General features: G+C 40.3%; 6 protein-coding genes and 2 pseudogenes across 13 annotated transcripts; 3 read left to right on the top strand and 5 right to left on the bottom strand.

The window, feature by feature from the left end:
• Positions 1-59310: 59310 nt before the first annotated feature.
• Positions 59311-61171, bottom strand: RPS29 (ribosomal protein S29). The gene is made up of 3 exons (XM_082385792.1): positions 61015-61171; positions 60675-60774; positions 59311-59409 (listed from the first exon to the last, which is right to left on the bottom strand). The coding sequence occupies exons 1-3, from the start codon at positions 61074-61076 to the stop codon at positions 59401-59403; spliced, it is 171 nt and encodes a 56-aa protein (XP_082241918.1). The 5' UTR covers positions 61077-61171; the 3' UTR covers positions 59311-59400.
• A 2652-nt stretch (positions 61172-63823) lies between these two features.
• Positions 63824-66060, top strand: LOC309625778 (PRELI domain containing protein 3B pseudogene; annotated as a pseudogene). Its single transcript has one exon. The product of its transcript is annotated as a PRELI domain containing protein 3B pseudogene (transcript).
• Positions 66061-69339: 3279 nt separating this feature from the next.
• LOC309625780 (small ubiquitin-related modifier 2 pseudogene) lies at positions 69340-73418 on the bottom strand (annotated as a pseudogene). The gene is made up of 2 exons (XR_014249425.1): positions 72619-73418; positions 69340-72150 (listed from the first exon to the last, which is right to left on the bottom strand). The product of XR_014249425.1 is annotated as a small ubiquitin-related modifier 2 pseudogene (transcript).
• Positions 73419-73479: 61 nt separating this feature from the next.
• Positions 73480-85312, top strand: LRR1 (leucine rich repeat protein 1). Of its 5 annotated transcripts, none has more exons than XM_082385789.1 (4): positions 73480-73882; positions 77253-77351; positions 79234-79955; positions 84862-85312. In XM_082385789.1, exons 1-4 carry the CDS (start codon positions 73670-73672, stop codon positions 85100-85102), a joined length of 1275 nt encoding a protein of 424 aa, XP_082241915.1. In that variant the 5' UTR covers positions 73480-73669; the 3' UTR covers positions 85103-85312. The 5 variants fall into 5 exon arrangements, with proteins under 5 accessions (XP_082241915.1, XP_082241914.1, XP_082241912.1 ...); XM_082385788.1 differs by having other exon boundaries at positions 77250-77351; XM_082385787.1 differs by lacking the exon at positions 73480-73882 and adding an exon at positions 74730-74808.
• A 1835-nt stretch (positions 85313-87147) lies between these two features.
• On the bottom strand, positions 87148-88476 carry RPL36AL (ribosomal protein L36a like). The gene is made up of 2 exons (XM_082385791.1): positions 88352-88476; positions 87148-87599 (listed from the first exon to the last, which is right to left on the bottom strand). The coding sequence occupies exon 2, from the start codon at positions 87566-87568 to the stop codon at positions 87248-87250; it is 321 nt and encodes a 106-aa protein (XP_082241917.1). The 5' UTR covers positions 87569-87599; positions 88352-88476; the 3' UTR covers positions 87148-87247.
• A 74-nt stretch (positions 88477-88550) lies between these two features.
• MGAT2 (alpha-1,6-mannosyl-glycoprotein 2-beta-N-acetylglucosaminyltransferase) lies at positions 88551-90943 on the top strand. The gene has a single exon (XM_082385781.1). The coding sequence runs from the start codon at positions 89038-89040 to the stop codon at positions 90376-90378; it is 1341 nt and encodes a 446-aa protein (XP_082241907.1). The 5' UTR covers positions 88551-89037; the 3' UTR covers positions 90379-90943.
• Positions 90944-90956: 13 nt separating this feature from the next.
• On the bottom strand, positions 90957-100850 carry DNAAF2 (dynein axonemal assembly factor 2). 2 transcript variants are annotated; one of them, XM_082385779.1, is made up of 3 exons: positions 97408-100674; positions 94232-94375; positions 90957-93434 (listed from the first exon to the last, which is right to left on the bottom strand). In XM_082385779.1, exons 1-3 carry the CDS (start codon positions 99493-99495, stop codon positions 92931-92933), a joined length of 2736 nt encoding a protein of 911 aa, XP_082241905.1. In that variant the 5' UTR covers positions 99496-100674; the 3' UTR covers positions 90957-92930. The 2 variants fall into 2 exon arrangements, with proteins under 2 accessions (XP_082241905.1, XP_082241906.1); XM_082385780.1 differs by lacking the exon at positions 94232-94375 and having other exon boundaries at positions 97408-100850.
• Positions 100851-102340: 1490 nt separating this feature from the next.
• POLE2 (DNA polymerase epsilon 2, accessory subunit) lies at positions 102341-131227 on the bottom strand. The gene is made up of 19 exons (XM_082385793.1): positions 131111-131227; positions 128227-128327; positions 126837-126912; positions 124672-124749; positions 124441-124534; positions 120442-120516; positions 118060-118143; positions 117410-117458; positions 116929-117003; positions 116098-116170; positions 112001-112173; positions 111352-111441; positions 111124-111178; positions 110347-110406; positions 110182-110259; positions 108378-108486; positions 107351-107527; positions 105484-105551; positions 102341-102465 (listed from the first exon to the last, which is right to left on the bottom strand). Exons 1-19 carry the CDS (start codon positions 131176-131178, stop codon positions 102447-102449), a joined length of 1602 nt encoding a protein of 533 aa, XP_082241919.1. The 5' UTR covers positions 131179-131227; the 3' UTR covers positions 102341-102446.
• Positions 131228-135004: the final 3777 nt, after the last annotated feature.

The following is a 135004-nucleotide window of genomic DNA, read 5'->3' as shown; positions in this document are numbered from 1 at the left end:
CAAGTCAAAGGTCAGTTATATCTGGTAATTGTTCATTGTGCATACAAACACCTAGGAGTGCTGCCGAACCTCACTCCCCAAGCTGTCTTCCCACACCCTGGCCTGCAGGTCTGTTTGCGGCACGACACTTTGTCCACTCCTCTCCACAGCCTTCGAGGGTGACTTGCAGGGGTGCTCAGCAGGAGACAGTTGGAAAACAATTAGTGCAAAGAGGCCTGAATAACTAGACCCAATGAAAAACAAATGCTCCCCTTAAAATGCCCCCTGCAATTCTAATTCAAAAAGATCCATGCACCCCAATGATCATAGCAGCACTATTCACAATAGCCAAGACATGGAAGCAACTTAAGTGTCCATCAACAGAGGAATGGATAAAGAAGATGTGGTCTATATACATAATGGAACATTACTTAGCCAAAAAAAAAAAAATGAAATAATGCCATTTGCAGCAACATGGATGCACTTAGAGATTATCATATTAAGTAAAGTCAGAGAAAGACAACTATCATGTGGTATCACTTTCATATGCAATCTAAAAAAATGATGTAAATGAACTTATTTACAAAACAGAAATAGACTCACAGACAGAAAACAAATTTATGGTTACCAGAGGTGAAAGCATGGGCAGGGGGGACGGGGGGACAGGGGTGAGATAAATTAGGAGCTTTGGATTAACGTATAGCACAGGGAACTATATTCAATGTCTTGTAATAACCTATAATGGAAAAGAATCTGATACAGATATATAGATGTATGTATAACTGAATCACTTTGCTGTATACCTGAAACTAACACAATATTGTAAATTAACTATACTTCAATTTCTTTTTAAATGGTTTTTTAAAAATACCCTCCCTAGACCCAGAGCTTAGAGTTCTCAGATAAGCGAGTGGCTAAGAATCCCCAAGCCAGAGCTTAAAGGGATTTTCGTTACAATTGTAATCATTAATATTTCACATCCAAAGAATTAAAACAACAATAATAAAAATACTGCCGTGATCAGTGGTGGCCATGGGTTAGGAATGCAAGGGAGGGGACAGGGAGTGGGTGCGGTAAGGGCAACACCACGCGGGTTTCTATGTGATCAGTCCATCTGAACTGAACAAGACTGAGCGTTGAGTTCAATCTTGACTGCAGCGGTGATCCACAAACCTGTACCTGTGCTAAAATGGAACAGGACTAGGATTAGACAGTGGTGATGGCTGCACAACATCATGACACACTAAAGGTCACTAAAGCGTACACAGTCAATGGTTAAAACAATGGGGAATGGGCTTCCCTGGTGGTGCAGTGGTTAAGAATCCAACTGCTAATACAGGGGACATGGGTTTGAGTCTTGGTCCAAGAAGATCCCACATGCCACGGAGCAACTAAGCCCGTGTGCCCCAGCTACTGAGCCCGTGCTCTAGAGCCCACGAGCCACAACTACTGAGCCCGTGTGCCACAACTACTGAAGCCCGCATGCCTAGAGCCTGTGCTCAGCAATAAGAGAAGCCACCGCAATGAGAAGCCCGCACATGGCAACGAAGACCCAACGCAGCCAAAAATAAAATAAATAAAAATTCAAAAATAAATAAATAAATAAAACAATGGGGAAAATGTTTAGAACTAAATATACACATAGATACAAATGAGTAAAAGCAAAGCTAGAAAAATCTAAATTACACTGTGGATCCTAGCAATGTCAATATCCTGGTTGTGATATTGTACGGTAGTTTTGCAAAATGTTACCATTGGGAGAAATTGGACAAAGGGCACACTAGGAGCTCTCTCTCTGTTAGTTCTTATACCTGCATGTGAATCCATACTTTTCATAAAAATGTAAATTTTTTTTAAATGGCTGTAGTTTTGCCAGGCTGGTTTATTGTATAATTTTCTAATAGTATCTGAAGATAGTGGGAAAAGAAAGGCTTTTGGTTCATTAATCAAAAACTTTGGGGACTTCCCTGGTGGCACAGTGGTTAAGAATCTGCCTGCCAACGCAGGGGACACGGGTTCGAGCCCTGGTCCGGGAAGATCCCACATGCCGCAGAGCAACTAAGCCCGTGCGCCACAACTACTGAGCCTGTGAGCCACAACTACTGAAGCCCGCACGCCTAGAGCCCGTGCTCCACAACAAGAGAAGCCACCGCAATGAGAAGCCCGCGCACCGCAATCAAGAGTAGCCCCCGCTCGCTGCAACTAGAGAAAGCCCACGCGCAGCAACGAAGACCCAACACAGCCAAAAATAAATAAATAAATAAATAAGTTTATTTTTTTAAAAAAATCAGAAACTTTTCCCAAATGTGAAGTTCATTCTCTCTGGTTCAGAGACTCCACACTATCCCAAGTGGTCAGTATTCTTTACTAACTACATATCTATACAGCCAGGGGGTTTCCAAGTAGTGACCTATTCTGAGAAGGTCTGAACTACATTTATTTTTTCAATCCACATTTCATGGCTGAAATTCATTTCTTTTAAAGATCTAGATATAAAAACATAGCATTTATAAATAAAAACAGCATAAATAAAAACAGATAGCATCAGTTTTGCTGTGGGGCAAAATAACCCATTTCATTCCAGTTCTCCAGCCAAGTTTACTAAATTGAAATAAGGACACTGCAAATGTATGCAAATTTGCAAATAAGGTGGCAAACCACCATAACTATATCTAGATATTCTTAATCCTAAAGAGTAACTGTTTTTTTCTGCCCTATGTCCCTGTGTCCCCCTCCCCCAAAGCTTTATTTAATTATAACCCAAGACAGTAATTCCACCCATGGAACTTGCTTCCTGGCCTTGACACTTCCTACTGTGACCAAACACATCTGATTTATCTGACATCCACTCAGGGTTCCTCATTCACAGTAGAGTTGTGCTTTCTTAACAAACACAAAATCTTCAAAGTACCCCCCTTATGTGGCTGTATGCTTATTCCTACAATAGTAGATGTTGGTCCACAAAACATCTTGGAAATTCTTTCTTACAGTTACCTTCAAGGCTTGTAGCATTTATTCTTTTGTCTCTCCTAACTATGGGATTTTTCTTCCCTTTAAGGAAAGAACTTGTTGACGGAGAACAGCTAACTAGAATTGACAGCTAAAGTCAGTCAATAATGTGGACAATGAAGCTTGTTAAAGCTACTTTTTCATCCAAAATGCCCATAAAGCACTGAGAAAGAATTTTTAAATGTGTGTGCTCACAAGACTAGTTCTGAAGGCAGGCTAAGAAGGATTTCTATTATGTTTCACAGCAGTAGAATAAATGTATATCATCAACCCCCGTGGAGATCTTTTAAGAAGACAACAATTGCTTGGATAAATAATTTCTAGCAAGTGCATAACACCAGGGGCGTAAGAAGGGACCCAGGACTCCCAACTTCCACTGCCAGCCTACCCACAAAGTAACACCCTGTGAGCCCAAAAGGGGCAAAACTTTTAGAACTGTAAGACGTGTGACAGAATTGTCAGAACTACATGAAAATAATTCCGTAGATTGTGACATAATTTATAGAGTACTATAAATTTTTATTCAACACAGAAAATTAAAACAAAGCCCATGAGCACCTTGAGCACCATCTTGAGGAGAAAACTACCATTCACAGCCACTCCAAATTCCTGAGTCGAAATTTTTTTTTTTTAAATCAGGCTTTTTACTTTGTAAATGTAAGTCATTTTTTAAAAATATGTAGGGACTTCCCTGGTGGTGCAGTGGTTAAGAATCCACCTGTCAATGCAGGGGACACGGGTTCGAGCCCTGGTCCAGGAAGATCCTACATGCCGCGGAGCAACTAAGCCCTTGCGCCACAGCTACCGAGCCTGCACTCTAGAGTCCACGAACCACTGAGCCCATGTACTGCAACTACTGAAGCCCATGCGCCTAGAGTCCCGTGCTCCACAACAAGAGAAGCCCGCGCAATGAGAAGCCCGCGCACCGCAAAGAAGAGTAGCCCCCGCTCGCTGCAACTAGAGAAAGCCCACGCACAGCAACGAAGACGACATGCAGTCAATGTATTTTATCACATATTTATTTTATATACTGTATTTATAATATAATACATATTACATATTTAGATATTTATATAACATATTTATGCAATAAATATAACACTATAATTTATTCATATATATTTATTTTATGTAATATGTTTATATTGTATATATTTATATTTAAAATATATATTTATATATTATTTATTTTAAGTTATGTTTTTATAATATATATTTGTGCTATATAATTATATTTTAAATATAATATATACTTATATATAATTTATATGTATAGATTATTTATAGCTTTCTACAAATGGAATTCACTTGAAGCCAATCATTTTTCCTAGTAATTCTCAAAATGCTAAAGTAGGAAGGAACTAGAAGCCCAGATACCCTTTGCAAAACACATAAAAGACTAAGACAAACATGATAAAGGGTCCTCAGCTTCTGCCATGTCTTCTACCTTTGCCTCTATTTCTTTTTCTGGCAACCACTGCCCCTGCCCCCTATTTCAACTAGCCAATAAACCACAAGGCTTCAAAAACCGTCCTCAGGAAATACTGTTGGAATGGTTGTCTGACCCCAAACAAGAGACGTGGAAACAAGAACAACCCCAGCTGCAAGTTTCACTTAACATACAAAACCACTGCCTGAGCCAACACCACACAGCCACAACTCAGCTCCCCTACCCTGCCCCTCCCTGCTTGATGGAGGGAGCACCCAGCCTGTAGATGCTCCCTGGTGTACCTCAGCTGAGGAAAGCCTCTCAGCTCTATCTGCGTCACCTAAATCCTTTTCTTTCGACGCCATGAAAGTACTTATTCCATCACACAACTTAGGAACATTTGTATTCGCAGGAAAAAATTAGCAGGTGTTTGCGATTTAACAACATTACGACTATGAGTCCTGGGTCCTCAAGAAAATTAACTCCACCTAAGCCAGATCAGCAGTCTCGGAATCTCCCCATCAATATGCACCTGCTCCTTGGTCAGTCATTTTCGGTGTGCTCAAGGTTGCCCGTAATAGTAGATGCCAATGATCTAAGAACTATTTAGGGGAGAACTTAATTCTTCGCATTCACTTATGTACTTCGGGGTTGCCTTTTGTCAAAGCACCGGTAAAGCACCAGTGTTCCACAGTCTCGGAGCAGCTGCTTCTCATACATCAAATTCCCAACATCTTCACTGGTTACACTTCCCAAACAGAAATGGCGTCCAGAATGCAGTAAGGCAATGACCATAATTAACTCAAAGGGATACACTTGGGTAGATGTACCATCCTCAGAAGACAATACATCTGTCCTCTGAGTAATGAATCAAAGGGCATTAGCTACACCGTTAACACAGCCTATGGCAAGGGATTAAGTGACTTTCCTAGGATTGAAAAGAGGTGGAGAACATCTTGGCTCAGAAAAATATATATACAGGGAATAAGAACTAACATGAGACAAGATGGTGGATGTATTTTAATACTAATTATATTTTCATTACTATACAGATAAACTTCCATGCCAGTGGTTCCTGTTTAGAAAAGGTAAACGAAGGGAAAATTCCGCAAAGAGCCATGTTGATGGATTCAAATTTAAATGTTAATTGGGTACAGGAAAGTTACCTCCTGGGTCCTTAGTGGCTCAAAGTTTGGATCTAACTCAACTCTAGGTCTTGTTCTGAATGTCAAAACCCGTGCCTTGCTTGGTGCCAGCAGCCTAATTAAAGAAGCACCAGGAGAATAAAACCAATAACCTTTGTTAAATTACACCATTTTCCCAAAACCTTATCAATAACAAACAGCATAGCCAAATCCCAGGGATCAAGATGGGGGAAAACATATCCCCTGAGGCTTTCTACAAGATACAACAACCCTCAAGGAAGACTCCACAGCCCGGCTCTGAATTAACAGTTACTCTGTGGGAGGGAGACGCAAGAGGGAGGGGATATATGGGGATATATGTATACATATAGCTGATTCACTTTGTTATACAGCAGAAACTAACACAACATTGTAAAGCAGTTATACTCCAATAAAGATGTTAAAATAAAAACAGTTACTCTGAGTTAGAGCAAGAATTCTGAGCCATCTGTGGCTGCCTCCTACCTCCTGTGGTCTTTAGGTAGTAGGGGTTCAGGGATACCAGAACCTCGAGGAAGGATTCTTTGTCTTTGAGGGGCAGGAAGGAATTCACAGGTAGGATGAGATTTCGATGAGCCTCTTTGCAAATAAATAGTCAGTGCCCCATGACCCTTGAGTCCAGAGCAAAAGCCAAGTCTCAAAGTCAAGGGGAGGATACATTTCTCTTAATCAGGAACACAGTGAACACATACACACACACACACACACACACACACACACACACAAACACACACACACACCCCTCAGTGCACCTCCATGTGCTGAGGCAATTAACCCAGATTCCTTGGTCTGCCATTTATTACTAGGGCTGTGGGCAGAGATCTCGGGCCATATGAAAACTAATTTCTACAGTTCTCCCTGCTAACACACCAGTGGCCAGGGAGAGTGCTGGGGCCCTCATAATAACAAAGGGAAGAGTTATCAGCTGGGACAAAGGCCTATTCAAAAGGCAGGCAGCCCAGTGTTGAGAGGTCCCTGGCAGATGCATGTCTGTCACACATAATACATGTGGTGGGCTGAATAACGGCACCAAAAGATATCAGATCCTAATCTCTGGAACTGGACTTCCCTGGTGGTCCAGTGGTTAAGACTCATGCTTCCAATGCAGGGCACACGGGGTTCGATCCCTGGTCAGAGAACTAAGATCCCACATACCATGGGGTGCGGCCAAAAAAATAATCTACTAATCTCTGGAAAATGTCACCTTATATGACAAAGACCTTGCTGATGTGATTAAGTTCAGGATCTGAGATGGGGAGAGCATCCTGAATTATCCAGCTGGGCCCTAAATGCAATCACAGGTACCCTTAACGAGCAAGGCTGAGGAAGATTTGACACAGACAGAAGAGGGGGAGGCAATGAGACCATGCAGGCAGATATTGGAGTGATGCAGCCACAAGCCAAGAAATGCCAGCAGCCACCAGAAGCTGGAAGAGAGCCTCTGAAGGGAGTGGGGCCCTGCCAACACCCAGACTTCTGCCAAGTGATACCGATTTCAGACTTCTGGCCTCCAGAACTGAGATAGAATTAATTTCTGATTTTTTTTTCTTTTTGCATTTTATTTTTATTTATTTTTTAACTTCTTAATTGGAATATAATAGCTTTACAATGGTGTGTTAGTTTCTGCTGTATAACAAAGTGAATCAGCTATACATATACATATATCCCCATATCTCCTCCCTCTTGCGTCTCCCTCCCACCCTCCCTATAATTTCTGATATTTTAAGCCACCAAATTTGTGGTAATTTGTTATAGTGGCAATATGTAACAACCAGCCAAGTTATGTAACAGGAGTTTTCACAACATAAAACTTAACTAAAGGTTATTTTAGGCTCGGAAAAAGCACTTATTAATGAGTAGCTATTATGTGTCTGCAAAAGGGAAAGAACTAAGACTACATCCATGACCAAATACTCTCGCCCCCCAAGTGGCTCTTGAAGTCTATTTATGGACCTGCTAAAACAAGACTAGCCCAGAGAATCTGCCTGTCACAGGATACAAATGTCCAACTTGCTTTTAACATGAAATCTCACTTTGTTTGTCTTCCTCTTTGCTGTATTTAGAAGAAGTCATTCTGCCCATTCTGGGGGGTAAAACAACCTTTCCAAGAATGGGCTGCAAGCATCTCTGTTCCCTTTTTCTATGGCCTACAACATTTCTAAAGGCTAAGGCCTTCTTCCAGAGAAAATGGCTGTGCCTTTTGTGGTCCCAGGGTCCAGGCCTAACTGGAAGAAAACTCCAGAGCCTCCTGATGAACCAATAGCCCTACTCTGAAAGAAATCATTATTGGGGGAAAGGATAAACATTTTGCTGAACTGAAAAAGAAGGCACTGAATAAGGAAAGGGGTGATTACCCTAGGAAGGGGAGAGGAAATCAGAAATTGCAGATGGAGACCAACCACTTTGCTTAAGAGTAATTGCCCAGAGATAGCAAGACCTCATTAAGAGAATGGACAGCGGACGTCTCAGGGGTGACCAGGATGGACTTAGAGCCATGGAACTACTCCACCCCAAGTGCAGGGAGGTGGCCATGAAAAATGACATTTTTAAACCTAGCGCTCTTGATGGGAAGGAGGGGTCTGGAAAGGCCAAGATCCTAGGGGCACCACTAGAAGGAGAGGCCTAAATGGAACTTGATTAGGACCAGGCAATGGTTTTAATGGGAGGCAAAAAGGAACATGACATCTAGGAGGGAAACTCTCAAGGAGGTAAAGTGCTTACAACCAATGGCATCAAATTCACTATTTTGCTTCCCTGCTCCAAAATTCAGGTAATAGTGGATATATGCAAGAAACTCTTTCCTGATTATTTCAGGTTAGATTTGGAAAACCTTTTGTCATAGGTTGAATTGTATCCCCCAAAAGAGATATATTGAAGTCCTCACCCCTAAGTACCTCATCAAGAAAACTGTTTTGGAAATAGAGCCTTTACAGAGGTAATCAAATCAAAATGAGGTCATAATGGGTGGGGCTCTAATCCAATATGACTGGTGTTTTTATAAAAGGGTGGATTTGGACACAGAGACGGACACGCACAGAGGCAAGACAACGTGAAGAGACACAGGAGAATGCTACTTGAAGACAGGAGTGGAGTGACACAGCTATAAGCTGAGGCACACCAGAGATTGCCGGCCACCATCAGAAGTGAGGCAGAGCCCAGGAAGCATTCTCCTACAAGCTTTAGAGGGAACATGGTCCTACCAACACCTTGGTTTTGGTCTTCTAGTTTCCAGAACCGTGAGACAATTCATGTCTGTGGTTTTAAGCCACCCAGTCTGTTTGTTATAGCAGCCTTAGGAAACTAATACTACAAATGTATAATATATACCAAACTTTCTCAGACATGTTCAATTCCCACCCCATCCTCCAGCAATTCCCTCCCCATGCAGACACACTCACACCCTTCTCTCAGTGACTTGGGAAGGTAACGGCTCCAGCGGATTAATCCCTTTAACTCACGCTATCAAGAGCTTTCAAACTTTTTTTTTTAATGAAAGCAAACTCACTCTATCAACAAAGTGAAAAAGATGTTTCTCCCACATGCTTTTACTCTGATGAAATGTTTATTTAAAACATTACGAAAATAAACAAATGGGACCTAATGAAACTTAAAAGCTTTTGCACAGCAAAGGAAACCATAAACAAGATGAAAAGACAACCCTCAGAATGGGAGAAAATATTTGCAAATGAAGCAACTGACAAAGGATTAATCTCCAAACTTTACAAGCAGCTCATGCAGCTCAATATCAAAAAAACAAACAACCCAATCCAAAAATGGGCAGAAGACCTAAATAGACATTTCTCCAAAGAAGATATACACATTGCCAATAAACACATGAAAGAATGCTCAACATCATTAATCATTAGAGAAATGCAAATCAAAACTACAATGAGGGCTTCCCTGGTGGCGCAGTGGTTGAGAATCTGCCTGCCAATGCAGGGGACACGGGTTCGAGCCCTGGTCTGGGAAGATCCCACATGCCGCGGAGCAACTAGGCCCGTGAGCCACAATTACTGAGCCTGCGTGTCTGGAGCCTGTGCTCCACAACAAGAGAGTCCACGATAGTGAGAGGCCCGCACACCGTGATGAAGAGTGGCCCCTACTTGCCGCAACTAGAGAAAGCCCTCGCACAAAAACGAAGATCCAACACAACCATAAATAATAAATAAAATAAATAAATAAATAATTTTTTTTAAAAAAAGCTACAATGAGATATCATCTCACACCGGTCAGAATGGGCATCATCAAAAAATCTACAAACAATAAATGCTGGAGAGGGTGTGGAGAAAAGGGAACACTCATGCACTGTTGGTGGGAATGTAAATTGATACAGCCACTATGGAGAACAGTATGGAGGTTCCTTAAAAAACTAAAAATAGAACTACCATACGACCCAGCAATCCCACTACTGGGCATATACCCTGAGAAAACCATAATTCCAAAAGAGTCATGTACCAAAATGTTCATTGCAGCTCTATTTAGAATAGCCAGGACATGGAAGCAACCTAAGTGTCCATCGACAGATGAATGGATAAAGAAGATGTGGCACATATATACAATGGAATATTACTCAGCCATAAAAAGAAACGAAATGGAGGTATTTGTAGTGAGGTGGACGGAGTTAGAGTCTGTCATACAGAGTGAAGTAAGTCAGAAAGAGAAAAATACCATATGCTAACACATATATATGGAATCTAAAAAAAAAAAAAAAGGTCATGAAGAACCTAGTGGTAAGACGGGAATAAAGACACAGACCTACTAGAAAATGGACTTGAGGATATGGGGAGGGGGAAGGGTAAGCTGTGACAAAGTGAGAGAGTGGCATGGACATATATACACTACCAAACATAAAATAGATAGCTAGTGGGAAGCAGCCACATTGCCCAGGGAGATCAGCTCGGTGCTTTGTGACCACCTAGAGGGGTGGGATAGGGAGAGTGGGAGGGAGAGAGATGCAAGAGGGAAGACATATGGGAACATATGTATAACTGATTCACTTTGTTATAAAGCAGAAACTAACACACCATTGTAAAGCAATTATACTGCAATAAAGATGTTAAAAAAAAACAAAAAAAACAGAAAACAACATTACGTTATTACTGTTCCACAGCCCCTCCCCCCGACCCCACCCCATCGCCACCTTCAAACCTGGCACCAGGAGGAAATCATCAACTCTATAGGCTCTAAAGACAACAACCTGACAACAGTGCTCAGGATGACACTGCCTTCCTCCTGGGCTTCTCAGGAAAAGATGCCTCACCTATTAGAAGTTTTAAATTCAGTTTCTCATGAAACAGAGAGCTGATGCCAAAGACAAAGAACACAAAAAAATCTACTAAACAAGCACAAATTTTTGTCACAATCCTCAAGATATTTTTAATTTTTTGCATAATAGTTCAAAAAATAATTACATTAGAGATATACAGATATATAGTTATATGTAAAGCAATAAATTAGAATACTTTGTTAGAAAAAAAAAATCTCAAGTCTTTGACATAGAACACACAGTTTTGAAGGTCAGAGATAGGAATCTTTAGACAATTCACTCACTTGGGCTGAGTTATGTTTGTTCAGTAACTAAGATAAGACTCTGTTTAGATTGTGTTAAGCCGCATGCAGCAGGAACCTGACGTGATTGCCTTTACAAATTAGGGTTTATTTTTCTTATGGAAGCAGAAATCAGAGGCAGGTCAACCATGGCTGGACCAGGTGCTCAAAGAAATCACCAACAACGCAGGCTTCTTGTAACTTCCTGCTCCTCCATCTTTAGCATGGGGCTCTTGTCCTCATGGTCACAGAGACATCGAGACTTCCTTCTAGGAAGCAATAGAAAGGAAAGAGGAAAGGCAAAAGGCTAGAAGTAAAAGATGTGTGCCTATTGAACATGTCCATTTGTCAGGAAAAGAATAGTTTTCCTGGACTTGTATCTCACTGGCCAGAACTGTGTCACTCTATTTCTAAGAAAGTCTGGGAAATCTAGTTTTACACTGCTCCATTATTGTCCCAAACCAAATGTTAGTAAGGAACATGGAGGAGAATATTAAGGAGAGGGAAATTTAGCAGAATCTGCCATGAAGTATGAGGAAGAAAAACCAAAAATGCTATCTCTCTCTTAAATCATAAAATCTCTCCTAGTCTTAAGGTATAGTTGAAGTAGTATGTACCATCATTTGATCTTATTATGCAAGGTAAAACCACCCAACCTGCAAGATAAATGGGCTTAAACTGTTTAAAAAAATTTTTTTAACAGTTCCAGGCTGAAAATAAGCAAGAATTTGATAAAAGAAAACTAAGAAACACTAACTCAATCAGCAATGAAGATTCCTAGGTGGGATAAGAACCATATCCTACAGAAATTCTTGTACATATACGTGAGGATGCGTATACAATGACGTTAAATTCAGCACTGTTTGTAAAGGTTCGAAGTTTCAAAGTTCAAACAACTTTAGATAACCATCAATAGAGAGTAATTTTTTTAAATATGGTACACCCACATGCTGGGAAATCTAAGCAGCTGTTTAAAAACAAGGTGGAGTTGGGAATTCCCTGGCGGTCCAGTGGTTAGGACTCTGAGCTCCCACTGCAGGACTGCAGGGGGCACAGTTTGATCCCTGGTTCCTGGTCGAGGAACTAAGATCCCACATGCCGAGAAGTGCAGGGGTGGGATTAAAAAAATGAGGTGGAGTTAAGTGTCTGACATGGATGAAGTTCCAAAATTGACTGTGAAGTGATAAAACAAACCAGATTCCAGTTAGATGAACAAATGTTGGTTAAAGTTTCCTCTTAAGAGAGCTAGTCAACCTGTCTTCTGAACTTCACCTAGTCAGTCCCAGAAGTCAGTCCCAGAAACGGGAGTCAGGGATGAGCAAAGCAGGCCTGCAAGCAGAGTGAGCTACACAGGAGTCGGCTTGACCTTTGCCATGAACACATGAACACATATGTCATTGCATAAAAGGGGGAATATAAAATATATACCACATTGTTGAGGCTAGTTGAATAGAGGGGAGAACTAGGAATGGTGTTTGCAGAAGAAGAGAACTTACATTTTGCTCTTTTTACTCCTGTATTACTCAATATTTTAAAATGAAAGTTCATTTATCTATTACTTGTATAACTCTTTAATAAAAAACAGAAAGGACTACATTTATGATGTTTTGTGCAACATGAAACCTCAGTGTTCCAGACTAGGAGAACTAGTCTCACTTCTGTCACAATTTTTGAATATCAATTCCTTCATCAGAAACAGGAACAGGAGAGATTCTGTACCCAATTTATAGGACTGTTCTGAGGAAAAAATGAGATGAAGAAAATAAAAGTTCTTTGAGGACATCCCTGGTGGTCCAGTGGTTAAGAATCTGCCTGCCAATGCAGGAGACATGGGTTCAAGCCCTGGTCTGGGAAGATCCCACATGCCACGGAGCAATTAAGCCCGTGCGCTACAACTACTGAAGCCTGCCCACCTAGAGCCCACGCTCCACAAGAGAAGCCACCACAATGACAAGCCCGCACACCACAACAAAGAGTAGCCCCCGCTCGCCGCAACTAGAGAAAGCCTGCGTGCAGCGACGAAGACCCAGTGCAGCCAAAAATAAATAAATAAATAAATAAGTTCTTCGGAAAAAAAAAAATGGAACACCCTTGATAGATGTAAGATATCATTATTATATCCTAAAACTTTCCAGAATTCATTTATTCATTCAATAAATCTTTTCTTTTTTAGGGAATGCCACTGTTCTATGCACTGGGGTAAGATTTCATCACTGCTCTCAAGGAGGAACTCAGAGGCCACAACCACAGGGCATGATGATAGGAAAACAATCAAAAGACTTGCACTCTTCCCTGAAAATTTGTGATGGAAATCAACTATATTAAAGATTTTTACCTAGTTTAACCAGAGAGAGCATCAACAAGACCACAAAAGGCTACCATGTTTAGAGCCAAATTTAAAAATGGAAATTTTGATAAGAACAGGCATACCATCATATATCAGCCTTTCTTAAGACAAAATTAAGTAAAGTTTGTCTGATTGCCATAAAATGGTTACAGAAGGATAGCTTTGTGATAAATGACACTTGGGACAGAATAAGTTATTATCTTGAGCTACCATCAAATTCACACTCTCTGGGTGAGTGGTAGTGGATTGGACACCATCATTTTCTTAAAATTATTTGTTAAGTAATTGACATAATGAGGCAAAGTATGATCCAAAAACTATAGAACAAGATATCAAACTATGGAGAGGTGATGGAGGAGGGGAGAACCTTTATTTTTTACTAGACATACTTTTGTATATTAATTTTTATGAGCATTTAATTAAATAAAACTACAACAAAGAAAAACATGAGTTAAAATCAAGAAGATAGATAGATAGATGATAGATAGATAGATAGATGATAGATAGATAGATAGATAGATCGATCTCCAATAGGTGACTTTTCCTAATTAACCTAAATCCCTAAACCTCAACCCAAGGACAAAACATTTTCTCTCTGGGCTTACAATCAACAACTCGCTCGTAGCCAAGAAAAACAAATGTCTAAGACGGTATTGGTTAAAGTTTCCTCTTAAGAGAGCTAGTCAACCTGTCTTCTGAACTTCACCTAGTCCCAAAAATGGGAGTCAGGGATGAGCAAAGCAGGACCCCCGAGCAGAGTGAGCCACAGAGGAGTCAGCTTGACCTCTGCCATCAGCAACCTTAACCTGCCATGGCCAGGCAGGTCAGAGGAGGGCTTAGGGTGCCGGTCCTTGAGTCCACGGCAATCACAGACTGTGGGCCTGAGCGGAGAAAAGCCAAGCAGAGGAGAGGAGAGTGAGGGCAGACCCCACCCTGCATTCTCTCCCACCACCGCAAACATCACCAAAGAATGAAGGGCTGTATGATGATTTGTTTGTCCTTGCAACCGCCTCACATTTTCCCCCCGAAAGAGATGCATAATGGTTTAAAAGCAAAGTGGGAAAGAATGGAAACAATCTGATAGAACGCATACTTCTCTCCCTACTTTGTTTCATCTCTAGCCCCCAACTACTAGGTGAGTGCTGGGACTGGGGAGCAAGGGGCAGCCCCATCTGCAGCTATTCTCAGCTGCCTAACCCACTGGCAATCCCAGCTGGGTATAATCCAAGTCACCTAGTTTATTTCTTCTCCCTCTTTGTCTATACCACATTCTTCCAATCTGTTACCCTCATTTTTCTCCCATAATGTCCTTGCACTTAGAAGAAGTGTTGACGAATTTATGGTTGCCAAAGGGGATACTTTGGTGGGAGGGATAAATTAGAAATCGAGGACTAACATATACACACTACTATATGTAAAATAGACAAACAAAAGGGCCCTACTGTATAGCACAGGGAACTATATTCCATATCTTGTTATAACCTAGAATGGAAAAGAATCTGAAAAAATCTGAATTACTTTGCTATACACATGAAACACAACATTGTAAATTAACCATACTTCAATTTTTTTAATGGTTTTTAAAAAAGGAAAAAGTGTTGAAGAGAAAGAAGACTTTGAGGAAAGGATGGTGGAGAGAAGAGTCATGAGATTTACAGGGTTGAGGTTAGCCTCTTCCTATTTTCTGGTTTATTTTCCCACTTCAACAGACCTTACCTTGGGGTAAGTATCCCCTTACTCCCAATGTGAAGCTCACAGAATGCAGTGGGGAGGCATGGGGGGCTGGTTAGGACATCTAGAATCAACTTTCTAAGCCACCTTTCTGGCAAGTGTGTGCCTTTTTGCTCCAGGCTGGCTCACTATCTTCCCAACACTGCTTCAACAGTGGGACCAAGACAGGGCACTTTTTGACTAGAGGGGGGCATGTGTTTGGGGAGAGAGGTTGTTGAGTGTAACCCTGGAAAACTGGGGCCCTCACCTGTTTCAAAAACAATAGTGCTCATTGAGACCACAACAAAGTAATTGGCACACCCAGAAAGAGAGGAAGCATTGAAAGTCCCTCTCAGCCTTGGGACTCAGCGATCAGAATCATAGAACCATAGATGAGAGAGCCAAAGAGGGTCTCGAGGTCATTACTCAGTGCCCACCCTGCCCTGGGCACCCCCTTCACAGGTGAGGACACCAAGGCTTCCCACTGAGACCTTCAGACTCCTGAAACACTCATCTTCACCGAAGCCAAACAAGCAAGTAGTTGCGTCCATCCATCAAAGTGTCAATGATCCTTTACAGGTATGGGTAAAGTTCCCAAATCTAGTCCCTTGGAACCTTCAATACAGTGAATAAAGCTGCGAGGCACTACATTACTGTGTTTATTGCTTTTTTCACAGCTCATACTGGCATCTGTTCAGCCCAGGATTATTTAAGGCCTAATGTTCATGGAGCTGGAGTGTACAGTGAAATAAATGGGGTTTCAGCTAATTAAGTGCTGGCACAAAGCTGAGGTGTTTGAAAAATCTCAAAATCCATCTATTACCAGCCAGTCCCAGAGCCAAGAACTGCTGCTGTTATATGACACAATAAAAGACATGCTGTGTGAATTTTAAATATTATATTAAACATAAGTAATTAAAATATCTAGCTATTTTCTAAGGCAGAAATATCTAGCAGCTAATGCGCAGAAAGCTTTGCAGATGTTCGCAAACTGCAGAAATGTCAATTTGCTTTTAAGTTCCTTTTAAGCAATTTTTTACTCTAAAGAAGTAAACATTTATAACTGTGAATAAATCGTTTGTGGTTTGGGCAAATGTTTAGGAATATTCAATAAACCATCCATATAAATATTCAGTTATGGAGATAATTTGATTTAAATAGATGGTATTTTCAATAAATAAACATTGTTCAACATGAATAAACATTTTAAACAACCAGCAAGCATCAAAACCCAGCTGATGTTTCATGCAAATCTTTGGAAAACATTTTATCTAGCAGTTCTTCTTAGATACACCACACATTGTCGATGATTCTTTCAGACTCATTATCTGGACCATTTGCATGAAAGCAGCACCTTCTCTTTCACAGCACCATCATTTTATTAGGATCTTTTCTTCTTTGCAAAATCACCGTGTCACACAGCTGGTGTGTTGTGTGGTGTGGTGATGTCCAAAGTTACGAGCACGACCACGGGAACCAGAGTGAATTCAAACTCTCTCCTCCATTTACAACTCTGTGACCTTGAACGGTTTAATCTCGCTCACCCTCCATATCATCATTTTTTAAATGGAAATAATACCCTCCTCAGAGGAATGAGGATTAAGTAAGTTCATATTAAGTAAAATGCCCAACAAACACTCTATAAACTTACATACTATCACTTTATATGATTTTATAGAAATTGAATATTCTCTCTGAATCATTTAAAACAGACTTTGCACGCCCATCGTTTGAGCCTGCCACTATTTTCCTACGCTGATGTTGAGAATGCAGATCAGGGCAACATTCTTAGAGACCAATAGGGCAATAGCTACCAAAATTTGAAATGCACATTTCCTTCGAGCCAGCAGCCCTGCTCCTGGAAATTTATGAATCACTAGTTAATTAGCAAATGTATTACCAGATGGATGTCCCAGGATGTTCACTGCTGCATTTTTGTAAGAACAAAATAAGGGAGCAACTGTAATGTCCATCAGTAAATAAGTTACCAGGAATGCCCACTTATGAGACTTGTCACAATGAAAATTTTACCTTTGTACATTTGATTATTGGATTATCATTGTCTTTCTTCCTGTGAGGAGAGAACACTTGTTCCCCCTTTTAAAGTTTCCTTCCAGGGACTGCCCTGGCAGCCCAGTGGTTAAGACTCTGCACTTCCACTGCAGGGGGCACGGGTTCCATCCCTGGTCAGGGAACTAAGATCCCACATGCCATTCAGTGCAGCCAAAAAAATAAAATTTCCTTCCATAGGAGAGAGCCCCAAGAGTGATACACTGGTGACCTCTCTCTGCCCAACTATGCACTCAACCCAAGGAGGTAGAGTAACACATGCGATTTGTAAACCTGGGGAGAATAACCGGACATGCTCTGTTCAGCTTCTCCCTTTTACCACGTGGAACAGGAACTCTCTTCTGCTCCTTCCCAGTGTTGCCCAGACTGTCCTACCAACCAGGGAACCTACTCCAGACCAGCCCTGCCTGTGACTGGATGGGTACAGCTGGGTTTAGCGTGGATTTTGCCAACCCCTATAATTTTTTTTTTAATAAATTTATTTATTTTTGGCTGCATTGGGTCTTAGTTGCTGCGCGCGAGCTTTCTCTAGTTGCGGCAAGCAGGGGCTACTCTTTGTGGCAGCGCGGACTTATTGCGGCGGCCTCTCCCAGTGCGGAGTGTGGGTTCTAGGCGCACAGGCTCAGTAGTTGTAGATCGCGGGCTCTAGACCGCAGGTTCAGTAGTTGTGGCGCACGGGCTCAGCTGCTCCGCGGCATGTGGGATCTTCCCAGACCAGGGCTCGAACCCGTGTCCCCTGCATTGGCAGGCGGATTCTTAACCACTGCGCCACCAGGGAAGTCCCAACCCCTATAATTTCTATGAGAATGGAAGTCCTATGAAGGCAGGAACCTGGCCTGTCTGGTTTATGGATGCATCTCAGAGATTAGAACTGGGCCTGGTATAAAGAGGTCCCTCAATACATCTGTAGTGTGGTAGACCTGGCTCTTTTTCACAACCTTCATGCATGCTGTTCTTTTTTTTTTTTTTTTTTAATCTTATTTTTGTTTTATTTATTTATTTAGGCTGTGTTGGGTCTTCACTGCAGTGCGCAGGCTTCTCATTGCAGTGGCTTCTCTTGTAGCAGAGCACGGGCTCTAGGTGCGCAGGCTCAGTAGTTGTGGTGCACGGGCTTAGTTGCTCCGCGGCATGTGGGATCTTCCCGGACCAGGGCTCGAACCCGTGTCCGCTGCACTGGCAGGTGGATTATTAGCCACTGCGCCACCAGGGAAGCCCCATGCTCTTCCTTCTAATCAGGATGCCTCCCTGCCTCCCCAGTCACCAATTTTGCCATATGACTTTGGACAGATCACATAGCTGCTTGGAGCTTCGGTCTTCATACCTAGAAAATGAAGATTAGATGATCCTTCAGGTCTCTTTGAGATATAAAAGTCATATCTTTCTATCTTATCCCATTCATTTGATGACTTCCAACAACGATGCCAAAATCCATCAGCTCAGGTGACAGCACTAACACAGGTGCCCTCAGGTTTTTACCTTACAACTGAGCCACTTAAGATGCAGCCTCTGGAAACACACTGAATCTAAAAGCGAAGCCTCCTACACTCAATAAATCCTTGTTGAACTTCAGCATGAGACCAGAGAGAGAGGTATTGATGCTGGAGCTGTAAAGTACCTAAAAAAAGACAGATCTAGCCCATTATGCGCCCTCTTGTTCACATCCTCTCTTAGCTATCACCCAGCCCGGTCAGATAAATATATCTCTTTTTATCTTTCCAAATACATGAATCCCTTTCTTTCCTGAATCATTTTTGTTGCTTTTCTCAGAGCCTTCCCCATTCTGTCTCTGCCTTTCCAATACTTAATGTCAGGGCCATTCACACGGTAGGAAGTAGGGGGACCACGGAAGCAATAGAGGGGGTGGGCCCATAGAGACAACTAGCAGTCAGTGAGGTGGCAACACGCCCTGAGCATTTGCTGTGCCCTGAAGCCTGCAGGACACCCAGGAGTCAGATGGGCAGAGCTGGCAACTGCCGAAGAGAGATGGATTTGAGGGCCTGAGGTAAGGTCTCCTACTCGCAAATAGCTAGCCTGGGTTTCAATCCCACCTTCATCACGAACTAAGTGTGTGTAACCTTGTACAAATTATTCCTTAACCATTCCACACCTCAGTTTCCTTGTTTAAAGAGTAAGAATGATATACTAAGTGAAGTAAGTCAGACAGAGAAAGACAAATGTCATATGATATCACTTACATGCAGAATCTTAAAAATGATACAAATGAACTTATTTACAAAACAGAAACAGACTCACAGACTTAGAGAACAAACTATGGTTACCAGCAGGGAAGGGTGGGGTGGGGGGAGGGATAGACTGGGAATTTGGGATTGACATGTACACACTGCTGTATTTAAAATAGATAACCAACAAAGACCTACTGTATAGCACAGGGAACTCTGCTCAATATTCTGGAATAACCTAAATGGGAAAAAAATTTGAAAAAGAATAGATATGTGTATATGTGTAACTGAATCACTTTGCTGTGCACCTGAAACTAACACATTGTTAATTAACTATACTCCAATACAAAATTAAAAAAATTTTTTTAAATAAGGATAATAATGTAATACATCCTACTTCACAAGGCTGTTGTGAGGCTTAAATGAAATAATACACATGAAATGCTTTGAACAGTACCCAGCATGTAGAAAGTGCTCAATAAATGTGAGCTGTTATCTATTATCTTCCATAGTGCCTGAAAGTCTACCACTAAAGACCTACTCTTTGGGATTAAGGAGGGAATCTGGCCTGGCTGCTAGTCCTATTCTTTTCATAGCCTCAGGTTAAGAAGTCCAGTTACACTCCTGCTTTATTCTGTGAGGAGTGAGACTCCTGCCTCAGGCCCCTGTCATTGTATCCCTGCCTTCGTAATCTATCCAATGTCCAATTCCTCTACCACCAACGCCATATCTTTAGTCACCTTCTCACGACTAAACTCCAGCTCCTGAAATGCAGACCCATGGATAGAGCTCTGCCAGGTATGAAGTAGCCATTCAATTCATATTAGTTGATTGACCAGCTACCTTCTGCTGGTCTCCTTGAAGCTGACCTGGAGTAGTGCCCTGTGTGCTCTCTCCACCTGCCCTCAGTTGTTGCTTGCTCACTCCCCACCCCAGAGCCCTCCTGCCATCTTCCATGAGCAGATTGGTCCAAAACATCAGCCAACCACTACTCTTTTTCCATCTTCTTGGCTGATTAAACCAGATCATTAAATCTCTGAGGGTTCTCCTCCAGAGCACACGGTTCCATGATTGTCCTGCTCTAAAATGCCACCTCTCCAGGCTCAGACAACAAGGATCCACTGGGTACACTTATCAATGTGTACCCAGCTTTCTCCACCCTCTGCACGACCCTCTGCAGAGCTCCGTCCCAGAGAGAGTCCCCCTCATTCCAGCCAGGACCTGGAATCCCAAACCAAGTCTCCTAGAATTACTGTCATGTGCAGGAGGAAAGTTAGGACTATGGGAAAGCAGGTCACTTAGAGCAAAGGGTTCAAGACTAGAAAGGAGGGTAAAATTAGGCTGGAAAATTAGAATGGGGCCAAATCAAGGAGGGCCTTGAAAGGAGGCAGGCAAGTCTAAACTGGAGGCTGGCATGATGTGAATGGCGCTTCAGGAGGGGGTCATGGCCCAGGTACACTTGTGCTAGGATAAGAAAGTTTGGAGGTGAGAGGACCAGGGAGGGGAACACAGACCCCTTTGAAAGTAAGCAGAAAGGTAGACCATTGTTCCAAGGGAAAAAAAGCCCCACACATATTGAACAATTTGCATAATATTTCAGAGGCTTGCAGACCTTTAAAGACCATCCACAGGACTCTCTGGGGCATCCATGAACTCCAGGTTAAAATCTCTGGAATAGAATCTTACAACCAATTAGAATCTGGCATACTCACTCAAATAGCGGTGTTTAAGGAAAAAAAAAAATCTTAATTCCTGGTCAGAGAAAACAGGAACCTGGATAAGCATGGTACTAAAGGAAAGGACAACAGAGAGTGAATTCCAGCCCAGTTAAGAAGGGACAAAAATGGGTTTTTTGTTTGTTTTTTAATTTTTAGATTTGGGAAATGAGGAAAAGGGAAGTTTGAACATTTCTAATCTACGTGATCAGGTGCATGATGGTACATCCAAATGAGAGAGGGTGTCAGTTTTTTGTTGATTTGATTTTTTCCATTGCGGGGGAGGGTAGTGAAGTTTGATTTGTTCATTCAACACACGTTAATAAAGTGCCCAGGATGTGCTTGGCTCTGGGAACATCAACAAGGCAGAGCCCTGCTCTCATGGAGTTTACACTGCAATGGGAAGACAGACAGGCCCAGAACAATGGCACCACAGAGGTTGCTGGAGGGCAGGGGCAGCTTGCACAAAGTGAGGGGAGTATGTGGAGCCCACAGTCTGCTTGGGGAAATCAGGTGCTTGAGATGAAACTTGAAGAGAGCTTAGAGCTTTACCAAATTGAATGAGGGCTGGTATTAGACAGCCCTAAAGTGTCAACAGGAAGAACTACACGTTACACTTTCCCCAGACCCAACAGCCCACATGTCCTTTCTTTTACCTTCTTGGCCAGGTGTTGCCTATAGAAGATGGGAGGAAAAGAGTCTGATTAAATATAAGAAGGATCACTTTGGCAGCTGAGGGGAGGAGGGGATAGCAGGAAAAGATTTGAGATACCAAGGGGGTGGGGGGAGGAACAGTAAGGAAGTTGTATTCCTGAATCTACATTCCAAGCTGTTTCCTTCACTGATGAGATAGAGGAAAATAACAAAATCTGCAAATCCGGACTAGCACAGACAGACAGGCTCCAAATGGATCTACCTTTGGGGAACAGTAAAATCGCCCTGCAGGGAGCTCAAGGAGCTGGAGCCTTTGAACTGGGTTTAACAGCAATGAAGCCAGATTTTCTTCTGTTCTGCGGCTGTGTTAGCCTTTGTGATCTCTGAATAAATCAAAGAATTTTTCTTCAAGAAGGAAGCCTTCCATGGCTGGTTTCTTGGGAGCCTTGAATGCTGTGCTTTGGCAGGTATGTGACAGCCCAGCAGGGGATCCTGGAGCTTTGAGCAGGCCTGACAGTCACTCATGAGGCAGGCCACAGAGCTTTAGAAATCTTCTAGATACGAATGAACTTAGTTACAAAACAGAAATAGACTCACAGACATAGAAAACAAATTTATGGTTATCAAAGGGGATAGTGGGGGCCTGGGGAGGGAGGGATAAATTAGGAGTTTGGGATTAACAGGTACACACTACTATATATAAAACAGATAAAAAGGACCTACTGTATAGCAAGGGAACTATATTCAATATCTTGTAATAACCTATCTATAATAGAAAAGAAACAGAAAAAGAATAGAAAAAAAATATATATATATATATACACACACACAAAAATCTCCTTCTAAAGGAGAAAGCAGAGGGGCCTAAACTTAGAGACGAGAGGCAATGGATCTGGACGGGAGGTGATAAGTACCAGACATTTTGAGAAAACAGATAGACTGATTAATTGGGAGTGTAGAAGCAAAGTAAAAGAAGGAATTGAGAATGATGCCCAGATTTCTTACCCAGGGAACGCGGGCTTTGATAGTTCTCTTCACTGACATAACGAGTGGTGGGGCATTCCAGGGAGGTGAGGTGGGGATGGGGGTTGCTGGGAGGAGAGAGAATGAGCTCAGTTCTGTTTTGAAGTATTGTTGTTTGTGTACCTTGGGACGACATAACAAAAATACATTGACTGTATAAGCCCAGAGTTCAGGAGAGTAGTTCAGTCTCGACACACAGAGTTTGGGAATAACAGCACATAACTGGTAAGCGAAATCATGAGCATAGCTGAGACTGCCCAAAAAGAAGATATAGCATAAGAACACAGGAGGCTGAGAGGAGGCCCCTGGGGAAAACCAAAATTGAGGACTAACTGGAGGAGACTGAGTAAGAAGAAGACAGCTAGACTAGCCAGGAGAATAGTGCCAAGGAAATTAAGGGAAGGATTTCAAGAATGGAGTGGTCCAAAAGGTCAAATGTCTCATAAAGGTCAAATAAAATGCCAACCAAAATGTGTCTATTGGATTTAACAACTGGGAAGTCACTGGTAACCTTTTCAAGATGGGGGTGGAAAGCAGAGTACTGAGGATTAAAGAGTAATTGAAGGTGAGGCAGTGTAGACAGCCCCTTCATGAGACTTGACCGGGCAGGGAAGGAGAGAGATGGGGGTGGGGAGGCGAATATCTAGAAGAGGAGCTGGGTCATCAGCAGATGTTCTTCTGTTGTCAAAGTTCTCTGATGGGAAAGATTTGAAAGTGGTTTTATTCTGCAGGGAAGAGCCAATGAAGAGGAAGAGGACACAAATATGGGAAATAGAAGGTAAATTTGACAGATTAAAGCCTTGGAGGGGATCAGAGAGGTAGCACTTCAGCTCTCAGATGAGCCTTGGATAGGAGCGACTCATCATCAAAGCATGATGACAGGAGAGAAAGACTGTCCCCATGCAGACAAATGTGTACATGGGAGCAATTATTATCTGTCTTTTTCCTGGAACATATTAAATAAGACTGTCCGCAGAAAATGAGGGAGTGGGAGTAGAGATGGGCACCTAGGAAGAGTGGGAGAGGGTTGGAGGAAATGTTAAAGGATTGTACACTCCACTGACATTGGATGCTATAAACCTACATCTACACCAGTACCCATGTAGTGTGACTGTCTCCAGTATCTTTCAGAAACCCAAGTTCTGGAGAAGCAGCATCTCAGAAGGGAAAAAGATATGAGTTGGTGGTTTGCAGGCAAGATGTAGTAGATGGACATGGGGACAAAGGAAGCAAGGATGCCAGCAAGAGAGAGACTGAAGGATGAGACACACCATGGAATTTCATCAGGAAGGATAAAGAAATGAAACCATGAAGGGGCTAACAGCTTGGGAGAAGAGTTGGGGAGTAAGCGACTGGAGATTACACAAAGAGAGAAAGCAGGTGGGATTTCATGTCCACATTAAAGGAAATGTGAAAAGGTGGGTCTTATATTTAATAGTATGGGACATTACCAAAGTGTTGCAATTGTGATTATCCTACCTGGGGAAATGGAATAGGAGCAAAGGTCAAGGGTATCTATGAACTGCAAATACTGCTTAAAAAAAGTAAAAGCAACCTTGTATTCATCCAAAACTGCTAACTGCAAGAGATATGCCTGTTACTGGCATTGTTATATAAAAAGCCAGAGGCAGGAAGTGCATCTGAAGTGACAATCTGGGGAAGACAGATCAATAAGAAGCAAAATCCTGCTTCAGACAAGAGTTGCAACCAAGACCTCTGATAAAAATTGCAACTTTTGTCAGAGGTCTTGGTTGCAACTCTATATCAAGACTGGTCAAGGACCATGGCTGCTGAGGTGTAGATCTAGCTTTTTTGGATAACAGGTTGAAACATTACTCAATTCATAATTTCCTCAGTAATAGGCCAAAGTCATGGCCCAAGAAGAGTGATCTCTCTTAACGCTGCGAGTGTAATCTACTTTGAGACCTCGTTCTCCTCCCTTCCTCCCCTTTCCCACCTGTACCTCTCACTGGCCAAAAGCAGCCAGAAGCCAAATAGAAAGGCCATGAGGAACGACAAACCAGTCAGCCTCCCAGGAAAGAGATAAGGAAGGAGAGGCGTGAAGAGTGGATCTGGCAAAGAAATGAAAATCATCCAGCAGATTTAACAAGGATTAGGAAGAGCTGTGGTAATATACCCCAGCATGTGTCTTTAGCTCAAAGACACTGGTTTAAAGAAATAGGTCTGACTTAGCATGCAGACTGGGACTAGACTGGAAGCCACAAACCAAACCCACAAGAAATTCAGCATGTAGACAGGTTTTGTTTGGCCAATAAAACATGTGTATATATATTTTCAAATCAAAGAAAGCACATGTTTCCAAGTGTTTTCAAATCAGGAGATATCACATAGAAATATAATTTCTGGCTTTTCTTTAAAAATTGGAAGATCCAGCAACATCAGACCCATTTCCTATAGGGCAACACTCAGCTGGAGCTAACTGCAGCCCCTTTAGACAGGGCATGCCTTGTCCAAATTTCCTCAGGCGTCACCACCTTCTCTTCCATGCCTAACAGTGAGGTCAAAGGCAAGTTTTCAGCCCGGAGATGTCAAACAGCATTAGGCTTGCAGGGGTGTCTTCTTTCTTTGTTTTAAATTTGCAATATTTTTTTCTTCCAGTTTTATTGATAAAACTGACATACAAAAAGATAAAAATTAAACTTAAGAGGACTTCCCTGGTGGTGCAGTGGTTAAAAATCCACCTGCCAATGCAGGGGACATAGAGCCCATGCTCGGCAACAAGAGAAGCCACCGCAATGAGCAGCCCGGGCACCACAACGAAGAGTAGCCCCCGCTTGCCGCAACTAAAGAAAGCCCGTGCACAGCAACAAAGACCCAACACAGCCATAGATAGATAGATAGATAGATAGATAAATAAATAAATAAATAAATAAATTTAAACTTGAGATATAACTGACGTAGAGCACTGTGTAAGTTTAAGGTAAACAGGGGTGTTTACTTATAGTAGAAAAGCAGTTTTCTGGATTTACAGGTACCCCCCGCTTTTCAAAAGTTCGCTTTTCACCAATTCACTTTATGAAAGACCTACGTTAGTGTCTGTTTTCGCCGACCGAAAGGAATCAGAAAAGGATTTTCGCTTTTACAAAAAAAAGACAAAAAGCAAAAATAGTGTTCAGCATTTGTTTTGCAGCGAGCTTTTATAGAGTCAGCACGCAGCCCAAGCAGCAAGAACGGCCCCACCAAACTCCCTCCCCAGGAACTACGTTCAGTATCTCAGCATCAGGCCGCCATAGCTTTGAGCTGTGTCTGTAAGAATCTGTGTTTTCTCTCCATTTATTTTGTGCATCCGTTAGCAAAATGTGTCCTAAGGTAATTGCTTCTTTACGTCTTTCAGCTTACAAAAGGTTTCATAGAACTCTCTACTTTTGGATACGGGGGAAAACCTGTAAGTCTACACCAAAGTAGGAAAACAAAAGATACACCAAGAAGGCAGAATTTTTCCTGAAAAATGGAAGAGAACACTTTCCTTATGGAAGGGAAGAGGGTTCCTACAGTGTTTTAATATGCACTCAAAGCGTTTCTGCATCAAATAAAACATAAATCAAGAGACCATTTTTCTTTCATCCTGCCCACTTCACTCAATTATGTTACCTGCCTGGAACTCTGTAGGCAATACAGCTTGAGATTCTGGACTAGAGCCATGCAGGTGGAAAGCAGAAAAATCATCTAAATTTCATGTCACTAACCCACAATATTCTTTATACTTATTGCTATTCCCTACCACTGATGTTCAATCTCCAAATATCTCTGAGCCAGTAAGTTCCCCACCATCACCTCTGACCTCTGAGTAACTTGGGGCATCTCGATCTCAAAGGTTTTGCAGCATTGCGAGGTGGGGACATCCTCTAGGCAAGTAGAAAAATGGTACCAGCGAGGTGAAGATAATGGTTGAAGATATGAGAGTAGATGAGTTCACTTAGTTAAAGCAGTGTGGAAAGAAAAGTGCAGAGGTCAAGATGTAAGAGGCACAAATAATTAAAAAGTGAGGAGAGGCAATTCAAGTAGAGGAAATTCAATACAAGTAACTGGTTAACCAAGTGATGGAAGAGCTGAGAAGCTAAATGGACGAGGCAACACAGAGATTAGCAATGCCACGAAGTTTTTGCCACCCCTGGGCCTGACAGAACAAAAGAAGGAGATGTTGATGCCAGAAACCAGGACTTCTGGTGGGTAGGAGAACAGTGGCGGAGGCTGCCTTCCCGAGCTGGGACTACAGGAAAAGGGCACAGTCCACAGAGCCGGAAATGACAGAGACTGAACCACTGCCTGAGAAACCACCTTAGCCTCCTGCCAGCTCTTTTCATGGACCAGATCTACTCAGAAAGGTAGGTTTGATACAGAGAGAGCAGGGAAAGAGTCGAGAATGAATCTGGGAGCAACCACAAATAACTAGGTGGAAATCAGACTATGGAGGATTCAAAAGGAATTGAGGAATAAGAAACAGAAGCAGCAAATGTAGACCACACATGTGTCGTTTGTGCTGTTTCAGTGTTAACTTTGTCCTGTTTGCATTCTTATATTCCTGAGATTTGGGGGAAACTAAATATTCCTAAAAGCTGACTTTAAAAGCTCCATTTCAAGTTATTTTTCCCCAGATGGAATAGCTTTTCGTCAAGTTTCTCCTTCCTCCTTTTCTCCTGAAACTTATAACCTCTTTGTTAACTTGTAATTCCTTTTCTTCAAGAATATTAATGAAGATAATAAATAATTGTATGAGTCTCTCCAATAACATCCTGAGTTGCCTCCGTGTATAAGCTCTTTTTACACAATTTTTAACTCCTCTGCAATCAAGAATTCAGCAGCAGGATGCTGTTCTTGTTATTACTTTGCAATTACAAAGCAGTAAATCCACTCATCTGAGAGCCAGCCAGCCTATGATTTAAAATAACATCTCAGTAGAAGCTAGGGCCCCTCCCCTATTGGTGAGATGAGGTTTTCCATTTCAATCGTATGAATAGCTTATAGATACTCTATACCCATCAAGTATATGTTCCTAAATCAGGTGATTACTGTTTTAATCATATGGTCAGTGAAATAAACTCTGGTTGATTTAAGAGAGCAAGACATTACAGGGAGACAAAACAAGACCAGGACCTAGAGTTTTTTAAAAACCTAGATCTGACTTTCGATTTCCTCATCTGAAAATTTAGAATAATCACTGGTGCTCCAACTACCTCATAGAGCTTTTGGAAAGTCAGATGAGATTAGTTGAGTATTCCTTATAAAGTGCAAAATAAAAATATATCCACAGAGCCAGAATGCCTGGGGTCCTAATACAGTCCCACCACTTCCTGGTCATGTGAACTTGAGCAAATTATTCAACTTCTCTGTGTCTCAATTTTCTCATCTATAAAATGGAAAAAGTAGGAGGGCTCTCATCATGGCTTGTAACTAATGACTGGCTGAGGTGAGGGTACAAAAGCTCTGCTCCCTTCCTAACAATGAGACAAGGTACCGTTTACACTCCAGAGCCCCCAGGCATCAGTCTGAGACCACACTTCACCTGAAATCCCATTCTTGTGTAGCACTTTCTCTTTTCTTATTCTGCTTCCCTCTCTCCCTTACCAGTCTTCCTTAGAGCATGCTCTTAATAAATCTCATGCACACAAATTGCTTCTGCAGGCTCTGCTTTTATAGAACCCAAACTAAGTCAGTATTACTCACACAGAGTTGTTGATAATACAAGTAGAGCACTTGAAACAGTGCCTGGCATGTAGTAATTTCTCAATAAGACTGAGCAGAAAATGGGCCAGGAAACATGGTGATATGATGATTGCAATAATGACGTTACAAAACCCCTGGCTTGCAGTTAACATGTATGGAAATTAAAAGTCATCCCTCTTGCCATAATGCCATTTGCAGCAACATGGATGGACCTGGAGATTATCATAGTAAGTGAAGTAAGTCAGAAAGAGAAAGACAAATCATATAGGATAGACGTAGAGAACAGACTTGTGGCTGTGGGGCAGGGTGGGGAAGGGATGGATTGGGAGTTTGGAAAAGAATATATATGTATATATGAAAAAGAATATATATATGTATGTGTAACTGAATCACTCTGCTGTACAGCAGAAATTAACACAGCATTATAAATCAACTATACTTCAATAAAATAAAATTTTTTTTAAAAGAAAAGACATCCCTCTATCCTAACAACAAGTAAAAAGCTGAACAAACTGAAAAAATCAACAACTCAACTAAGATCTGTCAGAAGTGAGGTCACAAGGTAACACCCCTAAAACTGGAGAGACAGACAGACAGATACAGAGAATTACAACTTATTGGAGCAGAAACCCACAAGCAGAAAGCTCCACAGAAAGCAGTGCTGAGGTAAGAAAACTGACCTGTAATTGACAAATTGCTGGAGGCTCAGTGTGGACAAACCTGAGAGAGAAAAACTCCAGGGGGACCCAGTCATTGGTGGGGGGGAGAGGGGGGGAGGGGAGAGGGGAATTGTGTGAGTTTTACCTCCAGGAGCTCTACCAGTTTCTCAGCGAAGACAGGGGGAAAAAATCCCCTGGTGCTTCCTGCAAGGGGAGGGGAAAAGTAACCATTCTGAAATAACCAGAGCATCCTGATCTTCTTAACAGGGCCTGCCCTCTAGAGAGACTTTTACCGGATCCTCAATTATTGGGGTTTTATCTGAGCCTAACTAACCCAGCAGAAGGGAGATGCCCAACTCTAGTCCCCTCTGGCCACCCGGTCCCACCTAAGGTAGTGAGGGTGGAGGCACTTGTGAAGTTCACAGTCCCGAGGCACAGGCTCACTAAAAAGTGATGCCTAGTCAGAGGACTATAGAACACGTCCTCTCCCCTCCCCTCACACCTGACCAACACATCACTGAAGGACTACTTACTGGAGTTCCTTTTACCCGATACATCACATCCAACTTTCAACAAAAAATTACAAGGCATGGACCTAGAGATTGTCATACTGAGTGAAGTAAGTCAGAGAAAGAGAAATAGCGTATGATATCACTTATATGTGGAATTTTTTAAAAAATGATACAAATGAACTTATTTACAAAACAGAAACAGACTCAGAGAACAAACTTATGGTTACCTGGGGGGAAGGGTAGGGGGAAAGGATAGTTAGGGAGCTTGGGATTGACCAAACATAATTATATATCACTATATTGTACACCTGTGACATATAATATTGTACATCAACTATACATCAATAAAAAAGAAAGAAAAGTTACAAGGCATACTAAAAGGCAAAAAACACAGTTTGAAGAGAGAAAGCAAGCATTAGAACCAAACTCAGATATGGCAAAGATGTTGGAATGATTAAGTGGGAACTTAAAACAACTATGATTGGGAATTCCCTGGCGGTCCAGACTCGGCACTTTCACTCCTGGGGCCCAGGTTCGATCCCTGGTCAGGGAGCTAAGATCCTGCAAGCTGTGCGACCCCTGGGGGAAAAAAAACTATTAACATATTAAGGGCTCTAATGGAGATTGAGTTTAATTTCTCTCTGAGTGTGGACTGGACTATTGGATCACATCTATTGAATAGATTAAAGCAAAAGTGATAGGATGTCTCTTCCAAGAGTAGGTTGTACAAAGATTGGAGTTTCCATCTGGGGTGCTCTCACTCCCTCCCTCTTTGTCCTGGGTCCCTTACTATGGGGGAAGCCCTATGAAAAGACTCACATGACAAGGAGCTGTAGCTCCTGCCAACAGCCCCGAGACACCTTGGAAGTGGACCCTCCAGCCCTTCGCATGGTTACAGCCCTGGCCGACCACTTAAATGCAACCTCACGAGAGACCGCAAGCCAGCATCTGGATTCCTGACCAACAGAAACTGTGACCTAAGAAATGTTTGTTCTTTTAAGCTGCCAAATCTAAGGCAATTTGTTACACAACAATCAATAACAATGTGGAAAGATAATAAAATTCCGGATATCAATGGTTTGGTTTTAGAATACAGGAGAAACCCCAAGACTATGAACAAAATGGGATGGACTGGAAATGGGGTTACCTGTGTGTATGCAGGGCATCAGAAAACAAAACTGCAGAACTCAAATGTCACCATGCTGATATGGAAAAAGCCAAAATAAGTATCATGAACTACAGCAAACTCAGTGGTGAAACCAGATCCCTAAGCTCACTGAGGTGGCTCTGTTCCTGAGGGAGCGTCGCCAGTAGAAACTCAGTCTCTTTAAAACAAATGCAAAGTGCCATTATGAAGGAGAGAGTGAAAACAGAAAGGCCTTTCCTTGGGGAAAGAGAGCAAAGGCAAATAATCAGGCTTTTTTTTTTCTTTTAAAGAATCCAGGATGAATGCTTTACTCTACTGCTAGAACAAGGGGTATCAGATAATTCAAACTCTTTGTATTCAGAGTTGCTTGTTCTGGTCACCTGAATATATATTAATAAGACTGAATTCACAGGAACATCTTAACTGGAAGGATTTCAAAAAAAACTTTCCAAAGTCATTATACATGAATAGAGTCCCCAGAAATTTTTCCACAGAGTTCAGCTTTTCCAAGGCAGCTCTGTAGCTTCTTTCCCAAAGTTTCCTTTACTTCGTGATGACCCTGCTTGTCCTCCTGACATACGATGATGCTGAAGCCTAGCAGGGTTGATTTGAGTTCTGCTCTCAGCTCTAGCTAAGCAGTCAGAGGAGCTCAAATAAGACCTTTCTCTTTCGGGGCTTCCCTGGTAGCGCAGTGGTTAAGAATCCGCCTGCCAATGCCGGGGACACGGGTTCGAGCCCTGGTCCGGGAAGATCCCACATGCCACGGAGCAACTAAGCCCATGCACCACAACTACTGAGACTGCACTTTAGAGCTCGTGAGCCACAACTACTGAAGCCCGTGCGCCTAGAGCCTGTGCTCCACAACAAGAGAAGCCCACACACCACAACAAAGAGTAGTCCCCACTCACCGCAGCTAGAGAAAGCCCGCGTGCAGCCATGAAGGCCCAATACAGCCAAAAATAATAAATACAACAATTTATAAAAAAAAAAAAAAAAAAGCTTTCCGTTTTTAAACTTACTTCCTTATTTGTCACTCAGTGCTGACAATGCCATGCTTCACAGCACTAATGTCAAATAGATTACAGAGGAAAAAACACTTGGCAAACTGTAAAGTGCTGCACAAATAGAAAAGGGGAATTCCTTTCAGCAGCCACATTTCCCAAAGAAGACTGTCTCTCAGCCACTGTCAACTCCTCAGTCATGTCAGACCTTTTATTAGTAGGAAATGCTTCTCTCCAGCATTTGCCGTTTCTGATTATAACGATAACAATATCCCCGTGCTTTCAACACACTGGCCCACCTCCTTTCCTCACCTGTGGCTTGCATTATTATTTCTGCCTTTTCTCGGGCTGCTCTCAGAGAGTTTCCTTTTACTCCCTCTCTGCCTCCTTTCACCTGGGAGATATTTCCCCCCAGTAAACGCTTCAGCCATGTTTTTGAGGAAACCACCATGGAGTCATTCTGTTTTCATTTTCCCGAGAATAGCTGCCTGCTGAGTGAGAACTCATCCTCCACTGGGCTGTGGCCCTAAAAGTCGGCTCTGAATTGTCTGGGCCAGTGCAGTCCGGGACTACCCGTGGACCAGGGATACGGAAATTCTGAACAACACCTTCTCCTTTTCCTAAGGCACCGACTTCCTCAGTTTTCTAAATCCAGGATGTTTTATCTCCCGCCAACCTGGCCTGCACCCCTTTTCCATGGAGGGACTGTTGGTGGTTCAGAACATGTACTTCAGAACCAGTTGGGTCACCCAGAGTAAGTGACCCAACCTCTCTCATGAGAGCTTCATTTCTCATGAGGATCATGTTAACTGCCTGCCAAGGTCACAGGCCAGCGTGAAATGAGACCATGTACAGAGTGTTTACAAGGGTGCCAGGCACACAGCAGGGCTTCAGGAATGCAGACTGTTAAGCTACCATTGCTATTCACAAGGTTTCAATTCCTCTTCCAAGCTATCCTAGCCTCTTGCCCCCAACCGCCCTTTCCTCTCCTCACCCCCACTTCCTTCCTTCCTGCTGATCCCAGTAGGACCCAGCAGGGCCTCCCTCCTCTGCAAAGTAACCCTGCTACACCGTCCTACGATGCTGTCTTCCTCACTGAGTGCCCACAGCCCTTGTCTCTGCCCCTCGTGGGGAAGTGGTCCTGTGCTTCCTTGGGCTGTTCATTACCTTTCTATGTGTGGTGTCATTTAACCCAAGCAGGCTTTATTTGCTGACACGGTGGATTGTTATAAATATTTTACCAGAACTCCAGCCAGGCCCAGTAACGGAGATGCTGAATTTTAAAACAAGGTAAGTAAATACCAATGAATAACACTGCAAAGGGAAAGGTTGGCCAAATTTAGGGTCCAACAGTGAGCCTAGTTTTCCTCACAGCTCCTTTTATACCTTCTAGAGCTGTTCTTATTAATAAAGATATAGTTCCTACACAGATTTATCGGTAAAATTATCAGTAATGGAAATAACATAGACTTGTGTTCTGCAAAGGTGGTGAGAGGATTCTACAGTTTAAAAAAAGTGATTAAAGTCATTAGATTCTAATTAAGGTAAGGTCAACTGGCTGGAAATTACAAAATGTACACCTGGGAGTCTCGATCTTTAAAAGCAGAGAAAGATTGGGGTAAAGTTGGTAAAGTTGTTGAAAAAGAGAGCTGCCTAGAAACATCAAGGAGGGGTAGCCAGAAAGAAAGAGAGAGAGAGAGAGAGAGAGAGAGAGAGAGGGAGAGAGAGAGAGAGACCCCACCATGTAATCTGTGCCCAAGATCCAGGAATGGATTTCCATCAGTCCTTACAATCTGGGGGCACCCTCTAGAGAGGGGACACATCCCTTTGTCTCTCTCCCTGGCCCTGACCAAAGAGATCAATAAGGGGTGTTCTCAAAGTCAATATTAAAAGGAGACCAAGGGTGATTTCATGGATCACCCAAGGAAATCTCTCCCCACTTGTTTGCTGATTCCTGAAAAGTCCTTTCTGCTATAAGTAGAGATTGAGGCTGAATATGTGAACACTGTTCCACACATTGATGAATAATCCACAGATGCAAACAATGCTAAGCCATGCTTTCTGGGTTTTATTGAGAAGGAAGGAATCAAAAAGACCAGTGAGGAATGAGACCCCAAAAGTGAGTCAACTAGCTTTGAACTTCAAACAAAGCCAAAGAGAATTTGTGTACCAGCATCGTCTCCACCAGGTATACTGGTATGTTTGCAGGAAGTTTTGCTGGCTAAGATACTTTGTGACTCTAGTAAAGTTGTGGACCCATGTGGGCCAGCCCTGGAACTATGCCACTACCAAACAAGTACAGTGTTTAGTAGTAAAAATAAGTTTAAAGAGATTTCCTCCAATTCCTCAAATAGTATTGAAGAGGGTTGTTATGGACTGAATTGTATTCCCCCCACAAAATTCATAGGTTGAAGCCCTGACCCCCAATAGGACTGTATTTGGAGAAAGGGTCTTTAAGGAGGTAATTAAGGTTAAATGAGGTCATAAGGGTGGGGCTCCAATCCAACAGGACTGGTGGCCTCATAAGAAGAAAAAGGGACACCAGGAGTGCAGGCACACACAGAGAAAAGGACAGGTGAGGACACAACAGGGAGGCACTGTTTGCAAGCCAGGAGGAGAGACCTCCCCAGAAACCAACCCTGCTGGCTCCTTGATCTAGAGATTCCAGCCTCCAAAACTGTGAAAAAATAAATTTTTCTTGTTGAAGCCACCAGTCTGAGGTATTCTGTTATGGCCATCCAAGCAGACGAATACAAGGGTCTAGTTTATAACCAACACACACACACACACACACACACACACACACACACACACACACACACCTCCCCAGGGAGGTGGATAGAGAACCCAAGCTGACCCTTGCAGAATTCTTTTGATGGGCTCCAGGATGCAGGATGGAAAGTCCACAGATACTCTCACATTAGTAATTTTTATCCCATCCCAACACAGTCATTAAAATAGAAAGAAGATTTCTTCCTGGGGCATTCATACATACAGGTCAACAAACACTTATTATGCACCTACGATGCCACACACTAGGACCTGGGATACAAAGATGGAAGATGTCTGCCTTCAAGGATCTCACAGCAGGCTCACCAAGCACCGGAACTGAGGCCACTGGAACTAGCTGCTCCTTCCTGGTCACCCTCTGCCCACCCTGGCAGGGGGATGCAGACTCTGCCCCGGAACTCTGGTCCTACAGACCCCAGCTCTCCAGATGGATTGGGCCTGGGCAACTTTTCTATCTTGTCTACCCCTGAAATATTTTTACCTCTGGGAGTGTTTAGATTTGCCTATATTTCAAAGGGATCCCCCAGGCTCCTCATTTGCAGTTGTTTTTATTTTCAGAAAACAAAATGGTGGCTGGGAAGAGCCCAGTTCCAGGCTCCCCACTTCAAATCGAGGACACTGCCTGTCCCAGTCTCCACTGTAGATAAATGGAGACGACAATGCCTCAACATTCTGTGAGGATTTAAAGAAATGTGTATATTTAAGTGCAAAGCTATGTAAATAAAAGGCAGTAGTAATAATAACTGTCATGTATGAACTGTTTGCTATGCACCAGAGACTGAGGTCAGTCCTCACAATAACCATAACAATAGCAACTCTGTGACGTGAGTTCTATTGTAATCTTCATTTTTACTAATAAGGAAAGTGAGACTTAATGAAGCTCTATAAGTAGGCTAAGGTCATAGGAGTGATGATTGGAAGCTTGGTGACTGAAGAGTTCTAGGCACCCATTATCCTATTACATTCTCCCGTGGTTGCATAACTTTTAATCAATTGTCTTAGGTATTTAAGTCATTTGCATTTGTAACTTAGCATCATAATTTAAAGGAGTTCATGCACACGTTACAGGTGGGACGATGAGGAGGTGAAGCCTAAGTAACAGGATAACCATTAGAAGGGCTGGGAAGACACTCCTCATCCAGGCTTCTGCCACCTCTATGCTTCTACTACACCTCCCACCCTGCATCACTCTTTAAAGACAAATGCGTGAAGTTGGTTACAATAATTGAGTTTCTGGCATAAGGGATATTTTCCTGATTTTCTTAACCTTAAAAATTGTTCCTCTTACGAACTAGTGGTTACCAGTGGGGAGAGGGAAGACAGGAGGGGCAATATAGGGATGGGGATTAAAAAGCACAAACTGTTAGGTATAAAATAAGCTACAAGGATATATTGAACAACACAGGAAATATACCCAATATTTTATAATAACTATAAATGGAGTATAACCTTCAAAAATTGTGAAGCACTATATTGCACACCTGTAACTTATATAATATTGTACAGCAACTCTACTTCAATAAAAGAAAAAAATTGTTCCTCTTAAAAACAGAGTAGACCGGTGGTTACCAGGAAGTGGGAGAAATGGAGAGATATTGGCTAAAGGGTACAAACTCTCAGTTCTAATATTAACAAGTTCTAGGGATGGTGATGCATGGATGGTACAGCATGGTGATCATACATTGAATGTTGCTAAGAAAGGAGACCTTAAGTGATCTCACCACCAAAAAAGGGGGTAATTACGTGACGGGGTGTTTCTGAGATGGAGGTGTTAGCTCATGCTATGGTGAGTGGTAATCATTTTGTATTCATATCAATACACTGCAAACCTTAAACATACACAATGTTATATGTCAATTATATCTCAATAAAGCTGGAAAAAAATTGTTCCTCTTAAACCATCATATTCAACTACCTCTTTTCTACCATTCAGACAGGTAAACAGGAATTTCACTTTTTTAAAATTGAAGACAGGGTTTAGCTTCTCTCTGCAACTCCACATAAAGCCTTGTAACTGTGAGATTACTCTGCCATCTAGCTTCCTAAGCCTATACAGCTGTTCACGATACTCTCCTGGGGCATTATTAGGGCTAAACACTGCTTTGGTTTAAAATGTATTGTTTTAGATCACTTAACAACTGTTCAATCATCACACACACACACACACACACACACACACACACACACACACGGCAGTAACAGGAAGCATGATGTCCCCTCAACAGGAAGAAGTCCTTGTCAGAAAGATCAATCTACAATGTGGTGAGAGAGAACAGAGCCACCTGAGATTTCTGCTTGGAAAAAAAAAAAAAAAAAAATCAATGAAACAGCATTCCTTCTTTTCAAGAATCTAGAATGCAGATTTTAAGACTTAAAGTGAGTGAAGTTAACATGAAACGCCAACATATAAAACACCAAGCATCCATCTGTTGACTAAATCTTATAAATTTAGTTGAAAAGAGAATGTGTTTTCTAATAGTCTATGTTCTATAACAGCATTTTCTATAAACTTGCTACCCATAAGCTACTATAGGGGAACAGAATTTGCCACCCCAAAATGTGTCCCTTCGGAATATTTTAAGCTGGTTAATTTTGTAAAAGACAGCAGACGTGGGAAAAACTCTGAAAACCAAGTAGGAGTTTATCTTTTGTAAGAAACATTTACATTTGCCAGGGAAATCTCCAGTTGTAAGGCTATCTCCGTCTCCATATACCTAGTGGAGGAGGAGTGCTGGGCTGCACCCCACAGGCCTGCAAGGCTTGTAGTTGCCCAGACACAAGACCAAAGAAAGAGCCCAAAGGCAGCAGCAGAGACATCGATGGTTTAGTGGATAGGGAATCTTACAAGTCTGAAGCGAAAGGTCCTGGAGCGACACTACTGCAGCCAGAAGACAGGACACACCCAGCAATCTTCACTACTCAGGGGAGAAGGAGGCTACCATTTATAGGGGATATTGACGTCAGGTTGGTTCATCAGTTACCAGGGAAACCAGTGGCTAGGGCAGGAGGCAACCACGGAGGCAGTTATTGATTAAGCTCTGTAATTAAGAGGATCGGATAGTCATGTGAATGAAGCAGGGACTGGGTGAGCAGGAGCTGTACAGAGAGCAAGACAACAGCCATCTTGAGTGGCCTGACCATACAAGGAGGATGGCCAAATCTCTAGAAATTCTTATCGATGGAGAAAGCAGTGACTTCAATCTGCATCATAACTTACCCTTGTTTACTGTGCTTTTCCAGGGAACCTCTCGTAACTGACAGTCCCCACCCTCAACATCCTCCTTTGTCTTTAGCTGAGGAAGGTGTTTAAGGTGAGGGCTTCAGCCATTTTGATGAGTTATTCAGTTTTCCTGGGTCTCTCCCAGGTATACATGTTATTAAACTTTTGTTTGATTTCTCCTGTTAATCTGTCCCATGTCAATTTTAATTCTTACACCAGTCAGAAGATCCTGTAAGGGTAGAGGAAAATTTCTTCCTCCCCAGGAAGTTGGCGACTCTGGTGTGATACAGCTTTACTGGCTGGACACTACTTGCCCCAAAGCTGCTGCAGTTAAGAGATCCAGAGACACCTGACAAAAGCCAGCAGAAGGTGAAAATTCTTACCATGTCAGTCAGTCTCCCAAATCTCTGCCTTAAGGTCTGTTGGAAATGAGAGTGGTGAGAGTTTTTCTCTCTTCTAAAATTAGATTAGCAGAAGAAAATATTTGTAGGGCTAGCTCCTTGGACTCAGCAACTCTTGGTTTAAAATTTGGAAGAGTGCTCTTGGTTTCTTCTTTTCCTCCCAGAGATGGTCACCATTTTTCTTCATCTCTGTCTTTTGTGTCATTTTTCATAAGGAGGAAAACCGTTGACCTGATTAGGTTTTTCTTTTACCCCATTCTGTCTTGAGAGATTGGCTTACTGACCAGTGAGAAAACTCTCTCTCATCTCTGCCATCCTGAAGGTGCACACAGATACCAGTGTGCATTTGGCAGCCAGTTCAATGGACTGGAATTCCGAACATCTCTTTGTCTGGCTATGCTAGCTCTCAGGGAAGTTCGTTACAAGGTGATTCAGTCCATAAGCATCCTTTGTCATCTCAACCTTCATTGCTGTATTAGTGATAACAATGAAAAGTTTTACTTTTGTAACTAAACCAAACTTAGGTCCACTAGCCCACCACGTAGCAAAGCCAATTAACTGACACCAGGTTGGGTGAAGTAAAGTACAGCATTTATTGCAGGGCCCAGAAAGGAGTACAAGCATCTCATGCTCAAAAGACCCAAACTCCCTGATGGCTTTCAGGGAAGGGTTTTTAAAGGCAACATTTGTAGGGAGTGGTGCAGGGTGCATGACTTTCTTCTGATTGGTTAGTGGTGAGGTAACAGGGTTATTTTCAGGAATCTTAATCATCTGGGGACTCCCTGCTTGTAAGCTTTTGGTCAGCATGTTGTCACCATCCTCCGTCTAGGTGGGGTCTTAGTTCTTGCAGAACAACTCAAAGATGTATGTCAGATTGTTACATATATCCTTGAGGGGGAACTAGGATTCTGTTATATTGCTGAACTATTATCATTACTTTTCTTACTTAACTGCTCTTCCTTTCTTTCTGCATTCCCTCACTTTCCTAATTAGTAACTACTTATGCCTGCTCTTTGGAACTCAGGGACAGTCTAGAAGACTAAAGCCTTTTTCTACAAACAAAAAACATGGGACATGGAGAGGCTTGTGGACCTGGGAGGGCCCCACAGGATCCTCCTCAGTTTCACTTTCTTAGATAACTTTTGGGAGTGAAGTCCCTGGATCCTGTGAGGGCTGCACCCCTTGCACTCTCCTGTGGGGATGCCTCTTGTGTCTTTTACTGGTTTGAGTCCCTATTAAGATCCTACTAGTAGTCAATCTAGTAGCCAATCGTCAGACGATGGATCCTATAAATAGGAAAAACTTCTAAATTGGTAAAATTTTTAGAGAACTCTCATCATAAACAGCTGTTTCATTGGTACTTAGGGAAACACCAAGTTAAAAGGTAAATGCAAAGAAATATAACAGCTAACCCGAAGAAATCCCTTGATTTAAAAAAAAAAGTTTGTGAAGGCTTATTGAATTTGCAGTCTCAGCCTCCCCTCATGGGTCTCACAGATGCTAATAAAAACATTAGGTTAATTAACAAGAGAATAGGAAGAAGCTGAGGGGAAAATCGAGCGACTCTTCCCAATAAGGTGGAAATTTTTTAAAGGGTATTAAGAAATAAGATCAGTAAAGCAAATAGTAAAAGTGGTGGAATAAAGGGGAATCAGAAGGGGAAGAGTCACAGGACTCATTCCAGCAGGATAGCAATCTTTAGATGGTTATTAAGAAATGGAATAAATAAAATGGACATTGATGGGATTAAAACAAAGGTTTTAATACAGCACTACCTAAGATTGGATGGGCCAAAGGTATGCCTTTTTGTCCCCCAACATTAAAGGGCCCCAAACAATTCGACCCTATTTACCCCAGTTTAGAGAAATTTTAAAAGCTGAAGACAAAAATTACTCTAAGAAACCTGACCAGCAATTGCTTGGGACAACAGACCAATTAATCAGGTTAAAGATTGACAAAAGGGACTTCCCTGGTGGCGCAGTGGTTAAGAATCTGCCTGCCAATGCAGGCGACACAGGTTCGAGCCCTGGTCCAGGAAGATCCCACATGACGTGGAGCAACTAAGCCCGTGCGCCACAACTACTCAGCCTGTGCTCTAGAGCCTGCGAGCCACAACTACTGAGCCCACGTGCTGCAACTACTGAAGCCCGGGTTCCTAGAGCCCATGCTCCCCAACAAGAGAAGCCAGTGCAATGAGAAGCCCGCACACTACAACGGAGAGTAGCCCCTGCTCACCACAACTAGAGAAAGCCCGCACACAGCAACGAAGACGCAACACAGCCAATAAATAAATAAATATAAATAGATAAATAAATTTTAAAAGATGAAATAAAACAAAATAAAATTCACTAACACACACACACACATACACACACACAAAGATTGACAAAAGGGCCTGATCCCTTGGCTTGACCCCTCACTGGGGATCCACAGCCTTTTATACAGATATGGATAGAATGGCTTGGGGATTAAGAGGAAAAGTTTCTGGGACCCCTTGTAAGACTGAGACTTGTTGATGGGGTCCTAATGGAGCCTATGGTTAGAGATATAAGAGTTCATGCAACTGAGGTGAAAGTTTATAAGAAAATTGGTGTGTTTGAATGGGCTTCATGTAAGGTGGTTTCATCTCTTTTGCCTGATTGTATGGCGGGAATGGACATTGTGTCTAGCTGGTATGGCCTGGTATTGTAAAACAGGGCATATAAATCCGCCCTTCAGGCATTGTTAATTAAACATGCTAAAAGGAGCCACTAGGGTCACCTGAACCCACAGAATGTGAGGTTGAAACTGGGCCTGATATTCCAGGACTAATAGAAGCAATAATGGAAGGTTTTTGCCCCTAAGATAGATTGGTCTGGGGTTAATTTATGCACTCAGAAAGAGGCCCTTTGCCAAATTTTCATTTAGGAACTAGACTTACTATAACAATGCTTATGCTGTTTCCGAGAGTAAGTTATCTTTCATTAGAAGATGAAAGAGTAAGTGCATTTTAAGTTTAATTCTTTACAGCTAAAAGCACAAACTTAACTGTCTCACTGGTCAGGTTTCCTTAGAAGGTAGTTTTGTGTGACTAAGAATTGGCCAGAGTATTTTCAGGCTGGTATGATTTCTCTCTTTCTTTTAGAACTAAGTATTTTATCTTTAAATTGACATTTTTATTTATAGATGCTAAAGTTGGAAAAACTAATCTATGTGTATGTCATGTTTATTTTTTACTTGAAAAAAGTTTGAAAGTTTGAAAGGATGAAGACCAAAGCCAATTTATTAGTGTTTTTGGTCACTTAAAAAAAAAAAAAAACAGAGGGCCTTTGTTGAACACCTTGTGCAGGCTTTTGAAAGACATGATAGATTAAACCCTGAAGTTCTAGAACATAGAAATCTTTTTATTTCCGTTTAACTTGGAAATCATCCTGATATAAAGAAGCAAATTAAAGAACATGTAGTTGGACAGATCAGCCTGTTTATATCATTTAGGTGGCAACCCTAAGGAATTAAAAACAGCTGTCCTTGTTTTACAAATCTAGTCTTTACTGGACGAGAGGTATGGCTCCAAAAACAATTCAAAGCTCACCACTCCTAAAACCTTCCCTATTTATCTTAAGATGCTTGTAAGTACTGAAAAAAAAAAAAATCTGCCCTTACAGGAACAAAAGTCCTGGAAGGAACTTGAATTTCTTTCCCCATGCCTTTGAGATGTAAATGTTCTACCTAGTCTTCTCCAGGAACTCTTACCTACACAATCCCTTTAAAATGCAAATTTCAGAAAGATAACTTATCAAAAGGAAAAACACAAAAGGGGAAAAAGTCATTTGGAACTTGGCTTGTCAAGGACAAATATAAATCTCAAGTGTCTTCCGCACAAATAGTAATAAAAAGGGTGTTAGCTATCTGAACAGGTGACCTTGTTTTGTTCTATCTGCCAGAAACCCAATTTGAATCCAACCTCTTTTGTAACTGCTAGGTTTGGTGTTATTGTACCTGATTCATGGCTGAAATGTTAGAATGGGAGCTATGGTGTCTCTGTGTCTGTGTGTTTGTATGTGTCTATGTATTGTGTCTATATATTGTGTCCAACATATGTGTGTGTTGTGGATGTGTGGTATTGCTAAAATTAATTTGTAAAAGAGCTGTATCTAATTGGCTTAAAGAAAATTAAGCACTTATATAAATTCTCAGAAATATAATAGAAACTGACCCAAACGAATTTCAGATTCACTTGATCTGAGAAAATGTATTAAACTAGTTTAAGTTTGTTGGCTTAATTAATACAGAGATGTCTTTAGAGTCATCAACGTTAAGTGTAATACTTTTATTGTACCTAAATTTACTGAAAATCAAGTAAGTTCATGTTATCTCTGTTACAAAATTTTTCAGCAAGAAAAATAACTTTGTATGATGAAACTTTCGTAAGTAAGTAAATGTCAATGGGATAAGAGTTTTTAGGTGAACTTGTTAAGAGTAACTATGTTTTATGGTATGTCTACTTAAAATAGTTTCTCTAAGTCTTTTTGGTAACTTGAAACTTTAGAGTTTTGCTAAGTTAAATGATGGAAATTCATTGAATGTTTAGATCATTTACAAATAAGATAAAATACTGAAACATTACTTGCTAAACAAGTCTAAGTTACCTACTTTTGACTTTTTATTAGAGAAAAGCTAAAGATATTTAGGTTTATTAAATACATGTCATGTACCACATTGAAAAACAAAATTATGCTATGAGGAAATGTATGTTTCTAGAAGTTATGTACCCATAAGTTTGACAACCAAAAAAAATACTGGAATAACAAAAAGTTCACAGTTGGCTTCTTAGTTTTCGCTAGAAATTAAGGTTTTTAAAGGTTAAGAATTCTAATTAACATATGTAACTAAAACTACTAAAATTAATAAGGAAAACATCTTTGTACGCAAGGAGATTTTTTTTTTAAAGTACAAGAAATGGAAATGCATTTTGTTAAGGCAAAAGAAAGTAATTTTGTCCTAAAAAGAGGTTGGGGGTGAAGGGAGAGAGAGAGAGAACATGCACAGGACAAAATCTGAATGTAAAAAGGGAAGTTATAGAAGGTTGTGGAAAAGCAACACTGAGAAGAGTTTTGTGTGTGGTCAGGACTGGCTAGGATTAGAATGAGTTTAATTGGTTGGATGAATCCTAATATTAAAAGTAAGCTGGTGCAAAATTAGAATTTGGTTAAGAGGACAGAGTTTTCTTGAAATATTGATCTGCTTTTGATAACAGATTGTAAAGTTTCTTTACCTTTTAAATCTGTTTTAACTTTCTGCATTTGCCTTGGAAATCTTAACTATCACTTTGGTTAAGAGAATAAGTATTGTTTCACAGTGACCTATGATATTTGGTATGTTAAATTACATGGAAAGCATTGTCAAATGAATGATGATAAACCTTCTCAGATTATACTGTATGGGTAAATGTTATTAATAAAATGTTCTAGAAATTATATGAAATTCCTAAAATTTGGATATGTCCTGGTATAATATGTCATAATTCTAGTTATTATCTTAAAATGCTGTATGTTGCAGAAATAACCAAATTTCATTATCAACCGCATTCTAATCAGATCTTTAACCATGACATTTTAAGACTTCATCATTTATAAACAGTTATTGTTTTACTCTGATGCCTTTGCAAAAATGTTTCATCTTCAAGAAGATTCACAGAACTTTTTGACAAATATAGGCTTCTGATAACCTTTAAGGCATACCACCCAACTGGGTAAGATATTACAGAACTTTAATGGAAAATCTGATGGCTTCATAAAACTGCTAATAAAAGTTCAAGATCAACAAGAATTAATTACATGGGACTGAATACACTGATGAGGATGATTATAATTTTTATGACTTTTTGTTTGAAACATTGCTGATGTTTCCAGATTTAAGGAAAATTTTTTCTTCTCTCTTGAGCTAACTATAACTTAGAGCAATTTGGTAAAGTATACCCTTGTGAACAAATATGAAACAATTATCTTTTTTCTCCCTACCTGATCCCTCCAAAATTCTTATTGTCATGGGAATATAGTTATTTGCATAAGTTCAATCAGAATCTATTCTCCTTATAAGAGCATACAATTGGAAACATTAGCTATATTACCAAGGCTTTGACTGGAATGTCACATTTGAGAGAGACGTGTCAACTAAAAAAATAAAATTAAAAAAGCATAACAAAAATTTGAGATTTATTTTTTATTCAAGGACATTACTGAGGACTATAGCCCAGGAAGGCAGCCTCTCAGAGGCTTACCTCTGAGGAACTGTTCCAAAGAGGCAAGGGAGGAGCTAGGATATATAGTTTACTTAACATCCCTTTGTTCTTTGTCTGCAGGGCAGTATAATTAAGACCTTAAACTTTGAAGTCAGACAGCCTAAATTCAAATCCCAACTCTACCTCTAAGCAATTGATCTAACTTGTCTGAGCCTCAAATTTCCTTACGTGTAAAATGGAAAAATAAGCTATTCCCTCTCAGAGATTTTGTGAGGAGTTAAAAGTTTTTGGCAGAGACAAATGGATACAAAACCCTCAACAAATGATCATATTATTATCATCTAAATTTATTTTATATAAAACATATAATACCTTACAGTAATAAATAGGGTAAGAATTGAACCTGAAGACATTGTGATCTAAGATACAAAAAAAAAAAAAGCTGTCATTACATTTGAGACCCACACTGCCCCCCATTCATAAGGTCTCCTCCAAGGTCTAAGCATCACTTCTTATTGTTGCTATTCCCAAGAGCATTGAAACCTTATTGTCACCATAGAAAGAAAAAATTAAGAATACCAGAGTTCCAGCTCCATTTCCCACCAAGAGACTGAATTCACAAGGACTACTGGCTCAGAGCCACTGGCTACCAGATCATCTCTGAAGGAACTATAAAGGGAAAAACATCAAAATACAGATAATATTTTGAGAAACCCTTGGGGAGATAGAGGGATGCCTTGAAATGGGGGTGGGGAGGTGGGCAGAGACAGCTTATACAAAGGGAGGAAGTAGTCCCATTCAGCTGCAAGAAGGATAAATAGAGAAAGAGCTGTTGTAGTTTATAGAAGAAGGGAAAAAGAACTCTTCTACTCTCCTAGGTTCAATGGCAGGGACCTGCAATCAAACTGATAAAAGATGTATTAAGAAGAGAAAAAAACAGGTTAATTATATACATACACCCAGTAGTTCATGAAGAAAAATGTGGCTCAAGGAAGTGGTCAAAATTTGGGGGCTTATGTATTATCTTCAGCTAGACAAAAGAAAGTGGTTTTTTGTTGTTTTTGTTTGTTTGGCTGCACCGCACGGCTTGTGGGATTTTAGTTCCCCAACCAGGGATCGAACCCAGGCCCTTGGCAGTGAGACTGTGGAGTCTTAACCACTGGATTGCCAGGGAATTCTGAAAATGTATTTTTTGACTTGGAGGAAAGTTGGGGGGTAAATTATGGGATGGTGATCAGGAAATGTATATTAAGTCAGGGTTTTCTCATACTCTTTGATTGGAAGAATTAATATTGTTAAAATGGCCACTCTACCAAAAGCAGTCTACAGGTTTAATGTGATTCCTATCAAATTACCCATGACATTTTTCACAGAACTAGAACAAATAGTCCTAAAATTTATATGAAAGAATAAAAGACCCAGAATTGCCAAAGCAATCCTGAGGAAAAAGAACAAAGCAGGAGGCATAACCCTCCCAGACTTCAGACAATACTACAAAGCTACAGTAATCAAAACAGCATGGTACTGGCACAAAAACAGACATACGGATCAATGGAACAGAATAGAGAGCCCAGAAATAAACCCGCACACCTATGGTCAATTAATCTTCAACAAAGGAGGCAAGAATATACAATGGAAAAAAGACAGTCTTTTCAGCAAGTGGTGCTGGGAAAGTTGGAGAGCCGCATGCAAATTAATGAAGTTAGAACACATCTTCACACCATGCACAAATATAAACTCCAAATGGCTTAAAGACTTAAATATAAGACATGACACCACAAAACTCCTAGAAGAGAGCATAGGCAAAACATTCTCTGACATAAATTGTACCAGTGTATTCTTAGGTCAGTCTCCCAAGGCAATAGAAATAAGAGCAAAAATAAACAAATCCCTAATCAAACTTGTAAGTTTTGCACAGCAAAGGAAACCAGAAGCAAAATGAAAAGACAACCTATGGACTGGGAGAAAATATTTGCAAATGATATGACTGACAAGGGCTTAATTTCCAAAATATACAAACAGCTCATACCACTCAATAACAAAAAAAACCGAACAACCCAATCGAAAAATGGGCAGAAGACCTAAATAAACATTTCTCCAAAAAAGACATACAGATGGCCAATAGGCACATGAAAAGATGCTCAACATCGCTAATTACCAGAGAAATGCAAATCAAAACTATAATGAGGTACCACCTCAAACCAGTCAGAATGGCCATCATTAAAATGTCTACAAATAATAAATGTTGGGGAGGGTGTGGAGAAAAGGGAACCCTCTTACACTGTTGGTGGGAATGTAAATTGGTGCAGCCACTATGAAAACACTATGGAGGTTCCTCAAAAAACTAAAAACAGAGTTGCTATATGATCCACCAATCCCACTCTTGGGCATACACCCAAAACTATAATTCAAAAAGATACATGCACCCCTATGTTCATAGCAGCACTATTTACAATAGCCAAGACATGGAAACAACCTAAATGTCCACTGACTGATGAATGGATAAAGAAGATATGGTACATATGTATATATATATACCATATCTTATGGTATCCATTATATCGTATACACACACACACACACACACACACACACACACACACACACACACTGGAATACTACTCAGCCATAAAAAAGAATAAAATAATGCAGTTTGCAGCAACATGGCTGGACCTAGAGATTATCATCCTAAGCAAAGTAAGTCAGAAAGACAAAGACAAATACCATATGATATCACATATATGTGGAATCTAAAATACAACACAAATGAACCTATCTACAAAACTGAAACAGACTCACAGATATAAAGAACAGACTTGTGGTTGCCAAGGGGAGGGGGGAGGGGGGAGGGAAGGATTGGGAGTTTGGGATTAGCAGATACAAACTAGTATATATCTGACAGATAGACAACAAGGTCCTATTGTATGGCACAGGGAACTATATTCAATATCCTGTGATGAACCATATGGAAAAGAATATGAAAAAGAATATATAAATATAAATATATATATATATATATATAGTTGAATCACTTTGCTGTACAGAAGAAATTAACACAACATTGTAAAGCAGCTATACTTCAATAAAATTTTTTAAAATATAAAGTAGATGAAATTCCTGAAAACATAAAAAAATTTAAAAATAAAGTAAAATATGACACAAATGAACTTATCTACAAAACAGAAACAGATTCACAGACATAGAGAACAGGCTTGTGGTTGCCAAGGGGTGGGGGGGAGAGGGGGGAAAGGATTGGGAGTTTGGGTTTAGCAGATGCAAACTATTATATAGAGAATGGATAAACAGCAAAGTCCTACTGTGTAGCACAGGGAATTATATTCAATACGCTGTAATAAACCATAATGGAAAAAAACCCAAAAACCAAGTGCTTTCCTTATTTATTTATTTATTTATTTAGTTGGCTGCATCGGGCCTTAGTTGCGGCATGCAGGATCTTTGCTGCAGCGCGCAGGCTCTTCGTTGTGGCACACAGGCTTCTCTCTAGTTGTGGCACACGGGCTCCAGAGCGTGCAGTTTCAGTAGTTGCAGCGCGTGGGCTTAGTTGCCCCGCTGCATGTGAGATCTTAGTTCCCCGGCCTGGGATTGAACCTGTGTCCCCTGTAATGGAAGGCAGATTCTTAACCACTGGACCACCATGGAAGCCCCAAAAAAACCAAGGCTTTTTAAGTAAGGTGTGTTATGCAGATTTAAGTCAATGCCTGGGCCATTGATAAGAGTTGTTAAGAGTCTTCCTCCTCCTTCCTAGTATGAGAAAGGGAGACACCTTTACAAATAGAAATTTCCTCTATAAGTGTAAATTTCCCTTACAAAAGGGAAACTTATGCTCTCTTTTCAGAGCTTCTCCTGTGTCTGTTGTTTCTCAAGATAATCAGCTCAAAATAATCCTTATGCCAAAGAAGCATATTCTGGGTGGCATACTCTGGTCCCTTTTGAGTTCTATTCTTGCTTCCACACCCACATCCGTGGAAACCTAGAGACCAGGATGCAGGTATCCTCAGAGTTAGAATCAGGTGGCACAGAAGTCCCACATAAGTCAGGAGCTGAGAAAAATGGGTAGAGCCTCACCAGCTTTGGTGAGTCTGTATATGCATGTATATTACACCATACTACAATATGGTGGTGTGTTAGCCACTTAACTCTAGTATAAAGGTTAAATGACAAGAATATCAAAAATAACTATAGCTACAATAAGTTGCTAATGAATACACAATAAAAATGAAGTAAATTGTGAAATTAAAAACATAAAAGTGGGGAGAGTAAAAGGGTAGAGTTTTTGTATGGGACTGTAGTTAAGTTGTTATCAGCTTAAAATAGACTGTTACATCTATAAGATATTTTGTGTAAGCCTCGCAGTAACCACAAAGCAAAAACCTATAATAGATTCATGAAAGATAAAGAGAAGGGAGGGACTTCCTTGGTGGCACAGTGGTTAAGAATCCGCCTGCCAATGCAGAGGACACAGGCTCGATCCCTGGTCTGGGAAGATCCTACATGCCGCGGAGCAACTAACCCCGTGCGCCGCAACTACTGAGCCTGCGCTCTAGAGCCCGCGAGTCACAACTACTGAGCCCACACACTGCAACTACCGAAGCCCATGCACTCTAGGGTACACGTGCTGCAACTACTGAGCCAGCACACTGCAACTACTGAAGCCTGTGCACCTAGAGCCCATGCTCCCCAACAAGAGAAGCCACCGCAATAAGAAGTCCGTGCACTGCAACGAAGAGTAGCCCCCATTCACCGCAAATAGAGAAAGCCTGCACACAGCAATGAAGACCCAATGTAGCCCCCCCAAAAAAAAATAAAGAGAAGGGAATCAAAGGCTACCACTATGGAAAATCATCAGTTCACAAAGGAACACAGTAAGAGAGGATGAAAGAAACAAATGAGCTACAAAACACGCAGAAAACAATTAAGATGGCGTTAGTAAGCTCTTACCTATCAATAAGTAATGTAAATGAGTTAAATTCTCTTATCAAAAGGCACTGAGTGACTGGATGAGCAAAAACCAAGACACAACTATATGTTGCCTACAGGTGACTCACTTCAGCTTTAAGGACACACAAAGGCTCAAAATGACGAAATGGAAAAAGATATTCCATGCAAGTGGAAACCAAAATAGAACAGGGTTAGCTATACTTACACAAAATTGACTTTAAGCCAAAAACAGTAACAAGAGACAAAGGTCTGGATTGTGGAGAGAGAGCTCTGTCAGCCCTCAAGTTCCCACAGGGGCTCTCCCTCCAGGCCATGAAGATGAACCAGCACTCTCGCTGCAGCTCTTCTTGTCTTTGTAGGCACCTGCCAGCAGCCAGTGGAATGAAACCAGTACCCCTTCTGAAGACCTACCGCCTGCCTCCTGCATAGAGCCTCCCTTCTGGGACACTACAGTTCCCTGAAAATTAAGTGCATCCTCAATACCAGCTTCAGGCTCTGTGACACCTTAGAGTATGTATGGCAGCTGCAGAGTGAAGGAGAACTACTTCTTAGAGAAGTGCACCATGATCTGCAGTGGAAAGGAACCAGGACCTGGGGCCTGAGAGAGCCTGGCACCTGTGCTCCTCTGAGATGCTGAAGTCCAAGGAAGCCCCACATAGGGATAGGCTATGGCTGCTTTCTGAAATAGCTCAGCCTCCTCTTCTGCTCTCTTTTCAACACTACCCTCAGAGGAACTCTGCCTCTGTCATTCTCCCCATGGGCTTACTTGTTTTAGCTCTGTCTTATCCAGTAGACTCTAAGCATCATGACAGCAAGAACTATGTACATTCATCTTTTTCATCACTATAACCCTAGTACTTAGCACAGTTACTGGCACAAATGAGACAGTTCATAAATATTTGTGAAATGAATGAATGAATGCATGAGCATATCTTCTCTTCACTGGACTACAGAGTTATAGATTTGAAGCCAGGACTCTCTAACCCTAGCACGCATCCTCCACCCCACCATCACTAGGTTCTTTGCGGGTGGCAGCAGTGGAATTTTTGGCATCCAGTTCTGAGCATCAGTGGTGACAGGGGTATTTTCACTAAAGAAGCTCCCCACCCCACAGTAACGTAAGACATTTTCTTATCTGTAGCTTCAGACTCTCTGACCTTATATATTAATAAAATAATCTTTTAATTTAAAAAAGAGAAATACAAAGGTCATTATATAATGATAAAGGAGTCAATTCATCAAGAAGTATAACAATATTAAATATATACACACCCAACATTGGAGCATCTAAATATATTAAGCGAATACTAACAGATCTGAAAGGAGAAATAGACAACAATACAATAATAGTAAGGGACTTCAATATCCCACTTTCAACAACGGATAGATAGATAATCCAGACAGAAAATCAACAAGGAAACATTGGACTTGAACCATACTGTAGACCAAACAGACCTAACAGATATACCCAGAACATTCCATTCAACAGCAACAGAACATACGTTCTTCTCAAACACACAGAACAATGAAAATAGGATGCTGGTCTCCAGAAAAAGCACGACCTGTTCAGATGCACAAGGCACTCATTCCATAGTGCTTTGATATTGTGCTCCCTAGAGCAGCAGTGCTCACAGAGCCAATACACTCTTCAGGCCCCTGGAGCCATGGCCATTCCAACTCTGGGTGACTCTTCAATGGACCAACACAAGAGAGTTGTGTGCTCCTAGTGTGTCCAGCCTCCTCCTGAGTCCTCAGATGCCTAGACTTGTATCAAGTCCCCAGTCTTTAAGGGCCTGTACCATCCAAAACCATCCACAGTCAACTATCTGTGCGCTTTTACACGTTAACTCATTGGATACTTGCAATACTTCTTTAAAGTAAATATAATCATTATGTTTATTTTCTAGATGAAGTTATTGTCTTCTAGAATGACCCACATTTCACTGACATTTTATTATGAAAACAACTGCCCCATTAGTATGTTTAAATGTAAGAGTGGGAATCTTTCACTAGGACAGTAAGGATTATTTTGGGTGATTAGACAGCAGTGTAAACCAGCTATTCTCCTCATAAATATAAATCAAAGAAAGAAAAAAAAAAAAAAAAGAAAGAGAAGTTGAACTTCCAAGACTAAGCAAGGAGAGATTTTGAGACTATTCTTGCCAGGAGGTCGCCAAAGCTAGATAAGATGCTGATCTATCCTACTTTACAGGCTCTCGAGAAATGAGCCTCACAAACTGTACCTCCCAACTCCTCTATCTCTCCACCTCTCTCCATCTCTGCCTCTCTCTCTCCCTCACCTCCTGGGAGGGCTCAGCTTCAGTTTTGCCCAAAGGCAGAGGAATTATATGACCTAGTAGTTCCAGGCAGGCCCAAGGATTCTTCTCTTGGCTCAGGCATCCAAATGGTACAATTAGGCCTCAAAACCTAGCACCCTGTGCAATTATAACAAGGCAGAGGCTACGCACTTAAGGGCCAATTTCTATCAAGAAGTTTTACAGAATTGTCTCATTTTCCCACATAGCATTGCATTAAAAAAGGTAGGAAGTAAACAGTATCCTGCAGGTGGCCTGGGGACTCCCCAGGTGTGGCTAGCATCTGTAATGAGGGCAGCCTAGTTGTGGACTATGAATTTTAACTTGTGGGGTCTGCGCTAACTCCAGTAGTTAGTGCCAGAATTAAATCTCAGTACACCAGTTGGTAACAGAATACTTTCAAATTATTGTTTATTACTTTTATAAGCTTTTTTTCCACTGCTTAATTGGTATACTTTTGTATTTGTGAAAATTACTTGAGTATCTTGTGGGGCAATGGAACACACCATAAATTTTTTCTAATAAAACTAATGAAAAATTTTTTTCATTTAACAGCTTTTAACCTAGTGACAGGGTTTTCAGGAACAAATTTAAGTCATTAAAAAGGGATAAGGTTATTTAGAAAACCTATAATGAAGGACCCTTACCAATGATTGGCTCCCTTGGTAATAAAGCAGCTAGGATACTCAGGAATCAGACAATAAAGACTCCTGTCCAAGGAGAACACTTTAAAGGAAATTGTGTTTAAGGAGATTACCTACCCAAAAAGTTCCAAATATGAATTCATTTTCACAAACCCTTTCAAGATTGACTGCATACATCATCTGTGCTAGATGTCCCCAGTTAATCTTTGTGAATGGTAATAGAAGTTAATTAGCATCAAAGGAAAAACAGATGCACATGTCATCAAAAATGGGATTTGTGGTTTGTGAAGAGAGCACAAGGTAAACCAGGCTCAGTCTATGAAATTCAACTAACTAGATTGCCAAGAAACGGGTTCCATTTCTTATTTTATGCTTTTATTGATTTGCCTGTGCTGCCATGAATGTTATCACTCTGTCAACTAGTCCTTTATTATGTAATCTTTTTATTATTTAGGAAATAAAACAAAACCTCCTTTAGCATTAACATATTGGGATAGTATTCTTTATGGGCAACTGTTAACAGTTTTAGTAACCTACGTATCTTTGGTTCCCTGGATAAAGGCTTATTGATTTTTCTAGCTCCTGCTGTTAATTCTTGATGTTTGTCAGTGGAGGCTCAGCTAGTCTACACAGGGGAGCTGTTTACACAATCAGCATAATTATTACTGGGTTGTATAATGTGCATAAGGCTACTGGTACTTAACACTCTTTACAACTTTATTAAGCAAAGCTGTTTTTTCCTTTCATTGCTGCAACGTCTAAAACCATAAACGTACCTACAATGATCCTATTCTGAAACCTGGATTATACACAGCAAGAAGTTACAAAGCAGCTCCTGAATAGGTACCTGCCCTAAAATGTGTTCGAAGAGACCACTGATGCCCTGCATTACTGGCCCTGGAACCACTGTCATATATAAGCAGAAAGAAGGCATGATTTTTCTCAACACTAGCTTCTCTCGCCCACTCTCCAGGTACCTCTTCGCTCTCCTGCCTTTCGTTAGGACCTTAGCAACTCCAGTCACAGTCTCTGTCAATAGAAATTCACGCCTCCCTGCCTAACACTGGTAGGTTCCAGGGTTAACTGAATTAGTAAAGGTTTTACAGTAATACAGCTGAGTGGCAGTCTGAGCAACAAAGTGAGTTGACCAAAGACATCAAAGCACTGGTCAGGAGGAGTTACTCAGAAAAGCTCAAAAAAGGTCAACATCATCATCCCTTAGATTCCAGTTGAACCTCGTGGCTGAGCACCCAAGGGGGTGTTTAAATTCTGCAAAATAGTTCAAGACAGTGCTTTAGGCTAGTCTTTACCACTGAAACAGAACTGGGAGACTTTACAACTTATTTGTTATCTTCGCTATTGTTACCCCTCTTGCCTGGTAAGTTTGTCCTTTTGTTCTCCTAAGATCATTATTACTGAGACCTGTTCAAGGACAAGCACTGTGGCCAGGCTTAGATCACAAAATGGTTTAAGCCAAAAATGGCTTCTCTTACATCAAGAAAGCCATGATTGGTTCTCTTTCTCTGGGGATCCCCCTACCCTACCTGCTTACAAAATGAGTCCAGGAAAGTGACCAATGGCAGACATCCCAAGGTGAAGGGAATGTTGGTCATTTTCACCAAGAGCATAGCTTCTTGAAATGCATCCTTCGAACTCTTAGGATGGGGTTCAGTTGAGGACCACGGCAGCCATTTCCAGAGCCAGAGATGTTTTAGTCCTTGCCCCAAGATCAGTGGTTCTGAAACAATTCAGGCAGGTAGGGATCTCTTCGTAAACAAATAAAAAGGTGTTTAGGGGATAAGGGGACTAATAGGAACAATGTGGGGGGTTAGGGGGTGAAGGGAAAGGGGGGCATTGTGGTTCTATAGGTCTTCAATTCATCTGTCAGGGAATCCAGCATTTGTTTATAGGACTCAGAAGGTCAAGTCTGGAATCAGCTCAAGGGAGTGGTCACCACTGACATACATAATAGGCTGAATTTAACTTGTTTGAATTATTTTCTCATTAACCAAATGACTTTAAATTTAAATTATATGATAATTAGCCCATCTAGATTAAACTTTTCACTTCCAATCTCAATTCCTTTAAAGCTCTTATAGACAGGGGACACCTGGAACTAGCACGGCCAATAGTCTAATCTAGTCTAATCTTTGGCCCCTATATAGTTTTGATTGCTACACACATATATACTCAGCAATATCAAAAAACTGAGCCTTTAATTTTCTAGATTAACCCTTGAGAAACATCTAGCAGCTCAGCCTTATCTTCCTTTTCTTCCCTTTTTCAATTTTTTGTGGATATTGAGGAAATTCAAACACCTTGTTTTACCCTTCTTAGTCACACCACTAGAAGGTGTGACCACCTCCTACCTTTTGCTATGCCTACCCAAAAGCCCAATTCTCTAAAGCACCAATTATTAGAGATAGTTTTCAACAAGAACTATGTCTCAGACAGAGCAGGCTTTGATTTAAAATCGTCAGGGGCATTAGCCATGTAGATAGCTGTTGAAGGCCAGGGTCTCTGGTCTTTCTGAAATGGTAAAAGAGGGCCCATAAAAAGTGAAGAAGCACTGATGCCCAAACAAATTAAAGGCATTACCAAATCTGTTCATTCATTCATTCTATTTTTACCACGTGCCTGCCTTATGAAACATGCTATGCCAGGCCCTGTCAGGAGCTAGATGGAGTGGAATTCACAGGACACCAGAGATGGCTCTTAAATCAGGTCCTATAAGGAACAGCTGAAATAATCAGTAATGATTAGCCTGAAATAAGAAGATTCCAGAACATGAGTCCTCATGCCTAAATAACCTTTTTGCTTGCAGGAAAGAGATTAGACTTGTTTTGTATAGGACCACATAGAATTAATATCAATGGATAGAAATCAGTGGAAGGAAATAGCAAGAACTTGCTATCAGAGCAATCTAAAAATAGAATGAGCTGTGTGCGGAAGAGCAGAAACCTAATTAGCAAAGTTGGTACCTGGGGCACTATACACTGTATCACTGGATACCCCACCCCTAAACAAATCTTAATCTGACTGCTTCAAAGCAAATCACCTGTAATTCTATTACCCAAAGGCAATCACTGATGACATACTGGCATGTTTCCTTGTTTTTTTCTGTGCACTTTTTTAACATAGTGAAATTGTACCATATATACAATTTCCCATTTTTATTGAAAATTATTTCTCTGGGCTCTTTTATAGACTACCAATATTTACCAAAGCTTTCTCTAATTGTTGTACATTTAGAATTTAATTGTAGGAGCAGGAGTTCTCAAGACGTCCTACCTGGTGGTTTGAATCTCACTGTGCTTTCTTCGAAAAGTTGTCTCAGCTGCCTCATCTGTAAATGGGGATTATACCTCACAGAGTTGTGTATTAAAGGGGCTAATTCAAGTAAAACACTGTAACAGGGAAGAGCCAAATCTGACATGTTGGATCTATTTCTTTCACTTTTAACCTTTGCTTTCCTTTGCTTTTGTTCACTAAAAGGATACTGTCTATACACAGTGGCCTGCCTTGGGGAACACCGCCCTCTGCCTGAATGTTAAACCAAAGTGCCTTTGTTCAGGGAAGCACCCTGACCCTGTCCACCTGTGGATGGCTGCAAGAAAGAAGAAATGAACACATCCCCTCCCCGGGGCTGGCCATTCCAGGGGACATTTGCCAAAACTTACGGTCTTTTTACTTTACTTCCTCATCTCCTCCACTCTCTGTTCTATAAAAGAAACTGGCATCCAAACCCCTATAAGATGGTTTTTTGGAGACGTTAGTCTGCCACCTTCTCGGTCTGCCGGCTTTCCGAAAAAAGTTATATTCCTTGCCTCAGCACCTCGTCTCCCGATTTACTGGCCTTGGACATGGTAATAGCACTAAGAAAGTGCCTGACATATAGCATTCACTCAAAAATTTTACCAATTACAGGTAAAAGACTAAAAGTCTGTGGAAAAAAATTGTGAAAGACTTCAAAATGGACCAAAAGGTTACTGGCTATTTTTCATGGAACTTAAAGCTCTGTCTAGTAGAATCTTGGGTTGAGGAAACCTGAGCCTTTTGTTTGAGCTATTTTACAACTCTTAAAGTTATACATAAATGATTCTTGTCCATGGACACACAAACTCTGTCTGGTGGATAAATGACTTCTCTCCCCCGTTGAAAAAGCCAGTTTTACATTTATTTATAAATTCATTTCAATATCCTTGATTCACCTATTAAGTGTGATGCTTTGAATTCTCCCTTGAACTGGTAGAAAACTCTTACTGGTTTTATTAATGAGTTAATTAATCTCAACAGGTCCTTTAACAGGTCCCATTCAGCCCTAATTCAGTAAGTCAACCAAGACTATATACTCCATGCTTCAAAGGTTGTTTAAACCTCTCATAACATCTATCATATTTTGCCATCAACATTATTGAGCTTGGGCTTCCCTGGTGGTGCGGTGGTTAAGAATCCGCCTGCCAATGCAGGGGTCCAAGCCCTGGTCCCGGAAGATCCCACATGGCGATCAACTAAGCCCGTGTGCCACAACTACTGAACCTGTGCTCTAGAGCCCGTCAGCCACAACTACTGAAGCCTGCGTGCCTAGAGCTCTAGAGCTCGTGCTCTTCAACAAGAGAAGCCACCGCGATGAGAAGCCCATGCACTGCAACGAAGAGCAGCCCCCACGCGCCGCAGCTAGAGAAAGCCCATGCACAGCAATGAAGACCCAATGCAGCCAAAAATAAATAAATTTATAAAAAAACATTATTGAGCTTTACTAGGGAATTTAATTCAACTCTTCAACAATTCAGGACCTACTATTAATATACAAGGTATCATGCTACATGCTGTGGTAAATATGAAAATAGTAGTGCTTGCCATCATGTAATTAATTATCTTTGGGGACAAGAGGTACAGTCTTTCAACCTTACAGTGTGTTGTGGGTATTAAGAATATTAGCATTGACGTCAGACTCCAGTCTAGTTTTGATCCTTTTCTAACTTGTAATTACTGCAGAAATTGCTTAATCTCTAAGCCTTAGTTTCCTCAGCTAAGTAATGAGGATAATATCCATAGAAGAGCACTGAGACTTGAAAAAGATAATACACTTAACACACTTAGCATAACGTCTGGCACATACATTTTAAAATAGAATCTTTAAGTTATTCAACCACTAATAGGGAAGACCAACTGTGCACACCAGCCTTCGTACCCACCACACACACACACACCCACCCACAGCAGGGACTGGCTAGGGAATGTTCCCTTCCACACATTCCCTCAACCAATACATAATTCTTACAGGTGCATTTACCCAGGACTATCCCACTAGAGCAGTGTCCATCTCTTCCCCAAAACTCTCATAAACACATACCAGACCTCATTTACCTAAACCATTATATGAGTAAACCTTTTTCACCTAAAAAACCTTTACAACTGCTCAGCTGCCACTGCTTCTCACCCACCCACTCTAAGTACATCAGGAGAAAACTACATCCTCAATCTCCTCTACCAAAATTCTATCCACCTCCTCTTCCTGTTTAAAACCTAGCTGTTCCCTAAAGACACTTCCCCAGCAACACTATGTTAAAAAAACAAAAAAACAGAAACTTCATGGGAGGTCCACCATAGAATTATCATCTACTCCTGGGATTCAGGGTCAGTAGAGGTGAATTTACCATGAAGCTCTTGAGACCTAAGCTTCAGTGTCCCTAGCTTTCATGAGCTCCTTTTAAGGTTCTTAAACTAGCAATGTGTTGCACTGTTTTTGAAAATTTCGCAGCTAATTTAACCAGTCAGTTAAGAGGCTTTTTTTCCACTCCAGCTTCCACTGGCACACTTCCTCTCCTGTTGGATGACACTGTACCAATCAATTTTAAGAGGCAGTTACAGTTGATCACATCCTGCTTGGCTTCTAGTATACCACTTTTTGGTTCTCCTTCTGTCTACTTTGTTGAATCCTCATCTTCCCATCTGTTCCTGAAATAACCCAGAACAGTCTTCTCCATGTATTATTCAATCCTTAGACTTTAGGGCTTAGATCTCATCCAGTCACAAGGATGAGATCCACAAATAGCAGCTACTATTCATACTGAGGACAACCAGTTGAATCTCCAGTCCCAAGCTCCTGTCAACTCCAGATAAACGCCTACTTCACAGCTCCACGTGAATGTCTAATAAGCATTTTGAACTTAATATGCCATAAGCTGAACTTTTTCTTCCCTAAAACAACTTTTCAGTCCTAGCTCAATAGTAACTCTACCCTTCCAGTTGCTCAGGCCAAAACCCTTGGGAGTCATCCTTTGCTCTCCCACAACTAATCCTTCAGCAAATCCAGTCTTTTTCCTCTTCAAGAGGTCACTGTGACTACCTCAACTACTCTTATCCTAGCCCAAGCCAAGATCATTTGCCTAAAATATTCCAATAGACTCGTTTCCCTGTCTCTACCCTTGCCCCACTAAGATCTACTTTTGCTCACAAGACCCATTTTACTTTTAATCACTCTCCACCCCACCCCTTCCACATACAAATAATTGAGAAATTTACAAGTTTTGCTAATTATACCAAAAGCTAGGACTGCCACCACCAGGTAAATGCTCAGAGCAGGTTTTAGTGCTAGCCTTCTTTCTCAAAATCAATTTTCAATAGTTCTACTTTCACTGCCCAGCTCACTGTAGCCAGTCAACTACTCAAAAGACAATTTGTCTCAGGTTATATGCTGGATGCTCCTATATATAGTGGGCACTTTATGGAACAAAAGATGTTAAGTATAAAAATAAAACTAGGATTTACCAGAGTCCAGCAAGAATACTTTTATATAACTGAAGGAAAATAAGACACATATTGTGCAGACGAATCCACTGAAGATAATTTTTAAAAGATTTCTATAAACAATTGGCTCTTACATTCACATGAAAAACATTCATAATTGAAGTTTTAAAATTTTTATTTTATATACAAAGAGTATTGTTTCTGAGGAAGGCAGATATGCGTGATGACCCATTCAAGAAGTTCACACTTAGTCCAACTGCAAAAAAAAAAAAAAGCAGATAGGAAATGAATTAATGCATAATGCTTTAAATATCCATTTTATTCTCAGGAAAAAAAAATGGCTCATTACAGAATGAGGTTTAAACTGGAAATCTGACCCACCCCAACTAGTTATGGAGATCTAAAGAACTTAAATATTTACTGAACACCTACTACAGGCTGCTCCAAAAATCTCAACAATTATATTTTAGACAGAGAATTTTAATACTGGTATACCCACTTCTACCATCAAAGAAAGTTCCCGCTAGAAAAACACTACTACATAAAATGATCTTTACCAAAAGCTCAGTATGGTCATTAAGTAGGTAACAAATTCTAACACTATTCTAAGGAACCGTTCATAAATTAACTCATTTAATCTTAACCTCTGAAAAATGGGACACAAAATTACCGGGCTTGGGGCCATTCTCTGATCTACTACCTCCAACTAAGTTATTTGAACTTCCACAAAGTAACACTAAACATACTTCTTAAGTATTCAGTCAAAGCCAAAAGTTCAAGATACTTTGTTCCTGTCACAGAAATCTCACGTTAAACAACTTATATCCACTGTAACATCTCAACATAAGGACACCTAATTTTAACAAATACATTCTACTCGATATTTTTGAGTTCTAACTATGAATAAAAAGGTAGTAACTGTTATTTTGTATCTCAAAGAGCCAATAAGGAATTAGTTTTCACTTCTAGCATTTAAGTGATTTTTAGGAGCCAAGAAAGCTTCATCTATACATTAATTTCTACAACAAACCTGCAATTTATTTTTCACAGGCAAAAACTTAGCTTTGAGTGACTTGACCAAAGTCACATGACTAAGATTCAGATCTCTGAATCCTAAAAAGGTCTACCTGGCCCCAAACCTCAAGCTCATTCCACTGCACGACCCTATCCAACATTTCAGGGCAGCGGACAACGTATGTATTCTGCTGAAAATTAGCTAAATACGATTAGAGATTTAGTATTTAATTGTTTCTGAAAAATAATTTTATGCAACATTATACATAGCACCTAAAACTGTCAGAAGTGGGTAAAAAGGAATGAGAAAGTCTACTTTTAAGGCCTTCACCCCACCCCCCCATTCTATTAACGTGACTGCCACAACTCTCAACAGTATCATCCGCTAGCAAGGAAGGGCCCTGCTACCTCCAAGAGGAAAGCAGCGTTGGTCAAATGCCCACACCACCAACTACCCGCTCGTCGGCCCCTCACGGAAACAGGAGAGCACGGCGTCGGCGGCCGTACCTTAATGAAGCCGATGTCCTTCGCGTACTGGCGGAAACACTGGCGGCACATATTGAGGCCGTATTTCCGGATCAGACCGTGCCGGTTTGAGCAGACGCGGCTGCGAGGAAAGAGATGGCGTTACCGCAAGTCGCTGAAAGCAAAGTATTCGGCACTCGGGAGGCCACCACCCGCACTGCCTGCCGGTCTCCACGGACCCATCACAGGCCTGCAATGGCGGCAGCCACAGCTACGATTCCGTCTCCCCCCGCCGCGCCGCCCGCGGGCTCCTCCACAGTACATTTCAAGCAGCGTCGCGCCCCAGAGCAACCCTTCCCTGAAGCTACATTCTGTTTCTCACCAAGAACGAGAACCCTGGCCGAATTTTCTCGGATGGCTCCAGTAGAGCTGCTGGTGCCCCATGTTGCTTTCTTGGCTGCAACGAAGCAAAAGGAAAGACGGAACGCACGCAGGCGCTCTTCAAAATTTTGAGACAGCCTACCCAGAAGGCAGTGCTGACAAAGGACGCGTGCGCAGTGTGGCTACGCTGTTTCGCGGATGTGAAGAGGAAGCTTGGAAATAATCTAGGCGGGCACAGCTGATGACGTCACCAACACCTCAGCCTCTAGTTTTCTCTTTCGCGGACTTCGCTCGCCGGGCGCGGTGGCGCGCGCCTGTAGTCCCAGCTACTCGGGAGGCTGAGGCAGGAGGATCGCTTGAGCCCAGGAGTTCTGGGCTGCAGTGCGCTATGCCGATCGGGTGTCCGCACTAAGTTCGGCATCAATATGGTGACCTCCCGGGAGCGGGGGACCACCAGGTTGCCTAAGGAGGGGTGAACCGGCCCAGGTCGGAAACGGAGCAGGTCAAAACTCCCGTGCTGATCAGTAGTGGGATCGCGCCTGTGAATAGCCACTGCACTCCAGCCTGGGCAACATAGCGAGACCCCGTCTCTTTTGAATCCCCAGAAATGAGTTTTGAACCCTCAAGAAATAAATGATGTCACTATCGTACCGTCTCTTCATCATCGTCTGAACCTTTTACATTCTTTTAATTAAAATTTTACACTTGGAAAAAGGATTTTTGCCTTAACTCAGTACTGACACCTACTGGGGTAAAATTACAAAATAACTTAAAATCAACTGTAATAACTAGGAGTCAACGGTAGGAGTTCCCGTTTTGTGAGACAAAATAGGTTTTCAAACTTTTTTTTAATTGACACACTGCTCCTAGAAATACACCTATACCATTCCAGAAGAATGACACGAGACTTAGTGTGTTTAATATTTAAATGTAGTTAGTTAAGTTTAAAGTAAGAAACAAGTAAATGCCCAATATATGTTGCTTTGACCAGATGATTAGGTAATAAAATAACTAGTGAAAACCAAATGCCATCTAATAATCTGAAAAATGTCCCTAAAATCCACATGGTTATTTATAATGTCTTTAGATAAACCTAAAATTGTACATGGCTCTGATATCAAAGCTTTAACTAGATCTATAAAATGTACCACAGGGTGCAATAATGCAGGAAACTTTACACAGGAATTCTTCTTTGTTGTTGTTTTTTGTTTTTGATTGTTTTTGGTCGAAAACAAGATGATGAAGGAAGGAGTCAAGCCAGAGATTTAAAAACCAGATATGACTTGATCCTGCCCTCAAAACAAATATAGTGAGGAAAATAGGATTATCTCAGAGCCCTTCCTTCCAGTTTCAACTTTTTTGTTTTGTTTTGTTTTCAGTTTCAACTTTTACGACTCAATGATAGGGATACAACTAAGTTAGTAGGACAATTGCATTAGATGATACATGTGCTCATAGAACACAAAAGGAGCAAAGAAGAAAGAGATTAATTCCAGCCTGAGGTTCATTTGAGGGGCCTTTGAAGCAAACCTTAAGTGAAGAGTGGGGTTTTTACAGGCAGCACTTGATGGAAGGGAATGCATAGTGAGAGGAAGAGTTTGAGCCCAAGAATGGAGTTGGAAAAAGCTTGGAGAGGATGAACAACCTTGTGTAACTAGAGAGGAGGATGCACGAAAGACCTAGTGATAGATGACTGAAAGGGTATTTTAACTTAAAGCCTGATCGTGAAGGGTCCAATGTCAAGCTTCTACAGTTTGCCTGGAATTTATATCAGTCATAGATGTGTAATTTCCAAAATCCATGTGCCTCTCCAAAGCTAATCAAACATTTGCCCACCTATAGCCTTCTCAGGCCTTTCCCAATTGGTCTCCGTAATTTTTAAAAGATTACAATGGTTCTGAGATCAATTCCATAAATATTTTCAATACTCTGATATATAATCCTCTGGGCCAAAAGAAGTGAACTCATTTAAAACTGGGGGGAAGAAAAGACAAACAAGAAGCAATTAGTTACACTTGAACAGTAACAATCTCTTAAACTATCTTGATATTCAAGTAGTTGTTAATGTTTATTCTGGTCTTGAAAGTTATTCTTCTTGATGGAGATATTACAAAACTGCAGTTGAGAAGCTGTACTTCCTGCTCAGTCTTAAGATAATGTAGCACCATCTATCTCCACCGATGGAATTATCAATTTCTTTTTCAATAAAAAAGCTGAGAATACAGTTTTAAAAGTCCATTTTAACCCAATGTTTGTGAAGAGCTTTTAGCTTAATCCTATACTCTTCTTACAGATTCCTATTACTCTTCTGTATTTGGCTTTTAAATTCTTCTTTTAAAACATATTTCCCCCTAATATAATACATACTGAGTTCTCTTTCTTTCTTTTCCTTCTTTCTGTCTTTCTTTCTTTTTTTCTTTCTTAAATACAATGAAATACAAAGAAGAAGAAATATGCCATAATCTCCTAGCCCAGATAATCCCTATTAATATTTTCTTTTGGAAAAAAATAAAAGTAATACTTGTAAGACTGAAACATTCTAATGGGACAGAGTATAGATATTATTTTTGAATTTAAGCACATTGGAATGATCTGCATGTTAAGACACCATTATTCAGATATCTCCTATTTTCTTCCTTAAATTATTCTCACAATTATTTGTGATTCTACATCCATAATTTGTTATTTAAAGACCTACGTCTCTCTTGAGCTATCTTCAATTTCAGAACATATACATATATATGCATTTCAACAGATGTTGATATTTTAATTAATTGTATACTGTAAAGCAAAACACAGATACATAAAGTATATTTTTTAACTTTTTATTTTATATTGGAGTACAGTTAATTAACAATGTTGTTATACATAAAGTATATTTTTAAAAGTATGTTTTTATCCAACCCAGACCCCTATTTCTCCAGTCTCCCTGTCCAAACCCACATGTTATCAGGATCTTTAAAGAAATAAGTGTAGCTATCTATCTACCTATCTATTCATCCACTCACAGAAGTATATGTGCATATCTATGCATGTATACATACATACGTATAAATGTGTCCATATACATATGTTTGTATTTATATATATTTACTACATCTCTTTTCATTTATACAAACAGATGCATACCATACCCAATGGTATGCATCTGTTTGTACAGATAGATCATATCTGTTTGTACAGATAGATCATACAAATAGACCATAAAGCATCTTAGAAGAGTATAAATACTATGGAGAAATATATAGCAAAAATAGGGAATGAAGTGAAATTGGAACATCTTTGAACATTCCTTTGCATACTTAAATTACATCTATATCTATATTATAAAGTATGTCTATAAAATAAAATTCTGGGAATGGGACTGTGAGGCAAAAGAATATGAACTTTTAAATTTTTGATAGAGATTACCAATTTGCCATCTATAGAAATCATAACAATTCAACCTCATGCCCATAGAAAATATCTGTTTTTCCACACTCCCCCAACTGTGTGAATTAGCAAACTTTTTTATATTTGTCCTTCTGATAACCTAAAAATGGCAAGTGTTGTTTCAATTTGAACTTCGATGATGCAGAACATGTTTTGCTATGTTTACAAGCCAGCCATGTATCTTTATCTGAGAACTTCTTCCAGTCTACAACCCACTTTGGTAATATGTTGCTGGGCTGTAGTTTGTATACTTGTAAATACTTACATGGAAGAAAATTAGCCCTTTGACTTTCATGTTGGTTGCAAAGTTATTCTAGTCACTACAACCCCAGATTCCTATTTATTTCTATGTTTATGTTCCATGTATTCTTTCATGCAAAAAGTTTTAAAGTTTATGTATGAAAATTTATCAAATTGTTAGGTTACTACTTTTAGGTTTTGTGTCAAAATTCTAAACAAGTTCTACTGTGTTTTCTTGTACTGTTACATTTTTGGTTTTCATTTTAAATCTTGAATCCACCTAAAATTTATACCACCATCCCCCAGGAGTAAGGGAGAAATCCAGTTTCCCTCCCTCCCAAATGGCTAGCTACTCACTCGAACGCAAGAAATATTAACCAAATGCATAATCATCGGTAAGCTTACTCTATCCTGGCACAATGTAGGCTCTCATAAACATTTGTTGAATGAATATTTAGATAGTCATTTACTCATTCATTCTTTCCACAAATATGCATTGAGTACCTACTATATGTGAACACTATGCTAGATGTTGCATGTAACAGTAGTGACTCAGAACCCGTCCAGGAAGCTTGCAGTCTAGAGGTAAAGACAGGCATTAAATAAGTAATCATATAGCAATTATTTTGGACAAGATAACCTAAGATTCCTCTTGCTGTGAACACCCAAACTTGCTAGAAGAAATATGGTATGTTTTAAAATGCAGAGTTGGCGGCTGAGGGGCGGGGCGGGGGCAAGAGTGGCTTCTTTGCTTCATTGTGCCCTAGCGACGCCCTGACACCGCGCAGGCCGCCGGCACCATGAAGATCTGGACTTCGGAGCACGTCTTTGACCACCCATGGGAAACTGTTACAACAGCTGCAATGCAGAAATACCCAAAGCCTATGAACCCGAGTGCGGTTGGAGTCGATGCATTGGACAGACACATAGATCCTTCTGGAAAGCTGCATAGCCATAGACTTCTCAGCACAGAGTGGGGACGGCCTTCCATTGTGAAATCTATTATTGGTGCAGCAAGAACCAAAACATATGTGCAAGAACATTCTGTAGTGGATCCCGTAGAGAAAACAATGGAAATTAAATCTACGAATATTTCATTTACAAATATGGTTTCAGTAGATGAGAGACATATACAAACCACTGCCTCAAGACCCAGAAAAAACTGTTTTGACTCAAGAAGCCATAATTACCGTGAAAGGAGTCAGTCTCGGCAGTTAACCTCGAAGGACTGATGGCAAGTACGATACCGTCAAATGCTAATAAAGGTCGAGAAGCAATGGAGTGGGTAATACATAAATTAAATGCTGAAACTGAGGGATTGACGGCTTCGGCAAGAGGGAGCATACGGACACCAACAGCATTTGTGGAGAAATGATAATGAAAGTTGATAAACAACACCCAGTTCCCCAGGTCTCTGCAAGCTGGCAGTATATTTATTTGTTATTTAAAAAATACAACTGTATTTTCGGTAGAATTTTTTTTTTTTAATAAGCTGAAGAAAGACTATGTGACTTGATCAAAACCAAGAGGTGCAGCGTTTCTAAATAAAAGGGATGGGCTGAAATCAGTGTTGTCTGAAATGACTGCCTGATTTTGAGGATTCCAGTATTTATGTGAAAATTTAACAATTTTTGAAAAGTACTTGAAAATTGGTATTGGCTGATTAAACCTCCTTAAGGTAGAATTTTAAAGCTTTTCACGCATTGGAACTCTACCTGGTTTTGGACCAACCCCAGAACCAAGCAGAGTGACCTCTTACATACCCACGACTACCCTGCTGCAATAAACTTGTAGAACTTGCATGAGGGAACTCACTTTTAAAGGAGAAACTGTATAGTTTTAAAAAGACATTGATTGTATAAAATAATTTGCTCTGCTATAAACCACCATTAAAAATCACAATGTTTTAATTTGGTACTTAACATTTTTGGAGTAAAAACTATCACGAAAGTAATAAATGACTCCAACAAAAATATACTTTATTGTGTTAAAGAGTACTGTATTGATTTGCCAAAGTTTTGTAACTTAGTAAAGGTATTACCTTCCTTGGATTTGTACTTTATGACTTAGTATGCAGTATCGTGGGCTGGTTATGTTAACTGAAAAAGTCATTGCCAGAATTTTGCAGCACTCTAAACTTAAACATAAGAACAGCTGTTCACATCTTTTAGCATTTCACATTTGCCTAACTTATGAATTGCCATGTGTCAAAATCATGGTTCTGTAATTGCTAAAGCATGATATGCCAGGTTATTTGAATCTAATTACTTTTTGAAGTTAATTACTACCACAAAACATCTTTTTTACGTGAAGAGCTGTACATCATTTGAAATTACTCAAATGATGTCTTGATCTGAAGCATAAATTCCAGGGACTTAATGTTTTTAATAATACCGTGTCACTGTGGGGGATGGGGACCGTGGAGAAGAAAAAAGAATAATAGGGTGAAAAAAAAGCATTGACCTAATCTAACCAGTAGGTGAATTGCTTTGCAGCTTTTATTTATGGGAAATCCTTGCTTTGGATGCCAGAGGGCAGCTGCAGTCTGAAAACTAATCCAGTATATGTATTTTGTTTTGTATTTTGTAGCAGGCAATTAATTATCCACCACTAAATAAATAAGAATATCTTTGATACTGGGAATTGTTGCATACAGAGTATTTTTGTTAAAAGGTGATGAGCTCTTGCCTTTATTTCACAGTACTTAAAGTGATAAACTTCTAGTCAGGTTTCCTATAAAAGAAACCAGTTAATATATGTACATAAACCACAAAAATAGTATAACAAACTATTTGAAAATTATTGTTTTTCTACTTAAAATATTGTTTAGCTTGAGACTTCTTAGGACATTTGTAAAAGCAAGTTAAAGCCAATAAGATTTTTGATCATTTTTTGTAACCGGAGATGGTTTTTACAATTAAAATAACATTTCAACTAAACAAAACATTGCTAAATATTGATATTTAATAAGTTGCCTTGTATAATTTCTGAAAATTATACTTGTTCTGAAAAGTGTAAGAATACCCTAATGATAAAGATTTCTAAACAAAATTTTATCCTGTTTGATTTTTTTACTCTGATCTAATGACAAAATTCTATAAATTTTCATTTTCCAGTGTAGTTACTTTTAGTTAAGTAGCTAGTAGTTAATGGCTTTTACCTGTTAAAATACAAATAACATAGCAAGCATCTGAGAGGACTAAACTGGAATAAGGTGTTCACGGGTTAGAATTAGACTCGGACTATGGAGTATATTATCCTATTTAATATTAAAGATGGATCTTATATGAATTAAGAAAAACCTTCCTGTTAAAAAAAAGCTTCCTTTTAACTAAAAATAAATAAATAAAATGCAGAGTTGAGCTCCAGGGAATCCCAAAGATCAGGTACTAAGTGGGAACTGAAAACCATAGAGACTCCTCTGGGGAGATTTGTCCATCTAGGTAATAGGACCTGGATTCCGAGGGGAAAAGAGACAAGGCTTTGGGTAACTGTATTTAATTAAATTGTGGAGTGGAAATCCATGAAGATTTTTGGGAAGAATTAAGCACAACATATGAGGCAAGTTCTAGCACTATTTGTTCTAACAATGACTATCTATGAGGTCACAGGCAAATACCTTTACTCTTTTCAGCTTCCATTCCCCTCGTATAAAATGAGAGAACTGAATTAGAATATCTGTAAATTATGTTTCAGCTCAACATTTTAGGATTCTGTGATGAGAGACACCTTTGAAAATTTAATTTGGCAACAGTGTGGATGGTGGATTATTGTATTAGCCTAGTAACTGGTATTGCTGCCTCTAGGCTTGCTTTAACTGCAGATTAATCCCTTCACTGACCACAGTAGCCTTTCTTAAACAGGTCTAAATTTTATCCCCTGCTTGAACATTTTCAATCGTGTTCCAGAATTTTCAGGATAATGTTAAAAAGCCTTAGTTTAGCAAAAAAATTGTTTTCATCATCTGGCTGCTTTATACTCCTCTAATGTTCTCATCTAACATTTCTCCCATTATAGTATAATTATTGGTTTATTTGTCTCTTCTAAACAATGTAAACTCATCTTTGCCTTTTTTTTTTTAACAAGTTTATTTAAACAACAAGACGCCTGACTTGAAGGGAAAACTGTCTAGGATTCATTTCTTTTAGAGTAATTTAAAGACATTGCCCTACTTGTAACAGCTACATACAAAAAAGTTATAAAATTGTCCTTGGTTTTACAATGATAAATGAAAAGCATTAAAATTCTCCCATCGAACAAGGTATGCAAGGATTTTTATGTTGTTCTTTTTTTGTTAAACAGTGAGAGCAAAACAACTGACTGAAATATAAAGGCAAGAGCTGAATGAGCATTCCACTAATGGAGAAAAGGGGTTATTTTCACAGAACCAGTATTTTTCCCCAACCCATCTCCATTTGATGTCTGTCAAAACATACCATTGGCCATTTACTTTAAAAAAAAAATGCACTATGCTTGTGCACATACACCAGTTACTTTATGTACAATAAAGGAAAGGGGAAGGGGAAAATGAAAGAATAGAGAAAACTATACCGTAGTAGTCAGGATGTGGTGGAACCAAATTGCAGTTTTCTAATTGAGAATGTCTTCTTGGTCTGGAGGAACAGAATTCTGGAGTAAAGTAGTAGGTTCCCTTTTTTAGTAGACACCTCCCGTCTGCTGCTGGAACACACCAATTGTATCTTCAGCCTTCATTTCCAACTGTGCAGGTGTGTCTGTTTCATTGATTGGCTGCCCATCAAATTGGAATCTGATCTGCCTCACTGACATACCCTGTCGTTCACAATAGGCTTTCAATAGCTTACTAAGTGGTGTATGACTCTTAATCTTAAACTGCACCACAGAACCGTCCTGCCCCGCCACTTTCAGATTAATATGATCATTGTTCTCAGTCTTGACTCCTTCCTTGGGCTTTTCATCAGCCATGGCGAGGGCCAGAGTCTCCTCAGCTCCCGCTTCACTAAAGAGGTGCAGGTCCGCATCAAAAGAGCACACAAGCAGCACCAGGAGTGGCAGAAGAAGGAGGCAGCAGCGGTGGAGGAGGGAGAGCACCTTTGCCTTTTAGACATCTAGCACAGGTGCTGGCATACAGCAAGAACACCATAAATATTAAATGAATGAATAAGTGTACTGAAGTAAGAAGACCTGGTAGGTTTAGAAATAATTCTGGAGGGAAGTAATGCAGCTCTGAACTGACATGGCAATACTAAGAAGAGGCAGCTGGGTATTAATTAGGAAATCATAGTGGAAACACAACCCATAAAACATGATCAAAGAGTGTCAACAGGGAAAAGGGAAACCACACTCCATCTCAGATGGGACTTGAACCCACGATCCCTGACTTTAGGAGGGACCTCGAACCCACTATCTTTTAATTGAAACCACTCACCTAGCATAGGACTTACTGAAGCTCAGGTTCTTTTGTCTCGTTGCAGAAAAGGCAAAATGGCAGGCGAAGAGTGAGTTTATTAGCATACATAGGACGCTTGTGAGAGATACAAACAGGCAGGCAAGGCAGCCCCAAGAACAAAGAGGGCTATATTTTCATAATCAAACAAAACGTGGGGAGGGGAGAAGACCACCTTCTTCCTCACTTTTTGGTAGATGTCAAGGTGATAGGGACAGAGTAACAAAGTAGGTAATTAAATAGTTAATCCCACTAGGGGATTGTAAGTAGATAAAAAAGTGTCGGAGACCCCTGTAAGTTAATTATTATTCAAGAAAGCAGGTTTGCTTAACCACAAAACCAAGCAGGCTTGCTTAGCAATAAAACCATGCAACAGAAGTATGAGACATGCCCCAAAACAATAAAACAATGGTGGTATGAGACCCACATCCTGTCCAGTGAGCTCAGTAAGTTATTGATTCCTAGGACATGCTCCTCTGGGCACATTAAAAACAAAAATATAAAGAAAGGGTGACATTATACTGAAACCTGAAATGATTTAACCATGTTTAGCACATGTTACCACCTTTTTGCTTATTTCCATTGTGCCATGACAGTCCTGGCTTGACCATGTAGGGACAAGAAAAGTCCCCCAGCCGACATGGAGGAGGAACTGATGATGAAAAGTGTGACGTCTACTCTGGAATGAGGAAGATGGTGGTCTTCCCCACCCCCAACTTTTCCTTTGATTATAAAACCATAGCCCACTAAGTTCTCGGGGTGCAGCACCCTCTCTCCCTCCTGCTTATAAGCCTCACACGCATCCTATTCTAATAAATCACTTCTTATCTATCACTTTGCCTCTCTCTGAATTCTTTCTTCCATGAGACATAAAGAACTGGAGCTCCTCGGAGCCCCCTAGCGGTTTCAAAGGCTTACATCGTAAGTTCCTCCTTTGACCCTATATGGTCTAATCGGGATGGTCATGGCACTATTTAAGTCAAATATATATTAGCAAAAGGGTGGTAACATATACTAAAATATGGTCATTCATCTCAGGTTTTGGTATAATGTCCCCTTTCACCTACTTTCCCCTTTCACCTATATTCCCGTCTTGGCTACATGCAGAAATGCAACCCTTCAAGGACCACTAACTCCCTGACTTCATGTGACAAGATTCAGACTCCATATCTATTGTCTTGTGTTTTAACTATCAGGGTTTGTGGCTTGAGTGTGCCTGGCACTTGGATGCATCTGGTCTTCCTTCAAGTTAAGAGTAGATTGTTGCTAGATAACTGGATTCTTTTCTTGAGTGGTCATTAGCTTACAACAGTCTCCCAAACTCCCTTAAAATTTCCTTTCTGTCTTTAATCCCCTGGTGAGATTTCTAAACTATTTAATTATCCTACTCTATCCCTATCAAAAGCAGCACTATAAAGGTCTAATTCTTAGGTGTATATTTGTTAACTATATAGCTTTATTTAGTTTTTTAAAAATTTTATTTATTTATGTATGTCTGCATTGGGTCTTTGTCGCTGTGCGCGGGCTTTCTCCAGTTGCGGCAAGCGGGGGCTACTCTTCGTTGCGGTGCGCAGTCTTCTCATTGCGGTGGCTTATCTTCTTGCAGAGCATGGGCTCTAGGTGTGCGGGCTTCAGTAGTTGTGGCATGCAGGCTCTAGAGCACACGTTCAGTATTTGTGGCACACGGGCTTAGCAGATCCTCGACACGTGGGATCTTCCCTGACCAGGGTTCTAACCCCGTGTCCCCTGCATGGTCAGGCGGATTCTAAACCACTGCACCACCAGGGAAGTCCCAGGTTTATTTAGTTTAGATGAAATTTACCATTAAAAAAACCAGCTCCAAGATCTGGTCCCAACGTGCTAGGGCAGACAAGTCTACACTGTCCATAGACTGTGTCCTCTCTAAGAATATGATGACATTATGATTTTACCAGCTTGAACCCAGCTGAGCTACAAACCTGAGTAAAGTTTACTGTGGGCACAAATTCGGGAAGTCAGAGATATTCAATTATCTGTTGAATGCCTGGTATGCACAGAAACCTGGAGAAATAAAAGAAATGAAAAGTAATTTTAGGGAATTCCCTGGCGGTCCAGTGGTTAGGACTCAGGTGCTCTCATTGGCAGGGGCAGGGGTTTGATCCCTGGGCGGGGAACTCCCATAAGCCATGCAGCGTGGCCAAAAAATAAATAAAAAAAATAAAATTACAACAGTTTGTCCAACATTTAAAATGTTCCCAGCTCCCAACTTTTTCTATAGGTTCGGAGGTATATTTTAACATACTTGTTTATGCAGGTGTTTTACTATTTTCATCTATGTTATTACCCACTCAAAGAACAAAAAATAGGTAATTCCTATAAAGTCCAATTTCTTTGAAAATTCTAGGGTGTCGTTTTAGTTTAATCCTTTTTGTCTCTAGCCATAAGATTAACTGTTGGTAAATGCTGAGTAGTGCTTTCACGCTCTACAAGCAAGAATACTAAATAGGAAAACAAGTAATTTTTTACTACCTTATCACCACTTTTCATGAACCAACTTCGTTTTTCAGAAGATAATCAACGGATAACCCTCTAGGTTCAAACTGTTGTACACAGAGACGCTCATTCAAGAATAAATCATTATATTGTCACTAGTTTTGGACGCCATTTCACACTTGTGAAAGTACATCTTAGACAAAATGGAATATTTAATACAAGTCTGGGACCAGCGAGAGGCGAGCACTTAAAATTTAAGTGGGCGAGACTACTACCACCCTAAGTGTGAGAGACTCCCTCGCCCCACCCAGGGCCTGGCCCTTCTTTAATAAATGGAATAAGGAGTCCGAAGGATATGTATCTGGGGTCTGGACGGTCTTTCCAAGCCTTAGATGCAGTTAAGCCAGCCACTCCATCCAACCCACTAGCGGTTGCAAAGTGGGAATTTGTTCAACAGGAATTGCCAAGTCAAATATTGTCATATCAAGTTCCCTTCTGACGTGGCAGGTGTCGCCTCCGGAGCACCAAAAACAAAACAAAACACCAGCCCATCAGCGCCCGGAAATGTCTCGCCCCAACTGGCACTAGGCAACTCGCAAAGGGCCGAAGGTATCTAGGCAAAAAGGCTTCCCCGGTAACATAGGAGCTGATGCCTTTCCTTGGGAAACTCAAGGACCCCACGTGTACGTGCAGCGCATTAAGGGTCAACAGCGGAAACTAGGACTTGGCCCCAAGCTATAACAGCTGCGGCCATCAGCGCGCGCTCCCGGGAAAGGACGTGGCGCCCCCGCCGATCGCCGGTTTCGGGAGACGCGCGCCGGGTCCTCAGGTGGTCGGTGTCCGCCCTCCGCGGGCCGCAGCCACAGTGCGGACTTGACCCTGCAAGGGAGAGGGGACGCCGTCCGTCCCCGCAGGACTCGTGGAGCCGCTGTACAAAGAAACCGGAGACATCGGCACCACGAGCAGGCAGGCAGATCCCCGGACAGCCGCGTACTCGAGGACCCCGGCGGCGGCGCGGCGCGGCGCGGCGGGAAGGGGGAAGTTTCAAAGCCGAGAGGTGGCTGCTGGTTGCCGGAGCTCCGGCGAGATGAAGCTGCACTGCGAGGTGGAGGTGGTCAGTCGGCACTTGCCGGCCTTGGGGCTGAGGAACCGGGGCAAGGGCGTCCGGGCGGTGTTGAGCCTCTGTCAGCAGGCGCCCAGGACTCAGCCGCGGCCCCGAGCGGGGGGCGAGCGCGGCGGCCAGCACCCCGCCTGCCTGTTCATTTCCACCCTGAAGGACAAGCTCGGGACCCGCTATGAGGTGCGTGAAGCAGGGAGGTCAAGGGTGGCAGCCGGGCGCTCTTGCCCTAAGCGCCCGACTGTTCCCGAGGCTGGACTCCGTCTTAGGGGTTCCTGAGCGCCCGGCCCCCGAACCCCATGACCACCCGGACCCCGGCGTCTCCCTCCGGACCCCGAGGAGGAAAGATTTTGAGAGTGCACTTCTTATTTTTCTTGCCCATTTCTGCGACTTTGTATTGACAGCCTTGCTGTTTAGTAGTAGATGGCAGCCCCGCCCCTTTAAAGCCTTGGAAATTTCGGCCTGCCGGATTAAGCTATACACGAAGCATCAGTCCAGTTTGGGGGAACTGTAAAATGACTACACTTTGGTTCAGTAGATTCTGTTTCTCCCACAGGCTTTTCGCTAGTTTTGTCTGTTTGTTGGTTTGTTTGTTTTAAGGCTTTGTGGGGGTGTGTCTAAGGTCATTAGACTAGATTAGTACAGTAGTAAAGCAGTAATGCTTGGGTTACATCTTGATGTTTTTATTAAAGTTATTGGTTACTGCATCTCTCGCTCTTTTTTTTTTTTCTCCTCAAATGTTTGATTTCCTAAGTCTTGATTTGTTAGGTCCAAGACTTTTTCATATCTACCTAGGAGTAGTAAACCCTCCAGAAGAAGTTGGAAGTTGAAGTAGAATTTTTTGAAATAGAATTTTTAAAGTTCAAGTTTTATAAAATCCTTTTACGTTGATTATCAAGCATGTTATTTTGTGAAAATGACTGGAATACCCTTGTGCCTACTATAATAAAATTGGGACAATTCATCACCCACCATTGCATCTGACTCTTGACTGGATTTTATACAATTTCTGGGATTATTTCCCTTACAGTGTTGTACTCCGCAGTGAATACTCATAGTTGAGGAAAGGAGTTATTGCTGTTTCATTCAGAGCCACGTAAATGTTTGATGTGAGTAGTTGAAAGTCTAAATAATTCTCCCCTTTCCATGGAATCAATTCGTATAATTTTTTGAATTAAAAGGACTTTAGAAATCACTCAAATTTTAAAGGTTAGAAAACTGTTAGGTGACAAAAGCAAACTCATAACCAGAATTGGGTCTCCCTTTTTTCCCTGTTGTCTTCCCTAAAACCTATCTTTTCATGCCCAGCTTAGGTACTGCCTATTTTCAGAGTCTGTTATGATCTCTCCTTTAAAACTTTTACTGCACTAATAGTCAGTAGCTGACCTAACCAAAATTTTATTGTAAACTGCTAGTTGAAGACTTACGGTGTGCAGGGTGCCGTGCTAGATACTGTGGGAAATTAAACCTGATTTAGTCACTGTTTTTCCAAGACTAGAAAGGGAGAAACAGAAACCACCACTTATAAAGGTGGGCTATGATAAGTGCTGTAATAAAGGTAGAAGCAGAGTAGTATAATATCAAAAATGAGGTCAATTCTGATGAAAGTTCTTGAGAAAGTTTTGTAGAAGAGGTGGTGCCACAGGGCTTGGGACATAGTAGGTGTCAAGTAAACATTTATTGGTTGAATTAAAGTGGTTTTGTCCTGGGCCTTGAAGAGTAGGTATTAGTGCTCAGTATGGAAATATCTTGGGGCTCTTTCTTACAACCCTCTACTTTTCTGTCCTGACTTCAGCTGTCATCCATTTGACTGTGATTTCCAAATATGTTCTTTAGCTAGTCCTCTCTGTTAACTTCCAACTTGAGCCAGCTACCTACTGGAAATCTTCACTTGGATGTGTAGCAGTATTTCAAACTCAAAATATCCCCAGATTAATTTTCCTTGCCACCCCTAACCCTGCTTTTCTGACAGTCTTCTGCAACCCTTTAAGTAGTATTCTGCCCCATCCAGGCACCTTAAAGCCTTTCCCTCCCCACATCCAATATATTATTGAATTCTTTCAATTCTACTTCCTAGGTAGCTTTCATATTTTCATACCTCCTTCCATCCCAGCTGTAATCTAAATCACCATTGTCCCTTGCCTGGCTAGTTTCTGAAAGGATCTCCCTACTTCTACCGTTGTCTTTTTCCATCCCATTCTCCCTGTCCCAAAGTTCATTCTTACACTGTAGTTAAAGGAAACTTTTCCAAATGTAGACCTAATCATGTTCCTATCTTAAAGTCCATTAGTGGATATCACTGTTCTTAGGATAAAATCCAAAATTCTTAAGATGGTTTACAAAATCTTTCACCATCTCATCTCTGTTTGCCTCTCCAGGCTCACCTGCCTCTTTTCACTGGATCTTTCAGGCATACTGAACGCCTTTCAGCTCCTCACAGTTACCAAGCTCTCTTACCTCCAAGGCTTTGAACACATTGTTCCATCTTATTGGTATGCTACCCCCTGTGTCTTCCCCCAGTATCTTCAGTTGCCTAACATCTCTTAATCCTTCATTTCTTACCTTTAAGGTCACTTTCATACCCCTTTGCTAATAAGGTCTTACAGCAGCCTGTACTTCCCTTCTTTTAATATTTGTTATGCTTGTAATTACTTGTTTAATAACTGTCTCTTATGAGATTGCCAACTTGATTAGTGTAATTACCATGCTGGTCTTATTTACCACTGTTGTCCCAAGCCCCCTGTCATAGTACCTGGTACATAGTGGCTTCTCAATAAATAGTTGTTGCATTGAAGTCTGAAGCAGAAGCAACATTAGTCATTAAAAATTTTTGAGCAGCTACTATGTGTCACTCACTTTTCTGGCTCCAGGGAAATAAAGGTGGACAAAGGAGACAAGATTCCTGTTTTCACTGAGTTTATATCTTGTGGGAGGCATGCCCACCCCAGGCTAATGGGCTGAAGTTAAGAAGGCAAGTAACTACTATTGGCAATGGGAGAAAAGAAGCATTCTTCTCAAACACAGGGGTTTCTGTTTTCGAAGAAGAAAGAGTTACCGGACAGGGAGAACAATTACGTTTTTTTTTTTTTGGCTGCATCGGGTCTTCGTTGCAGTGCGCAGGCTTCTCATTGCGGTGGCTTCTCTTGTTGCGGAGCACGGGCTCCAGGTGCGTGGGCTTCAGTAGTTGTGGCTCGCAGGCTCTAGAGCGCAGGCTCAGTAGTCGTGGCGCACGGGCTTAGTTGCTCCACGGCATGTGGGATCTTCCAGGACCAGGGCTCAAACCCATGTCCCCTGCATTGGCAGGCAGATTCTTAACCACTGCGCCACTAAGGAAGGCCCAGAACAATTATATCTTACCAGAAGCTAGATAAGGAGTGTAAACACCCCAAAAAACAACCAAACAAAAACCTTTAAATTTTAAAACCACAGAACACCCAGACTTAAGGACTAAAGGCCAAACCAAACCTGGCAAGGTGACTGGCACATTCTAGTTGTAATAAATATTGACTAACAGTACCTGGTTTTGTCCTTTTGTCCCATTGGTTTTAAGCAGCTAAAGGAGAACATTGAGCAATTCTTCACCAAATTTGTGGATGAGGGGAAAGCCACTGTTCGGTTAAAGGAGCCTCCCGTGGATATCTGTCTAAGTAAGGTATGGTATTAAAAACATTAATGCTTAGATTGGTTGACTGTAAAGGGAATAGAGGCTGTTTTAGGATCCTGATACCCACATAGCTGAACAGAGACAGTCACTTGCAGGTGTGTTTGAAGAAGTGACGGCAGTTTCCCTGGCATGCATGTATGGCCTCTAAAAGGGCAGAGTCAGTCTCAGAAAAGTTGCCCAGGATGGGAAGGAAAACTGGGTTTGCTTCTGTGCCCAAGATGGAGCCTCAGGGTGTTCTTAGACAGAACTCTATAAGGCAGGTGGCACAGGTCTACATTTTGCCAGCTGAATCACAGGTGATGAATCTAAATTTGGTGTTAAAAAAAAAGAATGAAATACAATTAGAAACACTTCAGGGGGTATTTTACTTACTATAATCACTTTTTAAAATACATAAACCATTAGAATAAAAAACTGTTTTCTTCTTTGCCTTATCTCACTTTTTCCTTTTCCCCCTTCCCGAGGGTAGGAGCAGTGATTTGTTCAACCTTGCCGTATCCTTAACCCCAAGCCACGTGCTTTGTAAACATTAAAAGTTTAATAACTGTTTAAGGTATTTGTATTGAATGGAGGTGTTTTGTCCTACCTCCTCCTGTTTTTGTGGTTTTTCATTTTCTCTTGATATTCAGCCTATCTTTCCACTAACTCCTTCTACCTAAAAACAAGCTGAGAGGTCTTACCAATTAAGAAAGTAGAATAGACAAATTTCTGGAAAATCAAGGCTAAATCTATTGGCTCCACTTTCTTGCTATCTCTTTTGACCTCTGCTTTCACTGGTTACTCACAAAACACTGCCTCAGAGATCAGTGATCTCCTTCCTATTTGCCAATCACATTGCCATTATTTCTTATCCTTTTTGAGCTCTGTAGAACTTGACACTGATGACCACTCTGGACCTACTTGCTGGACCTACTTCACCCAGGTCACCAGACTTTCCTCACTCCACTTCACTATGTATACTGCTGCCAAAATAGCTCTTGTCATGTATTCTCAACTCAGAATTCTTCAGTGATTTCCCACAGCTTGATCATTCTATCCTCCTTACCTTGGCATCAAGCTCATCTGTAATCTATCCCCGTACTATATTTCTCCTCTTTTACTGCTCTACAAAGCTCCTACATTCCAACCAAATAGGATCATATACTTAGTTTCCCAAACTTGCTGAAAGTTCACTAGTCCTTCACATATAAACTTTACAAAACTTCTAAAGTATCCTGCAAGTATTAGTTATTTTTATTGATGACTTAGTTCACTTACCAGTTTATTAGTGATTTCTATGTCCAGCTGGAAGCAGTCTCTTGCTTTTGATGTTTTCTAGTACTTTTGGCATTGAGTGCTATTTGGCCTTGCTTTTGACAGGGCCATTGCTTTTCACAATTCCTAGTGTTTGTGAATAACCCCCCCTAGTGTTTTGCAGTGCACCGCACTACCTCATTCTATCTCAGAGGCACTGGAGATTTAGGTCAGTTCATCTTTTCTTTTTTTTTTTTTTTTTTTGACTTTGGTTACTAAGGTTAAGTAACTTTTTTTTTTGGAATATAGTTGATGGGTCAGTTCATCTTAAACCCCAATCTTAAGTGGAATCTTTTCATGCTTTCCTGTTTTATTTTATACTCTTATGGTTCCCCCGTGAACAGTTTTATTTAGCGTATGTCTCTCAGTATAATTTTTTCAAAAACTTTTAAAGTTTTTTGTATCTGTATTGAAATTTAGTGAAAATAGAATACTAAAAAAATTTGTACAGCCATTTTCAATAAATGATTGCATGATTTGCATATATAACTTTACAGACTTTGTTTAGGATGGATTAGCATGGATGCATTATCTAAAATGTAATTTATAATTGTACAACTTATTTTTATGTATTCAGGCCAATTCCAGCAGTCTAAAGGGTTTCCTTTCAGCTGTGAGACTGGCTCACAGAGGCTGTGATATTGAGGCACCACTTTTAACCCTCACACCAGTGAAGACTTCAGAATTTGAAAAATTTAAAACTAAAATGGTTATCACATCCAAAAAGGACTATCCTCTAAGCAAGAACTTCCCCTATTCTCTGGAACATCTTCAGACTTCTTACTGTGGGCTTGTCCGGGTTGATATGCGTATGCTTTCCTTAAAAAACCTTAGAAAATTAGACTTGAGTCACAACCATATAAAAAAGCTTCCAGCTACAATTGGAGACCTCATCCACCTTCAAGAACTTAACCTGAATGATAATCACTTGGAGTCATTTAGTGTAGCCTTGTGTCAGTCTACACTCCAGAAGTCACTTCGGAGTTTGGATCTCAGCAAGAACAAAATTAAGGCACTCCCTGTACAATTTTGCCAGCTCCAAGAACTTACAGATTTAAAACTTGATGATAATGAATTGATTCAACTTCCTTTCAAGATGGGACATCTGACAAACCTGCGTTTTTTGTCAGCGGCTCGAAATAAGCTTCCGTTTTTGCCTAGTGAATTTAAAAATTTATCCCTTGAGTACTTGGATCTTTTTGGAAATATTTTTGAACAACCAAAAGTCCTTCCAATTATAAAGCTGCAAATGCCATTAACTTTATTGGAATCTTCTGCGCGAACCGTACTATATAATAGGTAAGCCTTTGATAGCATCCTGGTATTCTCGTCATCCTCAGAGTAACAAAGTCTTTAACATAGCTTGTGATGCTGTGCACAGTCTAACGCTTTGCTCCAGTGGCCGTCTTGCTGTTCCTTACCTCTGCTTAGAATGCTTTTCCTCCAGAAAGTCTCACAGCTTACTTTCTCACTTCAGTTCTCTGCGCAAGTGGCACCCCGGAAAGATCTTTCCTGACTACCCTATCTAAAGTTTTACCCCCCACCCCCTTACATTGCTTGATTTTTTTTGTCATAGGATTTATTGCCTGGAATGATATATTTTTTTTTAACATTTGTTCGTTTTCTGTCAGATATTCTCACTAGAATGTAAGATCCATGAGGGCATGGACTTTGCCTTATTCTCCACTCTTTCCCTTGGGTCTAAAATGTGATATCTATCCCCCATACCTGCAATATGTTAGGGAATGAATGAATGAAGAATGAGTGAGTGAGTGAATGAGTGAATGAATCGATGAGTGACATTGTTTCTCAGAGTCTGGTTCCCTGACCAGCAGCATCAGCATCACCTAGGAATTTGTTAGAGGTGCAAGTTCTTGAGCTTCACCCCAGACCTGCTGAATCAGAAATTCTGAGGGTGGGGTCCGGCTATCTGTGTTTTAACAAGTCCTCCAGGTATCTCTGATACAGTCTAAAAGTTTGAGAACTCCAGTCTGGCATAGTGGTAAAGTGTGGTCTTTGGAGTCAGACTTAGGTGTGATTCCTGGCTTCACCCCTTAGTGTGGCTTTAGCAAGTTACTTAACCTCTTTGATTGAATCTCATCTGTGAAGCAGGAACAATACCCACTTTACAGAGTTGTGAAGATAAATGACCTAATGTAATGGCAAAGCATTTGGCATATAGTAGGACTCAGTAGCTCCTGGTTCTCTTCCCTTGTCTTTGAACACTAACTGCAGTTGGTCATGAGACACCAAACTCCAGTTATTCATTTTATTCAGGCTTCTTTCATATAGGAGTGGAAGCTAAGATGTGAACCAAATTACTATTGAGTGCCTATAAAATGATAGGAACACCATATTTCGAAGAAGAGATTCTTAACTTTTTTTTAGTGGGGAGAGACTCTTAAAAAAAGAAAGAGGGCTTCCCTGGTGGCGCAGTGGTTGAGAATCTGCCTGCCAATGCAGGGGACACGGGTTCGAGCCCTGGTCTGGGAAGATTCCACATGCCGCAGAGCAACTAGGCCCGTGAGCCACAATTACTGAGCCTGCGCGTCTGGAGCCTGTGCTCCGCAACAAGAGAGGCCGCGATAGTGAGAGGCCTGCGCACCGCGATGAAGAGTGGTCCGCACTTGCCACAACTAGAGAAAGCCCTCGCACAGAAACGAAGACCCAACACAGCCATAAATAAATAATAAATAAATAAATAAATAAAAATTAAAAAAAAAAAAAGAAAGAAATGACAGAAGTTATGGGCCTAGAAAAATGCACACATGAATAAATACAGACTTTTGCATACAACTTTATAATGCTCATAGACCCCACTGAAACCCAAGCCAGTCTTTCCTCTTCACCATCCCTAGCTTAAGAGCTCTTATCCTAAAGCAGTGGTTCTCAAATTTTACTTCACATTTAGAATCACCTGAGGAGCTTCAAAAAATTCTGATGCTTAGTCCCCACCCCAGACTTATTAAATCAGAATGTTTGGGAGGGGACTTCCTTGGTGGCGCAGTGGTTAAGAATCCGCCTGCCAATGCAGGGGACACGGGTTAGATCCCTGCTCCGGGAAGGTCCCATATGCCGTGGAGCAACTAAGCCCGTGAGCCACAACTACTGAGCCTGCACTCTAGAGCCCGGGAGCCACAACTACTGAGCCCGCGTGTTGCAGCTGCTGAAGCCTGGGCGCCCTATAGCCTGTGCTCCGCAACAAGAGAAGCCCGCGCACCGCCACGAAGAGTAGCCCCCGCTCACCACAACTAGAGAAAGCCCGTGCGCAGCAGTGAAGTCCCAACTCAGCCAAAAATAAATAAATAAAAAATAAATAAATTTGGAAAAAAAAAAATGGGAGTAGGACCCAGTATTTTTTAAATTCCCCAGGTATTCTAATGTGTGGCCAGCTAGGATGAAGAACTGCTGCTTGCTTCTCAAACTTTAAGTGCATTCACGTCACCTGGGAGTCTTGCTCAGCAGATTGTGCTGTAGAGGCCTGCGGCAGAGATCTGCTTTTTAAGCCTACATTCCAGGCGAGGCTGCTAGTCCATGAACTACACTTTGAATGCAAAGGCTCTAAAAGTAACTAAGGGCTCATTGTTTTAAGGCAGTGATCCTCAAAAGTTGAGAGTGCATCACAATCATGCTTATTGTAACACAGTACTTACTAAAGCAGATTGCTGGTCCCCACCCTCAAGAGATTCTTACTCAGTAAATTTGGAGTGGGGATGAAGAAACTGCATCTATAACAAGTTCAAAGGGAATGTTGATGCTGCTGGTCAGGGGACCACACTTTGAGAACCACTGGTTTAAGGCATTGACTCTTAACTAGGAGTTGAGAATTACCTATTAAATGACAATACATGTAAGTACCTAGAACAGTGCCTTGTTCATAATAGGTCCCAATAAATACTTATTGGATGTATAAATACAAGTAATTTGCTTCTCTGGCAATTAAAAATCAAATGTTGTTATCATTAATTGTGGAGGAGTTCCTAAATAATATAGATGAGAAATACATATCTAGATTTTCTGGTAATATAGGTCCTAGATTCTACCTCAGACCAACTAGTTCAGAATCTCCAGAGGTGGACACCTATAGTATGTCATATATTTTTTAAAATCTCCAGAAGTGATACTGATGATTCAGGTTAAGACCACTGATTTGTGAGAAGTCTAAATGGTGTCTTTTGGAAATGTACTGCTCCCGAGTTTCTTGTTCTATGCTTTCTCTGAGACTTCATATGAAAAAAATAATATATTGTACTTATTCAAATTTGAAAATTATGTCCAAATGAGAAATACTATAAATGGTTACTGATGATTTGAAAAGATCATAACAGATTGGCTAAGATGACTAATCTTTACTAAAGTATAATTTTGCATGTTTTCAGCTCCCTTGTTTTAAAAAGAATATAGATCCAAAGCCATGAGAACAGCATCTGTTATCTAGCTATTGATAAATTGTACTAACTGGGACTTCCCTGTAGCAGAGTGGTTAAGAATCCGCCTGCCAATGCAGGGACACGGGTTCAATCCCTGGTCCGGGAAGATCCCACGTGCTGCGGAGCAGCTAAGCCCGTGCGCCACACTACTGAGCCTGCGCTCTAGAGCCCGCACACCGAGAAGCCACTGCAATGAGAGGCCCGTGGATCGCAACAGAGTAGCCCCCACTCATCTCAACTAGGGAAAGCCCTCGTGCAGCAACAAAGACCCAACGCAGCCAAAAATAAATAAATAAATTTATTTTAAAAAAATTGTCCTAACTACTGGTTATAAACAGAAAGTTATAGTCTATTAGAAAAATATGTGGTAACTTAAATTATGTTGGGTAGAAAGTACAGTTTTTAACTTTCCTGTTTCCTTAGACTATAACCAATAGCCTGGAATGTAAACATGTGGTTTTTAAAAAAATTGTTACTTACACAAGTAATAAATTCTTACATGTGAAAAAATTAAAAATTGCAAACAAGACCAATACCAAATCCCTTAGGAAAAGTAAGCCACTATTTTTGATTTGATGTGTATCTTTTCAGACTTTTCTAATAGGGTTCTAAACTCCAATTTAAATTATAATAGTAGGTTTTATTTATTTGTTGAAAAAGATCTGAACACCTATTATGTGCCAGCCTAGGTACTAGAGAAACAACAAAGAAAACAGTGTGGGGGAGACGCGCAGTGACGGCGATATGGTTGTGTTTAGCGTGGAGTAGCGAGCTGGGCAGTGGGCAGGCAACCTCAAGAGACTGTCTCTTAGTGTCTTGTAGATGAGAGTTTTGAGTTTGACTTGATTTTTTTTTTTTGACTTGATTGGATTTTAATTGTATTGGGCGCCATTGAAATTTTAAGCAAGAGGGTGAATGACTTAATTTAAGCAAGGTTAAATTGCTTACTTGGCTACACAGTAAAACTAATGCCCCAAACAACATGTGTTTGAAATTTGTTTCACACAGTTTAAAATTCCCTTTTGAACACTTGATGCCTATGAGAATATATGCATTGATTGATTTATTTTTAAATTAATTTATTTATTTTTGGCTGCGTTGGGTCTTCGTTGCGGTGCACGGGCTTCTCATCAGGGTGGCTTCTCTTGTTGCGGAGCCTGGGCTCTAGGTGCGCGGGCTTCAGTAGTTGTAGCTCGTGAGTTCTAGAGCACAGGCTCAGTAGTTGTGGCTCACGGGCTTAGTTGCTCCGCGGCATGTGGGATCTTCCCAGACCAGGGCTCGAACCATGTCCCCTGCATTGGCAGGTGGATTCTTAACCACTGTGCCACCAGGGAAGCCCCTATATGGATTTATTTAAATAAATGTTTCTTCACAGATAGAACTGAGTAATTCTCTCATTACCATTTATAAAAATTGTATGACAGAGCCATACGTTTAAATTACGTTACACTGGTCATACAGTATAATTATATAAAGGACAGATGGCCCTTTCATTGTATTCAGTGGGTTATGCTATTAAGTGGCAGTGCTAAAAGATACTTTATGGAGTGGTATAGATCCTCTTAGGTTTACAAAATATGTCATATGCTGTTATTTAATATATTTTCCCCATTCATACCAGTTAGGAAAATAAAACAATGTACTGAGTTAATTAATAGAGTAATTTTATTTTTCCATGGTTATAATTTCAGTGTCCAGTAATTCATGTCCTAATACATGAAGTTTTGAATCTAGTAACACATTAAAAGATATTTAAAAAATTTTTTTTCCAATAGGATTCCATATGGCTCTCATATCATTCCTTTCCATCTTTGCCAAGATTTGGATACTGCAAAAACCTGTGTTTGTGGAAGATTCTGTCTAAGCTGTTTTATTCAAGGAACTACTACCATGAACCTACACTCTGTTGCTCACACTGTGGTCTTAGTAGATAATATGGGTGGTACTGAAGCACCTGTTGTCTCTTACTTCTGTTCTCTAGCCTGTTATGTAAATTCCTGTGATATGTTAAAGTAATAAGTGATACCACAAAAATATTCCATTTAGTTACACGCCAATTTGGGACTCACTTATTGTTTAAATGTCAAATTGGAGAAAGGGAAGCTTTTCATGGGTTTTGTATACTTGCTTGAGGGGAAGAATGTGTGTTAGTGTAACATTTTCAATCATTTGACTGTAATATCTTAATTTCATTAAAACCTAATTTTATTGTGGTGTTAACTTTTATCAGTTTATTGCACTTGTGTTATTTCAGCCTAGTGTTTCCAGATGGGTTGTGGGGTTATTTTTTAATGTTAAACAGATATTGATCCCAACCACTCTGGTCATATAATTTTCTTATCAATTTTCGTCTTGCGTTTCAGTTAAAGAAGTTGAATTTCTGGGACTTCCCTGGTGTTCCAGTGGCTAAGGCTCTGTGCTCCCAGTGCAGGGGGCCCAGGTTCAATCCCGGGTCAGGGAACTAGATCCCATATGCCACAACTAAGACCCAACGCAGCCAAATAAATATTAAAAAAAAAAAATGAAATTGAGTTTCTGTATGCAGAAAATATACTTTGGACTAATATAGTCTAAACTGTAGTGAGAACTTGTTTGATATGAAACTACATATAAGTTTTTAAGCACTTTTATGTTTTTCAGGTATATTATTCTAAATATATATGGAATTTTATAGTCACTATACATAAAGTAGGAGTTGCTTTGGACAAATAGACTTCAGGTTTTACAAGTTTTATAATATTAATTCCATAATCTTTGTTGTGATTTCTAAGTTTTTTAATTTTTAGGGCTGGAATGAGGTTTTGGGGTTGGGTGGGAGTAGCAGAAAATTGCTTTGACTAAGTTCTGTATTATATGAGGGTGGTTCTTTTTCTGTTCGTTTTAGTCACTTAATATGGTTAAGTTTTTTAATTAAAAAACTGATAGCAATATATCAGCCACAGTATACCAGCTAAGGGATGATTAGGATTTGAACTAGGGCAGAGGGTATATAAAAGGAACCAACTTAAAAAAAAAAAAAAAGGAACCAACTTAAAAGAATCTTGGAAAATGGAAGCAGAACTGTTTCATTCTCCTCATTCCCACTGTCTTTCAAATCAGCCTCTCTCCTAGATCACTGCCAACAGTGTCAGAACTAGCTTCTGGGAACAAAGGAGGGGAAAGAGTGAAAGTAACTGGAGAAAAATCCTCTCTGTGAACCTAGATTGGGGATTTCCAGCCCAGACTTTATACTGCCTTCTAAAGTTAATTCACTTTTGCTCTTTAAAACTAAGAATTCTGTAATTAAGTATCAGGATTTTCTGAACTCATAAATTGGTGAGACACTGCCTAAAAATATTATAAAACAACTATATTAAAACATGGTTCTTTAAAAAATGAAGTTTTGTGGCATAGTTAAAAGTAATTTAGTGCAGATCTGATTTTTACATGTTCCTGTAGAAAGACAATTATTTCTTCATCAATAAATGTAGATATAAAAGTCTGTGTTGGGAATAAGTGCCCACCATGTTATTCCTACACCCTAGCCCTTTGCATTCTTGCTCATCTACAAGCCATCCCCATTGTAAGCCTCTTAGCCTAAAATTCATATACAAAAAGCAGGGTCTTTATTTATTTTTGGCTGCATTGGGTCTTTGTTGCTGCGCATGGCTTTCTCTAGTTGCGGTGAGCGCGGGCTTCTCATTGGATGGCTTCTCTTGTTGCGGAGCTCGGGCTCTAAGCCTGTGGGCTTTAGTAGTTGAGGCTCGCAGGCTCTAGAGCGCAGGCTCAGTAGTTGTGGCGCACGGGCTTAGTTGCTCCGCGGCACGTGGGAGCTTCCCGGACCAGGGCTCGAACCCGTGTCCCCTGCATCGGCAGGTGGATTCTTAACCACTGTGCCACCAGGGAAGCCCACCTTCTTTTTATATAAATACAAGATGCCAATTCTTGTAGAACTAAATTTAAATAATGAATTTGATAAGAGGATGAACCTTAATTCACTTACAAATAATTTACCATTATTTTTTAAATTTAGCGCCAAATTAGGCATGCAATTTTACTTATATTTTAAAAAATACAAAAGATTTGAGTAAGAATATCACTGTATTTATTCTCATACAGGCAATTTTTCTATAACTTCAACATTTTGCTCTCAAAAATAGAAGAACAAAAGATTCCCAAAACTTAGAACTGGATCACTTGGCCCTTTCTCTTCTTATCTCCTCCGAGTTCAAAATGCTTGCATCTCTTAATGGCCAGCATCCTCTTGGACCTGCAGTTGGGCTCAACACATTCAAGCCTCAGTACGATCTTCTTTGTGGTTTTAGCCTTCTTCCGGAAAATTGGCTTTGTTTGCCCACCATAGCCACTCTGCTTCCGATCATAGCGCCTCTTTCCCTGGGCATACAGGGAATCTTTGCCCTTCTTATACTGGGTCACTTTGTGAGGCTGATGCTTTCCACACTTCTTACAGAAAGTCCTTCGGGTTTTAGGTACATTGACCATCTTTGCGGTAGAGGTGTCTTCACGATGAAAACTGTTGTAAAATATTTAAAATATGGCAGCAAACGTTAAACATTTTGAAAATTCAAGTGTTTTATAAATATAGGAAGATAACATTACATAAGTCAGTAACATAATTGCACCAAGTATTCATTTTCCGTATGAGTAAATGCACATATAAGTGCACAGCTTTTTGGAATCCTTAAATTATTGGACCACTTATAGAATGAGACTCACTGAAAAACAGCAAGAGCAGCAGCACAGGGACGCCCAGTACAGTCAGTTTCCCCCACAAAGTGGGTTCCTTTGGGGCTTAATTTACCGTGGTTGCCCAACAACTAAAGCGTAGTGGTGTGATACCTAATTTTCTTCGGCAGAGAAAGAAGGCCGAGGCTACAGTTTATTTTCGCCTCTCCGCGCACCCTCTCCCTCCATGTTCTAGCTCCCGGGCATGCCTGACTCCGGGCGCGGTGTAGAGCCACCTCCACGGCCCGCCCCGTCCCTTCTCCGAGGACCGCATCAGCCTGGTTTCACTTTTCCCTCCGAAGCATCGTCATCCTTCCCCCAGCAGCCCTGAAGGCTGACGTGTCCCTAATGAGTGCCTCCCGGCCCAGCAACCGCCATGCGGGAGCCCCTTTCCAGAAGGGAGAAGGCCGTTTTCGAAATCCACGAACCAAGGCGGCGGGCCTCGCCCTCCCTCTCCTACCAGGGCCCACACGGCCCAGCCCTGGATCCTGAGCACTGGGGACTCCAGCCGGGATCGCCACCGCCCCGCACCCCGCTTACCTGGAAACCCAGCGTCCACGTTCCTGCCTCGTTCTGCTCACGCCTCACAGGAAAGGGAGGAACGCGCCGGATGTAGGAACTGAGCCTGAGCGACAGCGCTGCGGCCCAATAGGCAGCGGGCGGCGACGGCCGTGCGTCTCCAGACTCGACCGGGAAGCGCCAACCGACGGCCCGAGGGGCGGGGCGGAGGGGTGTGGGCCCGGGGACCGCGGCGCTCGGCGGGCCAGTCGCTGGTTGTCAGGACAGTCGCCGCCGGAGTGGGGCGAGGGTGCGTCCCTCGGTCTGGGACGTCCGGGGCCGCGTAAAGATGAGAGCACAGAGGACGCAGGGCCGCTGGAAGCGCAGGTAACGGAGCCGGGGTGTGGTGGGGCCGCGACAGGCTTCTTCCCTGACCCGTCCTGGATGGAGAGGACCGAGGCGACGCCGAGCCGCGGCTCCTAGCGGCGGGGCCGGTGCCCGAGCTGCAGCTGCCAGGCGAGGATGTGTGGAGCCCGGGCGGCGCGGGGGAGCTGAGAGCCTTCGGGCCCCAGGACCCCCGGGGCCCGGGATGAGTTAGCGAGGACAGCTGCGGGGGCCAGTTCCGACTGCTGCAGGCCACGGCCGCCGCCCGCCCGCCCCTTCCGCGCCGGAGCCGCTAGCTCCTTTCCGCGCCCGTCCGCCTGCCTGCGCTCCCGGCGCCGGAGACCATGAGGTTCCGCATCTACAAGCGGAAGGTGCTGATCTTGACGCTCGTGGTGGCCGCTTGCGGCTTCGTCCTCTGGAGCAGCAATGGGCGACAAAGGAAGAACGAGGCCCTCTCCCCGCCGCTGCTGGACGCCGAGCCCGCGCGGGGTGCAGGCGCCCGGGCCGGGGACCATCCCGCCGTGTCCGTGGGCATCCGCCGGGGCTCCAACGAGTCGGCGGCTCCACTAGTCGCGGCGGCCCCGCACCCCGAGGTGGACAACCTGACGCTGCGGTACCGGTCCTTAGTGTACCAGCTGAACTTTGACCAGACGGTGAGGAATGTAGGTAAGGCCGGCTCCTGGGCCCCCCGAGAGCTGGTGCTGGTGGTCCAGGTGCACAACCGGCCTGAATACCTCAAACTGCTGCTGGACTCACTTCGAAAAGCCCTGGGAATCGACAACGTCTTCGTCATCTTTAGCCATGACTTCTGGTCGACCGAGATCAATCAGCTGATTGCTGGGGTGGATTTCTGTCCGGTTCTGCAGGTGTTCTTTCCTTTTAGTATTCAGTTGTACCCCAACGAGTTTCCGGGCACTGACCCCAGAGATTGCCCCAGAGACGTGGAGAAGAATGCAGCTTTGCAGATGGGATGCATTAATGCTGAATATCCCGACTCCTTCGGCCATTATAGAGAGGCCAAATTCTCCCAAACCAAACACCACTGGTGGTGGAAGCTGCATTTTGTATGGGAGAGGGTCAAAGTCCTTCGAGACTATGCTGGCCTCATACTTTTCCTAGAAGAGGATCACTACTTAGCCCCCGACTTTTACCATGTCTTCAAAAAGATGTGGCAATTAAAGCAGCAAGAGTGTCCTGAGTGTGATGTTCTCTCCCTGGGGACCTATACTGCCATTCGCAGTTTCTATGGCGTTGCTGACAAGGTAGATGTGAAAACGTGGAAATCCACAGAGCACAATATGGGTCTGGCCTTGACCCGGGATGCGTATCAGAAGCTGATTGAGTGCACAGATACTTTCTGTACTTACGATGATTATAACTGGGACTGGACCCTTCAGTATTTGACTGTATCTTGTCTTCCAAAATTCTGGAAAGTGCTGGTTCCTCAAGTTCCTAGGATTTTTCATGCTGGAGACTGTGGTATGCACCACCAAAAAACCTGTAGACCATCCACCCAGAGTGCCCAAATTGAGTCACTCTTAAATAATAACAAACAGTACCTGTTTCCAGAAACTCTGACTATCAGTGAGAAGTTTATGGCAGCCCTTTCCCCACCTAGGAAAAATGGAGGGTGGGGAGATATTAGGGACCATGAACTCTGTAAAAGTTATAGAAGACTGCAGTAAAAAATCACAATTACAAAAGCAAAAGTAGTGACAGTCTTCTATTTTTGATATTTGTCCAAACAGAATATACAGTTGAATAAAAGGGTTTAGGAACTGGTTTCTGCTTTAATACAACAACAGAATTCTTGTAAAAGGTGTCCCAATATAGTAATCTTTTCCTTTTATGTCTGATTAAGATTTAAAACACAAGTTTTCATTTTGAGAATTGGGTTTTAAAGCTCAATGTGTATCTGCTAAAGGTAATCATTATTGTTAATTGATAAGCGAGAAGAGGGGAAATTTTATTTAAATTGCATCTATTAATCTTTTTATCCGGAACTTTGTACACTTTTCACTTTCAAGACTTCTTTTAAGTACAGCAAAATTTATTTTAAATTGTCATATTAGTAAAAAGTATTACAATGAAATTGTTAAGAGTATTAATGGAACAAGCCCAGCTTCACTCTTGACACAGTTACTAGGAAGGGATTGCTTCACTGGTTTTATAACTCGAAAGTTATGTTTGTTAAACACCCTGTCAGAACAGTCATTTTCAGTATTAAAGATTCCTGTATTATTGTGTTAAGATTTGCCTGTGCTTTGGAACCTTCATAGAACACACTTTCTTTTGGAATGTATTTGATAGGAAAGTTTAAACACTGTTTTCACCTCAATGTAGAAATACAGTGGTTTTTTTTTTTTTTCTTTTAGTGCTGCCAAAATAAAATACTCATTTTTGCATAAAAAGATTCCTAATCATTTTGCAGAATAAATTTTTACACCAGAATCCAGTAAAGACATTCTACAAGGTTTAAAGTTAGCATTACATATTATCTGTACATTGTATAACTGAGTTTGAAATAAAGAAAACCCAGCTCTTGACAGTGCATCCCTTTGGAAGAAACTGGCTTTCAAATTAGTCAGGCATAGATAATGAGCAGTAAAAAGCTGCTGTGTAAGTGAAGTACAGCCAGAAATGATACAAAGTTCAGTCCTGCCAAAGTGAAACATGTTCTAGTGCCAGCTTTATTTTAACAGAAATCATACTTTTTAAAAGGACAGACACAGTAAATAATAGGAAGCAGGCTTAAAATTTACTCCATATTTGACATGGAAGTTTCCCTTAACAGTATATAATTGTATTCAACTACAAAGATAGACTACTTTCTGTGTAGGTACTGCAATAGTTATTTCAATCTAAGAAAACTGTACCTAATGGACAGTCTCAAAACTATTATTCCATCAAATTAAGATTCCTATTATGGTTGAAAAATGTATATGGTCATCTACAATGGAGCAAATAGTTCTCTTGCTTTATGAGCTACCTTTATACTGCCCTCAGCCCTCTGGTTCCAGGTTTTACTGGGGTTATAAATGTAAATCAGAATGAACTGCTAGGCTTTGTACCAGTTTTTGGTGCTCTGACCTGACCTCCCTAGTTCAAAGGACTAAAGAAATTAAGTAGTTTCCAGGACTAAGGTAAGGCCAGAGGTTTGAATTAGTAGCTGTTTTTGGAACAGAAATAGATCAGCTCAAGGCCTTGGGGTCAGCGATTAGATCAACAAATATTTTCCTTTCTATATTGTCTTTCATGTTGTCCTAAAATTTTTTGTGAGGAAAAAAAAAATCTATTGAGATTTTCTCCTGGCCTCAAATAAAAATACTATGCCACAAAATTCATAACTTAGCCACTGTTAGATAAATTATCTGCTGTCGTCTTTTAGGTGTTATAAAAGAAATTGATTAGAAAACACTAGCTTTTGTAGTTGTTTTCATGTAATAATATAATGAAGACAGTTTTCCTATTGGAGCAAATTCTTAGGTCATTTTAATTGTCCTGTTCTAAAATTTGTAAATTAATAATTCTATAAAACCAAGGGATGTTTGAATAATTTCCAAATAATTCTTTTAAAATTTTGAATTTTCAAGGTCATTAATAACCTGTTATTTATATATGTATACACACGTATATATATACATGGTGACTTACATATGAGAAGAGTAAAATACAGAGTTGAAGCAAAAATACTATATTTCAGTGTCTTTGTATTGTTTGGATCGTTTAATATTGGTTAGTAAAGTTCTTTCCTCTCAGAATCTCTATGACAAGCATAAGCACATCCTATTTAGTGAGACTTATAAATTCGTAGTTTTGAGATTCTCCTCCCCCCAACACATGCACTCTAGTGTGCTTCTAGTTAATTGCATTCTTTAGAATTACTTTGTGACAGACACAACTTAATGAATATTTATTTTGAAACTTTATTAAAGTAATTGCAAAAGAAGCCAAAAACAACACAGAAGTAAATATAAATAGGTTGTATTAAAACTAAATGTTTAACTATTAGAAAAAATATACATCAGAGGAATCACAAAACTTATTTCCATAATTAAGGAAGCTTTGTGTAAACTCTCTACATGCAAAAAAATAGCTTCAGTTTCCCCATGAGAATAAAAATTGCAAATTTTAATTTTATACTTTCTTGAATACCTTTGGTTTTAAGATAGTAAAGAGAATCTATTTTTAGTCCATAAGTTTTTACTCAACCTTTAAATTCTAAGATGATACAGAATTAATCCAAGTCATAAAGCAAAGAATTCTGAAAACTGAATGAGCAATGAGTCACATGATCTTTAATAATCTGCACACTACCATCCTGCATATTGGTTTCCTTTATGTTGTCAAAACCAGGGGTATTGTGAACTGCAGTTTTGTTCAGTAATGAAGATGGGTGATCTCCATCTAATTCTTTCTCTTCAGTTATTACTGGTTCTTTTAAATTATCTTTTTTGTCATTTGAGTGAACAGCACTTTTGTCTTTTGTAAATTCAGGTTCCATTTTTGACTCAGGTTGCTGAGACTTTGCAAACGGCTTTTGAGAAACATCAAGGGCCCCTTGTTGCATGCATGCAACTGAACCACAACTGTCTGTTTCTAGTACTTTGACTGCTACAGATGAATTGGAATCAGCTGAGGTAGTAGCATGTTCTAAACTTTCTTTTTCAGTTAGATGACTTCCTTCATTGACTCTTTCTTCCTTCTCATGAAGCTGCTCAGAGTTACTACATTCTTGCAACTATGTCAAGAGAAACAGCAAATTAATAATTCTTTGAAACAAATAGAAAAGTAAATTGTACCCGCTGGAAACTTTTTTAAGTTGTGAAGGAATGACCCAGTAGACTTACAGATAGGCCCTCTGGCTTCCCCCTCAAAGTCATTCTCCAAATGCTGCCAGTCATATTTTAATCATGCAAACCTGGCATTGATTCTCTGATTAAATACTTTCATTGACCCTTCATCTCTTTCAGGATAAAATAATCCTGGCCTACAAACCTTTTAACATGGCCTATAAAACCCATTAGCAGTCATTCTTATAAGGGCATTCTTGAATTTCTTGAATTTTCTTGTATTTCTGTGATTCTTTAGAGCCTCTTTCCCCTGAATTCACATTACAAGTCAATTGTGCTAGTTACTCATTTGTGTCCAATACTGAAGACTATAAAAATAACCAAACTTAAGTTCAACTAGAAAGAATGAACAAACTGGATGACATAGTTCCCATGGTTTGAGAGTCAAAAAAAAGCTGTTTGTCCCTGGACTAATATTCATAATTCCCAAATGTTAGTTTCTCTCTATTCCTCACTGGACAGTTATTTTGGGATTAAAGGAGATAACATAAGTGAAAATGAACTGCAGATGTTTAATAGTAAAATACATATAAAAAAGTCTTTATTCCTCTTAACATCACTCTTCCCAGCCATCATGTCCATTTAGTTTAAAGTTATGATATAAAGAAAACCAAGAATTAAGTTATTTGTTAGGCTTCAACCTTGTCCCAAATCACTACTCTATAGAGCCCACCAAAATCCTTACCTTTGCATGTATTTCAATCTTACTATCAGTAACCTGAAGAACTTCAATTAATGGTGGGGTTAGGGGCATTATCTGTTTGAATGGAGGGCTCAGGACCTCTTCAAGAAACTCATTAACGTTTTCTTCACTGACAAATAACCTTTCCTAAAATAAAAAGAGAAAAAATATTCTACCTTATTGGTCATACTTGACAGAGTTGTATCTAAAAACAGCTCATAAAAGTTCTCACACAGTTCAGAATTGCACTTTTAAAATGTTTATTTTAATGTTATTCCTATGCTGTTTTGGCAAAAGAAAACTGAGTATTGTACAGAGCAATAAGAACAGCAAGAGTACATACATATATAGGAAAAGACCCTAAAAGAAAAAAGTCTTAGTTCCTTTTCTAGGTCTCTATTAAATCTGAGGTATGTTTTCCCTCCAGGTAATCTTATTTACAAATTATCTTCCTTTTTTTTTTTTTTTCGTCTATTTTGTAAGAATAACATCACCTCTAGAGTTATAAATGCAGTCCAAGCTAGAAAATGTAATTTAATTTTAGAACACTTCCTAATGAGTCAGCAAAAGATACACAGACAGGATCTATTTAAATTTTGTGTGACCAGTTTGCCTTTTAGTTCTTGGCTAGGTAAGAGCCAAGTGTAATATTTTATCTAACAGAAGTATATTCCATTTTTAAGCACTGCGATAATCACTGCAACACTAGCATATAGCTTTATATAAGAATAAGGAAACTGTAAATCAACTATACTTCAATAAAATTTTTTTTAAAAAATAAGGAAACACAACACTGTAAATCAACTATATTTAAATACAATTAAAAAAAAAAAAGGAATGAGGTAGATTTCCAAACTATAGCATATGCAAAAATCATTTCCACCAGAATCCCAAACACAAAGCAATTTGTTCATATTCAAATACGTCAAGTGAACATAGGTATATAGTTAGGGCTTTGAAGGAACAACTATATTTAAAATTCTTAAAATCAGTTCACCGTTGCTCCAAATAAAAGTATTTTCCTCTGTACTTGAATGTAAACAAATTAATTACAAATAAACACAATTCATTATTTGGTCCAGATTGGGTGGGGGGATCAGAAAGAGACAAGTTTCAATTTCCCTTCTATTAAACACTATTTAAACTGTGAACACCTACTAAACAAGTGAACTTTGGTGAAAGAAAAACTTTACATTTGGAGGACTTTGCCTTGCTGTTATTTGAAGATCTAGAATAACACTGTACTGCAGAAACATTCCGCTCCCCCCACCCCACCAAATCAAAAGCATTTCTAAGGTGCATGTCTCTGCAAAAGACTTACACGTTAACTGCAAAAAAATACACCAAATAGTTTAGTTACCTCAGGGAAGAATAATATTTATAATGGAACTGGTTATGATTAAAATACAAAGGATTTGCATAAACTTGCCTTCTCAGTCTAATGACTGATTTTACTATAAAAGATACTGAATTCAGTGGTCCTAATGCTCTAGGAAAATTCCCAGTGAATATTTAAGGCTTATAGAAATTTATTTTCTGCTTGTTTATGTGTAAAGTATCAAATTCTGACCTTGACAGCCACAAATTAGTCTCTATAATTATTTTCATATAATGCATATATTAATGTAATCATTATATGTCTACCCACAAAATACTCCTGTGATTTTTTTTTAAAAATTCACTTTAATACTTACAGCCTGGTCCAGTAAAATGTAAAGAAAAAAAATTGAACATTATGGTTCCATCAGCCTCAGCAAATGTGATGATTAATTAAGTAATTATAAATCTATTCCAGCTTCAAAGATATAAAACACAGTTGCCCTGATCCCATTTTGGTCTTAGTTTCTTGCTAAAATAATGTTCACATACTGGAAAATCAGATGAAAATATATTCTTTAGTATTCTCTCAAATGCTTGTCCATATAGCTTTTATCCCACATTGTGAGTTATTTTCACATTTATTAAAACAATTACAGGAAAACGACTGCCCTTTCCTAAATTTCCCCCTTCTGATGACATAAACAGATAGTCAATTTCATATTGTATATTCTCACAAAGTATCTTACCTAGCCCTGGCTATTTACCATTTTTGGAGGGTTTCAAATTAACCACTTCTCACAGAAGATACACCTCATAAAATAAAAATTTAACTTATTAGCAAATTTCTAGAAAAACACAGGAAGAAGTAAAACTTCCTGGCAGGCCCCAAACTTAAGTTTTTAATATATAATCTGTGCAACTAGTGTTATGAATTTGGGAATTTAACCCTTGAATATCTTAAAAGAGCTAAAAAAATTTACATGTAACATTGATACAAACCTCAATCAAAAATACCAATTAATTGTTCACTTATGAGTTTAAAAAGTTCTATAGAACGTCAAACTTTTTTTTCTTTCCAGTATTTGCCAATAGTACTGGAATATTGAATCTCAAGATCCTCAATAATCTGAAAGGTATAGTAGCAACTACAAAATGATATCCTAGGTAAACTTGATAATGCGCAGCCCCAGTTTTTGCCCAAAAGAGATGTAGCTGATGTGATGTTGGTACCAACAAAGGCTTATATTACACTTTGTTAAATGCCAGCCATTGTGCCAAGTACTAGCAGGGAACAGATTAAAACAGATGCAAAAAGAGGTAATTTCAATGTAATATAAGGCCCACCAGAAGACAAACCCACCAATATCAGCGACTGAAATTAAGCAGTACCATATGGCCGAGAGGGCAAGGGATTTAGATTCACACCTGCGAGTTGGTTTTCCTACAAAAGAACTGTGGCACAGGCTGAGTTACTTTTGCTCTCCGGAAGTAAACTATTATTTACTTTCTAAGGTTGGAAAAAGCTATTTACCAACTTAAAATATGGCCATAATAGAATACCTCTTAAACCTATTTGTGTCACAACCCCTTTGAAAATATGACTAAAGTTACAGCCCTTCTCAAGGGCAACTGTGAAGATTTGAAACCCATCCACCAGAGAGGATGCGTTAAGTTTTTTTCGTTTTCTTCAATATGCGTTTAATGTGTACTTAACATCTTTCATCAAGTGCATCAATTTCAAGTCATCAGGAGAGAAGTTATAATGGAAAATCCTTTGTTTAGGATAAACTGAGAGTGTGCCTGTGATAGTAAGCGGAACAGAATATTTCAAATATTATGACTCTAGAAAGAACTGTTACCTCCAAAGAATCGTTGTTTAAACCATAATACCACTCTCTCCACTGTCCATGGCACTCTGGAGATTTGGCCAGTTCTATCACTGCATTGTTTGAAGAAATGCTAACCACTGGTTCTTTGGTATTCAGCTTATTCCCTGGAGTAAATTGCAAAAAGAAGGAATAATAAACTAAGTCTTGGGTGGAGAAGGACAATTTGTACCAGAGGGGAGTCACTTCCCCTTGAAGACTTTGAGGCTGGATCCGAGGCACTTGAATGAGCAGAGTCAGGGATTCTTCATCCTGATTACACTGAAAAGGCGGACACAGAGGTTCCCCGCGGTCGGTACCGGGAGCACCCATGGCTCGATCAGCTGGCTCCCTGCGGGTGCCTTCCCGGGCCTCCAGCGCCTCCACGCCGAGAGTTCGGCGCGCACTCACTCTTCCTGCAGAAGAGCCCCTGTCAAGGTCCCCGGATGAAGTACTAGGAGCGCCTCCGCCACCGTCCCCAGGTGAGTTTCCAGCTCCGGGAGGCGGCTCCTCCCGGATGCCTGCTGTTGATCTCTCTTGCCCGCTGAAATCCCGCTCCTCGGGTTCTGAGACGCGCTCCTCCCCGTCGGCGTCCGGGGTGGTGATTCCGGCGTCTGCAGTCCCGGTTCGGCTGGGATCCGAGCCTCCGTCCGCCCCACCAACCCGCGCCGGGCCCGCCTGCCCCTGGTGAGCGGAAGCGCAGGGCGCGCCGTCAGTTCCGGGCCGGTCGGCGGCCTCTTCCGGGGTCGCGGCGGGCTCCGGGCGCGTGGCGGTCAGCGCCACAGGTAGCGTGACCACCAGCTGCCGCCGGGCCTTGTTGAATTGCGCCTTGCCGCAGCTGTCATCCACCGGGTACGGGAGCGAGAGCCGCAGCCGGTAGTCGGGTTTCCTCGAGTCGAGGCACAGCAGCTTTCCCGTCACTTCCAGCGCCGCCTGCTCGGCCGAGCGCAGCAGCGGCAGCTCGATGGTGACCACCAGCTCCTGGGGCACAGTACTAGGGGCCGAGTCCCGAGAGCAGCGGTAATCCTGGAGGTCCACGTGGTGGCGCTGCACCACGCTGTAGCTAGGCTCGGTGGGGGCGGGCTGCAGGACGGCCTCCGGAGGGGAGGGCGCCTGGGGCCTGGGGATCGCAGCGCTCCCGGCGGCCTCCGGGTACCGGTAGGGGTAGGGGAAATCGGGGAGAGGGCTCTCCGGCTCCCCATCGGGCCGGGCCGGGGAGCCCTCGGGCAGGGGCGTGCGTAGCACGGCGGCCTCCGGGGTCCCCTTGTACTTGACCTTCAGGATCTTGGCATTCCTGCGGTCCAACTTCACGCCGAACTGCTTCTCCACGGCCTCCAGGGCCGTGGCGTCCAGCATCTGGCGGAAGCGCTCATGGCGTCGGGCCAGCGCGAGCGCGTCTGGGTGGAAGACCACGTCGTAGACGGTGTAGCGGCTTCCGCGGCCCCCAGCGTACTCGCGGCCCGGCGCCAGGCTGTAGGGCAGGGACCACTGGCTGCCGGATGCCGCGCCCCTGGAGCCGGGCCGGCTGCTGGGCGCGCATACCAGCGCGTTGCTGCACACGTTTACGAAGCAGCGCCGGGTCCCATCCAGGCTGGTGCGCAATACGTGGCCCGGTTCCGGGTGCACGAACCGCACCTCCACTCCGCGCTCACGCTCCAGGGCCGTGATCTCCTCCTCGTAGCGCCGCCGGTTCTCGGGGTCCGTAATCTCCTCGGCGTACTCGGAGAACATTCGCCGGAACTCCGGGTCCTGGAAGGCGGAGGTGAGCTGCTGGACCTCCTCTCCGCTCAGGTCCAAGTCTTCCAGCGGCGAAGAGGCTGCCGCCTTGGCCATGCTGCCCCTCGGCTCCTTGCCCAGGGGCCAAGGGAGATGAATCTGAGGCCGAGTGGGAGGAACGCGTCGTAGAGTCGCTGGTCTGCGGAGAGTGAGGCGGTGGAGGTCTGTAACCGCCAGAGAACTGAGCCTCGGGCAGCGTGTGCTCGTTGCCATAGTGACACCACCAACACCCGGGAGGAGGGGCAGGAATAGGGGTGACGGAAATATCAGAAATAGCCTTAGTTTCTTCAAACCAACATTATGCATTTTTTAGATTCCTGTGCCATGGTGCAGTTACCTCTGCAAAATAACCATCTGAATAATTGTCATAATTAACAGCATCATGTACGTTATCCATTGTTCACAACACTTCAAGGTAGACCTAATCCCCATTTCACAGATAAGAAGATGGGACCTGAGAAGTTACCTGACGAAAGTTACAAAGCTAATACATTCACAAGCTGTGATTCTAACAACTTTATATGCTTTATTCACTTCGCTAAACCAGCATTTCAGTCTTCTAGATATTTCACCAATTTGCCCTGTTTACAACTCTCATTTGGTGCAAGAGATATTAGGGGCAGGCTATTCATAAATAGCCAATGATCAGTAAACATATGACTTCGTTAATAATAAAAATGCAAATATAAGATACTACATATCACCTATCAGAATGGAAAAGGCTTTTTTTTAAAACACTTACTCTATTTCCTTGGGGTGGTAGAATTATATTAATAAAACCTTTCTAGAGAGTGGTTTGGTAGCTGTATAAAAAGCCTTTAGAACGCGCATACTTTTTTTGATCCAGCAATTCCAACTTTGAGAGCATGCTCAAGAAACATCATGATTCTAAAAGTTTGGGAAGAAGCTAAGAATTCAACAGTGGGACTGGTTGAGCAGATTTTGGTACAGCCATGCAATGGGATTCTATGCAGCCATTCAAATAGATATTATAGAAGAATATTTATTGATTAGGGTAGTTATTAATTGGTAGTTGTTAAATCCAGTGATCACTTTTCTGTTCTCATTTTGTTGCAACTCTCAGCAACATTTAACACAATGTTGGCATTACCTCAATGTCGAGACACCATCCAGGTTTCTCTCCTACCTCATCACATGCACTGGCACTTCCTGTGGTTTCCCCACACTGAGACCAAGTGTTGGCTTTTCTCACAGCAGAGAAATCTCAGCCTACTCCCGTCTTGTGTGATCTACCTGGCCCCTAAGGCATAATGTCACATGACGGTGCCTCATACCCAGATTTCTGCGGTGCGGTCAGCCGTGCTTCAGCTGATAAAACACCAAGTCGGGGAGCACACCACTTCTCTGTGCCCCAGAGTATTAGCTCTGGATACCCTTGCAGTGCTGTTCCTCTGCTAGCCCATTTTTCAGACCTCTTTCCAGACAATGTCCACCTCCACCTGATTCTAGTTCCTGTCTTATTCTAATAATTATTGCCTGATTCTGGCAACTTATCGGCTCGTACATAGTTAACTGCTCTGCTTCATCTTACGTCACCTTGCTAACCGGTAAACGTACCCTATCTTTTTAGGCATTAAATGTGTTCCTAAAGAAATCTTTCATATTTAGCTCTATGGTTCTTGTAACTGGACCAACAACCTTGCAGTTTCTATTTCACTTTCAAGGCCCAAATTGTAAATTTTCCCAAGTAATCTAGTAGCTTTTGAACTTATGCCTTGATTTCACCTTTAGTCAAAATTTCCAGGCTATTCTTGAAATTAAAGCTCAATCTTGCTCTTCTAACATCAGACCTCTTCTAATACTCTGAAATTTTTACATCCTTAAACCACATCTCAAATTGCCACTTCATCCTTAACCAGAATTCACTTATCACAACATTCAGATTACATTTCTTGAGGAATTTTCTTTCGGTGTCATTTTTATTTTTTTATCAGTATCTCTTCCCCAAAAAGCTTTGAAAGAAATATCTTCCATTCCAGGCTTTCTGTAATATTAAGATTATTCCTGGGACTTCCCTGGTGGTGCAGTGGTTAAGAATCCGCCTGCCAATGCAGGGGACACAGGTTCGATCCCTGGTCCAGGAAGATCCCACATGCCGTGGAACAACTAAGCCCATGCGCCACAACTACTGAGCCTGCGCTCTAGAGCCCGCGAGCCACAACTACTGAAGCCTGCGTGCCACAACTACTGAAGCCCAAGTGCCTAGAGCCTAAGCCACCGCAATTAGAAGCCGACGCACTGCAACAAAGAGTACGTCCGCTCGCCGCAACTAGAGAAAGCCCGTGCACAGCAATGAAGACCCAACGCAGCCAAAAATAAATAAATAAATTTATAAAAAAAAAAAGTTTATTCCTACATTTGAAATACTCTTTGTACGTTTAACAACTTCCTGTCGTTCAGATTCATTTCTGGGCCATCATCATAGTCCCCCCCCATAAACTAATAGATAAGTGCATGGTGTTGAGTTATTATACCCAAAATAGCAAAACAGTCTGCTTCAAAGTGAGTATTATTCCTTTTAAATGTAAAAACTCTGGGGACAGTGTGTTTTTAAATTTTCAGTGCCAAAAGGTAATTATGTAATGAATATCATAGTAATATCCTGAAACAAAGGTTTTCACTATCATTAGAATAGATTCTGTGACTTGAAATTTAAACAATTTGCAATTCTTGAATATACTATTAAGACTCTTATGGTGAACATTAGCGTGTAACTAGTACAGAAATAATGAAACTTAAATTTTTAAACAAATGTATACTTGGATTATATATTTTTACACATTTTCATATTTTTCCTAAAAGATTATGCAGAAAATATTTTTCCTATAAAGCTTTGTAAAGTATACCATCATGTTTATTTTATTTTATTTATTTTAAAAATATTTACTTATTTATTTGGCTGTGCCGGGTCTTAGTTGCGGCATGTGGGATCTTCGTTACTGCGTGCAGGATCTTCACGGCGGTGTGCGTTTAATTGCCACGTGCGGGATCTAGTTCCCTGACCAGGGATTGAACCCGGGCCCCCTGCATTGGCAGCACGGAGTCTTAACCACTGGACCACCAGGGAAGCCCCCATCGTGTTTACTTTAATATCAAAATTTCATAAAATAGAAATTTAAGCAGAACATCCTAAAGTTTACCATAATTTTATTGTAACTTAATATCAAAATTACATAAAATATAAAATTAAGCAGAAAATTGATGAATTCTGTTTCTTCAGATGGTCTTTAAGAATCTCAAAACCCTTGGAGTTTGCTGAAAAAAGAAAATATTCATAAAATTAAACATTTTGGAAACCTAAGTTATTGTACATTTCTTAATATTTAGTTTTAGTTAATTTTAAAAATAGGTCAATACATGCATATTGTTCCAAATTCAAAAGGGGACACAGTGAAAAATAAGTCTGTCTCACCCTCTATTTCTGCTCTCCAGAAGCAACAGTATATCCTTATAAAGATTGTCTAATCATATACAAGCATGTGTGTGGGGTAAATGCTTTAAAAACACACAAGTGGTAGAATACAATGAACACTATTCTACCCCTTTTTTCAATTAGTAATAAACACATATTTATAATTTTTAACTAATCCCTTCCTCTATGGCTTTGAAATTTAATATAAATTAGAAAAGTTCTGAATAACTTTTAAATAGATAAACATTTAGGCTATTTGTTTTGCAATTATAAAAACTACAGTAAAAAGAGCTGTACCCAATTTTATGCATAAACCCAAGTATACCTGTAGGATAAATTCCTAGAAATGGAATTGCTGATATATGCAGTTGAGGTCTTAAGAAAAAAGTTTTTACCATTTTTTATTCTGACCAACTCTGTGTGAGAATGGGCGTTTCTCCCCTACATCACCAACATTGTGTTTTTAAATAAAACAACTGTATTTGAGAGCACATGTTGAAACGGGGTTAAACCTTATCTACTTTGGCTACATTTCTGTGGTTAACTCTACAATATGATTTCACAAATATTCTAAGAAAAAAAATTCTTTTTGGGAGAAACTAAGTAGCAGTAAAACCAAATTATTTCACTATATCATGAAAATTTTTTCTCTCTCAAAAAAAAAACAAAAAAACCATACATCAACCTGTTTGATCCAGCACTGAAAAAATTCCTCAAATTATCACTACTAAATTATAGTTTGGAAATTATGTCAAGGGTTTTCAGCATCTGACTCCACAGATGATAAAGGGACCAACTATTTCAGCTTAACAGTGAATGTCAACTGCAAGTCAAGGACTGTTCTAGAAACTTTTAAGAGGGACAGGCACATAAGTGACTAAAACGGTGTGTTAGAACTGTCATAGAAGTCTGTATACAGTGCTTAGATTCTAAGCACTGTACTTAGATTAACAATTCTGCATGGCAATCAGGGAACATTACAAGAAATGTAACAAGTGTCTTGTGCTATCATAATAAATCGGTTAATTTCCTATTGTGGTTTATTTGCTTATCTCCCAACTCATTAAAAAAATATTAACTGGTTTGCCAAGATAGATATAATAAAAAGATAAAAGTAAGGAAATCAGGAAATTCAGGTAAGAGAAAAATACAGATCAGAAAAGAAGAGGAAGCCAGAGCCGCAGCCAACATTTATGCTAGTAATTCCTCTGCTGCTGTAGAGGTGGGCTGCACGTTTGGCTGTGCTTCCTGGCAGCTAACACAAAGGGAGTCTATTAGTAGATTTACAGTCTCCCCAAGATGAAAATAAACAGTTGCTTGGGACAGACACAGATTTCTCTTGTCCTGAGATCTGTTGAAAGTGCCCACTATTGGTTTTCATAGCAGAATAAGTTTTATATGTCTGTGAATTTATACCAAATCTCAGTTCAGTAAAAGTCAATCTAAAGGCGGACAAAATAGGGAATTCCCTGGTGGTCCAGTGGTTAGGACTCTGCGCTTTCACTGCCGAAGGCCTGGGTTCAATCCCTGGTTGGGGAACTAAGATCCCACAAGCTGAATGGCGTGGCCAAGAAAAAATTTTTAAAAGGTGGACAAAATATGCGCCAGAGGTGACCTAATCCTGGGGTCACAAAATCACTGTCAACAACAGCGAGTGGTTGAGACTGGTAAGAGCGTTGCCTTTACCTAAAGGCATTCCAAGTCAAAAAAAATTTGTTTAAGGATTCATTGTGGGCTAGGTGAAGTCAAACACATGTTCAGCTTATGGAATAGAGGCTGGAATATCAGTGACTTTTATAAGAGTATCTGTCTGGTTATATTCCAAAAACTAAGCAGTGCCTGGAATACAGTAAGATTCAAATACACGTCAAATGAGTGAATCCAAGAATAAAATTTAGAATATCCCAAAGTGAACGGACTTTAATCCTCCATGAATACTGAGCAGCAAAAGTAATGCAGAAATTTTTTTCAAGAAATATATATAAGAAGCTGTTAATGATGGTTTCAGGGTTAGGAAACGGAGCTACTTTTTCCTTTTCAATTGTATACTTTTAAGCATTGTTTGAAATTTTTATCATGTACTTGTGTTTTTATTTAAATAAAGATGTTAATTACAAAAAGTAAAAAAAGACAATTGGGTTGGGTGTTCAAGGTTATATTCTCTGAGAACCTGGAGGTATTTGGTTACTGTTCTTAACTGGAGGTGGGAAACAAAATATAATTAACCAAGAAATCACACGTTAGGATGCCTGAATCTAAGGAAAACTGTTTAAAATGCAGATTTCTGGGCCCTACAACTAGAGAGAGACATTTGATAAGTTTGGGGTGGGATCCTGGAACTTAACATTTTTAACAAGGACCCCAGAGGATTCTGATGCACGTGGTCCACAGGACACCCTCTGAAAACCACTACCCAACAGGTGATTATTCTTTTTTCCCCAAGACCTCCCCCCAACTCCAACCCCTCACCATCACCACACTCAACCCAGCTCCCCTACAATTCTTTGCTGCCAATTTAAGGCAGATTACCTAGGTTTTGAGAACCAACCATGTGGACGGCAAGGCTGACCTCTTGGAATAATAACGTCATCAGGAGTCTGCCTGTAAAAGAACTAGCCCACCTCCACAGCCAGTCTGAGATTTCCCTCAGAAAACAGTTCTTGGTCTATTTCATACAAATGTGCCATCAAGTACATACAATTCTGTGTCTCCCAGCATGAACACAGTAAGTTCAGCCTAGAACATTTCCAATGAGCTACTGTAGACTTTTAAAAACTTCAGCACACCTACAGAACATCTGAATTTTAGCAATATTACACCAAGAGACAGCTGTTTCTTGCTGTTTCTGAGGGCACACTTACCTATCTTCTACTATCTTACTGGAAGGATAAAAAACTTTGAATGAAAATCCACTTCTTGGAAAAGAGCCCTTTGGAGAGAAAAATGCCCATAAGTGAATACTCAACTTTTAAAAAAGAATCCCTATTTTTAAAATCAAACTCCTTGCTCCTAACTTAAAAATAAAGTTACAAGATGTGACTATAAAGTAATGAGACAAATTTTTGTATGCTCTTTATAGAGAAAAAATATTACTATAAAATATCTCCACTTGAAGCAAAAAGTCAAGTTGACTAGAACAGTTATGCTAACAAATGTGACTAGAAATGCTTAGGAGGGGTTCTACTTAGTATAAGAAATAAACAGTACTGGGTGATGCTAAATAAGCATATAAGACACTCCAACATCATGTTCGAGAAGTCTTTCCTGACCCTCACCCCAGTAAAAATCTGGGTTTGATGCCCTGCCATTGTGCCCCCAAAACAACTGAGCAGTAGTCACACATACAATTGTCTGGCCATTACTAAACTCTAAAGTTACTGAGCAGACTCTGTCTTTTCAGTCTTTGTGTCCCTGGCACTAGCTCAATGTCTGGCCCATTGCAGGTATTCATTAATGGGAATAAGTATCAAGAAAGGATGAAGCAATGTCAAAACCAAGTTTTGGGCTTGCCCAAAAGGTATAAATAAGGTTAAAAAGATATAATGATGGTGTAGGAACTGGTTGTTTACTCATTTACAGTATGAAAAAGTGGAAAAATTCAGAAATAAAGTGGTTTCAAATAGAGCATTAACTATGAGAATGCCCAAAGAGTTCAATTTAAATAAGGAAATAGCCTCATTGTGACAAGAATATTGAAATGTGAATAAAGATTCTACAAAAATTAGGGCCACCAATTTCAAACAATGAAACCAAATCAGCTGACTGTGCTCATCCTTAGAGCAGTAGCTCCCAACCAGGGACAATTTTTGTCTCCTAGGAGACATTTGGCAAGTATCTGAGGACATTTTCGATGGTTACAACTGGGGGCTGCTACAGGCATCTAGTGGATGGAGGTCAGGGGTGCTGCTAAACACCCTGCAATGCACAGGATGGTGCCCCAAAACAAAGAATTATCTGGTCCAAAATGTCAGTAGTTCTGTGGTTGCAGAAGCCAGACAAAATAAATGTGTGTGTGAGAAAAGCAGTAAGGGATGATGTTTCTAGGAATGGCCTAGATGAAATAAAAAAGTACTAAAGTTTAAAATTCACAAGAATCAAGGAAACATACAGATTAAAAATCACTAGTGAAGATATTTGACATAAAAAGCAACATTATGCAGCATTTAGTCCCCAAGTTCAAAAAGTCAACCATACTTGTATAGAAATTCAGAAGCAACTTGAAGATTCTGAAGCAATTTCAAGGTTCTGCATAAAAATGAAATATTAAACTGTGTCCCAGTAAGAATTTCCACATTTATCAGTCTTAGATTTTGGGGACTTGGACAATTTCCAACAACAACAATAACAACAACAACAAAAAATCCTCCTCAAAGGACAAGTACCATTAACATGTTTAAAGAGAACGGAATACATGCTCTGAAAGTAATTTCCAGAAAGGAATCCCAAGGAATCCCAAGGCAAGTTACTTTGAAGGGGAAAATACTCATCTGGATTTATAAGCTTTGGTGCATTTTTTTTTTCTTTTTTAAGAAAGAAGTCACATTACTTTATAGTCACATACTCTTTTGAAAGTTTAAGAACTTTCTGTTTATACCAAATTAATTCAGTGTTTCATTTATAGTATATTTTTACTCCAACAGTAATTGATTAAACATATATTTTAAATTTAAAGAAGTAACACTCTAATCTTGACAAATGATGACTACATAATGTTAACTACATTCTTACAGGGTTTATGCAGAGGCATTCGGTATTGGTCAAAGTAAAAGGATCGTATTTGTCTGCGATGACAAGTAGGTCAGGCACAGGGTACACTCTCAGAGCATAGTCATACGCCCAATACACCGGGCAGACATAAAGAGGGAGAGGAGTCAGGTGTCCTTGGGATAAGATAGTCTTTACAAACTACAAAAGAATGACACAAAACAAACTTCAGTGCATTTGTAAAAGCTAAAAGAGCAACAAAGAATTTCAAATTAAATACTAATTACCAAAGTGACTTAGAAAATTTGAGAAACAGTTGGGAAAACTGACTTACAAAACCTTGGGAAAACTGATATAAAATGAAATCAACTATCCTGTATTTTAGGAGAAATTTATGAGTTTTCATTCGACACCATAAAAGCTACTCCCCCAAATAGTTATTTTGGAGCAATTGTATTTTTAGCTGTATAATAAACTCATTTACTAATTCTGTTCATCTAAAAATAATTCCACAGCTTGAGTAACGCCAAGAATATATACTTAGCCTACATACACTTTAAATGTTATAAAATACATACTAAAAGTGCTCTGTATGATCTACTTCCATACTTCCAAATGAGGGTACACGTAACCAGTGATTGACAACTGGGAATCTTGAAGCTACAAGATAAACACTACACATCCTCCTGATGTGGGCAAATCATAGGAAATACTTAATAAACATGATAAACATAAACATTTTATTTAAACAAATATATATATATATATAGAAGTACAATATAAGATTTATGAGTTCTAAAGGCAAAACAAGAACCTCCAAAGAAATTTCCTGCTACTTCGGGGCTTTCTTCTACCCATTAGGGGATACGTCAGTAAGAAAATTGAGAAACACTGATTTAGGAACAAAAATTACCTTACTGACGAAAGTGTGCTGAAATTATTTTGAACTATAAATAAAAACAACAAAAGGGCAAGTGATTGAGTGGCTTAACAAAATTTTATATAAAGCCACATGTAATTAAGATACCTTAATAAAGAAGACACAACTTACATGATTAGGAATATCCAAATTGCTACTGGGAAAACGGACACAGTTTCTGCACATTTTATTCACTAAGTCTTCACGAAAGACAATAATTTCTTGTGTACAATACTGAATTCTGAAATAAAAACAGTAGTTGAATGTGACTTCCTCAGAACAAAATGTGAGGTAACTTTAAAGGCAAGATGTTCTATAGTACAAAGCCATTCCCACTTCCCATTGTTCACCACAGAAAAAATTCAACCAGAATCTATTCACCCATTCATTTGACAGTAATTTATTGAGCTCTTAATATGTGTCTGGCACTATTCTAGGAATGAGAATAAACAACAGATACAATAATTACACAGTATGTTGGAAGATGATTAAGTGTATGGCAAAAAGAAAAAGGCTAACAGGAATCACTTAGGGGAAGGGAAGGTCTAGAAGGCTGGAGTATTAAATAGGAGTATTGGAACAGGTAGGGCTCATAATGAAGTTTGCTCTGAGCACAGACTTGAAGGAGGTGAGACAGTCAAGCAGACATGCAGAGGAAGAACACTGCAGGCAGAGGGAACAGGCAGAGCAGAGGCCCTAAGATGAAACATGCCTGGCACATTTGAAGAACAAAAGGAGGCTGGAGTGGCTGAAATAAATGAGGAGGAGAAGAAAGTCGGAGAGGAAATCACAGAGGAAACCAGGGGCCAGATCATGCAGGCCATGACTACCATTGCAAAGGATATGGGCTGTTATGGAATAACATGAGGGGCCCATCTTTCTGAACCAGTAGGGTGGATGTGACATGCCTTACGGTTTAAAGGATCACTCTGACATTGTTAAGGACAGACTAGAGAGGAGCAGAGGTAGAAGCTAGAGAAGAATGAGGAGGCTATTACAGTAATCAAGGCTAGAGAAGATGGTAGAGGGTTGTAGAGGGGGAGGTATAGAGAGGTGGCCAGATTCTGGATATATTTTGAAGTCCTTCTTCAAAGTTTTGAAGGACTTCCTAAAAGCTTGCATGTGAGGAAGAATCCCAAAGGTTGGTCTGAACAACTGGAAGGATAAAGGTGTCAGGAACTACGATGAGGAAAGCTACGGAACAGGGCTGGGGACTGATAAGGGAAGAAGATCAGAAGTTCAATCTGAAGATGTCTATTAGACATCCAAGGGGAGATGATGAGTACACAACCAGATACGTAAGTGTGGAATCTGGTAGAAGGTTTGAGCTGGAGATATCAATGTGGGAGGTGTCAATACACAGAGGGTAATTAAAGCCCTTGGACTGGAAAGGTCACTGAAGGAGGGAATGTAGGTAGAAAACAGAGGAGAAACAACGACTGAGGGCATTCCCTCGGTAAGAGCCTGTGGTCACAGTGAGTAGCACATACAGTAAACGTGTAATCCTTTCAGTCTTCCATTGTAACTTTTCTTAAAGGATGTGTAATTGGAATATCTATTTTTAAATCTCCATCCATTATTTAAGCTTCTAAATTCAGTGTTAGTGAATTATTTAAATACAGTTAAAACATTTTTAAAGTTTTGAGAAACCTAAGATAGAAAGAAATTTTCTTTTCATTTTTATCCCATAACAATCAAAATTCAGAGACAAATTTTAAGAAACAGGTTAATTTTTTTCCCACTTTTTTTTTTTGTTTTTTTTTGGCCACGCCGCCCATGGCATGCGGGATCTTAGTTCCCCAACCAGGGATCAAACCCACGCCCCCTGCAGTGGAAGCGCAGAGTCCTAACCACTGGACCACCAGGGAATTCCCAAGAAATAGGTTAATTGTTAAATGAAAGGAAAAAACCGCAACACAAAAATACTAATATTTACCTGCAAGGATTAGTAGTAAAAACTGAAAATGGTACTCTTTGTCTGAATTCATTAGTGATGCTTTCAGCAAATGGTGGCCTATAAAAACAATTTATGTGATATAGTATGCATTTTTAAATTTTACAGAATTTTCTTTACTGTTGCAAATATCTGAATAAAACTTACCTTGGTAAGATGGAACCAAATCCAGGATCCTCTGGACCAGGAACAAACACAAATCGACTACTGTAGCAAAATTCAACATAATTCATTCTAAAAATATTGCACCACTATCCCGTAGTCTAAAACCAAGTTATTGCCTTTAATTACAAATTTTTGAAAATTAAATTTCATACATTTTAATAAATGAACTACTAAAAGGCTCCAGACCAATACCGTCCAATAGATCTTTTTGCAATGATAGAAATGTTCTAAACCTGTACTGTCCAATTATTGAGTGCTTGAACTGTGGCCAGAGTGACTGAATTTTATCTTTACTTATTTTATTTTTTAATTTTTGGCCACGCCCTGCAGCTTATGGGGTTGTTTTAGTTCCCCGACCATGAATGGAAGCCGGTCACCACACCCCACCCCCACTCACCTGCAGTGAAAGCACCGAGTCCTAACCACTGGACCGCCAGGGAATTCCCTTAAATAATTTAAATTTAAAGAGATACACGTGGCCAGTGACTATCATATTGAAGAGTGTAGCTCTAGACCCTTAGAGAAATGTCACCAAGAAATGTGGAATACGGTGGAAATTATCACTCTTCCTTTTAATACTTTTCATTATAAATCTCTACTAGAGTGTAACATACATTATCATGATAGCAGGTTAATTTTATCTCTTAACTGTACTAATTTTCTCAACTTTTTCTGCCATCCATTTCTTAACTTAGGATTCATTTTTTGTGTTTCTCAAATAACACTTTAAATAAAAAATATAGCAATAGAAATCATTACCTTTGGTGAATATTTGGGTATTCACATATTATATCTGCCAAAGTTTTTAGGGAATCTAAAATTTTAAAGGGATATTGAATTTAATTTGCATATGATATACATAAATCAAATTTTATTTGATTAGCTACAACTCTACATATTTTGAATGAAATTAAAATATTATAGATCATTTCTTATCAATTTAGTTTATACAAATGTAGAAACACTTATTAAACAGATCCTCAATACCTTTCAAAGCTTGAACGTGATTTTTTCCATATGGTACAGATGAAAAATTGCCAAACAGAATAAAGCAGGTTGGAGGTGCTGGTGAATAACCTAAAAGTAAAAGAAGAAATGAACATATAGAGTGTAGAAATCATATAAAAATCTTTTAACCATGAGTTTTTAAATAATAAAACCGTACTATTTTTAAAATAATACCTTATTTTAATAACATTATTATAAAAAATAGTAATAATAGTGCCCATTTATTGAGCACTTATTTTGTGCCAGGCCCTGCAATGGCTTGATTAATCCTCACAACATCCCTGTAAACTGAGAGAGAGATTAAGTAACCTGCCCAAGGTATTAGACTGCAGCTTAAACCCAGTTCTGTCAAATTCCAAAGCCTAAGCTGTTCTCCACTCTTGTACTATTCTTAGGACTAATTCTCATTTATCATGAATACACAGACAGACACACACACACACACAGTTATTTTTCAAATGTAAAAATGTAAGTCTTTAAGATGAATTCATTTAAAATATTTCACCACTGAATCAACGTCTTTTAAAAACTAGACTACTCAAAAAGATACATTTTTTTTTTAAGAATTTCGTTTTAAGACATGAATTCTCATTAGAGTTCAAAAAAGAATAGAAAAAATGACACCTACCAGAAAACATGGTGTGAAGTTTTTCCAATACTTCTACTTGGTCCAACCAAACATCAGATATAAACACAAACATGGCATCTTTGTTCTCATCCTCTAGTTGTTTTAGTTTTGCAGAAGTCTTCACAGATGTATTAGAAGGGCCTCCAAAAAAATTAATATTTCCATAGTATGCCCTAGGTAATTATAACACAATTATTACCTTCTATCCTATATTCTGTTGGAGATATTTTTCTGATATTCTACAAATTTAGCTTCTATCTAATGAGGTAATTGTCCCATCAATGTAAATTGGACCATGAAAATGTATTATTTGTAGCACAAAAAACAAACAAGTTTATTTAAGTGTTCTAAAATGAGAACGGAAGCAATACGGAAGCAGTAAACAAAGTACAGATATAGTATACCTGTACCTTTTAAAACTTACTAAAGCAAATATTAAAATAAATCACAATTTTCTATGTAGTTGAAAGTAGGAGAAATAGGTACTCAATTTGAATAATAAAAGTCTCAAAAAAAGTGCTAGCCATTTGACCAAGCAATTCACTTCTAGAAATCTGTTCTAAGAAATTAAGGATGTCTACGAAGACTAACGAACATCCCAGAATTGGGAAAATCTGGAAGGAACACTAAAGCTTGCAAAAAGGGTCACTAGGAAATTGGGGTGATCTGCACTCCCAGCCTCTACTGCTCTTGCCACCCACCCTTCACTGGCTGCCATCCTGCAGTTCCCAGCTTAACTGTACTACCCCAGAGAAGCCTCTCCTGAGGATCCCAAGAGAAGTTAGATTTCCCCATTACACACACTTGTAGGACCCTGCACTTCTCTTTTGTAGAACTTATCAAATTTGTAATCAGCTAATTATTTGGGTGACAGTTTAATGTCTATCTCCCCAATCCAACACCTAGCACAGAGCCTGGCAATATAGTATGTGCTCAAAATACACTGCTGAATGTAACAAATCATGTAATTAAAAAAAGTATTTCATGCTAATGGAAAATGTTGACTGCATATTAAATGAAGAAGCAGGTTGCAAAGCAGTGTACAGTATGTATCCATTTTTAGTGTCCAAAAAAAGGGAATAGATATAGACCTATATATTCATGCATTAAAAAGAAACTCTCCATGTTATATATATATATATATCTTGTTAGAGTTGATTCTTGTTAGGTTGCTGTAATTATATCCTATAAAGTCACTGCAAACACTGCATTAGGGAATACTGAACCCTTGCTCCTAAGGAAAACATGTACATATCAGACAGATTGTAATATTAAATCCTAAAAACAAAAACAAAAACAAAAGAAAACCTCATGTTGGTAGATTCTATTTTCTTTATTTTACAAAAGAGAAAGCAAGGTTCAGGTTCAGAAGTGTTAAGTAACTCTCCTGAGGCCATCCCAATAGCAGGTACCAGTGTTAGGTTACAATCTTGTGGTTATCAGAGGAATGAAATAAGATGAAATTGTATGAAATAATTGTATGATGATTTCAATTATATACCCAAACATAAACCAGAGCATCACAGACAGAAATACCTATTAAGCTGATTCTTGAGAAATTAAAGCTTAGAAAAGCCTCACTAACACCTTCCATCCTTGGTACATGGAATACAGGAAGTCCCCTACATATGAACCTTCAAGTTGTGAACTTTCAAAGATGCAAATGTGCCCTGTATGCCAGCCGTTGTACTGTATTACTGTACTTTTCAAGGTACTGTACTGTAAGATTAAGAACATTTTCTTTATTTTTTGTGTTTGTTTTTTATGTATTATTTGTGTGAAAAATATTATAAACTAATTACAGTACAGTACTATATAGCCGATTGTGTTAGTTGGGTACCTAGGCTAACTTTGTTGGACTTACAAACAAGTTGGATTTACGAACGTGCTCTCGGAGTGTAACTCATTCGTATGTAGGGGACTTACTGTATAATGTGCAAAGACAGGAGCAAGAGGAAGGCCTATTTTCCCAAGAAATACTCTAGGAATTCTAGGAACTCTAACAACATGTTGGGCTCAGAAAACACAAGTCACATGCCCTGTACCAGTGAAAGAGAGCAGCATGGCAATGAAATCCCAGCAATCTGTACCCTAAAAAATGTATATGGTAGACTAGGCAATGGTGGGAAGGCATTAGGTCAGTTCAGATCCTTTTGAGATGGGACCACGTTGTAGACATATTTGTATTCATTTATCCTTTTTTTTAATAGATTTTATTGATTGATTGATTGGCTGCGTTGGGTCTTCCGTTGCTGTGCGTGGGCTTTCTCTAGTTGCGGCGAGCAGGGGCTACTCTTTGTTGCGGTGCGAGGGCTTCTCATTGCGGTGGCTTCTCTTGTTGAGGAGCACAGGCTCTAGGCCTGTGACACACAGGCTTCGGTAGTTGTGGCTCATGGGCTCTAGAGCACGGGCTCAGTAGTTGTGGCGCACGGGCTTAGTTGCTCTGCGGCATGTGGGATCTTCCTGGATCAGGGCTTGAACCCGTGTCCCCTGCATTGGCAGGCAGATTCTTAACCACTGCGCCACCAGCGAAGTCCCTCATTTACCCTTAAAACAGTATTTTACACATAGAAAGAACTCAATAAAATATCTATTGTTGAATTCACTGACTGCCACCAGAATACAGCCTTCCGAATTTTACTTTGGAGGTATTTTAAGAGAAAAGTAATTTATAATCCTAACTGGAATAAAATGATTATTTTACTTTAACATACTTTATGACACCTCATACCAGTCCATTGGTGTACTAAACACACACAAAGCAGTTTAATTTAGAGAAAATGAGACAATTTAAATGGAAGATTATTTGAGACATTACAATGATGAACGCTTGGCTAAACTGAAACGAATGGTACTACTCATGGCCAGCTTCCTCAATTATTCCTCTCATTCAGACGTAGTAATTTTGAGGCTTGTATGAAACTAAAACACCAAAACAACAGCAATTATGCCTTAAATATAGTCCAAAAAAACCCCTACAATGATATAAACCTAGCTACAAACTAGCACTAAAAACATTCACTTAAAAGTGAGCTGGCTTGATGAGGGCTTCTATTCTCTGTGGCGTGAGCAGCACTTTCCCCCGGATTATGTACTTCAACAGGAAGAGAAGATGCACAGCAAAAGCTGCCTGCCAGTGACTCCCAGCCAGCAAATGTGGCCTTGGCACATGATTTATACAGGCATACTGGGCCTAAAATCTTAGTCCTCATACTTCTCCTTGAAATCATCACCATCATCATGGAATCTCAAGATTTAATTCCCCCAGATGCTTACAGGCTCCAGGAAGGTAATACTAAATATCAAAGCAGAGCCAGCAGAGGCTGACTAGGTGTGAGTGAGGGAGCACACACATACACAGTGATTGCACACAGTGGGCAATCACTGCAGTATAGATGTTCCAGGTGAGAATTCAGGTACAAAGTATGGCTAGATCTGATTGTTCAAGAGAACTCAGAAATCTACACTATTATGAGAAATCTCCTGATTTTTAAATATTGCAAACTAATTCAAAATGTGTTTTAACACCTCAAAGGGGAAAAATGAAATTTTTATAGACTACATTCAACCCACAGGCCACCAGCTTCAACTTCTACACCATTATTCAGCCTCTGCTCAAATACCTTGAGTGACAGGGAACTCACTCCTCTCAGAGAAGGCCCTTTTGGAACCACTCTAATATTATAATGATTTTGCATATATTAAAGAACTATATAACCCGCCTCTTGTAACTTTCACTCAGTAAAATACAAAAATAAGAACTTTCTATTAACATGGGAATTATATTCTTCTAAGTGTTTTCCTATCTCTTATCTCAGTTGAACTTCTCATCAATCCTAGAGATAAATAAGACCGATAGACTGGAAGTCTTTCCATTAAAGCCAAAGTACAGAGATGCTATTGCAACCAATCTGGAGTCAACCCGAAGTTTTCAGTTTCATATAAAGCCCAGTCTTTAACTCTCATTTTCCATTGCTCTTCGCCTTCTGACACAAAGCCTGAGGACTTGTAATAACTGAGATATGATATACTATCTTACATTCATTACTGCCGGTATTATAAAATCCCTATAGAGTTTAAGTCAAACATTTTTATACCTAGTAGTACTAGAGGGTTCAGTGGGTGGAAATCCAAAGGCATTGACATGAAACACCTGATCTTCAAACCAACCTGAAAAAAGATAAGTAACAAATCACTTTCATTTGTCCAATTCTCCTTCTTGTTTGAAAGGACAAAACTATGGAACACAAAGCAGTAACGCTAGGCCATCATCTCATCCCCTGTTGACTAACAACAGAATTATCAGTCCCACTGCGCTACAAAACAGCTTCAGGTTCAGAGACTGTCTCAGTTCTTTTTTTTTTTTTTGGCCACACCATGCGGCTTGTGGGATCTTAGTTCCCTGACCAAGGATTGAACCCAGGGCCATGGCAGTGAAAGAGCCAAGTCCTAACCACTGGACCACCAGGGAATTCCAGACAGTCTCAGTTCTATAAAAAAAAAAAATTCATGAAATACTAACAGATTTAGAATTAAAACTTTTCCCTTTTTTATTTCACAATACATGTTAGAGTACAGACAGATAAGGTACACAGATTTTAAAATGTCTCATTTTATGACTCTATGTACAATCTGTTTTTTCAACTTCACTGAGATATAATTCATATATCATACAACCCTTTAAAAGTGTATACTTCAGTGGTTTTTAGTATATTCACAAGTTGTACAACCATCACCACTAATTTCAGAATATTTTCATCACCCCAGAAAGAAACCCCTCTCCCATGAGTCTGTTATTTAATGTCAGAAATATGCTCTCATAATCAGTGTTGTCCCGAGTTACATCATGTTAACATATTTTAACCAATGTAGAAAGGGTTTTACGGTAGAATGATGAGGGGGAGAGGGAAAAAAGTATACTGACTTACCCTCTGCTAAGACAAAGCATGACTCTGTGTATAAACCGCTATGGAACTGGTACACAATAATTGAGGAAAATAATTCTACTTCTATGCTTGAGGTGGTGATAAAGTCAACATACATTTTGGGCTCCACAGGACTTCCAAATAATAAATTCAAAGACTTCACATTTAAAACTCTGAATAGATCATAGCTTAAAAAACTTTAGGTTTAAATATCCCCATATCTGATTCTAAGATGTAATATTGACAGTATAGACCATTCTTAGCATGTTATAAACTTCCTCAGTGATTTGTCTGGATTCTCCAAATAAGGGGGAATTACAGGGTTTTTTGTCTCTGGTTAGGATTATGTCTCCAGATTCCTACACCACCGTATGGAAGTTACACTAAGAACCCAAATAGGTAAATGTGCGAATGATATATGATCAATTTCCCCAACTCATGTAACACAGATTTAAAAAAATAAAAGTGAAGGATATAGCTTTACTAAGATCCAGTTGTACTGTTCCTGTAGGATCTTCCAGAAAAAATTTTCCCTAAAAAAAATTAAAAGAAGTATGTCCACATTTATGTAAAAATGAATACTATGACAAAAGAATTAAAATACCGACAATTTTGACAACACAATGTAGTAGACAGTACAGTGGATTTTTAAAAAATCAGTAATTCCTAGTCTAGGCTTTTCCATTTACTAGTCTGGTGACCACAAACTAATCAATTAATTGAGACTCGTAGTCCTCATAGGTACCTAGACAATGACCACTGCCAACCAAGAGATGACCGGAGGGATACTCGCTGGCTGCCATAAGAGGGGCCTCAGAGAGACAACAACAACTCCCAGGGAGCAGGATATGGTCTGCAGCTTTGATTGTTTAGAAACCCAGTACTCTCTGTTCAACCAGAGGTCACTGGGGGACTAATTTCAGGCTATGCAAACTGGTGGCCTGTATAAGACACTCCTTCCTGATGTCTACTCAGGAAACCAAATGCAAAAGGAAAGGTTACTTGGTGACTGAGGTAGCCACTTTCAATGACGAATACGCTCCCATGCCCTCTGTAAAAATCCTATATGTAACTGACATTTCATTAATCTGAAGGCTGAAAATAAAAGTTGGATGCTTATCAAGTTCAACTTACCTCTTTTAACTGAGTTATCATTCCAAGAATAATCACATCTCCGATCTTAGTTGTACTGCCCAATAGGGTTTCTACTGTCTTAAGCTAAAGTAAAACAAAATAAATTCTTAAGGACTGAAAATATGTTCTTTGAAGAAACTAATCTTTTTACAAGTAAGTAAATTTTGAGCGCACATTTTAGTATTTACAACTATTTTACAGTAGAAAATCAAATAAAACTTAGAAAATATAATTTTATCCTACAAAAAGCTAAAATATTAACTGATGATGGCTTGGAAGAATTGTGCCTAAAGAAACACCATATCAACACAGGCCCTAACCAATGACTGAAGTTTCATACCATATTATTTTGAATAATAATAAGTATATTTATCTTTAAAATGTAAAAAAAGAATATAAATTTTATTTATTTTATTTGGTCAGTACCTCTTCAGTACCTGAAAATTAGTGGGCTATTTAAAAAGTTATATTCTACTTTTATTTAGTATTTTGAAAGGCTGTCATTATTTACATTCTCAATCTGATCCTTATTTTTTATCAGAAAGTTAAAGGTAGTAATAATTGGGGCATTATTTTAAAAAATCCTTTCTGACCCTTTTCTATACATATAATCCTAAGTATATGTTAATACACACATATATAATTTATAAACACATAGCCATACAGTTTGTTTTATTGCAAAGATGAAATCATATTATTTGTATTATTCTTCAGCTTAACTTTTTAAGTTTAATATATCTTAAACATTGTTCCATTTAACTATATATAGATACACTTCATTCTTTTTAATTGCGTAGAGATATCTATAGTATATATACAACAATTTACCAAACAACTTAAAGGACATGATCACATCATCCCATAATAATCACTGTTAACATCTGATATTGAAGTTCCTCTTTAAAAACATGAACCTCAAGCAACACAGGAATACAATGTTCATTTTAAACAATTTTAAAAAATGAAATACTTAGGGATAAATCTGAAGAAAAGATATGTAAGACATGTATTCTAAAAACTGGCTTAGGTAAAGATTTCTTAGAAACAATACCAAAAATATGAGCCATAAAAGAAAAATTGATATGTTGGACTTTAACAAAATTAAGAACTTACGTACTTCAAAAAGACTGTTAAGAGAATAAAAAGACAACTTACAGACTGGGAAAAATATTGCAATTTGCAATCAATCAATTAAAGCAACACAGGAGTAAAAGCTGTAACAAAGTATTCATGAGGACACCATATTTGCAGTTTGCAAAGGGAGAATGCCATATAGGGACTATAGTTGGTGGTTTAAATACCAGCAGGGATACAGAATTAAACAGCTTGGCAAGATAACAAGAACAATAAATTATTTAGCTAAGCCCTAAAGTTACTCTGGCAAAGAGGAGAGGTGAAATAATGCTTCTGGGTTGTGGGTATCTGAGTTGCCATAGGAAACCTAATATATACAAGAAAACACATAGACAGTCATTTGTAGAGAAATATAAATAATGTCAATTTCCAAAACTCAATACAATTTTTTTCTCCAACAAAAGTTAAAAGCAGAAACTATCAAACTCTATAAATGTTTTCTCCTTATGGTGCTGCCATCAAACATTAATTTAAGCATTATCTAGTATTATCATTTTAGTAGCTATCAGACTGCTCATCACCATGAATTCTGATCTAACATAGTAGAGGACTGAATGAACCTCAGCAGAGGCTGGGCCTCTTCAGAAGCTATTTGGAACCCCACAGAAACGGTGGGTCCTAGCCAGAAGGAGCTAAGGACTATCCCCCAGCAGGGCTCTGTGTGCTGGAGGGGGAAAAAAGCCACAGATGGACTGACGGTGACCAGGTGTGTTGCTGGAACAAAAGTGATGGTGCTGTTTGGTATCCACTTTCTGAAGTATTACAGTGGAAAGAGCACACACGGCAGAAAACATTCTTCCTCTCCCCAGACAACCCCGTGGCCTGTCTGTGCTCTCTCATGCATTCTATAAATGTGGTTTCCCTAGTGCCTTCAGTAAAATTTTCACTCCAACTGATATAACATGTCTCAGCTGAACAAGTGTATGGGGGTCACTAGAGGGATGGGCTGGGCAAGGAGCAGGATTTCAGAGTATGAGTGCGGGCAGGAAGGGTAGTGTTGAGGGTTGGTCAGCAAGCCAGTGTATCATCCGGCAAATGGACCAGGAGGACTAGGGTTCTGTCTTGGTGGCCAGAGACCCAGGACACAGGACATGGACTTTACCAACAGTGGGCATGCACAGGTCAGTTAGCTAGTTAAAGTATTATCAGTGGTTAATTTTCATTTAAAATTCAATAAATTAGAATTAAGCAATAAGTATTAAACTTGTATACATACACCCCCCTAAATAACTAGGATAACGTTCTAACCTGGAATTTGCTTCCGCTTTCATCAGGGTGAGAACCTATCACTGGAGGAGTAAATAATTCATGTCTGTGGGTCCTCTAGAAAAAAGAAAGATTCACATGAATTACTGAGGCAAACATTTAAAACTAAGATTCATTAAAATAGTGCCCTGACAAAGCACTGTCCTTAAACTAACGTTACTATTATTTATTCTCAAAAAATTTGAAAATCTACATAGTTTAATGTACAAATATCTAGAAATGTAATTTGTTTAAAAAATCATTTTAAGACTTTTTTTTAAAAAAGGTCTATCGTGTACCTGGCAGTAGTGCACTCTGGGCTGAGGATATGAAGACAACAAACCAAGGTGTCAACCTCAGAGCACAGGGGTCAGTGAGAATGAAGTGTCAACAGGTCACAATACAACAAAGGACCCTGAGCAGAAGGGGCCATTTAACGAGATCCTAAATGATAAAAAAGACTTTGCTAGTAAGAAACAAAAGGAGGCTGAGACAAGACATTTCAGGCAGAGGAAGGGATGTGTCACAAGAAAGAGTTATTAAGAGTAAAGGAGTATTCAGGAAGTGATGTGAAGCTTAGTACAGTTGGATCATGAAGTGCACAAGGCAGCACGTGCGACAATGCAAGAGATGGGTTGGAGCCTCTATTTGGGAAAATGTCCCTCCCCCACTGTGGTCCACATAGTTTAGGTAGGGTTGGTGCCCTTCCCCCTCCAGACAGACCACCAAGGCCTAGCAAATCAAAGTACTCCATCCCCTTGGCCAGTGATTGTTTCAGGGTTGAGCAAGTGCCTGAAGCCTGGCCAATAGGAGACAGCTGCTAGAACTATTGGAAAAGAAGAACTCTCTAAGAGTTTCCAAGGCTACTAGTGAGTGGCCATCTCTGTCACCTCATAGGAAGAACTTGTTTGAAAGTAAGATCAATTTTTTAAAATTGCTGGGAGATGGAAAGAGGTAGATGCCTCATGACATTGTGTGAGCACCTTGATCCAGCCATGCTTGACACAGCTGGACCTCTAGACTTCTCCACAAGCCAAGAAGTTCCTTTTTCTGTTTTAGCCAGTTTGAGTTTTTGTAAACTCTAATAAAAGAGTCCCAACAATACAGACTTCGTATGCCAAACCAAGAAGTCTGTCTTATAGACAATGGAAAACAACAATTTTGAAGTAGGATGATAAAATCAGATTTGCTTTCAGGAAGATAATTGCAATAAAAATATGCATGGACTAAAATTCAACCCTTTTAATGAGGCTCGGGAGGGTTTAGTGATACCCCCAAATAATATCATAGGCTTTAACACATAATTTTTAAAAAGAAATGGTATTTACTGAGCATCTTCTCTGTGAAAAGCACTACGCCAAAGATGGCAGAGGAAATAAACAAGGAGTGTGCAGTCTGACAACAGGGACACACACCCCAAATGCAAGGCAGGGCCAACTCTAGTAAGTGTCGTAGGAGACACACTGAGTAGCCAGTGGGTTGAAAGCAGGAAAAGGACTTCCCTCTTCCTGGGTAAAACTCCGCGCTCCCAACGCAGGGGGGGCCCAGGTTCGATCCCTGGTTGGGGAACTAGATCCCACACGCATGCCGCAACTAAGAAGTCCGCATGCCTCAATGAAGATCCCGTGTGCCGCAACTAAGACCCGATGCAACCAAAATAAATAAATAAATATTTTAATTAATTAATTTAAAAAATTTATAAAGCAGGAAGAGACTGCATCCAACTGCAGATCAGGAAGGGCTTCAGAAAAGAGGAGGAATCTGAGAAGGCCCTTCCAGAATTAGGAGGGTTTCAACAGCAGAGATAAGAGGGAAGAGCATCAAGAGAGTGAATAGTATAAGCAAAGTCACAGAAGAAGTGGAAGAAACAGAAACAATATTTCCATGTTTCAGTTTTGGCTCTTCTACTTTTCAGAGGGAAAACTACAGATTAGGCCAAAAACCTATGACAGGAAGATTTGTATTTTTAAAAAATAGTTATTTATTTAGTTGGCTGCTCTGGGTCTTAGTTGTGGCATGCAGGGTCTCTAGTTGTGGTATGCGGGATCTTTTAGTTGTGGCATGCGAACTCTTAGTTGCAGCATGTGGGATCTAGTTCCCTGACCAGGGATCAAACCCAGACCTCCTGCATTGGGAGCATGGAGTCTTAGCCACTGGACCACCAGGGAAGTCCCAGAAGATCTGTATTTAATCCAGTAGGTGGTAAACTTCCTTGAAAGACTTGTGAGCAAAATCATGGCGTGATCAGCACTAAACTTCTGGAAGATTCACCTGGCAACATTATGTAGGCGATGGAGGCAGAAGAGAATAGACATCCTCAGTGCTCATTCTCCTCAACCTTTGTTCAGTGCTTATTCCTGCTGACCACCCTCTCCTCACTGAAACCTCCCTGTGCTTCTGCTATATAACACCACCCTGGCCTAGCCCCCAAACTCTATCATTCCCTTTTCCATCATCTCTCAGGGCTCAGCCCTGCAGTCCCATCTATTACTCTAGGCAGATGCCTCCTAAAACTCTCTCTACCCAGATCTCTTTCTTTAGCTCCAGATGTACATCTCACCTGATATCCTACTGGCAACCTTAACTCAAATGTTTGAAACAGAACCTGCCATCATCTTCCCCATTCTCTTTTTCCTATTTGTTAATATATTACCATTATTCTATCCGTCCACTCTCTCAGGCTCAAAACCTTAATCATCTTTCAGTCTTCACTCTCTCCCTTCTCTTTCATGTCCAATCAGTCACCATGAACTATGGCTTCCACTGCTCCAGGACTGTCCCCTCTTTCTGCTCCCCTTACCTTCCTTTATTCAGGCTATCATTTATTCCAGGACTAATACCACAGACTCCTGTAAGTCTTCTCTCATACTCTAATTCATCCCAAAATCAGCTGAGAGAGGAAGTCCTCAGGGAACCGCTGTAAGTGAGTTGCTCTGGTATTTTAAGGCTCCTTGTACCAAGAGAACAGAGTCCAACTCCGAAGAGTGGCATCCAAGGCAATCCCATGATTTAGTTGCCACTTGACTTTCCAAACTTATCCTATGCTACTCCTCTTCACAAGCCTTCCTCTCCACACAAAGAAGGCTGATTGCTCATCATTTCCTGCATGGAGTCCACTTTTTCCTTTTGCTCTGTCTTTGTTCACACTGTTCACCACCTTCTCCCCATTTCCACAAGATCAGAGCAATCAAGGCCCATGTCAAATGCCATCATTTCCTTGAAATGATTTTTCTATAGAAAGCATTCTCTTTGTATTATATTTCTTCCATAGCATGTATAAAATTCTACTTCATATTTTATTTATGCAAATGTCTTTAACTTCATAGACTATAAGTTGCTTGAAAGTAGTATAGTGCAGGAGGCAAAGGTTGAGCTCCAGAGTCAGACTGACTGGATACAAATCCTGTCCCTACTTACTAGATGTAACCTCTGGGCTAGTGACTAAACTTCTCCAGGTCTCAGTTTCCCCATCTGTAAAATGGGAATAACAGCATTTATACATACATTGATGTTATGATGATCAAATGAGGTAATGTCTGTAAAGTGATAAACAATGCCTGGCCTATCAAAAGCATTTAAGGGCTTCCCTGGTGGCGCAGTGGTTGAGAATCTGCCTGCCAATGCAGGGGACACGGGTTCGAGCCCTGGTCTGGGAAGATCCCACATGCCGCGGAGCAACTGGGCCCGTGAGCCGCAACTACTGAGCCTGCGCGTCTGGAGCCTGTGCTCCGCAACAAGAGAGGCCGCGATAGTGAGAGGCCCGCGCACCGCGATGAAGAGTGGCCCCCGCTTGCCGCAACTAGAGAAAGCCCTCGCATAGAAACGAAGACCCAACACAGCCAAAAATAAATAAATTTAAAAAAAAAAAAAAAAAAAGCATTTAAAAAATGTTAGCTACGATTTTTATCACCATCATGATTGCTAAAGTACAAAAGTCCATCCTTTAATTATCCCTGAGTCTTACCTAAGCCGAAACAGTCTCTTTTTCCCCCTCCGACTTACCTGGTGCAAAATTGTGTATCGTTCACGAAACAGCTCTGCTTTATCTCTTGCTGTCCCAAATAAATTTGGTGCAGGGTGGTTGGTCATTAATAAACTAGGAAAAAAGGAATGCCTATTTATGACTATCATAATACACAAAGGTAGATCAGAAATGAAACAGGAGACTATATACCTTCCAAAAAAAAAATGTACATTTGAAATTAGCTTAACAGCAATAGATGGCATACTTACGGAAGAAATTTTTTTCTTTCTGAATTGTACACAAGGCGTGGGATATCAAATGCTCCTATGATATTGAAAATATGTTCTCTGAAAAACAACCCACAAAAACATACCTGATTTACTAAAACATAAGTATTCCAAGTGAACATGAAAACTTGCATTATAACCTTATGTCATATACACATACTTTTCACAGATCATGTACACAATTTCTTGCAGTGTCAAAAATAATATGGGGGTAAAGTTTTTAGCCTGTGCATTTTCCTCTCAGAGATGAGAAAGCACTGCCACTACTCTCAAGCAAACAAAAAATTTAATCAACTTCTAATTAAGAATGTTATCTGTTGAAAAAGAACATTTACATATAAAATAGTCACATCTTAAAGAAATCTCTCCTAATATGTACTCTTTTTATAAGCTACAATATTATTAAAAGGTATAATTCATTTCCAACAATTTTTTAATCCAAAATATCATGCAAAAGTGACCCAGGAAAAGATGTAAAACAGAAAAAGAACCCCCCAAATTCTGCCCATATCCTTGACACCTATAGTGTTAGAGAAGGATAATTCATAAAATAATTTACCTTCAGATACTTTTAATATCATAACCATGTTTGAATGAGGTTAAAAAAAATTCACAGCACTATTGCATAAATATTCCAACCTAAAGAATCTTCCCTAAAATTATATCTATTTCCCAAAATGAAAACGGACAAAAAAATGTCATGCTAGTCTGTTGGTAGCACCTAGTACAGAGTAGAAGAGAACCAGTGAACTTGAAGTAAGCCTGATTCTAGACACAGCTCCATGATTTTCTAATGGGTCAATCTTGGAAAGTTATTTAACTTACCATGCTACTTATTCATCTATAAAAATGAGAACCTCTCCCTTGTGCTATGATATAATGCCTTTCTGACAACTGGAGTTGCAAAGATCATTTACCATTCAGTCCCTACTCAACCTCTATATTGGCTGACTGTAGCATATGAATAGCTTGACAGAAACAACAGGTAACTTTAATGCCTATTTTAGGATTATAATCCTTACACTTTGATATAATCGTTTTGAATTTCTATTGATGGCTTTAGGAGCAAGTACTCCAGTATCTTAAACAATGAGTTGGCAAGGATAAAATTTAAATACCTCAATTTCTCTATTTTTTAGCAGCTCTAATAAGTTCTGACCAGAAAAAGATTAAAACTACTAACCAAAATGAGTAATGACTCCTTTCAATTATCTCCATTGCCCCAAATAGGAAAAAACTGTCAAAGTTAAGACTGTCTCTATCCATTTTCCCAGATGTTTTCCTTTCAGTTAAACCCTGTGAATTTGGAAAGAAGTATCATATTCAAAGGAGGAAAGGAAAGAGGTTTATCTCAGGGAGATAAAACCCAGAAAAATTACTGCAACATAAATTCCTAAGCTCTAACAGCATGAGACAGGGTAAAAAGTCCTAAAGCTGAGGTTCTACCCTCCTTTGCTGTTCACCATGTGACCCAAGTTAAGTCACTGAACTTTCAGGACTCGGCACTTTCCTAAGAAAAAAAGTAAATTATACCTCTGAATAATCAGTTCAATCCACCTGCAGCATATAGAATATTAAATCAAATCAGTTGGGTAAGTGGCAAAAGTTTGTCATGGTACAAACAACACCGAAATCTCAAATTCTAGGATAAAAATAGTAAAGATGAGTCATTTAATATTGAGTTTTAGAATGTAAGCTATCACTTAAAAAACAAAAAACAAAAAAACTAGGGGCTTCCCTGGTGGCGCAGTGGTTGAGAATCCGCCTGCCAATGCAGGGGACATGGGTTCGAGCCCTGGTCTGGGAAGATCCCACATGCCGCGGAGCAACTGGGCCCGTGAGCCACAATTACTGAGCCTGCGCGACTGGAGCCTGTGCTCTGCAACAAGAGAGGCCGCGATAGTGAGAGGCCTGCGCACCGCGATGAAGAGTGGCCCCCACTTGCCGCAACTACAGAAAGCCCTCGCACAGAAACGAAGACCCAACACAGCCAAAAATAAATAAATAAATAAAATATGGTTTTTAAAAAAAACTAAGAAATAACCATTGTAGAAAGGTGACCACTGAGTATTTCCCCAAGAAAATAATTTAAAATAACCACTCAACAACACTTCCAACATGGGGAAAAGGTGAATTTTTCCACATACACAGTTTCATCTACTGAGTGACTGCATTCCTGGACTGCTGCTTCCACTACGGACCGTTCGATCATGTTTGATGACACTGAAAAGAGAAGTTCAAAGTTAAATTTTAAAAACAGGCATAAAAATTAGTTCTTTCCAAACACAGCTTTTTTCCTGAAAATAATCTGCAAACACTAATCCCAAGATTCTCATTACATAGATTTTAGGAGGAAAAAAGTGTTAGAACAAAAGCCGTATTTCAAATACCTTAATCTTCCACGCTCAGATACACTTACAATACCTTAATACACAGTCAAATGCCTTACTTTTCTAAATACTGTTAAATAATATACATTCAGGTATACAAATCCTTCTGTAAGCTCCTAGGTTTAATATGGTTACATTAGTATAACTTTTCATCACAACTGCTATGTTTCAGTAGGTATGATAGTAACAGTAATAACAATAACAGCCACCACTTATTAAGCCCTTAGTAAACGTGTGGCACCATGCCCAGTAGTTCACAAGCATTCTTAGATAGATGTCCTATAAGACTGCTGTTCATAAGCCATGTCTTACAGATGGGGAAAGTGCAGCTCCAAGAGGTCAAATAACCAGTTCACGAACATAATTGGAAGGAGTAGAGAGCAATACAAACCCGAGCCTGATTCCAGACTGGGTGCCCTTAACCACTGTGGTATGTTCTCAGGCAAAATACCATGTACCATCTTAAATTAATGTATACTAATTTTCTAAATTTAATCATTTTCTAAATTTCCAACTGTAAGGAAATTTTTAAAGCAAAGGTATATTTAAAATTCTGCCTTTAGAAAAGTGAAAATGAGATATAATAGCAATTTCTCCTCTATTACAGAAAGTGTTTCCTCCTGTTTAACTGAAGAAACTAGCATCTATACAACATATCAGAGCAAGCTACACCCACTTCTCTCCTTCAGTGCTCTAGAAACTGGACAATTTTTTTCTAGAAGAGCATTTCTCTTTTGTAGGCCCATGCTTATGGTAAAAGGCTAAGTATTTAACAAAAAGATCCCTTAAGAAAGGCTGAAGCAGGAAGGGAAAGTTATTCTTGCTTACTTACTCATTTTTTCCCCCTCAAACATTTAAGAGTACCTAACTTAAGTAAGACAAAATAATAGGCAGAGAGAAAAAAGTGACCATAAAGGAATCAGAGGGGAATTCACAAAGGGGAAGAACTGTAAAAGAGTCTCTGGGAATGCCCCAAGGTTCCAACAGAACTAGAGGTTACTCCTTGGCAAGAAGTGCTACCAGGGGTATGTCTCATACCACCAGGACATTCAGTACTGAGTCCTCAACTTCAACTTAAATCTATAAATCTAACTGAGGATGTACAGCTATATGAACAATTTAAGAGCTGTCAGAAAATGTTACTTACAGGGTTGCTTTTCAACTGCATCGATGATCTTTTCCAGTGCATCTTCAAGCTCTACTTCATTGATAGACTGAAGAGCTTCTGTGAGGTACTTAATAGCTTCACTGATAAGAGAGATTGGTAATTAAGGCTAAAAGTTTTATGCCAAAATCTGGCAAACACTCATCAATCTAGCATTGAAATTAAGATCCACTCACTCCTCCCTGCAAGCAGTACAAGCCTTCCTAGACCAGCTCTTCCTGCTGCAGTCTCCCTTTCCTTCTGAAATTGTTTAAAAAAATCTCACTTATAGATACCTTAGATCTGCTGTATCACATTAGCCTTGTACTATTTATTACCTGACATTAACAAACTCAGTCTGCTTCAATGTTCTGAACATAACAGACACCTAAATACATATTTATTAATTTGATAATGCATTTGCTTAAGTTCCAGTAATTTCATCAGTTCTCAACTGTAAAATAAGAAAAAAATTAGGCTAGAAAAAACTCTGACATTCGAATATAGTCATAGAAGTAATAACACTCACTAAAATCACATGAATCCCTCTCACCCCTCAAAAATCAATAAAGCTGACAATTTTTTTAAAAATCACATGAATTCCTGATTTATATACCAATAATACTCAGAATAAACACTGTCTACTTAAACAATTTGCTAATTCCATGCCACTCTTTATTTGTAGGCCACAGCTTTACACTTTGCATCAATATTATTATTACAGTCATCGCACTAACTGTTCTATATCTTGGGTTGCTTATTGTTTCATGTGTGGGTGTCACATCCCTCCAATTTATTATAGATGATGCTCCTTGAGAAGGGGAACCGTGTCATCCTTTGGCGGAGCGCTAAGCACACTGAAGCTGGTCCACAAATACTTGCTGATTGAGTCCCTAAAATCACACACATATTAGGTGAATCTTGGGAGAGCTCTTAGCATAGACCAAAGTCATACAGGATCTGGCTCCCGCCAAATCTCACTAGTCTCACCCAGTGTCTCTGGCTTTCCTGGTGCTCTCCTGCCTCAGGGTCTTTATATGGTCATCCCCCCGCCCACTCTTCACCTAGTCAAGTCCTGCTCATCCTTTAACACTCAACTCAAACCATTCTTTTTTTTTTTTTTTAAACCATTCTTTAATGAAGCCTTCTTTGACTCTAGAACTGTTTATACACCTGGTTATACGCTATCATAGCACTTCCTTCCTCAGATCCTTTTCATAATTGAAATTAAATAATTGTGAATTATTTAATATCCATGGTAGACAGACTTCTAAGATGACCCCTAATAATCCACACCTCCTGGTATTCACATCCTTGTGCAATAGCCTCCCCTTGAGTGTGCGTTGGACCTAGTGACTTGCTTCTAACCCTAGAATATAGCAAAAGCGATGGAATATTTTACTATATTGTAGTTTTAAAAATAAAAATTTTAAAGCAGCAAGATGTCACTTTCTTGCTTAGGTTACAAAAGACTGTGACTTCCATTTACTAGCAGACTCTCTTGCTAGCTTTGATGAAGTAAGCTCCCATGCTGGGCAGGCCCAACAGCCAGCAAGGACTGAAGCCCTCAGTCCAACAATCTTGGATGAACTGAATCCTGCCAATCACTGAATGAACTTGGAAGCAAATCCTGCCCAATTGACTCTGAGATGACCCCGTCCGGACTGCAGCCTTGCGAGACACCCTGAAGCTAAGGACCCAGCTAAGCCTACCTGAATTCCTGACCCACAGAAAATGTGAGAATATAAGTGCCTGCTGTTTTAAACTTCTAAGTTTGGGGGTAATTCATTATGCAGCAATAAATATTAATACACTATCTGTCCCCCAACCTCCACATTGTCTTACCCTCTCCTACTCCCTTGCCCCAGCAGTACTTTGCAGCTAATAGATTTCAGTGTATTTCTGACTGAATTAATGAATGACAGCTCAATAGTAGGTCAAATTCTAAGTGAAAATAAAGAAAAATTAACTGATCAGTTGGTCGTATTTCCAAAATGTGGGGGATCAACTGAACAAAATTTATTATTGTCTCCTAGAGCTTATCCACTCTTGCACCTGTTCACCACTAACCCAAAAGTAAGGTAAAAGTCCCATGAAACTTATTACAAAAACGAACAAAAAAACCTCTACACACACAAGAGCAATCAAAACCTGGTACAGAGAAGTGTATCCCGTCCAGCAGGTATTTACATATGTAAGTACTGTATTCTTTATATATAAAAAAGGCAGATTTAATGAGAAAAATCTTGGAAAGGATCATTCTACAAGTCGTAGAAAACACGGATATGGCCAAAGAAGCACAGAAGTTCTAAAGGAAATCTAAACAAACAAACAAACCAAAAAAACCCAGAAGACTTAAGAACGTGCTTTAAACTACCCACTTCTTAACTCTCCAGGAATTCTCTCTCGGGAATAATACGTGATCCAAAATTGGGAAGGCTAGAAAGGCCCACAGTTTGTACAACATAATCTAATCTGACAGCTACCGACATACAATGGGCTTTCCCAGGTCTCTCGTTCGCTGTCTCCGTAACCACGTGAGCAGCGCTGTTAGGATTCCCAATTAGCGGAGGCAGAGACTAAGCTGGCTGAGAGGCGCCCAAACACAGTGCCAATACACCGCTGCTGCGACACTTACAGCCGCTTCTGCGGCTGTCTGGCACGTGCAGGAGGAGACCCTCATCCCTTCCGGGAGAAACTTTTCGACTCCGCGCGAATGTCGGGGAACTTAAGAAGGCATCGCCAGGTCCCCCTTGTTTCTTAGAACTCTTTCAAGGTCTCTGTCATTTTAAAGGCCAAACCCCCTCCTGGCGTGCGGCGCGTCCCGCTGCCCCGCACGGCGGCCTGGCCCTCCCCTCCTGTCCCGCTCGCTGCCCAGCCCACTCACCCCCGGAGCAGCAAGCCGCGCAGCTTGAAGGCAGAGAGCACCCTACTCCGCAGCCGCTCCGGCGCCATGTTCGCTTTTTGGCGCCACGGCTGCGGCCCCGCCCCTTCCCGGGCGCGCCCCGCCCCGTCTCTGTCCTGGTCCCGCCCCAGACGCGCCGGTTTTCTCTGCCACTGCTCCTCCTCCCTCAGTGCGTGGAGGCTTCTGTGTCGCACTCCTGGAGAGCTGCAGTCCCGAACCCACTAGGCTGCAGAAGAAGACGACCCTGCACTGCTTTGTTGCTCGGAGACTGAAGAGGGAGGGCGTCCTTCCCTGGTGTCTGGTTGGGAATGTGCTTCCCTATCTCAAATGCTTCATTGAGCCACTTAGTACTCTCAACGCTACCCTCCACCTTCCGTGACTCCGGTCGGGCTCCTCCCGAACCCCGGGGCCCTTGTGGACTTACGTTCTCTGCTTCACACAGGCCCTGGAAATGCTTTGTGTCACCACAGGGTTTTCCCCGACATTCACTCGAAGCTGCTACACATCACGATCATTCTCACCCACCCCGCTTTTTATTTAAGTTGCGGGCTTCCTATGCACCATGTACTATCATAAGCGTTTTAATGTATTAATTGATGTATTGCTCCTAAAGCCTAATGAGTTGTGTGCTGTTTTCTAACATCCTCATTTTACAGATTAGAGGAGTGAGACACAAAGATGGTAGATGGCTCACTCAAGGTGAAACGTTCTGTAAGTAAGTGAGGGAGCCAGGATTTGAACTCGGTCTGATTGCAGCAAGTGAGCTGTTCATCTGCCAGCTTCAAAACGGTTGCTTCAGTGAGTTAAATAAAACCGTGGAGTGCTTATAAGTGAACGCGCCGTCTCATAAAACGTGAGGATGGTTTCTAAGAACTGATACACGGTGACCTGCAGGGTATCCGGATAACAACAACAACAAAAAGCAAAATATGGTAAAGGAGGGAACATAAGAATATATATACATATTTATTTACTTGAATATGTATTTTTAAAAACCTCTGAAAGGTAACACTGGACACACCAAAAAATGGTTAACCTTTATGGCTGGAAGGGATAAAGATGGAAGTGAGACCTTTCTTTGTAGTGAGACTTTTAACTGTCAATCCATGTATATGTTTTTCATATTCAAAAAATAGAAAAGAAAAAAGTAAACAAAACTGAAAGCAGACCAAAACCAATGTACCTATGTATTGAATTGGTAACGTAACATCACAGAGAAAAGTGATTTTTTTTTATTAAGGGGGGGGATCCGTCCCCTTCTTTTTTTTTTAAATGTATTTTATTTATTTATTTTTGGCTGCATTGGGTCTTTGTTGCTGTGCGCTGGTTTTCTCTAGTTGCGGTGAGCGGGGGCTACTCTTCGTTGCGGTGCGCGGGCTTCTCATTGCGGTAGCTTCTCTTGTTGCGGAGCACCGGCTCTAGGCGCGCGGGCTTCAGTAGTTGTGACTCGCGGGCTCTAGAGTGCAGGCTCAGTAGTTGTGGCGCATGGGCTTAGTTGCTCCACGGCATGTGGGATCTTCCCAGACCAGGGCTTGAACCCGTGTCTCCTGCATTGGCAGGCGGATTCCTAACCACTGCACCATCAGTGAAGCCCCAAAAAGTGATTTTTGAACACAGCTCTCTGTATATTTTCAGTGAAATACATTCCAATTACATTTTCAATCCCCTTTTCCCTTTCTTCTCCTGGGATCCCTATTATGTGTAGATTGGCATACTTTATAATATCCCATAGTTCTCTTATATTGCTTTCAATTTTTTTTTTATTTGGCTTTCTGTCTGCTATTCTGATTGGGTGATTTCCATTATTCTGTCTTCCAGATCACTTATTCGTTCTTCTGCATTATTCATGGTCTTTAGTTCAGGTTTCATCTCAGCAAATGAATTTCCTAATTTTTCTTGGCTCCTCCATATAGTTTCTAGTTCCTTTTTACAGTAATCTGCATTTCTGTTGATAAGCTTTCTTAATTCCTTCAGTATTTTCATTACTTCCTTTTTGAACTCGGTGTCTATTAGACTGAAGAGGACTGTTTCATTGTTTGTTCCTTTAGGGGAATTCTCTTGATCTTTTAACTGGGAGCGGTTCCTCTGCTTCCTCATTTTACTTATATTTCTCTTACTCTGTGAATTTAGGAGAAGCAATCATCTACTGTAGTCTTGGAAGGCTATTTATATGCAGGAGCATCCTTGTATAGCTTGTATTGGTTTAATATTTTTGGCCCTAGGGCTGCTTTTAGTTTGGATGCTTTCCACCTCTTTCCTAAGTGTGTGCTGGCCATTATCCCCTTGATAGGGGTTGTGCAGGTACGGCAGCTGGCACATGTTCCTGCGGGGCGGGGGGCGGGGGGCAGAGGCAGTGATTGTCGCCTGCTCCCAAAATACATTCCAATGACAAAAAAACTGCAATAAAAATTTGAACTTTTATGTAAGAAAGGAGAGGAAATAAATATGGATAAATAAACAGTTGATTCTCATTATTCAAGGTGATTACGTTCTAGACAGTCACCACCAACACTGAATTAGCAAATACTTGATCATTGCTCCTAGGGTAAGGGGTAAGGCTCCTCTGAGCCTCTGGTCACAGCATTTTCATCAACTGATCAATACATAACCTTGCTTTATGTGTGTTTCTGTTTAAAGACATCTTTAATATATACTGTTGATTCATTAACATTGAACTCAGAGTCAGCAGCACTATAATTCATGCCTGAAGAAAGCTTATCTAACACATGTGTTTTCTCCCTGAAGCACATGACAGCCTTCTTATGCTTTGGAACACTAGAAAGCACTTCATCACCATGCTTGGAGTCCATTTTAAATAGCAAAATCACCCAAGATTCTCTTGGGGGAAACCAGCTGCCCTCAAGCAGCTCTTGGAAAGGTCCATGTGTTAAGAAATCAAGGCCTCCTGCAACAGCCAGCACCAAATTGCCATCCACATGCCAGCAACTGTGAACAATTTCAGAAGCAGATCTTCCAGCCCTAGTGAATTCTTCAGATGACTACAACTCTCTCCAGTATCTTGACTGCAACCTCAGAGAGACGAGACTGAATCACCCAGCCAGGCTGTTCCTAAATTCCCAACCTACAAAAACTGTGTGAGATGATAAATGTTTTTTATTTATTTATTCCCAATGAAATTTGGGAATCTTGAATATGGATTGGATATTAAATTATATTAAGTAATAACTGTTAATTATTACTTAAGTGTGATAATGATATTGTGGTTATATATATGAATGTCCCTATTTTTAGGAAATGAATGCTGAAGTGTAACTTTCAAATAATTCAGCAAAATGGAAAATGTAGACATACACATGTAAACAAATATAAAGCTATTATGGAAATATTAACAATTATTAAACTTAAATGGAGAGTACACAGGTATTCCTTGAACTATTTTTTTCAACTTTTCTTTATGTTTAATATTTTTCATGTTAAGAAATTGAAGATAAAAGAATCTATCCCAATTTCCCGGCTTCCTCTCACAATCTGACAATGATTCCTTTTTCTCCCATGAATTTTCAATTTCTTTTCCCTATGACTCCTTCACCTGGCCATAAAGTCCTAATACTTCAATGAAAACTAAATGCTGATGACTCCAAAATCCATATTTTCTCAAGCTTCAAATTCAACTCAGTATGTGCCCAAATGAACTTACCATCATCCCTCCAAAATCTGCTCCTCCTCCCAAGTTCACTACCCTGGTGAAGGACTCTACCCCTTCCACCCAGTGGCTACGCTAGTAAACAAGGCAGCATCCTATCCTTGACACCTCCCTCTCCTTCATTCTCCATAAACCAATCAGCCAAGTCCCTTTGTTTCTACCTTTTAAGTATCTCTCAGACCTGACCATTTCTATCTCTATGGCTAGGGGCA

Source organism: Balaenoptera borealis (genome assembly GCF_965194805.1).
Source record: "Balaenoptera borealis genome assembly, chromosome: 3".
NCBI lineage: Eukaryota > Metazoa > Chordata > Mammalia > Artiodactyla > Balaenopteridae > Balaenoptera > Balaenoptera borealis.
This window is presented reverse-complemented; position numbering and strand designations above follow the sequence as displayed.

What these genes read in the sequence shown, in the direction of transcription:
- MGAT2 (XM_082385781.1), top strand. Translation starts at nt 89,038, where the DNA reads ATGAGGTTCCGCATCTACAAGCGGAAGGTGCTGATCTTGACGCTCGTG.
- RPS29 (XM_082385792.1), bottom strand. Translation starts at nt 61,076, where the DNA reads ATGGGGCACCAGCAGCTCTACTGGAGCCATCCGAGAAAATTCGGCCAG. An exon ending in GGCCAGGGTTCTCGTTCTTG is followed by an intron (nt 60,775 to 61,014) that starts GTGAGAAACAGA and finishes CTTTCCTCGCAG; the next exon opens with CCGCGTCTGCTCAAACCGGC.
- LRR1 (XM_082385788.1), top strand. Translation starts at nt 73,670, where the DNA reads ATGAAGCTGCACTGCGAGGTGGAGGTGGTCAGTCGGCACTTGCCGGCC. An exon ending in AGCTCGGGACCCGCTATGAG is followed by an intron (nt 73,883 to 77,249) that starts GTGCGTGAAGCA and finishes ATTGGTTTTAAG; the next exon opens with CAGCTAAAGGAGAACATTGA. An exon ending in TGGATATCTGTCTAAGTAAG is followed by an intron (nt 77,352 to 79,233) that starts GTATGGTATTAA and finishes TTATGTATTCAG; the next exon opens with GCCAATTCCAGCAGTCTAAA.
- RPL36AL (XM_082385791.1), bottom strand. Translation starts at nt 87,568, where the DNA reads ATGGTCAATGTACCTAAAACCCGAAGGACTTTCTGTAAGAAGTGTGGA.
- DNAAF2 (XM_082385779.1), bottom strand. Translation starts at nt 99,495, where the DNA reads ATGCATAATGTTGGTTTGAAGAAACTAAGGCTATTTCTGATATTTCCG. An exon ending in TAAACAACGATTCTTTGGAG is followed by an intron (nt 94,376 to 97,407) that starts GTAACAGTTCTT and finishes TTTTTATTTTAG; the next exon opens with GAAAGGTTATTTGTCAGTGA. An exon ending in AGATTGAAATACATGCAAAG is followed by an intron (nt 93,435 to 94,231) that starts GTAAGGATTTTG and finishes CTCTTGACATAG; the next exon opens with TTGCAAGAATGTAGTAACTC.
- POLE2 (XM_082385793.1), bottom strand. Translation starts at nt 131,178, where the DNA reads ATGGCGCCGGAGCGGCTGCGGAGTAGGGTGCTCTCTGCCTTCAAGCTG. An exon ending in CGCGGCTTGCTGCTCCGGGG is followed by an intron (nt 128,328 to 131,110) that starts GTGAGTGGGCTG and finishes CTCTCTTATCAG; the next exon opens with TGAAGCTATTAAGTACCTCA. An exon ending in TCACGTTCAAGCTTTGAAAG is followed by an intron (nt 111,179 to 111,351) that starts GTATTGAGGATC and finishes TTAAAATTTTAG; the next exon opens with ATTCCCTAAAAACTTTGGCA.